This window comes from Danio aesculapii, chromosome 8 (assembly GCF_903798145.1).
Source record: "Danio aesculapii chromosome 8, fDanAes4.1, whole genome shotgun sequence".
NCBI classification, from domain to species: Eukaryota; Metazoa; Chordata; class Actinopteri; order Cypriniformes; family Danionidae; genus Danio; species Danio aesculapii.
In genome coordinates this window covers 46,473,669-46,613,668 of record NC_079442.1, presented here as the reverse complement: position 1 = coordinate 46,613,668, position 140,000 = coordinate 46,473,669, and the positions used below count along the sequence as shown (strand labels likewise).

The 140,000-nt window shown below is 35.7% G+C and overlaps 3 protein-coding genes across 7 annotated transcripts in view; 2 read left to right on the top strand and 1 right to left on the bottom strand.

Moving 5' to 3' along the window:
* The window catches only part of abtb1 (ankyrin repeat and BTB (POZ) domain containing 1), a 21,420-nt gene extending 3,750 nt beyond the window's left edge, over positions 1-17,670 (top strand). Inside the window, exons 3-12 of the mRNA XM_056464098.1 lie at positions 333-388; positions 2,218-2,362; positions 3,398-3,557; positions 6,035-6,080; positions 6,159-6,275; positions 8,167-8,279; positions 10,362-10,460; positions 10,656-10,823; positions 12,437-12,637; positions 14,267-17,670. Coding sequence (XP_056320073.1) covers positions 333-388; positions 2,218-2,362; positions 3,398-3,557; positions 6,035-6,080; positions 6,159-6,275; positions 8,167-8,279; positions 10,362-10,460; positions 10,656-10,823; positions 12,437-12,637; positions 14,267-14,473 — 1,312 coding nt within the window. The 3' untranslated portion in view covers positions 14,474-17,670. The remainder of the gene's footprint in view (positions 1-332; positions 389-2,217; positions 2,363-3,397; positions 3,558-6,034; positions 6,081-6,158; positions 6,276-8,166; positions 8,280-10,361; positions 10,461-10,655; positions 10,824-12,436; positions 12,638-14,266) is intronic.
* A 20,214-nt stretch (positions 17,671-37,884) lies between these two features.
* slc6a6a (solute carrier family 6 member 6a) lies at positions 37,885-101,518 on the top strand. 3 transcript variants are annotated; one of them, XM_056464095.1, is made up of 15 exons: positions 37,885-38,039; positions 41,720-41,756; positions 55,947-56,176; positions 59,730-59,864; positions 77,300-77,534; positions 79,995-80,127; positions 80,429-80,563; positions 82,110-82,213; positions 82,306-82,430; positions 83,740-83,852; positions 89,093-89,230; positions 89,312-89,414; positions 92,326-92,426; positions 92,513-92,683; positions 95,878-101,518. In XM_056464095.1, exons 3-15 carry the CDS (start codon positions 55,948-55,950, stop codon positions 96,031-96,033), a joined length of 1,878 nt encoding a protein of 625 aa, XP_056320070.1. In that variant the 5' UTR covers positions 37,885-38,039; positions 41,720-41,756; position 55,947; the 3' UTR covers positions 96,034-101,518. The 3 variants fall into 3 exon arrangements, with proteins under 3 accessions (XP_056320070.1, XP_056320069.1, XP_056320071.1); XM_056464094.1 differs by lacking the exon at positions 41,720-41,756; XM_056464096.1 differs by lacking the exons at positions 41,720-41,756; positions 79,995-80,127; positions 80,429-80,563; ... (6 more) ...; positions 92,513-92,683; positions 95,878-101,518 and having other exon boundaries at positions 77,300-77,538.
* Positions 101,519-113,512: 11,994 nt separating this feature from the next.
* The window catches only part of grip2a (glutamate receptor interacting protein 2a), a 101,777-nt gene continuing 75,289 nt past the window's right edge, over positions 113,513-140,000 (bottom strand). For 2 of the 3 annotated variants that reach the window (XM_056464091.1, XM_056464092.1), the window contains exons 12-24: positions 138,729-138,915; positions 137,519-137,664; positions 137,345-137,425; positions 133,126-133,189; positions 132,864-133,009; positions 130,204-130,348; positions 128,373-128,512; positions 125,286-125,477; positions 124,860-125,010; positions 121,479-121,602; positions 119,465-119,626; positions 119,232-119,378; positions 113,513-114,485 (exon numbers count right to left, since the gene is read on the bottom strand). In XM_056464091.1, coding sequence (XP_056320066.1) covers positions 114,300-114,485; positions 119,232-119,378; positions 119,465-119,626; positions 121,479-121,602; positions 124,860-125,010; positions 125,286-125,477; positions 128,373-128,512; positions 130,204-130,348; positions 132,864-133,009; positions 133,126-133,189; positions 137,345-137,425; positions 137,519-137,664; positions 138,729-138,915 — 1,871 coding nt within the window. In that variant the 3' untranslated portion in view covers positions 113,513-114,299. The other variant, XM_056464093.1, reaches the window with a different exon arrangement.

The window sequence follows — 140,000 nt, the reverse complement described above, 5'->3', positions numbered from 1 at the left end:
AAACTAAATATTTACATATATCTTTATAATTTGCATTAGATATTGAATATCTAATCTACTTGCGTGTATTTGTATAAAAATTAAATATATATATTTAATAAAAAATTAAATATACATATATATATATATATATATATATATATATATATATATATATATATATATATATATATATATATATATATATATATATATATATATACACACACACAAGCTTTTATTTTATAAATGTGATTTATCAGGATTAATCTTTTTACAGCACTGTTTTCTTTTTCTATATATTTTCTTTTATTTGTCTGTGATGTACGTTGTGATTTCTCTTCTGTCTTCAGGTATTATGCATGTCTCTGTGGACATGAAGAGCTGGTGCAGTACCTGCTCGCCAACGGTAAATGCTAAAACCATAATACATCATTGACCAGGGAGTTATGATCTGTCAAATATTCAAAATGAGAACTGTTAATAAACATTCAGGTAGTAAAACTAAATGTAATGAGAGCTCTTAAGTTTTTTATTAAACTTACATAAGGTTTGTGCTTTTTTTATTGATTGAGTTAGATAGTCAAGTAAATATTTATTACCACAATGTATGAAATAAAAACAAAAAGCACCAGCATGTTTTAACATTTATGTAAAATTACTTAAGATTTTCCTTGCAGTTATTAATCAATGTTTCCCATTAAAGACAAGGATAACAGTTAAATTAGTTTCTATATTAATTATATTTATTGTTTAGGTTTCTGTTTTGTTTTTCTACTATTTTTTGGTTCTGTTCTGGGAGTGTAAAATCCCACCTTTGGATCTAAAGCCACTAATAAAAGGCTATATTCTCAACAAATGGCAAACCGAATGGGATCAGTGCTCAGAAAATAAACTTTTTGAAATTCAGCCAGAAATAGGAAGAAAATCTAATTTTTTTTAAAGTCAAGACATGATGAGATTGTTTATACAAGATGCCGCATTGGACACACGGGACTCACGTGAACATTTACCAAAAATGTCTATATTGCAACAGAAAGCAAACTGTTAAACATATTCTTGTGGGGTGCCCCATTTTTAATGTTATCAGACAGCAATTTTTGTCTGGACAGACTTTAAATGAAATATTTTTAAATGTAAATCCATCTAAAATTGTACAATTTTTATCAAAAGGAAACCTTAAAAAACTGTTTTAGATTTTTATCTTATATAAAATAATAATAATAACAATAATAATAATAAATATTATTATTATTATTATTATTATTATTATTTATGCATTTTACCTTGTATATTATTTATTGCTCTTGATTACTTTTAATTGTTAGAATATTTTTATAATTATAGAAAATTCGTATTTATAAAACGTGGTAAATTTGATCTATTTTTTGCCATGACATAGCCATAGAAGCTGAAATAGCAATAAAATTAAAACTCTCTCTCTCTCTCTGGTTCTGTTCTGAAAATTATTTAATGTTTAAGCACAATTTTGTATTTATTTTATGTATTTATGAATTTATGTTTATTATTTTTTGAGAAATAATAAGTAAATGTGTAAAATAATTTAAATGGTCATTAATTAATTAATTCATTCATTCATTTTCTTTTCGGCTTAGTCCCTTTATTAATCCAGGGTCGTCACAGCGGAATGAACCGTCAACTTATCCAGCACGTTTAACACAGCGGATGCCCTTTCAGCCACAACCCATCTCTGGGAAACACCCATACACACTCACTCACGCTCATACACTATGAACAATTTAGCCTACCCAATTCACCTGTACCGCATGTCTTTGGACTGTGGGGGAAACCGAAGCACTCGGAGGAAACCAACGTGAACGCAGGGAGAACATGCAAACTCCACACAGAAACGCCAACTGACCCAGCCGAGGCTCGAACCAGCAACCTTCTTGCTGTGAGGCGACAGCACTACCTACTGCGCCACTGCGTTGCCGTTGGACATTAATTCATATTATTATAATATTTGTAAGATTATTTGATTATTAAGTTAAAAGTTTGATACTGATTAGAACTTGAAGTGGCGATGAGGTCTTAAAACATTCTGAGAAAGTCTTGAAAAATGTATTGAATTTACCTTTTGGATTCCTGCATATACCATGTTTTAAAAAGTTTTAGAAAGTTCTTGAATTTGATGCCCATGAAAGAGTGCGAACCCTGGTTTTAAGTGTATTTCCAGTATTTGTGCAAGTAATCCCAGGTGTGTGTTTTGTGCGGCAGGAGCAAAGTGTGAGGCGAACACGTTTGACGGTGAGCGCTGTCTGTACGGAGCTCTGAGTGACGCAATCCGCCGTCTGCTCAAAGAGTACAAGCGCATCACAGCCAAGGCCATGCAGAGAGACTATTACGACCAGTTCCTGCAGACGTGAGCATTACAAACACACACCACCACACACTCACTGCTTATGTTTTAAGTCAAGTTCAAGTCAAGTTGAGCTTTATTGTCATTCCACTACTTGTGTGGACATACAGTAGAAATGTTGTGTCTCACCGGACCACGGTGCTACATAAATAAATAAATCCCATCCAAAGATTTATGCACCAAACTGGAATATAGCATAGCACATTTGTGAGTAAAGCACATAAAATGAGTCAAAGAGAACAAAATCGTCACTTCCTGATAAACTGGTGGCAAATATCAACAAAGAAAAATGCAGTTTGCTGCATTAGCAGAAGCCACTGTGGGCCTTTTTTCTTATATATTAAATGACTTGCGCCTTAGAAGATGAAACGCAATGAGCGCAATCCAGTGGCTTTTGGAGGCGTGAGACGCAGACGCTCTAGACCAGGGGTCACCAAACTTGTTCCTGGAGGGCCGGTGTCCTGCAGATTTTAGCTCCAACCCTAATCAAACACACCTGAACAAGCTAATCAAGCTCTTACTAGGTATACTTGAAACATCCAGGCAGGTGTGTTGAGGCAAGTTGGAGCTAAACCCTGCAAGGACACCGGCCCTCCAAGACCGAGATTGGTGACCCCTGCTCTAGACAGTTCTGGAGGTAATAATACTGAACCAATGTGATGACAGACTTTGGCTGAGAGATTTTCGACTGACCAAAACAACCTTTCAGATGCTTTACAATGTGCTCACTCCACTGGTTTGTCCATTAACGCCATCCTGTCATGCACATTTTTATCATTACATGAGCTATTATATATATATATATATAATAAAAATCACATGATTTTTTTAATTTGAATGCTTGAATTTATTCAGTAAATGTGTTTCCAAGGAGTTTATAGGCATTTTCTTCTATCGGATTAAATGATTATCCTGCTCAAAGTGTCTTATGCACATTTTAAAAATGTATCAGCTTGACTTTGCAGCATTTTTATGCGCATAAAAGTGGAAACAATGTGGATGGAAACAGCTAATGTAATGTCTGCTTTTCTGCCTCAGGCTTCTGGAGCAGGGAAACTACAGCGATGTGACATTTGTGGTTCACGGGGAGATGTTTAAGGCCCATCGGTGTATCCTGAGTGCCCGGTCTGAATACTTCGCCCACATGCTGGAGACCAAGTGGAAAGGCAAGAGTGCCATTGCACTCAAACATCCATTGGTAGGCGCTGTTTCACTTCACACAACGCACTTATAATGTACTTATTCACAGGTTTCATGCTGTATAACTGCCCTGTAGTGTGTGATGGGGACTAGTGCATCCTAATTCATATTTACTAGTGACTAAGTGATGTATTATTTCTAATGCATACTAGTTGATGCTCAAGTATGAATATTTTACATATTAGTTGAATTATGCAAATTAGAAAGTAGGGCTAACTGATTTTTTGCCTAAAAATAATTATCTTGTAAAATGATGCCCCTTGACTCATTTAACATCAGTAAAGTCTTACAAACGTACTATAATCTAATTTTTTTTAAAGAATAATTATAAATCATTTTTTAGTTTTGGTTTTCAGCCAAGTGCATTAGTAATTTTTGATTTTGACCCAGAATTTTCATTTCAGTCCATCCCTATTAAGAAGTATCTTTTTTTTTCTTTAAACCCAGTCCAAGAAGTTCTGGACTTGTTTATGATGCATGCCTGGTTATGATCAAGTGTGCTGTTTTATGCAAGTGTGCAAATTAGGCAACATTGTTTTTCCTAAATTAAAATAATACGTTTAAATCAGTTTGAATTAGGTCTTATGAATTAAGAATAAAGAATCTATCACTGATATCAGCATGAGTAAAAACAAATCATCAATGACACTAAATTAGTCAAATGTGACTGTAAACATTTATAAAGTAAAAATTGGTATAAGACAATTATGTATTAATATACAGTTGAAGTCAGAATTATTAACCCCTCTTTGATTTTTTTTTGTTTTCCTTTTTAAATATTTCACAAATGATGTTTAACAGAGCAAGGACATTTTCACAGTTTGATACTTTTTTTCTTCTAGAGAAAGTCTTATTTGTTTTATTTCAGCTAGAATAAAAGCAGTTTTATTTTTTATTTTTTCTATTTTATTTCTATTCTATTTCTATTTTAAGGTCAAAACTATTAGCCCCTTTAAGCTATATTTTTTTCGATAGTCTACAGAACAAACTATCGTTATACAATAACTTGCCTAATTACCCTAACCTACCTAGTTAACCCAATTACCCAGTTAAGCCTTTAAATGTCACTTTAAGTGGTATAGAAGTGTCTTGAAAAATATCTAGTCAAATATTATGTACTGTCATCATGGCAAAGATAAAATAAATCAGTGATTAGAGATGAGTTATTAAAACTATTATGATTAGAAATGTGTTGAAATCTTCTCTCCATTAAACAAAAATTGGGGAAAAAAAATAAACAGGGGCTAATAATTCAGGGGGGCTAATAATTCTGACTTCAACTGTACAAAACATATTATTTTTTTAATAATATAAATATTAATTTAATAATATACATTATAATTATGTAAAAAATAATTTGTGTTATTGGGCGACGCGGTGGCGCAGTAGGTAGTGCTGTCGCCTCACAGCAAGAAGCTCGCTGGTTCGAGCCTCGGCTGGGTCAGTTGGTGTTTCTGTGTGGAGTTTGCATGTTCTCCCTGCGTTCACGTAGGTTTCCTCCGGGTGCTCCGTTTTCCCCTACAGCCCAAAGAAATGCGATACAGGTGAATTGGGTAGGTTTAATTGTCCGTAGTTTATGAGTGTGAATGAGTGTGTATGGATGTTTCCCAGAGATGGGTTGCAGTTGGAAGGGCATCCACTGTGTAAAACATAAGTTGGCGATAAGTTGGCGGTTCATTCCGTTGTGGCGACCCTGGATTAATAAAGGCACTAAGCCGAAAAGAAAATGAATGAATAATTTGTGTTATTGTTCAAGAAAATATTGAATAATATCTATCTATCTATCTATCTATCTATCTATCTATCTATCTATCTATCTATCTATCTATCTATCTATCTGTCTATCTGTCTATCTATCTATCTATCTATCTATCTATCTATCTATCTATCTATCTATCTATCTATCTATCTATCTATCTATCTATCTATGTAGGCGACGCGGTGGCACAGTAGGTAGTGCTGTCACCTCACTGCAAGAGTTTGCATGTTCTCCCTGTGTTAGTGTGGGTTTCCTCCAGGTGCTCCGGTTTCCCCCACAGTCCAAAGACATGCGGTATAGGTGAATTGAAACTAAATTGGTCGTAGTGTACGAGTGTGTATGGATGTTTCCCAGTACTGGGTTGTAGCTGGAAGGTCATCCGCTGTGCAAAATATATGCTGGATAAGTTGGCGGTTCATTCTGCTGTGGCGAATAATTAATAAAGGGACTAAGCCAAAGGAAAATGAATGAATGAATGAGAAGGTTTATCTAGGATCGAGAATCCAGTTCTAGTTCTGTCACCTATATTAACACATTTACTTTAGAAAGCATTGCTAATCTAATACTGCTGTTCATTTCCTCCTGTACAGCTTAAAATATCTTCTCCCTAGAGCTGCGTTCGATTAAGAAGAACACTGTCTTCTCTCTTATATCTTCATCAGCACTCTTTGAACTGTCATGATCCTAATGCGTCAACTTTCATTTCCTTTTTTTAGGTCAATCCTGCTGCATTTGGTGCGATTATGCAGTATTTCTACACCGGTGAGCGTCAGACCAGACTGTGGTTTAATAACAGGTGCCAGATACTGTTTTTCTTCACATGCTGCTGTTTTTTTTCAGGTCGTTTGGATATAGATGTGAATTATGTGGAGGACTGCAAGCGTTTGGCCAAACAGTGCAAGATCGGCGAGCTCATTGAGGAGCTGGAAGTGAAGTGCAAACAGGTTTATGAGTTTGGTGAGGAGCCTTTGATATCTGGCATGATCATTTGAAATTTTATTCAAATTATTAATTAGCTTTATAGGCTACAAACCAAAAAAAAAAAAACTGAATGCATTGATGCAACATTAGGATTCATCTGATAACAAATATTGTCAAATCTGAATTATTCTGAAATAATATTACAAGATTGTGTAAAACTGAATTTTCAGGATCGGAGTCACATGATCCAGGAATCATATGCTGATTTAAGGCGCAAGAAATGTGTCTGATAATATCAATGTTGAAAACATTTGTACAGCTTCAGGGTCTTGTGGAAAATCATGATAATTTTTTCAATGTCGTTTAAAGAGTGGAAAGTTAATTATTAGATTTTTAGAGAATCTTTTTTCCTCTTTTTAGACTACATGTAGGCTAACTCTCACGATACTTAAACTGAACATTTATTTATAAATATACTTTTTTATTGATTGATTTTATTTGACTCCATCCTTCTTTCATTTTCCTTTTTTCCCTAATTCATTAATTTATTTTATTAAATTTATTTTATTTTTGTTTTAATTTCTTTATTTTCCCCTATGGGAAGTCAGTTGCTTTAATAACACTAATATAATTTAATAACACTAACTGATTATTTACAAAATTAATGTTTTGATTTTTGACATTTGTGACAAAAAATGTAATATAGTAAAAAATTATCTTTTTTTTTTTTAATAATGAACAAAAAAATCTTTTATAACATTACAAATATTTTTATTTCATGCATTCTTGCTAAAAAAAAAACTAAATAATACAAATATTTTATTAAAAAAATGTAGCTACAGCGGGAGAAATATTGAACATGTCATGTTTTTTCCTGGGAATAATATTTCTATGGGAGCTGTTGACATGGAATTGAAGCAGATTTTGGTAAAAACCCAAACAATACAAACAGAAAACAAAACAGAAAAATGAGTTATGCGAAATAACAGTGGAATGGCACAAGGAAAAAGTACTGAACTATTGAAATGTAATAAAAGTTTTTTTGGTGACAACAGCTTAAAGACGCCTCTTATATGGAGAATGAAGTCACATGCATTGCTCAGGTGTGAGTTTCTCACAGATTTCAACACAGTATAAAAATCTTGATGGTTCTGTGGGTCTTGTGTATCAAATCTGATCTTCAATTTGTATTTTCTATTGGATTTAAGTCAGGTGATTGGCTGGGCCATTCTACAGCTTGATTTTTCTTTCTCTGAAAGCATTTGAGAGTTTCCTTGGCTGTGTTTTGGATCATTGTCTTTCTGAAATGTCTACCCTGATTTTATCTTCATCATACTGCAGATGTAGATGTTGGACTGAAGCAGCTAATATTCGTTTACAATGACGAAGGGTCGAGGGTTGCTGAAGAACTACTGAAAGATTTCAGCTGCTCTCTGGGCTTTCACTCTCTTTCTACCTCCCTTTCTTCATGTGATCGATACTTGTTCCCTGTGTCATTTAATTTTATTGCACAGAACTTCATTTGTAAACTGATCAGATTTGTTTTCTTCGCATATATGAATTTATTTGGTTGTTACCAACATCCGGTGAAAATTTCTAGTCAACAGCACCTTTAGAAATGTTTTCTGAGAAAAATGATGACGTATTCAATACTTATTTCCCCCACTGTATACATATTTTATTGTTCAGTGTTACTTAATGATGACTAATTTTAGTCTTTAAAAATGTTACAATAAACTGATGATAGCTGCACAGTATACATTAATAATAATCTGACCATTATTTTTCCTTCTACAGTAATGCCATTTCTTTCTAAAATTCACCACAAAACCACAGTAATTTCATCACTTTTGTGAAAACGGTTTACTGCAGCTTTAGTGAATCAGTTATGAATCATATTGAAATTAATCTTCTTTCTCTCGGTCAGTGTCCAATAAGCCAGGGACGTGTGTGAAGGTGTTGACTCTGGATCCGCATGACTTCCAGCTGCAGGACGGCATGGCTCTGCTGGCTGACAGTGCACTTCCTGCCGAGCTACGGGTAAGAGGAAACACACACACACACATTTCTCACACATCCAGTCCTACAGCCCTTATCATCACTATGATCATTCATACATGAAGCATTCGTGAGAGATTGTGTTCTCTAGAATTATGGGATGTGTGGTTGCTGAGCAACTGGTAGCTAAATTAGTAGTATTCAAAATGTCAAAAGCTGTTTGAGCTCAAGGCTTTTCATTTAAGAGCCGCTCATCTTGAGTCATGAGGAGCAAATCTGCAAACTACAAATGCTTTTTCAGTTTTTACACTTTAGCTTAAACTTTTATTGTCCATTCAGCTTAGTTTTTCACACCGGTGACCATAAATACATCCACAACAATACTTAAACACACATAACACAGTAGCTATGTTTCCATACACCTATTTTTATGCTCATTTTGGAATAGTACGTTAAAAAATGATTCATGAAAATGCCAATAGGAGCTTACAACTTATGCACAGGATAACATTTGTATTTGATGAAACTATGTGCATAAATTACGATAGAAACACATTTACTGAATAAATTCCAACATGCGAATCAAAGAGTCGTGGTTTAGCAGATCAGGTGATAACAAAAATGTGTGCGATGGGACGAGATTAAATGACATTCTAAAATTTCTTGCCATTCTAAAATCCCTCAGCCAAAGTCTGTCATCGAAGTGGTTCAGTGTTATTATTATTATATTATTATTACTTGCATGTCTCACATCTCCAAAAAGCCACTCTTCTTTGTAGGCACAAATAATGTATCATATAAGAATATATACATACAACAGTTCTGTCTGATTCTCGAATCTGATCGGCTGATAGCCGTGCAATATTTCGCAATATCAGAACTCGTACACCCTCCTCATCCTTGTGTATTACTCTGCCCACATAGACTGACAGCAGATCAATAAACTCACTACAGTTTGACAAATATTGTAGGTGTTGGACAACATAATGTACATTTGAGGCTTTTTAGGTGAGAATGTAGTTGTTTAGATTGCAACTATGCAGTTTATTTATGAGTATAGTGCCTATTTTAAAAATGTATAATTTTGGAGATTCAGCACATCGGCCTGTCATACTCAGCAGAGCAAAGATGGTTGACATGGCTACAGAGACCGCATAATAAGCCCTTAGGGGAGAAAAACAGCGTATGTTTCAAACTACAGCTGAACAAATTATTACAGAAGAGGTAAGTGACATTTTAAGTCGATCTTTCTCTTTTGAATGTTGTAGTGCTGTATTTATACCATAGTAATCTGCTAGTGTTTGCTTTGCTTTGGCTTTTTTGTGGTTAATTATTGTGAAATCCCGTTTCCAACAGAGAAATACTGGGAAATCTCTGTAGACTGATGGCATTTCATGCCGTTCAGCCTTATAATCTTAAAATGTGAGCAAAATCACCTGTTTTGTCATCACTTTAGACATTAAGCTAGAGAATCATTCAAATACTAGCTCTAAAATAACGTTGGTGAAGTAGCAACGGTTTCTGCTGTTCTGACGTCAGCTCCACACCACCACCAGTGTGCAGCATCCACTTGGATGATGCAACGGCAGCCACAAGACAACAGGGTTACACCCCTACTCTTTATGAGAAGTGCCACGGGATTTTTAATGACCACAGCGAGTCAGGACCTCGGTTTAATGTCTCATCCAAAAGACGGAGCCCACTGACAGTACAGTGTCCCCTTCACTTTACTGGGGCATTAGGACCCACACAGACCACTGTTTAAGCGCCCCCCTGCTGGCCTCACTAACACCACTTTCAACAGCAACCTAGTTTTCCCATATGGCCTCCCATCCAGGTACTGACCAGGCTCAGCCTTGCTTAGCTTCAGTAAGTAACTGGGTTGGGCTGCAGGGTGTATGGCTGTATACAATATACAATCTGTTAAAATGTCTTACTTGTGCAGAACTTTGCAGTTTTATGCATCTCTTACATGTCAGAATAAACTTGAATGTATTCTAAGGGTTAATAATAAATTATGTTTATCTTTTATTAGAAATTATTATAATCCACTGATTATACGGACAACACTGATCATGTGTTTTATATCGTGACTAATTGAAACTACTGCTGTCTGATTTTCAGGTCGGATACGGTCAGCTTCCATTTGATCTTACTGACAGTTTCCCAAGTTATCCTGACATCTGCTTCCGGGTGGAGGGTTATGACTTCCTGTGTCATAAGGTCACTATTTATTAATACTTATAATCATAATCTCTGTCTGTGGACGCTGGAACAGCATTATGGCTCCCCAAAACATCACTCTAATATCCATCTATTACTCAGAATTAGTTATGAGAATGATGCTGCTTTAATATTGTATTAGTGGTTTTGATTAAAAGGGCACTTGTGCTGATTGTGTGTGTGTGTGTGTTGCAGGCGTTTTTCTGTGGCCGCAGTGATTATTTTAAGGCTCTGTTGGAGGATCATTTCAGCGAGGGTGAAACTCTACAGACTCATCCCAGTATTCCTGTCATCACGCTTCATGATGTGTCCCATGATTTGTTTACAAGAATCCTTTACTACATTTATAGTGACAACACTCAGGTACACACACAAACACACACTTACAGTTGTAGTTACAGACACTGGGCTCTATTTTAACGAGCTAGGCACAAAGTCTAAAGCATGACGCAAAAGCATTAGGGGGTGTCTGAATCTACTTTTGCTATTTTAAGGACGGAAAAATACAGTTTGCACCCCAGCGCATGGTCTAACAGGGTTGTGCTTATTCTCTTAATGGGTTATTGGTGTGTTTTGAGCGTAATACTAGATTTTCTAGATTTCTAGATTTTTCTAATTTTCTCTTTACTAGAAAGAAAACAGTTAAACAGACCATCTGCAGTGCAAGGATAAAGAAGGAGCCTCCTCGATTTAGTCTCTTTACTTTACTTTTTACTTTACTCCTTTACTTTCTTGGTAAGGAAACAGTGTTGTACGCACTCCACTGAAGACATCCATTAACCTACATATTTAATTTCGTGTAAGCACAAAGATTTGTTTCTAAAGTATTTCTAAATTTAGTTCTAATTTCCAGCAAATGAATAAATGAGCAATAATAACGAAGTGTGGTCAAAAATTGTATAGTTGTATCCAAACACACGTCCTGTTCTTATGCCCCATATGGTGATGCATATGTCCAGTTCTTCAAAATAGCAATGCACCAACAATGCGCCTTAACACACTTTCTTTTTAGACTGGGACACCCATTATTGCGCCGGGTGTATGATAGGGTGCTAAACTATGTTTCTGAGTGCTGTTATCAGAAGGACAGAAATGAACAGGGGGTTGTTGGCACTTAAATTAGCAGAAATGTGGGAAAGTAAGTAAATCTCCAGCATTAAAAATTTATTTTTTTTATGAACGTGAAATGTGTTTCATAAAATACATTGCTTAATTAAAAATATCAATACTTTATTTTAATAACAGTACTTTATTATATTTTAATAATATAAATATATTATTATATTATTGTTATATTTCTGATATTGAAATATACATTTTATTAGCTAAAACAAATTTGAGTATAATTTACATATCTATAAATACATTTCTATCTATACTTCTATCAGTTAGGGTATATTTTAATTTTTTAACTTAATTAAATATTTCCCAAATTATGTTTACCCGAGCAAAGGAATTTTTCACAGTATTTCCTATACTACTTTTTCTTCTGGAGAAAGTCTTATTTGTTTTATTTCGGCTAGAATTAAAAGCAGTTTTACATTTTTTAAGACCATTTTAAGATTAATATTATTAGCCCCCTTAAGCTTTATTTTTCTTTATTGTCTACAGAACAAACCATCATTATACAATGACTTGCCTAATTAACCTAATTAAGCTTTTAAATGTCTCTTTAAAAAATATCTAGTAAAATATTATTTACTGTCATCATGGCAAAGATAAAGGAAATCAGTTATTAGAAATGAGTTATTAAAACTATTATGTTTAGAATGTAAAAATCTTCTCAGAATTTGTTAAACAGAAATTGGGAAAAATATATAAAGGGGGGCTAATAATTCCATAAGGGCTAATAATTCTGACTTCAATTGTATGCTGGGGTATGAATTACAGAAGTGGATAATTTAAAAAAGGATGATGCTTTAAAAGTCATTGAATCTGCTGTTCATAAAAGCGTGGGATCCCTGTGTGTTTTTCAGCTGTCTCATGAGAACGTGTATGAGGTGTTGTGTGTGGCCGATATGTACCTGCTGCCGGGTCTAAAGCGTCTTTGCGGCCGAACACTAGCAGCGCTGCTCAATGAGGAGAACGTGCTGCACATGTGGAGAACAGCCAAACTCTTCCGCCTGTCCCGTCTGGAGGACCAGTGCACTGAACACATGGCCAAGATCATCGAGAGGGTACTGCACACACACTGCACATCACTATCATTATTTATATATATATATATATATATATATATATATATATATATATATATATATATATATTAGGGGTGTCACAAGATTCATCGTTTTCATCGAGGTGAAAAGTTGTCTCGAGACGTTAGTATGATGGAGCGGTAAGGGTGAAATTAACATTGAAGACTGGAGGCAGGATTGAATTTGAACCGCAAATCAAGTGCTTTACACACACCTGGTAAGGCTGGCCTCTGTGTTGCACATGTCACTCAGTTGGGCGGGCTGGTGTGACATAACCGCTTTTTTTTTTTTTCTCACCGGAGTTCAAAGGCTGCTGCGTTATTATGTCCAAGGCTGCAACTGGCGCCATACAAATTAACCATGGACTTTACCACGCGATGGAATGTCACTTTAGATGTGCTGAAAGTCGCATTATTGAAGTGCAGTATAGATATGTAAACACCGCAATCAAACTATTATTATTGTGTAGGACTTTTAGCTACATTTTGCGACAGGACAATTCACACAGCTGTTTGACACTTCTTTGCACCTACACACATCTCTAAGCGCAGACACAAACTGAACTGCTGGAGACTAAACACACCCGGCTTTATCATTACCAAACACGTTTATGCTGTACGGAAAAAGCAGATGTTTTCTTTTCATGGTTCAAGTGACCAAATTTCGATGTTTTTGTTTATTTACTTATTGTACATGTACAATAAAAAAAAAAAAAATCACATAGATTCCGATTTACTCATATCAGATTCAGGCCTTAATTGTTTATATCATATGTGGAAATGTATCCGATTCCGATATGTATCGTAACCAGATAACGTACTATTGGACTTCAGCAGAGTTCCAAACCTTACATCTTATATACTAGGACAAAAAAAGCTTTTATATCGCCATGTAGTACAAGGTTTAAGCATGTTTAGCGAGAGAGAGCAACATCCGCCTCACAATATAAACTAATATAAAACTATTGCATAGATCACGTGCATAAATCACGCCAAGAACCTGAAATTAAAAAAGCTACTGGTTTAAAAAAGCCTAGATTAAAAGATGGCAAAATGAAAACTTTTCTGTCATAAACTATAGCAAAACAACTTGTCAAAAAGAATAAAATAAAATGAAACCATCATGCTAACACATTAAAAACAGGAACGGAGTAAAGAGCGCTTTTTTATTATCAGCTGTCAGTCAGCGCCCGCTCTTTTTTTTTTTTTCTGGTCATTGCGCCTTTTGTTGGTGCTGTGTAAATGCAGACATTCGGATACTAGTTTTTGGAATAAAAATCTATTTTCCTTTTATTTATTAACAAATAATTTGAATTCATATGTTTCATTATTAAGGATTTCGTTTAAATTATGTAAAAATCTCGTCTCCTTCTCGTGAACCCAATCTCGTGTCTATATGTTGGGGATCGTGGATGAAAATGAAGAGGGGGGGTTGCACGGGCCCTTGATAACGTCTTTGGGGGCCCCCTAAATGTATGGGCCCTTAAAATCATCCTAACTACACCCCCCCACCGCCATCCCCCGCGGCGCCCCTGATCCCAACAGTCATATTATATTATAATTTGTATTTTTATTGCGATTGAGCTCAGAGATGTCCTCTTTGTTTCAGCTTGTTGAAAGACCAGAGTTTGCCGACATGATCAGAGAGGATGCTGGGAATGTGGCCGCCAGACAGGAGACGGACTCCATTCCTCTGGTGGACGAGATCCGCTTCCACATCGCCAGTAATGTTCAGACGTACAGCGCCATCGAGGAGGCCAACCAGAAACTGAGCGCCCTGGAGCTCCTGCTTGCCAGCATCGGCCTGGAGTGCTGAAAAACACGTTAAACACTGCACACATGACCTGCAGAAACACAGCTGAGCACACATCACTTGTAGCAAACTACTATAATCGAGTCTAACCAAAACCAGATACTTAAACATATGGCAAGCCAAGTTAGCCTAAAACGATCCCAGCGTTACTTGACATAATTGCATGTTTACTAGTAAGAATTACAGCTGTACGTTGAGTTTTTACAAGTAATTAGAGAGCTCTCGAATTCAATTATTTATAGTATTATTCGTAATAGTTCTAATTCCAGTTAGAGAGCTCTTTTAATGAATGTTTACTAGTCATGCGTCTCCATTACTTTCCGTTCATTTTCTAAAGGGATAGTTCACCCCAAATATTAAAATGTACTCTCTATTTGCTCTTCGTTAAGTGGTTCTAAACCTTTATGAGTTTCTTAATTCTGTTGAACACAAAAGAAGGTGTTTTGAAGAATGTTAAAAACCGGTTACAATTAACTTCCATAGTAGGAAAAACAAATACTGTTGAAGTTACAGGTTTCCAACTATCCCTTTAATTACAGAGCTCTGATGTTGAATTTGCATTAGTAAAATACCAATTAGAGAAAACTACAATTAAGTTCGTAATAGTTATAATTCCAGTTAGAGAGCTCTACCATTAAATGTTTACTAGTCATGCGTCTCCATTACTTTCCGTTCATTTTTTAAAGGGATAGTTTACCTCAAAAGTGAAAATTTACTCTTTAATTACTATTCGCTTAGTGGTTTCAAACCTTTATGAGTTTTTTTATTCCATTGAACACAAAAGAAGAGATTTGAAAAATGTTGGAAACCGGTAACCATTGACTTCCATAGTAGGAAAAACTAATGCTATTGAAGTCAGTGGTTACAGGTTTCCAACTGTTCAACAAAAGAAAGAAGCTCAAACAGGTTTCTGACAAGTAAGGAGAGAGTTTTCAATTTTGTGTAAACTGTACCTTCAATTATAGAGCTTTACAATTTAATTTGCACTAGTAAAAAAACAATTAGAGAAATTAGAAATGAATGTTTACTAGTCATGCGTCTCTATTACTTTGTTCATTTTTTAAAGAGATAGTTCACCCCAAAAATGAAAACGTACTAATTTCTGTTCAATAAGTGGTTCTGAACCTTTATGAGTTTCTTTATTTTATTGAACACAAAAGAAGAGATTTTAAAGAATGTTAGAAACAGGTAACCATTGACTTCCATAGTAGGAAACACAAGTAGTAATGTCTGGAAACCTGTAAAAGTCAATGGTTACAGGTTTCCGACTTTTTTCAGAATAACTCCTGTTCAGCAGAAGAAAGAAACTCAGATAGGTTTCTGACGAGTAAAGGAAGAGTTAATCATGACAGAATTTTCAGTTTTGGGTGAACTATCCCTTTAGTTAAGAGATCTGCAATTGAATTTTCACTACTAAAAAAAACAATTAGAGAGCTCTACAAATGATTTTTTACTAATCATGCATCTCCATTTCCGTTTCCGTATCTCCAATTTCTCAAGAGATCGTTAACGTTAAAATTAAAATGTACTCTTTAATTTCTATCCGTTAAGTGGTTCCAACCCTTTTCTTCATTCGATTTTGAAGAATGAAAACCGGAAACCATTGATTTCCATAGTAGGAAAAACAAATACCATTGAAGTCAATGATTACCGGTTTCCAACTTGTTCCAAATAACTTATTTATCTGTTTGACAGAAGAAAGAAACTCCAACATGTTGGTGACAAGTGAAGGACAAGTAAACGATGACAGAAGGTTCAATTTTGGTTGAACTGTACCTTTAATTATAAAACTCTGCAGTTTAATTTGCACTAGTGAAACAATTTAATTACAGAGAAATACAAATAAATCTAGCTATACTTAAAAATCTACAATTAAATCTAGATATAATTCCAATTAGAGATTTTAAAAAAATCGTTTCACTAGCGAAAACTCCAATTATTGAGCTCTTTATTTCCTTTTTTTACTAGTAACATTTACAGCGATCTCCAATTAATTGATTGCTAGTACAAATGCAATTACTGACTCTATAATTACAGTTTTACAAGTTTGAAAAAAACAAAAAAAATGCATTTAGTTGCATGTCTCGCAAAATACAAGACCTCTCTAATTATATCATTTAATAAAATACTGATTATTAATGACAGAATTGTATTATAGAGCTCCCTGATTAAATAATTAAATAAGAAGGAAATGCCAGAGCTCTGTAATTGAATAAACGAGCTCTTTAATTTCATGTTTACTAATTGATTGACATTATTAGTAATGAGAATTAAATCGTAAAGCTTTCTCGTTTCATTCTCAATATTAAAAGTGCAGTTATGACGAGTGACGCTGAGAGTTTTAGGCTAACACAGCTTGCCATATAAACGCACATAGAGTCTGGTTTATTGTATTGCAGTGGGGCTGTTGTGATCCAGTAAAGCTTCCCGCCTTTAGTTGTTTTCCACGAACAAACTCAAAGCTTGACATTTCCATGATTTCAGCGTCGATATTAACGTTCAGTTCTTTCCGATGCCTCGTTTTCCAGATGTAGCAGAAACTTTAGGTTATGAAGCTTCCAGTTAAAACAATATTACGTCATAGCTGTTACATCATCAAGTAGGGTTCGTTCTGGAACGAAAGATTTATTTCCGCGCGTTAATAAATAAGTTTGAACTCATGATAGGACTGTTAATCAGATCATTTATTTTCCTCTGATATTTGTGTGATAGATTGCCGTTAATTAAAGCACTCAGATTATTATTTATGCCTCTAAATGTGCGTTTACTCATGAATATATCTTCCAGCACTTACATTCCTGAAGCTTTGAATCTGCAGGAAAGGCTTATGCTAATGTGCATGCAATATTTGCATCAGTAAACCTGATTTAATCGTTCTCCTCAAACGTTTTCCTGTTTTGATTTTATTTTTAGCCTTTTATTTATTGTTTTATTCCGGTCTTAAATCGACACGTCGATGAGATGTGGATTATTTTGCGCTTGTTTTCCAATGCAGCACTTGGTGAATTTGTGTAAGATTGAGTTACTGAATGGGCTGCTCAGGAGAAACTCCCACAGGTGAGACTGGTTTATGAATATTCATGAATGTCCAAAGTCATCTGTTTACGATCTGATTGGTTGGCGTTTATATGAGTTTTTGTGGGAGGCTATGACTGAATGGGATGTACATAGGCGAGCAAAAATAAATATTATTTAATGTATTATTCATGTGTGTGTTTCATTTCACACACTTTTCCTTTTGTTCTTGTCATGCAATTATTTTATTTCACAGCTTTTTTTTAAATCAGTTTTTATCTTAATTAAAGTCTGGTTGGCTTTGCAAATGCCTAAGCCTAAAACAAAGATATTTGGTTTGATATTTTATATAATAGTTCAAATTATATATAATTTTTTGTAATAGCATAAATTGTCCAGAGTGTATGAGTGTGTGTGAATGTATGTGTGTTTCCCAGTACTGGGTTGCAGCTGGAAGGGCATCCGCTTTGTAAAACATGCTGAAATATTTGGCGGTTCATTCTGCTGTGGCAACCCCTGATAAATAAGGCACTAAGACGAAGGAAAGTGAATGAATGCACTGACATATTATTAAAAATGAATTATCACGATATTTGGAGTAAAGTTTAAAAGATTTAATGAAAGAACAATATATTAATATACACTCACCGGCCACTTTATTAGGTACACCTTACTAGTACCAGGTTCAACCTTTTGGCTTCAGAACTGCTTTAATCCTTCATGACATAGATTCAACAAAATACTGGAAATATTCTTCTGAGATTTTGGTTCATATTGACAAGAGACCATCACAGTTGCTGCAGATTTGTCGGCTGCACATCCATGATGTGAATCTCCCATTCCACTACATCCCAAAGGTGCTCTATTGGTTTGAGTTATGGTGGCTGTGGAGGCCATTTGAGTACTGTGAACTCATTGTCATGTTCAAGAAACCAGTCGAGATGATTTGCGCTTTGTGACATGGTGCGTTCTCCTGCTGGAAGTAGCCATCAGAAGATGGGTACACCGTGGTCATAAAGGGATGGACATGGTCAGCAACAATACTCAGGTAGGCTGTGGTGTTGACACAATGCTCAGTTGGTACTGATGGGCCCAAAGTGTGCCAAGAAAATATCCCCCACACCATTACACCACCACCAGCCTGAACTGCTGATACAAGGCAGGATGGATCCATGCTTTCATGTTGTTGATGCCAAATTCTGACCCATCAGAATGATGCAGCAGAAATCGAGACTCATCAGACCAGGCAACGTTTTTCCAGTCTTCTATTGTCCAATTTTGGTGAGCCTGTGTGAATTGTAGCCTCAGTTTCCTGTTCTTAGCTGACAGGAGTGGCATCCGGTGTGGTCTTCTGCTGCTGTAGCCCATCCGCCTCAAGGTTGGATGTGTTGTGTGTTCAGAGATGCTCTTCTGCAGACCTCAGTTGTATCGAGTGCTTATTTGAGTTACTGTTGCCTTTCTATCAGCTGGAACCAGTCTGGCCATTCTCCTCTGACCTCTGGCATCAACAAGGCATTTGCGCCCACAGAACTGCCGCTCACTGGACATTTTCTCTTTTTCTGACCATTTTCTGTAAACCACAGAGATGGTTGTGCGTGAAAATCCTAGTAGACCAGCAGTTTCTGAAATACTCAGAACAGCCCGTCTGGCACCAACAACCATACCACATTCAAAGTCACCTAAATCCCATTTCTTCCCCATTCTGATGCTCGGTTTGAACTGCAGCCGATCGTCTTGACCATGCCTAAATGCATTGAGTTGCTGCCATGTGATTGGCTGATTAGAAATGTGCTTTAACGAGCAGTTAGACAGGTGTACCTAATATAATGGCCGGTGAGTGTTTATTTTGCTTTAAAATTGTAATTTTTTTATATTTCTTTATTCTACGTCTCCTTCTTTCTGTTATAATAGTCAAAATATCTTTACTTCCAACCAAGCTTGAATAAAACAACATTGTAACATTTGTATTCGTTTTTGTGTTTACATTTTTAGCCTCAGTTTCAGTATCTTTATAATAGTTGTGTAGTATATGACTTTCTAATAAATGAATACAAATGTGTATAAACTTTATTTCAGACACTTGCCAATAAAAATGTTTCCAATTGAACTAGTTTTTATCTGTACTAAATTTGTCCTGCAGGAGGCGCTGCTTGTTCTTTTTAAATGCAGGATTTACATTTGCACACTGATAAATTCAAATAACCAGCATTGCCGAAGTTAAAACACAGACGTGTGACGTAATTAAAGGGACATTAAAAGTTACAACTCGCACACTACTAAATTCATTCATTCATTCATTTTCTTTTCAGCTTAGTCCCTTTATTAATCCGGGGTCGCCAGAGCGGAATGAACCGCCAAATTATCCAGCATATGTTTTATGCAGTGGATGCCTTTCCAGCTTCAACCCATCACTGGGAAACACCCATACATTCTCATTCACACTCATACACTACAAACAATTTAGCATACCCAATTCACCTATACCGCATGTCTTTGGACTGTGGGGAAAACCGGAGCACCCGGAAGAAACTCACGCCAACTCGGGGAGAACATGCAAACTCCACACAGAAATGCCAACTGACCCAGCCGGAACTTGAATCAGCGACCTTCTTGCGGTGAGGCCACATCACTACCCACTGCACCACACTATTTTTACTAAATATTATTTTTTCTCCAACTAAATATTTCCAACAGTCTCCCCCCATATGGACAACTGTAGAAAAGAGATGCGTAACTTGAGAAGCTCACAATGATAATGAAGTATGATCTTCCTCTACTCAGCCTAATGTTTTACCCAAATGAATAGTTTTGTGAAAGTTCAAATTTATTTCAAGAAATCCTCATTCTTATTCTCTTATCCATCAATTAAAATGAATATTTCTTCCAGTTCTTTTCTTTCATGTGTAGGTCATTAAAATAATTAAGTTAATAATAATAATAAGCTTAATGTTTAGATAACTTCATGTGTTCATCTGTTATAGTGACTAACTGTAATGTAGCATAGGTCAACTATAAAAATGTAATTTGTGATTTAGTTATATACAGTTGAAGTCAGAATTATTAAACCCTCTGGATTATTAGCCCCCCTGTTTATTTTTTTCCCCAATTTCTGTTTAACGGAGAGAAGATTTTTCAAGCACATTACTAATCATAATAGTTTTAATAACTCATTTCTAATCACTGATTTATTTTATCTTTGCCATGATGACAGTAAATAATATTTGACTAGATATTTTTCAAGACACTTCTATACAGCTTAAAGTGACATTTAAAGGATTAATTAGGTTAACTAGGCAGGTTAGGGCAATTAGGCAAGTTATTGTATAATGATGTTTTTCCTGTAGAATATGGAAAAATATATAAATAGCTTAAAGGGGCTAATAATTTTGACCTTAAAATGGTTTCAAAAAATTAAAAACTGCTTTTATTCTAGCCGAAATAAAACAAGTAAGACTTTCCCCAGAAGAAAAAATATTATCAGACATACTGTGAACATTTCTTTGCTCTGTTAAACATCATTTGGGAAATATTTAAAAAAAATAAATAGGGGGAGGTCAAATAATTCTGGCTTAAACTGCTTTAACATTCTGCATTACAGTTTAATGCTTCAAGTGCTTTTTATTGTTTATTTTGTCATTCAGTGCGTTATAGTCAGATTTTTATTTACGGAGATTTTATGATCTACTTACTATGTTTTGTCTTAAAAACATGTGGTGCTACCAAAGTAAACAAATTTAGTTACAAACTAACTAGTAGTTACCAAGCCTCTAGTGTGGACTTTACAGTTTAGGGTGTACTCCTTAAGGTCCTTAGCAAGAACTTATGAACAACTGGTGCAACCCCTCAACAAACACAAAACCTTCCCCTGAAGTTCCCATATGGTTATTTGTATTAAACCAAAATTGAACCTTCCTCAAACATTCGCTAAAGGTTTTTTTTAAAGGTTATTTTTTGTTACCTACAGTTAACCCTCCCAGAACGTTCCTTCTAGGTTTTATTCATTCATTTTCATTTCAGCTTAGTCCCTTCATTAATTAGGGGTCGCCACAGCCGAATGAACCGCCAACTTATCCAGCATATGTTATTACGCAGCGGATGCCTTTCCAGCAGCAACCCAGCACTGGGAAACACCCACACACTCTCACATTCGCACACATTCATACACTACAGCCAATTTAGTTAATTCAATTCACCTATAGTGCATGTCTTTGGACTGTGGGGGTAACCACAAGTCCAAAGACATGCGGCACAGGTGAATTGGGTAAGCTAAACTGGCCGTAGTGTGTGTGTGTGAGAATGAGAATGTATGGGTGTTTCCCAGTGATGGGTTGCAGCTGGATGAATGAATGAATGAATTTTCACAACCTTGAGAGCACCTTCCCACAACGTTCCCTGTAGGTTAATTTTGAGATTTATTTTATTACCAAAAGAGAACGTTCCCTGTAGGTTATTTGTTGGTTTTATTTTCATAACAGAGAGAACCTTCTCAGAATGTTCTGTATAGGTTATTTTCATGTTTTATTTTATAACCAAAAAAGAACATTCCCACAACGTTTCATATAGGGTATTAAGCGAGAAACGTTCTATTGACAAGTAAACTTTCCTGGCTAACCAACAAGGAACGTTGTTTGTTGTGGGGACTTTCCTAGGACGTTCTAGGAACCTTTAGGGAACGTTTCGGGAACATCCTGGGAATGTTATGTGTTCCCTGAAGGACAAATGGCTATACTGTAGAACACATTTTTACAGATACAATCGGGTCACACATTTGTGATGTTAGAAACAATTAATATGTTAATTTTGAGCTAAACCTATAGATGTACGATTAATAAATTGTTCCTAAAACATTTGATATGTACGGCATTGTGGTAAAACATTTACTATTTATTTAATGGTAAAACATTAATTTCGTAAAATATTTACTGTTTATTTAGTGTGCTGTTAGCATGTTATAAACATGCTAACAGCACATTAAATAAACAGTAAATAGCCTGCTAAAACAAGAAAATATGTGGCATTTTATAGATTTACTGAGTGAAACCTGCAAAATTCAAGCTTTTCAGCCTTAATTTAAACGTTCAGGCCTGGCTTTGTGAAAGCATCATCATCATCATCATCATACTTTACTCATCTAGTTTAAAATATTGGTTTGCTGGAGTTGCGTAACTTGTCAAATGACGGCGAAGGCTTCAGGGTTTTCATGTGTTTCTCCAGGTGACAGGAGGCTGGAGTGAAGGATGAAGGCCTGTCAGTGTCACAGCATGTGTGTGTGTGTTTCTCTGACATCTATCAGAAGAGCTGTGTGTGTGTCTGTCTGAGATCCTGAGTCATAGACGCTGCACACAAACGACAGGAATCTTTAACTGAACCAGCACCAAAGACACAGGAGGATTTAAGGTGATGATATTAACCAGACTGTAAAATAACAACAACTGCTTGCTCTCTTCATTTTTTTTGTTTAGTTTTTGTTAGCATGTTGTTTTAGCATATTGTTATTCTTCAAGGCAAGACAAGTTTATTTATATAGCACGTTTCATACACAGTGGCGATTCAAAGTGCTTTACATAAACAGGAATAAAAGAGAAGTATACAAAAAATAAAAACTAATAATAAAATGAATAAAACAGATTAAATGTGTTAAACAGGTTATAAAAGAATGAAAAAGAAAAGAAAGACATAATAGTGCGATCTGTCGGACGTAGCACAGTGCTCATTCAGTAAAGGCACAGCTGAACAGATGTGTTTTTAGACTTGATTTGAATGTGCCTAATGTTGGAGCACATCTGATCATTTCCGGAAGCTGATTCGAGCAGTAAGGGGCGCTTTTAGTAGCTGAAGGACGATTCACCCTGTTTTGACTAAACTCTTGGAATTTCTAGTTTATATGATCCTAAAGATCTGAGTGATCTGTTAGGTTTGTATTCAGTGAGCATATCTGTAATGTATTGAGGCCATTTAGAGATTTATAGACCAGTAATGATACATTAAAATCTATTCTGAATGTAACTGGGAGCCAGACTAAAGACCTGAGGACAGGCGTGATGTGCTCTGATTTTCTGCTTCTGGTCAGAATCCTGGCTGCAGCGTTCTAGATGAGCTGCAACTGTCTTTTTGGGAAGGCCAGTGAGGAGGCTGTTACAGTAATCCACCCTGCTGCTGATAAAAGCATGAGCAAGTTTCTCTAAGTCTTCACTGGAAACAAAGCATCTGATTCTTGCAATGTTTTTGAGGTGATAGTATGCTAATTTACTGAATGCTTTGATATTTGATTATTGAAACTCAGATCTGACTCCAGAGTCACACCAAGATTCTTGCCCTAACACAATCTCACGGCAATTCGTAACTTTTTGATTTAGTGGCTAATTCGAACGAATTCGTACGATCGAACGAATTCGTTACAATTTAGTACGATTTGCTCATCCCCCAATGACAGTTGGGTTTAGGGGTGGGGTTAGGTGCCACGCCTCCTTTTTAAAATCGTACAATTTCGTACGACTGAACTGACTGAACTAGCCACTAAACTGACAAAACGTAAAATACTTAAGTTTTCTCGTGAGATCAGGCTGCTTGACCTTATTTTTTGTTGTTTGACCTTTAGTGCTAAGGTACGCATTCACCTTGAGAACCTCATCTCTGTTCCCAAACGCAATCACTTCAGTTTTCCCTTTGTTTAACTGAAGAATGTTTTAGCACATCCAATTGTTAATTTCATCAATGCATTGGCAGAGGCTGTCAATGGGGCTGCATTCATTAGGCAGTAAAGCTAAGTAGATCAGAGTGTCATCAGCATAGCTGTGGTAGGAAATTTGGTTCATTCTGATTATTTGGCTCAGAGGGAGCACAATTAACCAGAGCAAGTTAATCCATGAAGATTAAAAGGTTTTGTAAAACTTCAATCAAAATGTGACCATTTGCTTTTGGGTTTGGAGTGACTGTGCTTCTGTGTTGACGTCAGTTTGACGGCATCAGCCACAATGTTTTTAACCACGCCCCTCTTATTGTTTGCTAGGAAAGAATGATGCACAAAAGAAAGCCCTTCCCCCCTTCTCAGTATTCAAGAGGAACATTAACATACTGAAATAAAAGTCTCAGCAAGTTTCTTTTCATGTGGACTTTAATAACATTTTATATTTATGTTATGTACAATATAAGACTAATAAATTAATAAATAAGTGGGGCAGTGGGTAGCAATGTCACAGCAAGAAGGTCGCTGGGTCGAGCCTTGGCTGGGTCAGTTGGCATTTCTGTGTGGAGTTTGCATGTTCTCTCCTTGTTGGCGTGGATTTCCTCCAGGTGCTCCGGTTTCCCCCACAGTCCAAAGAGATGCGCCATAGGTGAATTGGGTAAACTAAATTGTCTGTAGTGTATGTGGAAGGTCATCCGCTGCGTAGAACATATGCTAGATATATTGACGGCTCATTCCGCAGTGGTGACACCTGATTAATAAAGGGACTATGGCGAAAAGAAAACGAATGAATTAATAAATAACTAATGAAATGTATAACCATTTATCAATAGATAGTGGTTATACACCGTTGTAGTATGGGATCTTGTAAAAGGATGCTGTGCTGCTTCAGACATTTTCAGGTTCACTAATACACAGGTTCCAATATACAATCACCGGCCACTTTATTAGGTACACCTTACTAGCACCGGGTTGGACCCCTTTTTACCTTCAGAACTGCCTTAATCCTTCATGGTATAGATTCAACAAGGTACTGGAAATATTCCTCAGAGATTTTGGTTCAAATTGACAATAGCATCACGCAGTTGCTGCAGATTTGTCCAACACAGGCTCATTGTGAAAACGTAGCCCTGCGGACGTTTATGGAGACAGCGAATTACATAGGCGGAGGTACGTATGGCTGCATTTCATTTCTTTAAACGAATGCTACGGGGCGGTGTGACGCTTTCGCGCTTACTAGCTGACCGCTTACCTCCGTATGGACGGCATTCCGGCTGCAACCAGTTAAAAAAAAAGTCAGACGAGTTCTTTTATTTTTTTGGATTACATTTGAAACCTGTTGGTTGGGTTTAGGGAAGTGGATGGGCGGGTCAATCGATAAAATTGGTTGGGGAAGGGGAAGGGTGGGTGAGCCGATCATTCGCTCAGAAAGTCTGTCCAAAAATGAGTCGACAGCGGCCTCTGGTGGGTTTATGCGAAAACAGCAGGCGCAAATGGCACTGGCGAGGGAAATTTGAGATCTCAAAAAGCGTACACGGCAACTTCTGGCGGATTCGCGAAAACAGAAACTGCAGAAAAACGTATGTCCGGGATGTATTTCGCGGTCTCCAGAAACGTCCGTGGAGGTACGTTTTCAGAATGAGCCTGGGTTGGATTTGTCGGCTGCACATCCATGATGCGAATCTCCCGTTCCACCACATCCCAAAGGTGCTTTATTGGATTGAGCTCTGGTGACTGTGGAGAGCATTTGACCACAGTCATGTTCAAGAAAGCAGTCCGTGCTGATTCGCGCTCAGGTGTGTGGAGTATCCAAAATCTTTACAAGTACTTGTGGAAATTTTTACTCAAGTAAAAGTAATTGTAACAATCTTAAAAGTTACTTGAGTAAGAGTAAAAAAGTATATCATGAAAAAATTACTCAAGTAAATAGTTACTAGTTACTTTTAATTATATTTATAGGGGTTGTTTTGTATACAGCGCATCTGGAAAGTGTTCACAGCGCTTCACTTTTCCCACTTTTTTTATGTTACAGCCTTATTCCAAAATGGATTAAATTAATTTATTTCCTCAAAATTCTACACACAATACCCCATAATGACTATGTGAAAAAAAAGATTGAAATTGTTGCAAATTTATAAAAAAAAAAAAAAAAAAAAATCACATGTACATCAGTATTCACAGTCTGCTTAATACTTTGTTTATGCACCTTTGGCAGCAATTACAGACTCAAGTCTTTTTGAATATGATGCCACAAGCTTGGCACACTTGTCTTTGGGAATTTTTGCCCATTCCTCTTTGCAGTACCTCTCAAGGTCTATCAGGTTGGATGGGAACCGATGGTGTACAGCCATTTTCAGATCTCTTCAGAGATGTTTAATAGGATTTAGGTCTGGGCTCTGGCTGGGCCACTCAAGGACATTCACTGAGTTGTTGTGAAGCCACTCCATTGATATTTTGGTGGTTTGCTTTGGGTCATTGTCCTGCTGGAAGATGAACCGTTGCCCCAGTCTGAGGTCAAGAGCACTCTGAAGCAGGTTTTCATTCAGGATGTCTCTGTACACTGCTGCATTCATCTTTCCCTCTATCCTGACTAGTCTTCCATTTCCTGCTGCTGAAAAACATCCCCACAGCATGGTGCTGCCACCACCATGCTTCACTGTAGGGATGGTTCTAGCCTAGTGATGAGTGGTGCCTGGTTTTCTCATTACATAACGCCTGGCATTCACTCCAAAGAGTTCAATTTTAGTCTCATCAGACCAGAGAATTTAGTTTCTGATGGTCTGAGAGTCCTTCAGATGCCTTTTGGCAAATTCCAGGCGGGGAGTGGCTTCCGTCTGGTCACTCTACCATACAGGCCTGATTGCTGGATTGCTGCACAGATGGTTGTCCTTCTGTAAGGTTCTCTTCTCTCCGCAGAAGAACACTGGAGCTCAGACAGAGTGACCATCATGATCACCTACCTGACTAAGGCCCTTCTCCCCCGATCACTCAGCTTAGATGTCCGGCCAGCTCTAGGAAGAGTCCTGGTGGTTCCAAACACCTTCCTCTTACGGATGATGGAGGCCAGTGTGCTCATTGGAACTTTCTGAGCAGCAGAAATTTATCAGTAACCTTCCCCAGCCTTGTGCCTCAAAACAATCCTGTCTCGGAGGTCTACAGACAATTCCTTTGTCTTCATGCTTGGTTTGTGCTTTGTCAACCCGGGGACCTTATATAGACAGGTGTATGCCTTTTCAAATCATGTCACTGAATTTACCACAGGTGAACTCCAATTAAGCTGCTGAAACATCTCAAGAATTATCAGTGGAAACAGAATGTACCTGAGCTCAATTTAGAGCTTCATGGCAAAGGCTGTGAATACTTCTGTACATGGGATTTTTCAGGTTTTTTATTTTTAATAAATTAAAGTTTTTTAATTTACGCTCAAGACACGTTTTAGATGAATACCATGGATATGCAGCAAACATGTTCCACATTTTGAGTCATTCACACAGCCCAGCAGAAAGTTCTTCTGTTTGCATTAAATTGTATTTAAACTACTCATGCATACACTTCAGTTTGCTTTTGGTGTGAACCCAGCATTACAGTGCATCCGTACTGAAGTGCATTTTATGATGGAAGACAGTTTGTAAACCTTCCTAATTCTTCTAATGCATCGATTAAATGTTAAAACAGCTTGCCATATCTGCAGTGAATGTAAACCTACAGTCCACCCACAAACATCTCAGCAGAAGCACTACAACAAACTCCCACTCACCCACTCACTCACTCATGGCCATATCTGATGAACAACAATATTAATAATAGGACCGGATCTGATGAGGTCATCTCACATCATGTGTTTTGTTAGGGAGGAATAATAAACACCGGGCATCCAAATGCTTGCAAGATTATTTGCATCATTATTGTAGTTCAACCCTTACACTGAATATCCATGGCAACCATATTTGCTACCAAAACTGTAGGAGAATGACAGGTCTGACAAGTATGCAAATATCCTTAAAGGTCCAGTAAAATTAACATTTTTTAGATGTTAGGATCAGTATGTTAGTCTTAAGGATATCTATAAGCTAGTGGGCTACAAAACTGGGACATAATTAGCATTTAGAAGATATAAAACTGAATTAAACAGCCAAAGCTTGCAGTTGATTACTTCCACTTAATGGATCAACATTTTTTTCCACGTCACCTCATACTTCAGTTTCTCATTAAATCTTCTGACCAATCAAACGCTCTCTAGTGTCTGACGTGCCCCGCCCCCTTCAAAACACTTCTCATTTGCTTTTCATTTAATGCGCTTGAGCTCAACCATTCTCTCTAGCAAAGCTGTGGTAAAAGCAAAATGCTATTGGCTGTTTTTTAAGAGGGGAGGAGCTGCTATATGCCCCGCCCTCTCTGTGTTTCAGTCGATGTTACGTCAAACATCCAATAAAATAAATGGACATTTCAAAGCACTTCACGTGACCTTTAACACCTCAACATTAAGCAAATAGGCTACAACTATACAGATATATCCAAATTGATCATCAGCAGGCTATATGTTGAACAATTTCTGACGATCTCAGAGCAGTTGGTACTCAACTAATTACGCTAGATGCTATTTTTGCATGTTCTCTTTAAAATGGTAATTCAGTTAACTTAAAGGCACAATAATTTTCACTAAAATATCAATAAATCACTAGAATGGTGTTATAAAGTTTTGTACTTTGTACTTGTGCTCGGCACAGATTTGCCTACCGGCCTGGTGAGGGGCCGAACCAGCCACGTTCTTGCTGTGAGGCAACAGTGGTAACCACTGGGCCGCCAAGCCGCCCTACCATAGAAGGGAAGGAGTAGGGGTGGAAGGGGGGTTTCTTCAAGACGAAGCTGACTAGAGAAGAAAACTCTGGTTATTATAGTGTGTCGGTATTCGTCTGATTGGTGCAATATACGGAGCTGATGCGGTACCAGCCATGTTCAATCATAAGCACGTGATCCTCTCGAAATTAGTTTATAAATAAACTACAGTTATATACAGGCATCATTTATAATGCAAGTCAGACACTGTAACGTTTTTTCAATGTTGCCTCATCATTCAGTCGTAATCAGAAAATATGCAATAAATTATCTATTTATTCATTCACTCTCCTGTCTGGGTCTGGTGTGAGCACTTTTAGCTTAGCTTAGCATAGATAATTGAATCGGATTAGACCATTAGCATCTTGCTCAAAAAAGTTGCTTCTGCTTGGTAAAACTCAACTTTTTAACTCAACAGAAGTTGTAAAACTAGCCGATTTACTAAAAAAATTGAGTGTTCCTTGAAGAGCGATGTATTTAGTTTACTTTTTAGCTTCAACATCTGGATATTTCATAAAATAAGAAATAATGCCATGTTTTTAGGCATGTTTATGTCCATAATGCATACAAAAAATTCATTCATTAATTTTCTTTTGGCGTAGTCTCTATTTCAGAGGTCACCACAGCGCAATGAACCATCAACTATTCCAGCATATGTTTTACGCAGCAGATGCCACACACACACTACGGACAATTTCGTTTATTCAATTCACCTATAGTGCATTTCTTTGGACAATTGGGGAAACCGGAGGAAACCCATGCCAATGCAGAAATGCCAACTGACCCAGCCGGGACTCGAACCAGTAACCCTCTTGCTGTGAGGCGACAGTGCTAACCACTGATCCATGGTGCTGCCCCATACTTTAATACTATAATACTTTGTATTACTGTATAACATTATAATGTTTCGAAGAATGTTCAAATCCAAAGAAATAAGCAATTTAGTTTAGTTTCACTTCCACCGCTTACCCCATTACTTTGCTTTATATTACCGTGCTAATAAGTGTTGAATACTTTAACTCATCTATCAACATAATTTATGCAGGAGTCTGGTAGGATGTAATAAAGACCACAACTCCCATAATTCTACACTCATTCAGGGCGTCATCAAAATATGCACTTGTTTGTTGTGAATACACGCCCCCTAGTGGTGAAAATTCAACATAGGTTCATACTGAAAATGTAGCCCTATATATATTTCTGGAGATTGGGAATTATGTAGCCAGAAATACATACTGTATGGCTGCATATTGTCTTTAAAACGAACGCTACGAGGCGGTATGACACCGTTCATTTCGTGCTACCAGCTGACCGCTTACCTCCGTATAGATGGCTTTCTCGCTATTACCAGTTTGTCCAGAAGCTCAACATGTACGTCGGTGGACTTGAGATGTAGAGAGGAGTTGACCACGACGCTGTCGTTTGAGACCGGTGAAGAACGGTTCCAGAAAGCTGGTAAGACAAAAAAAAGCCCAAAAATAAAATAAACAAGTAAATAGCAGGGTGAGAATGTGGTAAAATCTGAAAATGTGGTAAAAATCAGGCGAGGGCATTTTTTTTGGATTGCTTTTTAAAACTGTCGTTTGGGTTTATGGAAGTAGGTGGTTCAAGCAGTGCTTTTAAAAACACTATTGGTTGGGTTTAGAGAAGGAGGACAGTGTGGTGATTGGTCAGTCAGTCAGTCGACAGCGTTCTCTGATGGATTTAAGCAACAACAGCAGGCGCGAATGTCACTCGCGAGAGAAATTTAAGATCTTAAAAAGTGTACACAGCGGCATCTGTTGATTTGCGAAAACAAAAACTGGGACGTATTTGGCGCTCTCCAGAAAAGTATATGGGGGTACATTTTCAGAATGAGCCTGGGTTGTGAAAATTACATACTGTGCTTTTAATTTTGAGTATTTAAAAAATATATATTGTTAGATTTTGATACCTACAATAGTTTTGCATTTGTTACTTTTACTCACTATTATATCATATTTAATTGAATAATATTTAGTTGCGTGTGTGCAAACTTTAATATTTCTTAAGTTTTTCACAATGCTACTTTAAATTTTTTCATCTAAAATACTCATAATATCTCTGGATTTATTCATGTAAATGTTCTTTCATTTAAAATGATCTAAAGTAAGCATGACATTAATTTCAACAAGTTATTTTAATCAGCTATTTTTCTGTTTTAGAGGTTTAATCACACAAAATTAAATTCTTTTCAGACGCCCTCATGAAAAGTCACTTTCCAGGAATGTTTTTCCTGCTGCGATCAAAGCGAGGCTGTTCTCCTGCGTTGTTAACCATGTAAATCAAGCACATGTCTTCAACACACATGCATGAACCCACATAGAAATGTGATATATGAAAATATATGCAAATGGCACATATATGACATAAAAGCTAATATTATGATTTCACAAATATAAAATATGTGTCATATGTGCTGCATACACTCACCGGCCACTTTATTAGGTACACCTGTCCAACTGCTCGTTAACGCAAATTTCTAATCAGCCAATCACATGGCAACAACACAATGCATTTAGGCATATAGACATGGTTAAGACAATCTGCTGCATTTCAAACCGAGCATCAGAATGGGGAAGAAATGGGATTTAGGTGACTTTGAATGTGGCATGGTTGTTGGTGCCAGACGGGCTGTTCTGAGTATTTCAGAAACTGCTGGTCTACTGGGATTTTTCACGCACAACCATCTCTAGGGTTTACAGAAAATTGTGCGAAAAAGAGGAAATATCCAGTGAGTGCAGTTCTGTGGGCGCAAATGTCTTGTTGATGCCAGAGGTCAGAGGAGAATGGCCAGACAAGTTCCAGCTGATAGAAAGGCAACAGTAACATCTCTGAACACACCACATCCAACCTTGAGGCGGATGGGCTACAGCAACAGAGAACCACACCGGTGCCACTCCTGTCAGCTAAGAACAGGAAACTGAGGCTACAATTGGCACAGGCTCACCAAAATTGGACAATAGAAGATTGGAAAAACGTTTCCTGGTCTGATGAGTCTCAATTTCTGCTGCGACATTCGGATGGGAGGGTCAGAATTTGGCGTCAACAACATGAAAACCTTGTATCAATGGTTCAGGCTGGTGGTGGTGGTGTAATGGTGTGGGGATATTTTCTTGGTACACTTTGGGCCCTTCAGTACCAACTGAGAATCGTGTCAACGTCACAGCCTACCTGAGTATTGTTGCTGACCATGTCCAACCCTTTATGACCACAGTGTACCCATCTTTTGAAGGCTACTTCCAGCAGGATAACGCGCCATGTCATAAAGCGCAAATCATCTCAGACTGGTTTCTTGAACATGACAATGAGTTCACTGTACTCAAATGGCCTCCACAGCCACCAGAACTCAATCCAATAGAGCACCTTTGGGATGTGGTGGAATGGGAGATTTGCATTATGGATGTGCAGCCAACAAATCTATATGGACCACAATCTCTGAGAAATATTTTTAGTACCTTATTGAATTTATGCCATAAAGATTAAGGCAGTTCTGTAGGCAAAAGAGGGTTGAACCTGGGACTAGAAAAGTGTACCTAATAAAGTGGCCGGTGAGTGGATACTTTATATATGTGAAATCAAAATATGAGCTTTTATGTTATACACTGAAATTTTTTTTTGACAAAATTACAGTAAATATTTTTTGATGTTGCTTTAACTTAGGTTTTTAATAAGTTAATAAGGTTTCAACTACATTTTAAGTCACACAAAGTGTTCGAGTTGGATTGATGTAAGTTGAGATGACTTGAACATTTTCATTTGATTCAAGTAAAAACTTTAGGGCAGCAAGATTGTTTTGCATTGTATATGTCATTAGCATATACTTCCATATGTCAGATTTCTATATGGGAACTGCATTTGGGGTTTTGGTGAACTGCTGGTTTGTGTGCATGAAGTCTTTCAGTGCCCTGTGACTCAAACACAGTGCATGTGAGAGTCAAAGAGGCTTTAGTGTCACATGACTCTTCCCAGAGTTCACCTGCTTCACATGTCAGTAAAAAAATACAGCTCAGAAATCTCTAAATCAAACTGACTAAAGCAAATCCAGCCACATGACACTGGGAATATAAAACACGGCCGTCGACAACCCAAACAATGAGCTCTTTGCTCACCGGCGCTTAGAATTCAATTAAACACAAGCAACAAGAGATCGTGGAAATGTCAGCGTTACGCAACCCATTGGAGAGCTGAATTCGGCTGGACTCAGCACTCCACAGCTCAGCTGATTTACTGCTATTATTTTGGCATGGGTAAAATGTTTAAAAAAAACAACCTGTTCCATTACCTCGCGGTTTAATCTCCTCCTGGGTGATCCGAGACTCCAGAGACCTGCGAGGAAACCTGGCAACACCACATACAGACACACACAAAACAACACAACTATTACTTTACTTCAACACTGTATTATTGGCTCACAACACTGACCTAATGCTCATGTCATAGAGAAATAATATGCGCGCAGTAAGGTTTAAAAAGCATTTAAAAACAGAAAAATGATGAATTCCTCCAAGATTACAGACAAATCTCGTTAAAAAAATGTAACCCAGAGCATATGGTGTATTAAAAATGCAGTTTGAGCTAATTCTGATTGTGTTTCATTTGAATAGATGTATACTGTCAAAATATGCTATTAAGTCTATTGCAAAAAGAATATGAAAAGGCTGCAAATGAGTTATCTGGTGGACACAATATTAAACTAAATTTTAAAAGTCAACGCGTGCCATAAGTTGACTAATATATTAAATATACAACTTTGAGCGTAATTTATAGTGATTTCCAAATCAGACAGTATAACAAACATTATTTAATGTGTTCCTCGTGATTTTATTTGTTTGTTTTTTCAAAATAAACACGTATCCCAATTTTGGTTCCAGCAACACATTTCAGAAACAGGAGCAGTTTAGGGCTAGTAATCAGATAAATTGGTAAATAGTGATGTGATTTAAAACAGGTGATGTCAACAGGTAATTGTAATTTTGGCGTGGAACAAAAGCAGCATCCAAAAAAGGTCTTGTCCATTAGGAGCAAACATGGGCTGAGGATTGCCAGTTTGCCAATAAAAGCGAGAGAAGATTATTGGAATGTTTAAAAACAATGTTACTCATAGAGAGTTAGGAAGACATTTGGACATTTCACCTTCAACAGTGCAGCATTACATCATTAGAAGATTCAAGGAATGTGGAAGTATATCAGTGTGTAAAGAACAAGGGTGCAAGTCTAAGCTGAATAACCGTGATCCCTCAGGTGGCACTTCATCAAGAATCCTCATTCATCTATAAGCGATATCAACACATGGGTTCAGAACTATTTTGGCAAACCTTTGTAAAGTACCACAATACGTGGTTACATCCACAAAAGCCAGTTAAAACTGTACTGTGCCAAAAGGAAGCCCTATGTTAACAGTGTCCAAAAGTGCGGTCAACTTCTTTGGACTCTGAGACCACCCCAAAGTGAAAATTCAATTCAATTCAATTCACCATTATTTGTATAGCGCTTTTACAATGTAGATTGTGTCAAAGCAGCTTCACATAAAAGATCATAGTCAATTGAAACAGTGTAGTTCACTTTTCAGTTTAAGTTCAGTTCAGTTTAGCTCAGTTCAGTGTGGTTTAATAATCACTACTGAGGGTTCAAACACTGAAGAGCAAATCCATCGATGCGCAGCTCTACAGATTCCGAACCATGCAAGTTAGTGGTGACAGCGGCGAGGAAAAAACTTCACCAATTGGTGAAAGTGAAAAAAAAAAACCTCGAGGGAACCAGGCTCAGATGGGCACGACCATTTCTCCACTGGCCAAACATCTTGTGCAGAGCTGCAGTCCAAGTGCCGGAGGCTGGAAGCTGGACTTCAGCGGAGACTCGTCTGTCCCTGGAGCGTCACAGGTGTAAATGTTGTCAGATAAAACAATAAAATGTGCACTGTTGTCAGATTAATCAGTATTTCAGGTAATTTTTGCAAGAAATGTACACTGTGTGCTTTGGACCAAAGAAGAAAAGGATCATCCACACTGTTACCAGTAAGAATTCCAAAAGCCAGGGTCTGTTATACTCAAGTGCCCTTTGGCAAAGGTAACTTGCACTTCTGTGATGGCACCATTAATGCTGAAAAGTACACAGAGATTTTGGAGCACAAGATGCTGCCTTCTTTTCCAGGGACACCCATGCATATTTCAACAAGACACTGCAAAACCACATTCTGCATATATTTTAAAGTCCTGGCTGCGGAGGAAGAGGATACAGGCACTTGACTGGCCTGCCTGCAGTCCTGATCTTTCTCCAATAGAGAATGTGTGGCGCATTTTGAAGCGCAAAATGCAGCAACGAAGACCCCATACTGTTGCCCACCTTAAGACTTGTTTTCAGGAAGAATGGGACAAAATTACACCTGAAACACTTCATCACTTCAGTCCCTAAACGTCTTTTAAGTGTTGTGAAAAGAAATGGGAATATTACAAAGTGGTAAATTCTTGACTGCTCCAACTTTTTCTGAAATGTGTTGCAAGAAGTAAAATTGGAATATGTGCTTATTTTGATAAAAACAATAAAAATCATGAGGAACACAATAATGTTTGTTGTATTGTCTGCAATAAAATACAAGTCTACGTAAACTTAGAAAACACCTCGTTCTTCTTTTTCTGATTTGGTATTGTAGTATTAGTATAACATACTGTAGCATAGTTTATCATTTTTGTGTATTTGGACCATTCACCAAGTTTTTAGATGGGTAAACTTGGTATCTTATAAGGCATGATGTCATTTTAAGTTGGTTGATGTATAAAATAGCATAATTTAAATATTACTAATACAATTATGAGCTGTATAAAATATATGATCATTCAAAACATAAAGAATCGTCATTTTCAGTTAGTCTACAAAAATACTACACCCTTTAAATAATAACATACTAGCTGTATAATATGTATTGTTCATTCAAAAAGTAGTCAAGATACAAAAAATATATATATAAAATGTAATAATTTTATCATATAATCATGGTTTATTTTTGCAGTACACACTACATCAAAAACATCATTTAAAAATGTACCTCCTAAAAGGTAACACAAATGCCATTACACATTATACTGTATATTATCAGTACACACGTATGCTTCAATACAATTATGCCAGATTGTGTTCATTCAATGAGTATTTGCGATTCTACAGTGAGAATTAGCATTTTAGAAGTCAATGCATGTCACGTGATTGGTTGGTTGACATTAAAACAAGAGAAATATGAGATTTTTAACCATGCATCATATATCACAATGTATTTGGCCATTCAACAAGCACTGTGATATTTTATATATGTAAACACAATACATGAGACTTTAAATTAGTTATTTGAAATGATTAAAATGATATATTATTTTAATATAACTATAAAAATGACAAGTAAGAGCTATATAGCATTTCAGAAGTATTTCAGATACTTAAGTTAGACTCGTGATTATTTTGGCTATATGTTTCTTAAAGCACATCACAGATTTGTGCACTGACATTAAACCAAGCAAATGTCATCACATGTAGGCTATGTGACGTACATCAACAAACACAGCATGTGTGTGTGCATGTATGTGGGGGAAAAATAAAAGCAGCGAGAGTCTGCCATCCCATAGTTTGAGGGCCTTTTGACTAACATCCTGGAGAGAAGCACAGTGTGGACACATGGACAGGCCATCTGTCCACACACAATCTCACACATGCGTAGGTCATGGCAAAACATGATTCTGGGGGAGCAAACTCTGCATTATCCACCATAGGCTACAATAGATTCATCTTCATTTCCAAATACCTCAAAAATAGACCTTGATATCCGTGACCTTGGGATTGTGATCACGCAATGGCTAGATTTTATTAAAGCAGATAAGAAAAGGAGAGAGACTGACATGTAGAGGCATCGTGTCACACACACACACACACACACACTCTGGCTTTATGGAAAAACACCACCAAGATCATAATGCTTTAGCTTAGCTGTGATTGGCAGACGCAATTAGCTCAGCATTGTTGCCATACAGTCAGACTTTGGTCGTGTGCTCTTTCCTCCCCAGCCTTGCTTCTTTCTTTTCTTTCTCCTTTTTTTTAAGTTGATCCCAAAGTTTAGAGCCTGGGTGGATTATCCCCTCACAAGGCCACTGACCCTTCATGTGACCCCACTTTAGGAGAATTTGGATTTTGCTTTAGCACTGCGGCTGTTGGAGTTATATTTAAAAACAGCTTTTAAATAACTGAATGTGATTCACTGAGCTCTTATGATGGAATGGCATGAGTGTATATATACGATTAGCTTTGCAGTTGTGATTGAAACTGCGCATGCGCAAGATCAACGAGACGAACGCAATCAAAACATGAGACTTATTCAAAAATGGATGAGATTCAAAGCGTTAATTGGTGTTAATTTGTATTTTTAACCCTCAACTGATTGTTTAATATTCAATTAAACAAATATAAATTATTAATGACCTTTTTCAGATGTTTAATCTTGTTCAAACCGCTGCTGAGGCAACCTGGAAGCGAGCACCCGCGGTCACGCGATAAATGTTACTTTTCTCATCGCTGGTAGTTTTCATTGAGTTTCGCAGTCGTTTGTGATTAACTATATGAGGTTTTACAGAAATCATTTTGAGATTTGCGTTTTTGCCCCATATTTATACCAACTCTACAACTGTCTTTAGCTTGACGAAATATATATGTATTTTAAATAAGTATTGAGCTTTATGTGCCATCTGGTGGCGTCATGTAAACTCTCATTACTAAGCAACATAATTGCAGCCCAATGGTGCGATGTGCGCGACACCGAGCGCTGGTGAAGTGCGCGTGTGCGTGTCTCTTTAAGAAACACCCCTGTTGCATGAGAGTCTGGTGGTTTTCCACTCTCTCCGTTATTACATGCGCTCCCATATAAGACACAAGTCGGGGGGGAGAGGCGGAAAGATTATTTGCCTTGCTTTGTAGCCTCACCACAAGAAGACAAAAGAACAAGAGACGGACTTGAGCAATAAACGGCATTTTCAGGTGAGTGACACCTTGCATCCTTCAGGTCAGCGGTGCCTGATGTGTATGTTTAAGCTTATATGTATTGTTATTTGTGCATTTTATTAATGTTTTAGGCGGATACCTGGTCATTTCTTTTACTAAAATGCTCACAAACACACACTAAATCATTCCGGCTTTCATCACAGCACACCTTTATTGTCTACCTATTTGAATAAACACATGCAGGCTATTTATTTTGTGTCTAAGAACTATAAATAATAAACAAATAAATGATATTGGCTCTGTAAACATATCATTTAACGAATGCGTTTCTTGTATCAAAATCTTGCTGCGCGTAAGTGTGCTCTCAGGCTTTTTGCATTAAATATTAAATGCAATCAATTTATTTTAGAAGCGCCATAATTAAAGAGGATTTCAAAGTGGTTAACAGCTCCAAAACAGCTCAGGAACATCTTACTCATAGCGCGTGTGCTTGAACGGGTCAATAAAATGTAGGTTAATGTGAATTTATCTTGCACGGCTCGTCCGTGTAAACACAGTGACACCGCTGGAGACAGACCTGTCATGTGGGCTCATGTAACACCGGCACGCGCGCACACACGCAATGTAGGTTATTGGGACACAGCCAAGATTTGAACTTGTTATCATGCATGCATTGTGTGGTGGATGTAAAAACTGTAGCTGATGGAAATGCATTAGAGATGTGAAAGGTTTACAAATGCATGAGAGCAGGATATGTGAGGCGTGTCCGCGCGCGCGCTGCCTTTCATTTTGTGGCTCGTGCAAGGTCTGTGTTGTTCGTCAATCTTCTGAAACTAGTTTAGGGGCTTGTATAATTCATTCCGTGGCTGGGGTTTCCAAATTAAACACGCATCAAAATGTAATTTCATCAGGAGCGCTTGCTGGAGAATTAGGGCAGCAGAATATTTTTTTTTTTCAGATTTAATTTGGACTCCAGACAGATTTAGTTTTATAATGCACGAGATGACATTGCAGAAACAGTGCCTAACATTGCACCTTGGTACAATTTGTTTTAGCAAAATGCTGTAATATCATTGCAATAATTGATTTATGGTGACATGGTGGCACAGTGGTTAGCACTGTTGCCTCATAGCAAGAAGGTTGCTGGTTTGAGTCCCCGCTGGGCCAGTTGGCATTATGTATTCTATAGTCTTTGATGATGCTCAGTTTTATTTTCATTGGTTGTTTTGCTTGGTAGGTCCTCGAAAATGTTGTCACCATTTGCTCACATTCAAGTGGTTCAAAACTTTAACTTTAATCTGTTGAACACAAAATAAGAAATTCTGAGTTATTTTCTGAAGGAATTGACCTAAAGGTGCAGTAGGTGGTCTGCCAAAATGCTAACCGTTAGCATAATAGCATTGACAACACAGTCCCTGCCGTCCAAAGCCATTCCTCTTGAAATCACAAAAACGCACTATAGATGACAGTAGACAACCCACTAGATCATGTCATTTGCCATTTAGAAAACTTTATAGTACTTTACTACAATTCCGAACAAAAAACGGTATTATATCCAGCACATTTTCAGTTGTGTAGCAAGTAAAACTTGTCATAATGTGCAATATTTCATGCATGCAAGGATCGCTGGTCTCAATTTCTCACGTACTTTGTCATAAAGCGATTACTGTATGCTTAGTGGTTGGCTGGCTTTGTGCAGGAATTACACTTATTACTAAGTCATACTGACATGCTATTTCAGACTGAATATTCAGAGTAGCATGGTGGACGATATAGGGAGCGTGTCACAGGCTGTCATTGTTCAAAAATGAACCAATGTGAATATAAAAGCAACTTCAGCTCAGTAAAGCGTGCTAGGTGGATTAGCGCTATTTACTGATGTTTTGTTATTAAACTAGATAAAAATCGACATTATTGATGCTGTAAAAGGGTCCCTTATGAAACTGAAAATAGTCACATCAAGCTTTCGCTGGAAGATTTCAGTGGCTGAACAACACTTCTGTGCATATAACCCATTCAGTGTTTCCTCTAGGATTTTTTCCAGCTGTGGCGGCAGACTCTGTTGGGTCTTTTACACTGATCTACCTGTGATGTTATTTCATTGACAAATGTCATCAGCGCAGAATTACAAGTCGAGATCGCATGCATGTAATACGAGCATGTGAATCTCTGTGCTCATGCGATTTCCTCTGTTCGTGCACAAAGCTTCTTGTGCGCCCTCAAAAATACGCTGCTCAAGTGCAGATTTTCTTGTGTGCTCTCAAATAAACGCTGCTGAAGTGTGATTTAGTCCGTTTATGTCACAAGTATGTCTCCAACATTTATTAGATTTGCTAGGAATATTTATGAATGTCTCCAATAGACCTACAGAGTGGCAACAATGCGTCCTGAAGTTAAGTGAAACGGTTATAAACTCCAGCAAGATAAAGTCATTGTATGCAGAGCCATGGACCTTTATCTATAAATAAAATAAAATAATAGAAACTGTGTTCATCATAAGCGAAAGCTACGCCGTGTTTGCTGGCCTCACGCATCACTCACCGTTCAGTCAGTCAGTCAGTCAGTCAGTCAGCACGTAACCTTAAAGGGTTAAACAAATAATGCACAGCACTATTACGATTACAGAAATGTTGGCGCTGTTATAATTCACTTACCTTTTAAAACGTTTTGGTGCGATTATAATCTGCTATTTTAAAATAAACGGCTAAATGTTTTGAATGAGAAGCTTTAATGTAGCCGTGGCGGGATGAATTTGGGTGTGGCGCCCTGCCATGGAAGAATGAATGTAGCAGAAACCATGCCATTTGTAAAACAATACAATCTACATCAGCTTTGTGTGACTAAAATAGTTTTAAAACAGAACATTACCTGTCTAAAAGAAATACTTCAGCCATGGTGTCTTCCATCCTCCATCGTGCAAAAGTAACTCCAATATCGATTCAGCATTTCTAATGTTTTGATTCAGCATTTGTTTTTACTGCTGTCACTCTCTCATGTGCACATGAACACAGTGCACATGCACATGCAAATACCGGATCTGCGTGAAATCTACATTTGCTGACAGACAGTTTGGGCTACTTATCACAATTATGGGAATTATCGGCCCAACAAATTTTAATTGGATGAACATTTTTTAGTCTTTTGCCTTTCCCAGAATAAAAACATACATATATATATACATTTAGACCATTTACTTTAATCAGTGGAATGTGAAGAGACTTTCAACCAGCACAACAAGCGAAGTTTCATAAACTAATTTCGAGAGGAGCACGTGATATTACTGAGCACGACTGGCTGCTCATCTGTAATCAGTAATAATCCAATTAGAGTAATCCTGGTTTACTATAAATGGATCATTTTCTCCCTACTGCTCTATCTTTGTTTTGGAAGAATCCCCCCTTCCACCCCATCTCCTCATTTTCCTCCCTTTTCTAAAGGGGGAGCTCTCGAGACCTACCTGATCTCGGATCTCCTGATATGCTTATTGACTGGGCGGGAGCCCTGGGCTCAAATATCTCCGAGGTCAGGGTTCTCTCCCGCAACAGCATTCCAAACCTGCTATAAATGCTAAGAATATCTAAGTGGGAACTCTTGAAAACATGTTTCTGAAGACAATCACCTACTGCATCTTTAACTATAGTAGGAACAAATACTATTGAAGTCAAAGGCAATTTTTTTTTAGTATTCCTGAGTATATCTTCTTTTGTGTTCACCAGAAAAAAGAAACTCAAACAAGTTTGGAACAAGTGAAGGGTGAGTAAATGATTGCAGAATTTTCACTTTTGGTTAACCAAACTTTTCATTTTGGGGATTTTGGCCGTGTAGATATTTTTTAACTCTCAAAGTGTCTAGATTTTTATGAATCCTCAATGAAAACAGTTTCAAAATCTTCTTTATTGTCGTACTAAAAAAATAGACCCCCACACCATGGATAAATCAACAGCAAACTTTCATTTTTGGTTGAACTATTCCTTTAATATTGTTTCATATTTGATGGTTTGTGTAATTTATAACACATTCAGAGCAAATCTGTTTAATTCATAACACATTGAGAGCTTTCAAACACAACTGAGTATCCAGAAGGTTAAGCTGGATCTGCCTGTTGTTGTGGGCTTCAGATATGTTGTTTTATACCTCTCTGATTATGTCATTGATTGATTAAACATGCATTCAGATAGCTTTTGTTAAGCTATTACATGAAGGCTAATGAGAGGGCCAGATAAACTGGGGTCAAGGTTGAAAACGGTTGATAGTGGTTGAGATAAACTGAGGCTGCTTTATTTCTGTTCTCATGGCCAAACCAACATTGGCACACAAAGGGCATCTGACTATTTGAGTTTGGCAGTGAGCTTTACCTGCACTCTTTTGCACCAGTTGTTGGTGCTTAAAGGTCTAGTTTACCATAAGTGAAGTTTATTTATAAGCTAATTTCCAGAGGATCACATGCTTATGATTGACACGGCTGGCCCAGAGTCAAGCTAATGTACGAACCACCAATTAGTCCATTCCTAACTTAGTATAAATAACCAAAACATCTTACCTTTAGTCATCTCCGTCTTGAAGAAACCTACCTTCCACCCCATCTCCTCCTCTTTTTTCCTCTATAGGGCAGCCTCCGGTTCGGGTCCTACCCGGCCACAGTCCAAAACTTGAGACATAAGTAAATTGACTAAACCAAATCAGCACCACAGTGAAATTCCTCCAGCAACACACCCTCATAGCAATCCTTAAGCAGCAGGGGGGGGGGGGGGGGGGGGCGTTCTCGAGATCTACCTGAGCTCAAACTCCCCTCTCGCCCTGCAAACGGGAGGGAGCCCCAGGCTCGAGGATCCCATGAGCCCAGGGCTCTCTCCCGGGACAGCATGCCAAACTAGCTTATTACAATCATCAGCTAAGTATGAACTCTCCCTCATGTGGTTTTCAATATTTATGAGTTTCTTTCTTCTGTTATTTTTAAGAATGTTGTTTTCTGGGACCTACAGACATAGTAGAAAAAAAAATTACATTTAGTCATATAGCCACTAATGAATGAGGAGGCATTCAGTCATGAAGGGGCAATACAAAACATGAAGTGCTACTTGTATAAAGAAACTGTATGAAAGGGGGATTGACACGGCTGGCCCAGAGTCAAGCTAATGTACAAACCACTAATTAGTCCATTCCTAACTTATTATAAATAACCAAAACATCTTACCTTTAGTCATCTCCGTCTTGGAGAAACCCTCCTTCCACCCCATCTCCTCCTCTTTTTTTCCTCTTTAGGGCAGCCTCCGGTTCGGGTCCTACCCTAACCTATTATGCCTTTTTTACAAGATGAAAAATAAATCACTGATGTGCCTAGAGCAGGGCTATTCAATTAGCCCCGAGGCAATTTGTTCCGGCCCTCCAAATACTGTGACCAAGACATCAAAAATAAATTTAGTCTAGTCAAAACCCGGCCGCTATAGTTATGAAGTGACGTGAGTCTGTTCAATACAGCACGAGCTGCAGTTAAAGGCTGCGCAGTGAGTGAGTCTCCTGACATTAAGCGAGTGGTGTGGGCAGCCGAAAACATTTGGATATGTTTGTAGAAAGGCCTTTTGTACATTGCACTGATATCATTAATAGGGATGCAATGATTAGCTGATTTCACTATTGACCACGCTTAAATTCATTACGGTTAATTAATTGTAAAAGCTTTTCAACGCCCCGTTTCTGTTGCACGGAACAAAACTGCTGCAACTAAACAAAGTTATGCCAACTGTGTGCTAGTTTAAAGTTCCGGGCTTATACCGAGGCTAATATGCACACACATTGGATTAACTATAGCAGTAGGCTGTTCACATATTGCGTCTTTACCGCACACAAGTTCATTATTTCCAATGGAGACATGCGCATATTGGGAGCGGTGCATGCACAGCTCGCAAGCAGAATGACACACTCACGCCCTCCAGGCGCACACAGTAGAAAACATCTCATGCTGTAGCTGTGAGAGTTGTGCGTGGCTTTCAGTGCAATGGAAACAAAATATACGTTAAACGAATTATTACAAATTATTCAAATGTTTATGTGTGTATGGACGCAGATAATAACAACAGTTCCTATAAATTCTGCTAATATATATTTAATTCTAGCTAATATATAGGTTATATTAACATTAGAAAAATACTATTTATTTTTATTTATTCATTCATTGTTCTGTAATTTATTTTCATTGTAAAATTGTCACTCATGTTTAAATCAAAAACTTTTTCATTTATTTTTGAGTTCAATGAGAGAAATGGACTATTGTTTGTGTTTTTATTAATATTTTGTGCCGTATTATTTGATTACTGAGCAGCAAGAAACAACACTTTAAAATATAAGCAGTTTTCTTGTGATTTTTTTTCCTAAACTGGTAGTGTTTTGAATTTAATAAATGCATAATAATGGTGATAACTGTGAAACCGTGATTCTTCCTCAGACTATATAATCGTACAACCAAAATCTATAAGTGTTACGCAATAACTAATTGTTACGCAGTTTAAAACATAACTTATGAATGTGTTTGAATGTAGAAGAGGCCTACTTAAGCAATACACTGATTTTGTTGTGCTTCGAAATACAACATTTGAATATGTTTGTAAAAAAAGCCACACTGTACAATTCAGTGATGTTATGGAGTTTCAAAATACAATATATTAACATTTTAATGTTGAAAAATACAACATGGCTGTCTTAGGGAGCAAAAATACAGCATATGGGCTCTTATATTGCTGTTGTGTCATCACTTGCGAGCCATATCTCTCTGGTCCCTCACTTGGGATGCTGTCCATGAACTGGCCCCATGACAAACTAATTGAATAGCCCTGGCCTAGAGTGCGTATGTGAAGTTTCAGCTCAAAATACAACACAGATAATGTTTTATAACTCTATGAAATTGACCATTTTAGGCTTTTATTTAAATTGTGCTGTTTTGGTCACTGTGCTTTAAATTCAAATGAGGTTTTGCTCCCAGCCCACTTTTCAAAAGAGGGCGGAGATACAAACACCTATGTCAACATCGTGATTTATTCTTCATAAATGTTTATTTTATTTTTCTACAATCTCAATCAAACATTTGCCCAGACGTTTAACATAAAGTGAGAAAAATAATCATATATGAATGAGTATATATTTAAGTGCATACTTTAAAATGTTAAAAAGAGAGCTTTTCGTGTGGTCAATGTTACCTATTTAAATATATCATGATAATATATATCCTGAGATGGTTTTTTTTCCAAATATTTCCCAAATGATGTTTAACAGAGCAAGGAATTTTTCACAGTATTTCTTATAATATTTTTTCTTCTGGAGAAAGTCCTATTTGTTTTATTTTGGCTAGAATAAAAGCAGTTTTAATTGATTTTCTTTATCATGATATGAGATTATTATCATATTGCTCAGCTCTAATGTGTGTAACGGCAATTGTCACATCGCAGAATGGTTAAAGTTGATAGTTGATGACGATAATGAACAAAAATTATCGTTGGTCAGAAGCCATCGTTCAGAACACACTGGGTCACTGCAAAGTTTAACCATAGTGAAAGTTTAACATTTATTTATTAGGCCTGTGTGAGCATTTCAAGTAAGATTAATCCAATCTGGCACAAAAAAAAATCATTCATTTATTCATTGCCCTTTGACTTAGTCCCTCATTTATGAGTGGTCACCACAGTATAATGAACCGCCAAGTATTCTGGCATATGTTTTATGCAGCGGACACTCTCTTCCAGCTGCACCCCAGTATTGGGAAATACCCATACACACTCATTCACACACACATTCATACATTATGGCCAATTTAGTTTATTAAATTCACCTATAGCGCATGTCTTTGGACTGTGGGGGAAACCGGAGCACCCGGAGGAAACCCATGCCAACACGGGGAGAACATGCAAACTCCACACAGAAATGCTAACTGAGCCAGCCGGGACTCAAACCAATGACCTTCTTGCTGTGAGGCAACAGTGACAACCACTGAGCCACCATGCCGCCCCTGCTTGAGTATAGATGCTTGAAAAATCTTGTTTAGCCTCTGACACTTTTAAGACGCACCAACACACTAAAAAAAAAAACAATTCATTGGATTTACTCAGTTCTTTTAAGGTAATGGCTGCAAACAATTTATATGAGCTGAATTTAATCAAACAAATTCAATTTAGTAAGGTTCAACTTCATTTGTTTGTTTAAATTCAGCTCATATAAAATGTTTGCAACAATTTTCAGTGAATAGTTTTTTTCAGTGTGCTTTATGCAGTAAATAAATGTGACTTTTTTTGTTTGTGTAACTCCAGTACAGCATGAGACTAGGAAAAAACTAACATGTCCTCAAATGAATATTTTCAACTCAACTTTGCATGATGCAGATGATATAATCAGTAATAAAACAGACAGTCCTTTTAAGAGAACAGCATGAACTTCAGTATGGCAAAGTTTAATCCCCTAAAATGACTTTTTTTTCCAAATTGAGAAATACAAACATTTCACTAGTAAACTATTAAAAATGTATGTTCAAAATGTAACCGTGTATAACCTGCCCTATCTCAGTTTCATCAGAATTACTCATAATTCTACAGTAAGTCAGTATGTGCTTAGATGACCCTAAGATGCCCCCTTGAAAGTCAAGTTACTCCATTTTATTTTCTATATAGCACCAGATCATCACAACAGAAGTCATTTAAGGTTCTGTTGGAATAATTCTATGTGCGTTAATAAAAAAGGCCAGGAGAGGTTTTTCGTCAATGTCAAAATCTTAGTAATTTATTGGACACAGGAGAATAATTCGACTCACAGAATTCTGTTGTCCTCAATGCAATGCAAGAGTTACTTTCAGGGATGCGCAACAAATTTCAATTCCTGATTTGCACTTTTATACGTAGCTGAGTTTAGTGGAATTCGTCACTTGTCAATCATTCTCCAGTCCTCCATTGGCCACACCCATACATACATCCTCTTCTACTGATTCTCTGCACAACGTCAAAGGCTGCATTTACACTGCATGATTCAAGTGACTCAATTCGATTTTTTTTCTCCCATGTGGCACAGATCGGATATGACCCATGTACATGTAAACAAGAAAAATCACATGGATTCCGATTTACTCAAATCTGATTCAGGCCTTGTTCATATGTGGAAATTCATCCGATATGAATCGGATCTGTGTCCTTTTGTCTGCAGTGTAGATCAGATTTTCACCTGTTAATGTAAGTCGCGCATCATTAAAAACCATAGCGAATGACGTCAAGTCTGACACTTTCATTTCAGAAAAGACTTCAGCAGAATCCCAAATCTTAAATCTCATACACGAGGACTAAAAAAGCCTTTATATTGTCACGTAGTACAAGTATTTAAGCATGTTAACAAGAGAGAGAGAGAGCACAAAACCCACCACGTAACCAATATAACCTAATATAAAACTACCGCATACAGTTGTAGTCAGAATTATTAGCACCCTGAATTATTAGCCGCTCAGTTTATTTTTTCCCCCGTTTTCTGTTTGAGAGAGCAGATTTTTTAAACACATTTCTAAACATAATAGTTTTAATAATTCATCTCTAATAACTGATTTATTTCATCTTTGCCATGATGACAGTAAATAATATTTGACTAGATATTTTTCAAGACACTTCTGTACAGCTTAAAGTGACATTTAAAGGCTTAACTAGGTTAACTAGGTTAACTAGGCAGGATAGGGTAATTAGGCAAGTTATTGTATAATGATGGTTTGTTCTGTAGACTAATCGAAAAAATATATAGCTTAAAGAGGCTAATAATTTTGATTATTTTCTATAATTTAAAGGGGCTAATAATTTAGAAAAATTAAAAATTGCTTTTGTTCTAGCCGAAATAAAACAAATAAGACTTTCTCCAGAAGAAAAAAATGTTATCAGACATACTGTAAAAATTTCCTTGCTCTGTTAAACATCATATGGGAAATATATATTTAAAAAAAATTCAAAGGGGGGCAATTAATTCTGACTTCAACTGTACATCACGTACAGAAATCATGCCATGGACATTACATTAAGATGCCTACTGGTTTTAAAAAAGGCCAAAAGATGGCCAAATGAGAACTTTTGTGTCATAAACTATTGCAAAACAACGTGTCAAAAAGATTTTTAAAAAATGAAACCCTGCAAACAGCTTAATTACAGGAACTGAGAAAAGGGCGCTCTTTTATTATCAGGTGTCAGTCAGCGCCTGCTCTTTTTTCCTGGTCATTGCACCTTTGCTGTGTGCTGTGTAAATGCAGACAATCAGATACGAGTCACTTTTAAAAGATGATGTAAGCTGGTCAACAAAAAAGTCAGATATAGTCACAAAATCGAAATTGACCGTCAAGATCGGCAATGTACAAGCAGCCAAAAAGACTTCTCAACTGCAAATATTCTGTGCTCACAGGAAGTTTCGCTGCAGAGCTCAAGTTAATTTTAGACAATCAGCTTCATCTACTTCTGCAAAAATGCTTCATTAGTATGCAAAACATATCACACTCAACAGTAGAAGTTCAGTTAATATATCACCTTTAAATAAAACAAAAACAATTCTTTATTGAAAAGAAAAACAGACAAAATAATAATAAATATATATTATTTTTGACAACAGTTCCTTTTCTACAGAACACCTCTATACTTTGCTCTTTCATTAAACAAACAAGTAAAATAAGTATCTTATTTATATGATAAAGTCACGCAAAGCAGATGTAGATTGTGTTGTTATGAATGGGTTATATGCACAGAAGTGTTGTTCAGCCACTGAAATCTTCCAGCGAAAGATTGATGTGAATATTTTCACTTTCATAAGGGACCTTTTACAGCATTGATAATGTCGACTTTACTTTAGTTGAACAACAAAACATCAGTAAATAGCGCTAATCCACCTAGCCTGCTTTACTGAGCTGAAGTTGCTTTTATATTCACATTGGTTCATTTTTGAACAATGACAGCCTGTGACACGCTCCCTATATTGTCCACTATGCTCTGAATATTCGGTCTGAAATAGCATGTCAGTATGACTTAGTAATAAGTGTAATTCCTGCACAACGCCGACCAACCACTAAGCAGAGTCGCTTTAGGACAGCGTGTTTAGAGAGGGAGACCAAATATCCTTGGATGCATGAAATATGGCACATTATGACAAGTTTTACTTGCTACACAACTGAAAACGTGCTGGATATAATACCGTTTTTATTTGGGAATTGTAGTATTATAAAGTACTATAAAGCTTTCTAACTGGTGAATGACAGGATCTAGTGGGTTGTCTAATGTCATCTACAGTGCTGGTCATGATATCAGGAGGCGTGGCTTTGGATGGCAGGGGAGGGACTGTGTTTTCAAAGCTAACGTTAGCATTTTGCCAGATCACCTACCTAAAGTTAAAATGATTGACAACCTGATCAGTGCACTGCTGCTCCCAATAATCTGTTTTTATCTGTCACAAATATTGATGTTTGATTTGAGTTGAATATGAATCACTTTGAAGAGATTTTGTATGAAGCAGGTATGCCTGTACTGACATCTTTATGATCTGTCCATACGTGATCATTATAGAGATTACCAGATGAACAATAATTATTGGCTAGAAATTGCAACAGCCGTGGAAAAGGAGGAAAGATTTTTGTAAAAGTTTGGAAAAACTTGAGGGATAAGTTTGTTAAAACAAAAAAAGAGGCAATGCAAAAGTGGACCCAGGTGGTTTTAATATTACAGAATATGATTTTCCACCATTCATAGGTTTTACACTGATGTATATATTACAATTTTGAATTTAAAACAATTTACAAGTAACAAACTAAAATGAAGTAACAAATTATTTCTTTGATAACTGGAAAGGAATATATGATAGTACAATATACTGATGGCCTGTTTTTCTAGGCTTTATTGGTGATAATGGTTGGGAATGTTGGACCATTATAGCCTTTTTAGCTTATAAGTAGAGGACAGAAACTAACCAGACAGTAATGTGTGAATTGTGGAGTAGGCAAAACAAAACATCAGTATTTTTAGTAAGTGTTCTTTTTTTTGTTGCTTTTATTCTTTCCATAATAAAAAATATAATTGTAAAGCAACCCATGCTCTGTTGTCATTATTATTTTAATAAACTTTAATAGGTAAAACTGTCAGAGATATGAACAAAAGCAAGTGATGTATCCAAGTTTGACAAAAGAAAAATCTTGAATGGTTATAAAAATCCTTATAATCATTAAAATAATTTATACAAATAATAAAAAATAATTAGTTTGAATACATTTATTTTACCACTAATTTTGTGATTTAGCATTTGTGATGTAAGTCTTAAATTTAATACTTAATGGTCTTAAAAAGGTCTTAAACCCTGCAGAAACTCTGTAATAACTCATCTCTAATAACTGATTTATTTTATCTTTGCAATGATGACAGTAAAAAATATTTTACTAGATATTTTTCAAGATACTAGTATTCAGCTTAAAGTGCCATTTAAAGGCTTAACTAGGTTAATTAGTCTACAGAAAAAAACATCGTTATCCAATGATTTGCCTATCAAAAAAAAAATTTGCCTAAAGGGGCTAATGATTTTGACCTTAATATGGTTTTTAAAAAAATTTAAACTGCTTTTGTTCTAGTCGAAATAAAACAAATAAGACTTTCTCCAGAAGAAAAAATATTATCAGACATACTGTGAAAATTTTCTTGCTCTGTTAAACATCATTTGGGAAATATAAAAATAAAAAAAATTCAAGGGGGGCGAATAATTCTGACTTCAACTGTACATCACGTACAGAAATCATGCCATGGACATTACATTAAGATGCCTACTGGTTTTAAAAAAAAAGGCCAAAAGATGGCCAAATGAGAACTTTTCTGTCATAAACTACTGCAAAACAACGTGTCAAAAAGAATTTAAAAAAAAATGAAATCCTGTGAACAGATTAATTACAGGAACTGAGAAAAGGGCGCTCTTTTATTATCAGCTGTCAGTCAGTGCCCGCTCTTTTTTTCCTGGTCATTGCATGTTTGCTGTGTGCTGTGTAAATGCATACAATCAGATACGAGTCACTTTTAAAAGATGATGTAAGCTGGTCAACAAAAAATAGAGGACAGAAACTAACCAGACAGTAATGTGTGAATTGTGGAGTAGGCAAAACAAAACATCCGTATTTTTAGTGAGTGTACTTTTTTTTTTTTTTTTGCTTTTATTCTTTCCATAATAAAAAATATAATTGTAAAGCAACCCATGTTCTGTTGTCATTATTATTTTAATAAACTTTAATAGGTAAAACTGTCAGAGATATGAACAAAAGCAAGTGATGCATCCAAGTTTGACAAAAGAAAAATCTTGAATTGTTATAAAAATCCTTATAATCATGAAAATAATTTATACAAATAAGGCAGGTTAGGGTAATTAGGCAAGTCATTGTATATCGATGGTTTGTTCCGTAGACAATTGAAAAACAAATATTGCTCAAGGGGGCTAATAATATTGACCTTAAAATAGTGTTTAAAAAAATTAAAAACTGCTTTTATTCTAGCCGAAATAAAACAAGTAAGACTTTCTCCAGAAGAAAAAATATTATAGGAAATACTGTGAAAAATTCTTTGCTCATTTAAACATCATTTGGTACATTTTTAAAAACAGGAGGGCTAATAATTTTGACTTTAGTGTATACACAAATACCACACCACACAAACACACAGAGGAAGGGCTGTGGCCAAGTAGGACAGGTGTAATGAAGTGAGCAGGTTTATGATGTCAGAGTGAGCGGATCAGGATATCAGGCTGGAGGAAGAAGCCCGACTCTCATTTCACAGCTCAGCTCTTAAGTCTGATTAAAGTCCGGCCATCACACGCTGCACAGTCAGCTAACAGGGAAACATTCTCAAAGCTTCAGTTCTCTTAAGCCCGGCTCACACTGTGCGATTTTTACTAATCCTAAAGGACTGGAGCTTGTCAGACTGCATGAATATGATCCCCATGGATGCCAGATCTGAGCTGTCATAATATCAGACTGAATGACAATGAAGACTCGCCAAATACAGACACAGGCAAGAAAACTCACCCGGACTTTTACTATGCTGCATTCTGAAATTATAGGGAATGAAGTCTCATGCATTGCTCAGGTGTGATTATTTTCACAGACTTCAACAGAGTGTAAAAATCTTGATGGTTCTGTGGGCCTCGTCTATCAAATCGTGATATTCGATTTGTATTTTCTATTGGATTTAAGTCAGGTGATTGGTTGGGCCATTCTACAGCTTGATTTTCTTTCTCTGAAAGCATTTGAGAGTTTCCTTGGCTGTGTTTTGGATCATTGTCTTGCTGAAATGTCCATCCTGGTTTCATCTTTATCATCTTGCTAATGTAGATGTTAGACTGAAACAGCTGATATTAATTTACAATGAGGAAGGGCAGAGTGTTGCTGAAGAACTACGGAGAGATTTCAGCTGCTGTCTGGGCTTTCACTGCCTTTCTACACCTCCCTTTCTTCATGTGTTCAATACTTTTCCTGTGTCATTTTATTTTATTACACATAACTAAATTTGAAGACTAATTAGTTTTGTTTTCTTTGCATGTATGGATTTCAGTGGTTGTGACCAACATCCGGGGAAGTTTAGAAATCTGTTTTCTGAGAAAAATGCTGACGTGTTCAATACTTATTTTCCCCGCTGTATATATGTACTGATATAACACAAAATTAAAAATCAATAAACCTCTAAATGTATGTTCATGTTGAAGTAAACAGTACATTCCTTCTAGTGCTGGAACTCAGTCACTTGTTTTCATTAACTCCTTCAAATGGACTATATTCTTGAGCTTATGTAGGGAATAGTGAATAAGGGTATAGGCGGTGATTTTGGACACAGCAAGAGTGATTTCAAAAATGTTCAAAACCTAATTTTTGTTTGGAAACTAAGGTGTTTCGGTTTAGACAGACTAAAACACAAACGTTTGAAAATGGAGGCACTGTGAAGTGAATGTGTGAAAATGTGAAGCATTTAAAATTGTAGCTTTTGCATTCTACATATAGCACAGTAGGGCGGCATGGTGGCTCAGTGATTAGTTAGCACTGTCGCCTCACAGCAAGAAGGTTGCTGGTTTGAGCCTCGGCTAGGCCAGTTGGCATTTCTGTGTGGAGTTTGCATGTTCTTCCCGTGTAGCCCTGGGCTTTCTCCGGTTGCTCCGATTTCAGTCCAAAAACATGCGCTATAGGTGAATTGGGTAAACTAAATTGCCCGTAGTGTATGTGTGTGTGTGAATGCAAGAGTGTATGGGTGTTTCCAAGTATTGGGTTGCAGCCGGAAGGGCATCCGCTGCGTAAAACATATGCTGGAATAGCTGGTGGTTCATTCTGCTGTGGTGAGCCCTGATAAATAAGGGACAAAGCCGAAGAAAAATTAATATAACACAGTTATATAATTTAGTTTTATACATTTAGATTGAGGCTATTCAAATGATTTCTAGAAATGTGTTGCTTGAGCTTTGAACAACTGAGATTTGCCTTTAGCTTCTTGATGGGTTTTATATAACAGTTTGTTCTTTGCACAATCTCAGCGGATGCCATTTTATAGCTCAAACTTTCTGTTTACTTGTTTTGAGACTTATTCTTTCCTCGTGGGTCTTAATAAAGGATTTCTCGCTCAACTGCACTCATACACACTGACATTTATGATACTAGTTTGGGGTTGAAAAGATTTGGTGTTCTTGAATTAAGTCTTTTGTGCTCACCAAGGTTTTCATTTTTGATTTAAGATACAAACATATAAATAAAATGTGAAAGCTGTAATGCGCTGAAATATTAAATATCCATTCCATGAGTCAAAGATGCAAAAGTGTTTAAGCACAAAGCAATAAAAGTTTAATACAGCTTTAAATGTATTTTCCCTTTATATGTCCTGATGCCAAGCAAAATAAATAAGCATGATTAAAAAAAAACAAGAGAGAGAGAGTAAAATCTCATCCAATATGACAGTAGCTTATATCTTATATTATAAGATGCACAAAAAAAAACACCGTCTGAAATGTTCCTAAGGATATGACGTTTTTCTCAGCCTCCAGTGTTTATTTTCAAGTATTTCACTTTAAAGGGGTGGTCTACTGCGATATCATATTGAAACTTTAGTTGATGTGTAATGTAGCTGTGTGAACATAAGCAACATCTCTAAATGTAAAATGCTCAAAGTTCAATGCAAAAATAATAATAATAATAATAATAATAATAATAATAATAATAATAATAATAATAATAATAATAATAATAATAATGGGCAACGCAGTGGCGCAGTAGGTAGGTAGGTAGTGTTGGCGTTTCTGTGTGGAGTTTGCATGTTTTCCCTGCATTCACGTGGGTTTCCCCCGGGTGCTCCGGTTTACCCCACAAGACATGTGGTACAGGTGAATTGGGTAAGCTAAATTGTCCGTAGTGTATGAGTGTGAATGAGTGTGTGTGGTTGTTTTCAGAGATGGGTTGTGGCTGGAATGGCATGCGCTGCGTAAAAACGTGCTGGATAAGTTGGCGGTTCATTCCACTGTGGCGACCACGGATTAATAAAGGGACTAAGCTGAAAAGAAAATGAATGAATAATAATAATAATAATAATTCCTTACATTTATATAGCATTTTTCTGGGCACTCAAAGCACTTTACACATAGGGGGAATCTCCTCATCCACCACCAATGTGCAGCATCCACCTGGATGACACGATAGCAGCCATTTTGTGCCAGACCGCACACCACACACCAGCTGATTGGTGGAGAGAAGACAGAGTGATGAAGCCAATTATGATATGGGGAGGGTTAGGAGGCATTGATGGACAGAAGCCAGTGGGCAGATTTGGCCAGGATGCCGGGGTTAAACCCCTACTCTTTTTCGAAGGACATCCTGGGATTTTTTAATGACCACAGAGAGTCAGGACCTCAGTTTAACGTCTCATCCTAAAGACAGGATGGCAAAGGGAGAGATTGGCTTAGAGTTAGTTTGGGGACTACAAAAAAATACATCCTGGTTAAGGACATCACAAGGGCTTTCGCTTGCATGCATTTACCATGCTCAAACACCATGCCTAGCATTGAAGCGTGGCCAGAGGTGCTATAATGTTATAGCAGAGAAAGCTAAAATGCCGTCCGAACGTTGCTATTTCCACAGAGCTTCTTCTGTTTCTGTATTTGGGCTTGCAAAGGACATACACAAAGAGAGAAGTGCTAACAGTTTAATTTTAATTATGTTCCAAAGGATTATAATATATATATATATATATATATATATATATATATATATATATATATATATATATATATATATATATATATATATATATATATATATATATATATATATATATATAGCTAGCATTTGACAACAGAGAACTTTCAGAATCTCAGTTCAGTGCTGGATTCGGCTAAAAACTCTTCAAAAACCAGGAAGCGTCACTCATACACTATGGCCAATTTATTTCATTCAATTCCCCTATAGCGCATGTTTTTGGACTGTGGGGGAAACCGGAGCACCCGGAGGAAACCCACGCCAACATGGGGAGAACATGCAAACTCCACACAGAAATGCCAACTGGCCCAGCCAAACCAGCGACCCTCTTGCTGTGAGGTGGCAGTGCTAACGATTGAGCCACCGTGCTGCCCATATTTTGAACATTAGATACGAGATCCAACCATTCAGATTTTGTAGGGGTTTGTCAGTTGTCAGAGAAGTTTATTCCATCACCAACAATATGTTGTATTACTTGTATTACATCCTGCCAGTATAACTGGATGGCTGGATGACTCCAAATATGTGAAAATTATCTGCTAAAAGTGTTCCCATGCACATTTCCTCCAGCACTGTCTCTTCAGAAATATCATTACTGCCATTTTCGATCATATTAATGCTACCTTGCTGAACAAAATCAGTAATTTCTTACTTTTGATCAGTGATGCGTGTATTTCTCAAAACATTTCTCTCTCTCTTATACTCAGTATGGCACAGAAGGAAAAGCTGCAGTGTCTGAAGGATTTCCATAAGGACACACTGAAGCCGTCTCCCGGTAAGAGTCCCGGAACGCGTCCCGAAGACGAGGCGGAAGGAAAAGCCCCGCAGCGGGAGAAATGGGCCAGCAAGCTGGATTTCGTGCTCTCCGTGGCCGGAGGTTTTGTCGGTTTAGGAAACGTTTGGCGTTTTCCGTACCTCTGCTACAAGAATGGCGGAGGTAAGTGTTTACTTGTGTAAAATGACAACAAAACATGATTGAGGTAACACTTCTCAGCCTTTGCAGACTGTAAACAGCAGCTAATGCGACGTAAAAACAAGATCTTGTGACATTAAAGCCTATGAGCTCCTTGCAGCAAAACGTGTGTGCAAATCTGTTTCAAATCTGAAAAGCTTTAATAATGATTTAGAAAACCGTCTGATCTCTTCTGTGGGATTTATAATGGAGTTCACTATTCATTTATTGTATTTTATGCTGCTAATTCATTTTATGCTGCTAATTCATACTAATTCATTTAGTAATTTAGTATTACTTATGTTCTCTATTAGTATTTATTCAGGGCTCAACATGTATGAGTTCACCCCTCACAAATCTCTCATTTACATTAATAGTTTCTATAGGATGCTTAACAATATTAACAATATTATATTTGTGTATGTACATAAAATAGTCAGTACTGAAGACAAATCTGGAGCTTATCTAACAAAAAGGCTTACAATAACAAAATTCCAAAAAGTAGTGGCCTAAATTTAAATGCTGGGGGAATATATATATATATATATATATATATATATATATATATATATATATATATATATATATATATATATATATATATATATATATATATATATATATATATATATAATAATTTTATATATTATATATTTATATATTAATATTATATATATTATTTAAATAATTTTTATTTCTTTTTCCATCCCATTTTTCTTTTATTTTGAATTATGTGAACAAAGAAAAAACATGCCGTAGATGATCAACATAAAGCAGTGTGCATAGATATACAAGTAAAAATCAATATACAGGTTGTTAAATAATAATATTAATAATAATGCCAACAACAACAATAGTGACAGTAAAAAGGAAAAACTGTAGAATAAATGACAAAGACATAATGAAACAAATAAAAATAATAAATAAATATATTTACATGTACAAATATACACACATACATACACATAAAACTAATTTCCAAACCAAAAAAAAGCAATAAGCCAAATCTATTTAGGGATAAATAAGGATAAAAGAATAGTAAAATTCTTTAAATAAAAGAATAGTAATAGACAAATAGATTAAGACATTCAAAACTGTGCTAAAAGATGTCTACGACAAAGAAGAAAAGTTATTAGAAGCAAAACAGGGAACCATAGACAGCTACTATGAAGAGAAAAACCATATTAAAATAATATAGAGGAAAAAAAAATAATTAAATAGTTAAATCTGGAGCTTATCTAACAAAAAGGCTTACAATAACAAAAGTCCAAAAAGTAGTGGCCTTAATTTAAATGCTGAAGGAATATATATATATGTATATATATATATATATATAATAATTTTATATATTATATATTTATATATTAATATTATATATATTATTTAAAAAAAATTTATTTTATTTTTTTAAAGAGGAAAAATCAAGTTACAATCATTGTAGTTTGTAATTTTGTTTGCAATATTTCAATTTATATTATATTTCTATTTTTAAAGATGTTCAGTGACTAAAATATTTGTAAAATAAGTTTATCAAATCTGTTTTGTTCAAATGCATCAAAATACTTTGCCTATATATTCACAGAGAAATGGATCAAAGTATTCATTTTCAAATGGGGTGTACTCAATTATGTTGAGCACTGTACATAGTAATTCAAGTTTAAGATTTTTTTAAATAATTTTTTTAAATTGTATTTAATTAATGTTGTCATTTTACCAGTTTTTTATTTAGACTTACAGTGTAAGTTAAGGATATTTTAATTTATCATTTTTATCATATAATAATTAATTTAGCTTTATTTCTTTTTCCATCCAATTTTTCTTTTATTTTGAATTATGTGAACAAAAAAAAAAACATGCCGTAGATGATCAACATAAAGCAGTGTGCATAGATATACAAGTAATAATCAATATACAGGTTGTTAAATAATAATATTAATAATAATGCCAACAACAACAATAGTGACAGTAAAAAGGAAAAACTGTAGAATAAATGACAAAGACATAATGAAACAAATAAAAATAATAAATAAATATATTTAGATGTACAAATATACACACATACATACACATAAAACAAATTTCCAAACCAAAAAAAAGCAATAAGCCAAATCTGTATTTAAGGATAAATAAGGATAAAATTAAGCCAGTTGAAAATAAATAAATAAAAGAATAGTAATAGACAAATAGATTAAGACATTCAAAACTGTGCTAAAAGAGGTTTACGACAAAGTTATAAGAAGTTATTAGAAGCCCAAACAGGGAACCATAGACAGCTACTATGAAGAGAAACATATTAAAATAATATAGAGGAAAAAAAATTATTAAATATTTAAAGACAAAAAATATGGCACCTGGAACCAAAAGTCTTTGCTTTTTGATGTCTCCTTCAAAAATTAGTAAAGTTTTTCCAAAGTTTGTGCCCAAAGAGAGCGTCTTCTCTTCCACCATTAATGCGAGCAGTGGATATTTCCAGATACACAATATCAATAAAAGTTAGAATCCAATGATGTTGATTAAGAGATTGTGGAGGCTTCCATCTTGTTGCAACTGTCTTCTTGGCTGCAGTTACACCAGCTAAATACAATTGCTTCTGAATTTTGTTAAGCTGGATATCAGAAAAATAATTTAAAATGAAAATAGAGGGGGCGAGAGGGACTGAAATGTTTAGTATTGAAGACAAATTTAGCATATTAACTTTATTTCTATATTTTCAGTTTTAAATTGAATCCTCCTTTAAGTCTTTTAGTAATTGTATTTATTTATTCAGCATACGAGTCATTTAAACTTGTCTCTCTGTATGTAGAAAACAAAAATCAAATTTTGTCTGAAAGCAGAAATGTAAAGCTAGTTTTTTAAGATAATTATATGACTACATGAATAACATGACTGCCACGAATTATGGCATAACACATGTCATGAATATGACACGTTCTCGCCATGTTGGTGTGGGTTTTCTCCAATGCTCCAGTTTCCCCCACAGCTCAAAGACATGAGATTGGTGCATTGGGTTAGCAAAATTGACCATAGTGTATGAGTGTGTGTATGAATGAGAGAGTGTATGGGCGTTTCCAGTACTGGGTTGCGGCTGGAAGGGCATCCACTGCACAAAACATATGCTGGAACAGTTGTTGGTTCATTCCGCTGTGGTTACCTCTGATAAATAAGAGACTAAGCCGAAGGTAAATCAATAAATGAATGTTTATAATCTTTTGAACTGCATTATGGGACTTTGATCTTTCCTCCTACAACTTTCAAAAAAAGTAAGTTTGAAAAGGTGACTTTTATTAACATTTTTAATAGAAATCAACATCCCATAATGCAATTCACCACCATAAATAAATAAAAAAACACTTGTGCATCACAAAATACGGAAACTGTTTATTAACAGATATGCTTTACAGTGTACATTACTGTAAACATGATTTTTAGCTTGTTTTTGGTTTGTTTCTGGTGATTTAAGCTCCTCAAACGAGTCTTTTGGTTGTGTAATGTCTGTATTAAGTGAACACTTGTTACCTGTTGTTATTGTTCTTTCCAGGTGCATTTCTCATCCCCTACTTCATCTTTCTGTTTGGCGGAGGTTTGCCCGTCTTCTTTCTGGAGGTGGCGCTCGGTCAGTTCACCTCTGAGGGAGGAATCACCTGCTGGGGGAAACTCTGCCCGATATTCACTGGTGAGAGCACTGAGAAAACACAAACTGAGAGAACATGAGACAGGTCTGAGTGATATTTAACACTGCAAGTGAACAGGGCACAACAATTAACTACACTATAATAAAATATCTGTTAATTAACAGTGTATTTTATGATGTGTTTTCAGTTTATTTACAGGTGTGAATTGCATTATGGGATGTTGATCTCTGCTCTGTCAACTTTTGATGTTGAAAATTCAACTCTACAGTTTAACAAAGTGACTTTTATTGACATTTTAGTATAGTTTGACATAATATAATGTGTAAGAAATAATATATATAGGAATAAGTCTGTAAAAGGACAGAAATTGTACTGGCAGTTTTTTTTACAAGATTTTTGTGCCATAATATACAACACCAACCCAGACAGTATATCATTTTAAACTATTAGAAATGTTAATAGAAGTCACTTTTTCCAACTTTTTAGGGTTAAAAGTTGTTGGAATAAAGATCAAGATCCCATAATGCAATTCAGAAGCATAAATAAATGTGGAAAAATAAAAACATAAATCACAAAATACGAAAAACTGCTCTTTTACGGATATTTTTTTTACAGTGTAATATTTGTTAAGCTTCCCCAGTTGATTAATTTGTCTGAGTTTTCAAAAATGTAATGTTTAATATGCAAATTAAACATGCACTAATTAACATAATACATTTCTAGCTCAAAAGTCTGAAAATTGGATAAAGTCAGATTAGACATCTGTAAAATTAAAGGATTTTACAGAGACATTGGGATCTATCTCTATTTATTACTTAATAATTCAGAAAATACTGTGAAAAGCCAGAAAAAAATACATTTTCATAATTAAAATGGCATATAATCAGGCAAATATGTCTATAAAAAATTTTGAATATTGAAATCTGCAGACAAAAAATTATAAAGTGTTGTGAAAGAAACACTTAAGTTAATTTTTTTGTATTGTTTTTCTTTCCATTATGCAAAAAAACTTCATGAAAAGCCCAAAATTTCAAAACTGACACATTTCAAAAATTGGAAATATTAAAAAATATATGTACTGTGATTAAAATGCAGACAAAATTTATAAAGTGCTGTAAAAGAAACACTGGTGTATTTTGGATGTGTTTTTTTTTTCTTTTAAACTGAAACAAATTAATAAAAATTGCAACATTTAAAAACTGACACATTTTTAAAACTGAGAAATATTTAAATATATTTGTGATTAAAATCTGCTGTAAAAATAATTATAAAGAGCTATAAAACAAAATCTTAGTAAAGTGTGTTCTAGTTTAGTTCTTTTAATTAAACACTTCATAAAAAGTGCAAAAGATTTTGAACTGACACATTTCTAAACTGAGGAATGTTAAAAATATATGTATTGTCATTTAAATCTGCTGACAAAAATGTGCTATAGTGCTTTAAAATAAACACAAGTACATTGACAAACACTACCGGACAAAGGTCTTGCTGTTAATCCCAGTTGTAAGAGCAAAAATTAATAACTTGACTTCTAGTTTATCATTTGGAAAAGTGGCAGAAGCTCGATTTTTCTGCTGAATCATCTGTTGAACTGCATCCCAATCATCACAAACATTGCAGAAGACCTACTGGAGCCCGCATGGACCCAAGATTCTTACAGAAATCTGTCAAGTTTTGTGAAGGAAAAATCATGGTTTGGGGTTAAATTCAGTATGGGGGCGTTCGAGAGATCTGCAGAGTGGATGACAACATCAACAGCCTGAGGTATCAAGACGTTTGTGTCTTACATTACAAACCACAGGATGCACAAATTCTCCAGCAGGATAGCGCTCCTTCTCATACTTCAGCCTCCACATCAAAGTTCCTGAAACCAAAGAAGGTCAAGGTGCTCCAGGATTGGCCAGCCCAGTCACCAAGTATGAACATCATTGAGCATGTCTGGGGTAAGATGAAGAAGGAGGCATTGAAGATGAATCCAAAGAGTCTTGCTGAACTCTGGGAGTCCTGCAAGAACGCTTTCTTTGCCATTCCAGATGACTTTATTAATAAGTGATTTGAGTCATTGCAGAGATGTATGGATGCAGTCCTCCAAGCTCATGGGAGTCATACACAATATTCATTCTGTTTCCACTGCACCCTGAGTTTATATTCTATACTGGACATTATTTCTGTTAAGTGACAAGACTTTTGTCTAAGCAAAGTCAGACCTTACTGTCCTAATTAAATAATTAAAAATCAAGGCATGATCATGTTTTGGTCAAATAAGCGTAATCTAGAGGTTACCATAATCTTCTGATACCTAATGATCAACTAAAAGTCAAGTTATTATTTGTTGTTCCTAAAACTTGGATAAGCGACAAGACTTTTGCACACAAAAAATTGATAAAGTGCTATAAAAGACTTGAGTCTATAATCAATGGGTTTACTAAAAAATGAACTAAAACCAACTAATCGCTTTAAAATCAACAGGTCTACTCAATTTTTTAAAAAGTTAAATCAACTAATCGTTTTTTTAAGTTAAGGCAACTCATCACTTAAAAATCAATCCATTTAAACAGCTTTTTAAAACGTGAAACCAACTCATCAATTTAAAATCAATGGGTCTACAAATTTTTTTAAGTTAAGGCAACTAATCGCTTTAAAATCAACCCATTTACTAAATTATTTAAAAAAGTCAAATCAACTAATCGCTTTAAAATCAACCCATTTACTAAATTATTTAAAAAAGTCAAATCAACTAATCGCTTTAAAATCAACCCATTTACTAAATTATTTAAAAAAGTCAAATCAACTAATCGCTTTAAAATCAACCCATTTACTAAATTATTTTAAAAAGTCAAATCAACTAATCGCTTTAAAATCAACCCATTTACTAAATTATTTTAAAAAGTCAAATCAACTAATCGCTTTAAAATCAACCCATTTACTAAATTATTTTAAAAAGTCAAATCAACTAATCGCTTTAAAATCAACCCATTTTCTAAATTATTTAAAAAAGTCAAATCAACTAATCGCTTTAAAATCAACCCATTTACTAAATTATTTAAAAAAGTCAAATCAACTAATCGCTTTAAAATCAACCCATTTACTAAATTATTTAAAAAAGTCAAATCAACTAATCGCTTTAAAATCAACCCATTTACTAAATTATTTTAAAAAGTCAAATCAACTAATCGCTTTAAAATCAACCCATTTACTAAATTATTTAAAAAAGTCAAATCAACTAATCGCTTTAAAATCAACCCATTTACTAAATTATTTAAAAAAGTCAAATCAACTAATCGCTTTAAAATCAACCCATTTACTAAATTATTTAAAAAAGTCAAATCAACTAATCGCTTTAAAATCAACCCATTTACTAAATTATTTAAAAAAGTCAAATCAACTAATCGCTTTAAAATCAACCCATTTACTAAATTATTTAAAAAAGTCAAATCAACTAATCGCTTTAAAATCAACCCATTTACTAAATTATTTAAAAAAGTCAAATCAACTAATCGCTTTAAAATCAACCCATTTACTAAATTATTTAAAAAAGTCAAATCAACTAATCGCTTTAAAATCAACCCATTTACTAAATTATTTAAAAAAGTCAAATCAACTAATCGCTTTAAAGTCAACCAAAATGTCAAAACACAGGTGCAAAACTGAGAAATATTACAAAATATTTATTGTGATTAAAATCTGCAGACAAAAATGTATAAAGTGCGATAAAATATTGTTCTTTTGATTGTTTCTCTCCATTAGACTGAAAATAACATAACTTCCTAAAAGCCTGACATTTCAAAACTGACACAGGTGCAAATAAAGCAGTGTTTTAGCCTCTCACTTTAATGACTCATCAGGCTCAGTCACATTTTAATCAGCATAAATCATATTTCCTGATGCTCCCTTCCCCCCCCGGCCACTCACAGTCCCTCACGGCTGTATTAACCAATCAGCACCATCGTTACAGTGATGCTCTGTGATTGGCTGCTGAAGAGGTTTTTTAAAGCGGTCCTGACTCTGACCTGCTTTCAGCATCGGCTGCGGTTGCTAGGCAACACTAGACAGCATCATGTTCCTTTGCGATGTTCGGATCCGCCGTGTTCTTTTTATTTTCTGCAGTGAGTAGGACGCGGGTCACTCGAACACACACGTTTAGTTCTCCATCATTTGTTTGCTTTGCGGCGCTCTGACTAACACCACGCTCCGCTTTTGGACATGTATCCTGGTCTCCATGGCAACAGCAGTGAGAGGTGACCGAGATGCTGTGGATGGGATCTCCTCTGGTGATGCTCACTGATATGCAGCTCAGGAGCCAAAATGGAGCGCTTGTGTTAGGAGTGGCAGAGATTTGATGAGGAAGAAAGGGCCAGGAGGGTTTTTTTAGTAAAGGTCTTTTCAGTTATTTTAAATGCCAAACATAGAAGAAAGGGACCCCACATCCTTAAATGTCCTTCCTGTGAATTTATTTTTCATTTTTAAATATTTCCCCAATTATGTTTATCAGAGAAAGGAATTTTTCACAGTATTTCCTATAATATTTTTTCTTTTAGAGAAAGTCTTATTTGTTTTTATTTCGGCTAGAATAAAAGCAGTTTTTAATTTTTTGTAAAAACCATTTTAATATTATTAGCCCTCCTTAAGCAATGTTTTTTCAGATAGTCTACAGAACAAACCATCATTATGGTGGCTTGAAAAGCCAGCATACTGTTATCTATCTTAAACTTATTATTATGGTGGCTTGAAAAGCCAGCATACTGTTATCTATCTTAAACTTATTATTCTTCTTCTTCTTCTTCTTCTTCTTCTTATTCTTCTGAGACTAATTTCTAAGTGTATCTCCTCCTAGGCCTTTCAAGCTACATACTTCAAACTTTCGTCAAACCTTCAAACTGGTCTGACTCGGGTTGCTATATCTTTTCTAACTGATCCGACCTTGGGTTTTCCGAAAAACGACCCAGAAAAATCCCAAAAGTCCCATTGACTTAACATTGGGTCAAACTTTGTGAGCTCATAACTCTGCATCAGACTGTCCTACAGGCTTCTAACTGGACTCATTTAACTCAGTCTAGCCAGCAGCCAATAACTGATGACTTTTTAACTTACTAGCCACTCCCTAGCAACCACTTACAGCACCCTAGCAACTGTCCCATAGACTTCCATTGTAAAAGACTCCCAATTACTTAACATTGGATCAACCTTTGTGAGCTCATAACTCTGCATCAGACTGTCCTACAGACTAGAGTCTGGCCTCATTCAACTCAGTCTAGCCAGCAGCCAATCACGGATTACCTTTAAACTTACTAGCCACTCCCTAGCAACCAATTTGAGCACCCTAGCAACTGTCCCAGAGACTGTGACTAGCTATTCTAACACACGCTAACAGTTTTAACATCCTACTGACATGCTAATCTTGCTAGAAAGGTGCTAGCAACACGATAGTGACATGCTAGTCATGCTAGTAACATGCTAATTCATGCTAGAATCATGCTAACAACATGCTAATTCATGCTAGAAACAAGCTGACTCATGCTAGAATCATGCTAGTAACATGCTAGTTACATGCTAATTAATGCTAGAATCATGCTAGTTACATGCTAATTCATGCTAGAAACATGCTAATTCATGCTAGAATCATGCTAACAACATGCTAATTCATGCTAGAAACATGCTAATAACATGCTAATTCATGCTAGAAACATGCTAGTAACATGCTAGAATCATGCTAGTAACATGTTAATTCATGCTAGAATCATGCTAGTAACATGCTAATTCATGCTAGAATCATGCTAGTAACATGCTAATTCATGCTAGAAACATGCTAGTAACATGCTAATTCATGCTAGAATCATGCTAGTAACCTGCTAATTCATGCTAGAAACATGCTAGTAACATGCTAATTCATGCTAGAAACATGCTAGTAACATGCTAATCCATGCTAGAATCATGCTAGTAACATGCTAATTCATGCTAGAATCATGCTAGTAAAATGCTAATTCATGCTAGAATCATGCTAGTAACATGCTAATTCATGCTAGAATCATGCTAGTAACATGCTAATTCATGCTAGAATCATGCTAATAACATGCTAATTCATGCTAGAAACATGCTAATTCATGCTAGAATCATGCTAATAACATGCTAATTCATGCTAGAAACATGCTAGTAACATGCTAATTAATGCTAGAAACATGCTAGTAACATGCTAATTCATGCTAGAATCATGCTAGTAACATGCTAATTCATGCTAGAAACATGCTAGTAACATGCTAATTCATGCTAGAATCATGCTAATAACATGCTAATTCATGCTAGAAACATGCTAGTAACATGCTAATTCATGCTATAATCATGCTAGTTACATGCTAATCCATGCTAGAATCATGCTAGTAACATGCTAATTCATGCTAGAATCATGCTAGTAACATGCTAATTCATGCTAGAATCATGCTAGTAACATGCTAATCCATGCTAGAATCATGCTAATTCATGCTAGAATCATGCTAGTAACATGCTAATTCATGCTAGAATCATGCTAGTAACATGCTAATTCATGCTAGAAACATGCTAATTCATGCTAGTAACATGCTAATTCATGCTAGAATCATGCTAATAACATGCTAATTCATGCTAGAAACATGCTAGTAACATGCTAATTCGTGCTAGAAACATGCTAGTAACATGCTAATTCATGCTAGAATCATGCTAGTAACATGCTAATTCATGCTAGAATCATGCTAGTAACATGCTAATTCATGCTAGAATCATGCTAATAACATGCTAATTCATGCTAGAAACATGCTAATTCATGCTAAAATCATGCTAATTCATGCTAGAAATATGCTAGTAACATGCTAATTCATGCTAGAAACATGCTAGTAACATGCTAACTCATGCTAGAAACATGCTAGTAACATGCTAATTCATGCTAGAATCATGCTAATTCATGCTAGAAACATGCTAGTAACATGCTAATTCATGCTAGAATCATGCAAGTTACATGCTAATTTATGTTAGAATCATGCTAGTTACTTGCTAATTCATGCTAGTAACATGCTAATTCAGACTCGGCTTTTCAAGCCACCATAAAGTTTGTCCTCAAACTTTAATATCTAGTTATTCTTCTTCTTCTTCTGAGACTAATTTCTAAGTGTATCTCCTCCTAGGCCTTTCAAGCTACATACTTCAAACTTTCGTCAAACCTTCGAACTGGTCTGACTCGGGTTGCTATATCTTTTCTAACTGATCCGACCTTGGGTTTTCCGAAAAACGACCCAGAAAAATCCCAAAAGTCCCATTGACTTAACATTGGGTCAAACTTTGTGAGCTCATAACTCTGCATCAGACTGTCCTACAGACTTCTAACTGGACTCATTTAACTCAGTCTAGCCAGCAGCCAATAACTGATGACTTTTTAACTTACTAGCCACTCCCTAGCAACCAATTACAGCACCCTAGCAACTGTCCCATAGACTTCCATTGTAAAAGACTCCCATTTACTTAACATTGGATCAACCTTTGTGAGCTCATAACTCTGCATCAGACTGTCCTACAGACTAGAGTCTGGCCTCATTCAACTCAGTCTAGCCAGCAGCCAATCACTGATTACCTTTAAACTTACTAGCCACTCCCTAGCAACCAATTTCAGCACCCTAGCAACTGTCCCAGAGACTGTGACTAGCTATTCTAACACACGCTAACAGTTTTAACATCCTACTGACATGCTAATCTTGCTAGAAAGGTGCTATCAACACGATAGTGACATGCTAGTCATGCTAGTAACATGCTAATTCATGCTAGAATCATGCTAACAACATGCTAATTCATGCTAGAAACAAGCTGATTCATGCTAGAATCATGCTAGTAACATGCTAGTTACATGCTAGTTAATGGTAGAATCATGCTAATTCATGCTAGAATCATGCTAACAACATGCTAATTCATGCTAGAAACAAGCTGATTCATGCTAGTAACATGCTAGTTACATGCTAATTAATGCTAGAATCATGCTAGTTACATGCTAATTCATGCTAGAAACATGCTAATTCATGCTAGAATCATGCTAACAACATGCTAATTCATGCTAGAAACATGCTAGTAACATGCTAATTCATGCTAGAAACATGCTAGTAACATGCTAGAATCATGCTAGTAACATGTTAATTCATGCTAGTAACATGCTAATTCATGCTAGAATCATGCTAGTAACATGCTAATCCATGCTAGAATCATGCTAGTAACATGCTAATTCATGCTAGAATCATGCTAGTAACATGCTAATTCATGCTAGAATCATGCTAGTAACATGCTAATTCATGCTGGTAACATGCTAGTAACATGCTAATTCATGCTAGAAACATGCTAGTAACATGCTAATTCATGCTAGAATCATGCTAGTAACATGCTAATTCATGCTAGAATCATGCTAATAACATGCTAATTCATGCTAGAAACATGCTAATTCATGCTAGAAACATGCTAGTAACATGCTAATTAATGCTAGAAACATGTTAGTAACATGCTAATTCATGCTAGAATTATGCTAGTAACATGCTAATTCATGCTAGAAACATGCTAGTAACATGCTAATTCATGCTAGAATCATGCTAGTAACATGCTAATTCATGCTAGAATCATGCTAATAACATGCTAATTCATGCTAGAAACATGCTAGTAACATGCTAATTCATGCTAGAATCATGCTAGTTACATGCTAATCCATGCTAGAATCATGCTAGTAACATGCTAATTCATGCTAGAATCATGCTAGTAACATGCTAATTCATGCTAGAATCATGCTAATAACATGCTAATTCATGCTAGAATCATGCTAGTAACATGCTAATTCATGCTAGATTCATGCTAGTAACATGCTAATTCATGCTAGAAACATGCTAGTAACATGCTAATTCATGCTAGAATCATGCTAGTAACATGCTAATTCATGCTAGAATCATGCTAATAACATGCTAATTCATGCTAGAATCATGCTAGTAACATGCTAATTCATGCTAGAATCATGCTAGTAACATACTAATTCATGCTAGAAACATGATAGTAACATGCTAATTCATGCTAGAATCATGCTAGTAACATGCTAATTCATGCTAGAATCATGCTAATAACATGCTAATTCATGCTAGAATCATGCTAATAACATGCTAAATCATGCTAGAAACATGCTAGAAACATGCTAGTAACATGCTAATTCATGCTAGAAACATGCTAGTAACATGCTAATTCATGCTAGAATCATGCTAGTAACATGCTAATTCATGCTAGAAACATGCTAGTAACATGCTAATTCATGCTAGAAACATGTTAGTAACATGCTAATTCATGCTAGAATCATGCTAATTTATGTTAGAATCATGCTAGTTACTTGCTAATTCATGCTAGTAACATGCTAATTCAGACTCGGCTTTTCAAGCCACCATAAAGTTTGTCCTCAAACTTTAATATCTAGTTATTATTCTTCTTCTTCTTATTCTTCTGAGACTAATTTCTAAGTGTATCTCCTCCTAGGCCTTTCAAGCTACATACTTCAAACTTTCGTCAAACCTTCAAACTGGTCTGACTCGGGTTGCTATATCTTTTCTAACTGATCCGACCTTGGGTTTTCCGAAAAACGACCCAGAAAAAACCCAAAAGTCCCATTGACTTAACATTGGGTCAAACTTTGTGAGCTTATAACTCTGCATCAGACTGTCCTACAGACTTCTAACTGGACTCATTTAACTCAGTCTAGCCAGCAGCCAATAACTGATGACTTTTTAACTTACTAGCCACTCCCTAGCAACCACTTACAGCACCCTAGCAACTGTCCCATAGACTTCCATTGTAAAAGACTCCCATTTACTTAACATTGGATCAACCTTTGTGAGCTCATAACTCTGCATCAGACTGTCCTACAGACTAGAGTCTGGCCTCATTCAACTCAGTCTAGCCAGCAGCCAATCACTGATTACCTTTAAACTTACTAGCCACTCCCTAGCAACCAATTTCAGCACCCTAGCAACTGTCCCAGAGACTGTGACTAGCTATTCTAACACACGCTAACAGTTTTAACATCCTACTGACATGCTAATCTTGCTAGAAAGGTGCTAGCAACACGATAGTGACATGCTAGTCATGCTAGTAACATGCTAATTCATGCTAGAATCATGCTAAAAACATGCTAATTCATGCTAGAAACAAGCTGACTCATGCTAGAATCATGCTAGTAACATGCTAGTTGCATGCTAATTAATGCTAGAATCATGCTAGTTACATGCTAATTCATGCTAGAAACATGCTAATTCATGCTAGAATCATGCTAACAACATGCTAATTCATGCTAGAAACATGCTAATAACATGCTAATTCATGCTAGAAACATGCTAGTAACACGCTAGAATCATGCTAGTAACATGCTAATTCATGCTAGAATCATGCTAGTAACATGCTAATTCATGCTAGAATCATGCTAGTAACATGCTAATTCATGCTAGAAACATGCTAGTAACATGCTAATTCATGCTAGAATCATGCTAGTAACATGCTAATTCATGCTAGAAACATGCTAGTAACATGCTAATTTATGCTAGAAACATGCTAGTAACATGCTAATCCATGCTAGAATCATGCTAGTAACATGCTAACTCATGCTAGATTCATGCTAGTAAAATGCTAATTCATGCTAGAATCATGCTAGTAACATGCTAATTCATGCTAGAATCATGCTAGTAACATGCTAATTCATGCTAGAAACATGCTAGTAACATGCTAATTCATGCTAGAATCATGCTAGTAACATGCTAATTCATGCTAGAATCATGCTAATAACATGCTAATTCATGCTAGAATCATGCTAATAACATGCTAATTCATGCTAGAAACATGCTAGTAACATGCTAATTAATGCTAGAAACATGCTAGTAACATGCTAATTCATGCTAGAATCATGCTAGTTACATGCTAATTCATGCTAGAATCATGCTAGTAACATGCTAATTCATGCTAGAAACATGCTAGTAACATGCTAATTCATGCTAGAAACATGCTAGTAACATGCTAATTCATGCTAGAATCATGCTAATAACATGCTAATTCATGCTAGAAACATGCTAGTAACATGCTAATTCATGCTAGAATCATGCTAGTTACATGCTAATCCATGCTAGAATCATGCTAGTAACATGCTAATTCATGCTAGAATCATGCTAATAACATGCTAATTCATGCTAGAAACATGCTAGTAACATGCTAATTCATGCTAGAATCATGCTAGTTACATGCTAATCCATGCTAGAATCATGCTAGTAACATGCTAATTCATGCTAGAATCATGCTAGTAACATGCTAATTCATGCTAGAATCATGCTAGTAACATGCTAATTCATGCTAGAATCATGCTAGTAACATGCTAATTCATGCTAGAATCATGCTAATAACATGCTAATTCATGCTAGAATCATGCTAGTAACATGCTAATTCATGCTAGAATCATGCTAGTAACATGCTAATTCATGCTAGAAACATGCTAATTCATGCTAGAATCATGCTAGTAACATGCTAATTCATGCTAGAATCATGATAATAACATGCTAATTCATGCTAGAAACATGCTAATTCATGCTAGAATAATGCTAATAACATGCTAAATCATGCTAGAAACATGCTAGTAACATGCTAATTCGTGCTAGAAACATGCTAGTAACATGCTAATTCATGCTAGCATCATGCTAGTAACATGCTAATTCATGCTAGAATCATGCTAGTAACATGCTAATTCATGCTAGAATCATGCTAATAACATGCTAGTAACATGCTAATTCATGCTAGAAACATGCTAGTAACATGCTAATTCATGCTAGAATCATGCTAGTAACATGCTAATTCATGCTAGAAACATGCTAGTAACATGCTAACTCATGCTAGAAACATGCTAGTAACATGCTAATTCATGCTAGAATCATGCTAATTCATGCTAGAAACATGCTAGTAACATGCTAATTCATGCTAGAAACATGCTAGTTACATGCTAATTTATGTTGGAATCATGCTAGTTACTTGCTAATTCATGCTAGTAACATGCTTATTCAGACTCAGCTTTTCAAGCCACCATAAAGTTTGTCCTCAAACTTTAATATCTAGTTATACAATGACCTGCCTAAATACTCGAACCTGCCTAGTTAACCTAATTAACCTAGTTAAGCCTTTAAATGTCACTTTAAGCTGAATACTAGTACCTTGAAAAGTATCTAGTCAAATATTATTTGCTGTCATCATGACAAAGATGAAAGAAATTAGGGTAACACTTTACAATAAGGCTCATTAGTTAATGCATTTACTAACATGAACTAATCATGAACAACACTTGCACAGCATTTATCAATCATAATTGAACATTTATTAATGCATTATTAACATCCAAGTCTATGCTTGTTAACATTAATGTACCGTGAGTTAACATGAACAAACAATAAACAACTGTAGTAACTAACGTTAACTAACATGAACAAAAACTGTAGTAAATGTATTGTTTATTGTTTGTTCATGTTAGTAAATGCATTAATTAACATTAACTAATGAACCTTATTGTAAAGTGCGACTGAAATGAGTTATTAGTAGGGCCAGACAGAATCTGCGGACATCTTTTGCTATTTCTGCGGAGAATTCGGTAAAAATCTGAGGATTTATGCGGTATTATTTTGGGGGTATAATAACTAAAAACTTAATAGATGAAATAGAAAAATACCTTTTTAACTGTTATTTATTGTTTTCCATGCAAATCCATCGAGATCCACTTATTTGGTGAGCAAAGCAAGTCTCTCATAGAATAGATCTATTAAAAGACAGAAAATATTACTTTCATATCAGTCAATATTATTACTGAAATTTATTGAAAAACTGAATCAATATAAATTTACACACATTTAAACAAGTAAATAAAAAGACTCAATAATGGGCTAAAAATCTGCGGATTTCCGTGCGCACAGATTCCGTGTGGGCCTAGTTATTAGAAATGAGTTATTAAAAGTATTGTGTTTAGAAATGTGTTCTCTCCATTAAATATTGGGGGAAAATATACATGGGTAATAATTCAGGAGGGCTAATAATTCTGAATTCAGCTGTGTATATTTATTTAGTATAATGTGTAAACAAAAAAAAATCTAAAAGATTCATATAATTATAGCATTTATAGCAAAATAACATTTCACTTAAAATAATACTAACTTATTAACTTTAAGTAATGTATGCATTTCAATTATGTTTATCTTATTTTTTATTTTTATTAATCGCTTCAAAATCAACGAGTTTACAATTTTTTTAAAAGTAACTACTAATCACCCTAAAATCAATGGGTTTTTCCAATTTTTAAAAACTAAAGTCAATTATTGCTTTAAAATCAACCCATTTACTACATTTTAAAAAAAGTTAAATCAAATAATTGCTCCAAAATCAACGGGTTCAACCATTTTTTTTGAAGCAAAGTCAACTAATTGCTTTAAAAGTAACAGGTTTACTCAATTCTAAAAAAGTGAAATCAACTCATCGCTTTAAAAACAATAGGTTTTAAATTTTTTTTTAATTAAAGTCAACTAATTGCTTTAAAATCAAGGAGTTTACTAATTTTTTTAAACAAGTAATGTCTTTTTACAATTTATTGTTATTTATTTGTGTATTTCTGCACTGGCAGTATTTCTGCACTGGCCCCCTGGAGGTCCCCTGTGGCCCCCAGTTTTTAAAGCCTCTGTCTCAAAGGATATTTTTATTAGTTTGATGTTTGACCTATACACACACACACACACACACGTCGCTCACATGTCTGGGCTTTCTTTAGCACACAGAGCGCAGATGAGTGAGATTTCCTGACACTGTGAGCCCATTGTCCACTTTCGCCCCGTGATTATGTGCTTAGCCTCAGCAGCAGCAGCTGACCGATCTCTGTTCAACAAACACACGCGCATCCACAATTAAGCCGCATACTCGACGCACGTTTGCCATTCTGCTGTCAGCTGTCACAGCCAGATTCTGGCACCACACAGCTTTGTCATAATTATAGCGGAAAACTGGCACTCAGCCCTTTGACTGCCCTCAACCTTTGAAAAATAACACACAAAAAGAAGATTTCAGAGGCAGACGTGTCAGAGTCGACAGGTGAAGCTTCACAGAGTCTGTTCAGCAGGGTTTGACTCATTAAAACACAGCAGGGCCCTCAGAGAAAACATCTCGGGTCCCCAAACTCTCACATTGTTTTTACATGTCTCCTCATGAACAAACTTCACCATTTCTCATGTCTATCCAAATGGCTTCACATACCAACAGTCGAAGTCAGATTTATTAGCCCTCCTGATTAATTAGCCCCCCTATATATTTCCACCCCAATTTCTATTTAACAGAGAGAAGATTTTTTTTCAACACATTTCTAATCATAATAGTTTTAATAACTCATCTCTAATAACTGATTTATTTTATCTTTGCCATGATGACAGTAAATAATATTTGACTAGATATTTTTCAAGATACCAATATTCAGCTTAATTTAAAGGCTTAATTAGGTGAATTAGGCAAGTTAGGGTAATATAACCGTGGTAACATTGACCTTAAAATGGTTTTATTCTAGCCTAAATAAAACAAATCAGCAGTCTCTATGTCTCTGTTACAAGTATATCTAATCTAATAAAGCGCCTCACGTCGTCAAATGCTGCCACAAAATGAGTGTCTACGCAGGTGATACTGTGACCTCTGCCACAAAACGAAGCTACGATGTCAAAGCAAATAAAACTTGAGTTTTCTCCACCGCAAACACTCATTACTCAGACAGAATTAAACTAAACAATATCTAGATATATACAGTAGTTAAGGACATGCTGCCGTTGTCTTTCATATTGTCCCACAACAACATTAAAATAGTGTAGATTAGTGTACAATGTTTTATATTTATTTTATAGTCATTTGACAAATTAGGTTTAGTTTTTTAAGTAACGCAATAGTTACTTTCCCTGGTAATTATTAGTTACTTTTATATTTATGTAACTCAGTTACTAACTCAGTTACTGTTAGTGAGAAGTAACTAGTAACTGTAACTAATTACTCTTTCAAAGGAACGTGCCCTACACTGATGAAGAGTGATTCTAAAAAACACAATTAATACATGTTTACCTATAGAAGCTGCTTATATTCCCAGACTGTTGCCACACAAATGTTTTTAAACCCCTTAATGAGGTAAAGCATTAGTGTAATTTCTTAATTATTTCCTTTGATTTACTAAAGCGGGCGTCACGGTGGCGCAGTGGGTAGCACAATCGCCTTACAGCAAGAAGTTCGCTGGTTTGAGCCCCAGCTGGATGAATTGGCATTTCTGTGTGGAGTTCCGGAGTTCAAAGAGCATGCGGAAGAGCAGCCGCTGCGTAAAACATGTGCTGGATAAGTTAGCGGTTCATTCCGCTGGGGCGACCCCTGATTAATAAAGGGACTAAACTGAAAAGAAAATGAATGAATAAATGATTTACTAAAGCATATATACAATTTATTAAATCATTCCCATATTTGAAGTAAATAATTAGTATGATTTATTAATCAATTCTCTGGATTTACTAGTGAGTACGTATGATTTATTTGTTCCTTGAAGTTGTGATTTTTATTCTCTGCAAACATATGGGATGGAAATGTTGTTTTATTCACAAATGGTTTATGCAGTCATTTAATTTTGTGCATAAATTTGGATGCAAATAGACCCCCGCACACAATTATAAAGCGCTTTGGGTGCACTGTATGGGCATACACAACAAATGCATTACATTACAAATATTCAAAGCCATTCATGACTGTAACACAAGACTCGTTTGTGATGCTCGTTTAAATCATTCATAACCAGCTCTAATCCTGCCAGATCATGGATTAAATGTGTTTGTTGTTAGCATAAAAGCTGCAGATTTGAGTGTTTTCATTACAGCACTACTGACTGCATAGACAACAAGTGATTTGTAATAGAATGAACTCTTCATACACATGAAATGGCATTCGGTCCATTTAACCTTTATATGACATATTTGAGTTAAATTAGGAAAAACAGAGAGAGACTTTATTTTATTCATTAGGGTTTGGTTGCAGCAGTTGTACGTAAGTTAGTTGTAGTACTACTAAATATTTGAGCGTCGATCCATTAAACCCTACGAATAAACTAAATATTTAAAGAACAAGGAGGAGTAACAGCAGGAATAAAATGGCAGATTGATTGGATCAGATCAATGAGCTCATGTTTGACCTGACAGAAGGGATTTCCCATCAAGATTTTTGTGCCCTGGATCAAGTCCATGTCATTTAATATTGAGTATCTGTATAGTCCTGATCTGACTTGTTCATCCTCGTGCTAGATATACAAACTTCTAGTACAAATCAATTTATTAAAATCAAAGCCATGTCTTTGGAGTTGTTTGCAGGACTATCTGTAACTACAGGGTATAGTATTTCCAATTTGATATATTATATATATATATATTTATAACATTTGAAGTGGATCAAAATCCCCCTAATACTAACAACACTCATTCCTGTCTTAGGACAATTTTGGAAATATTTCCACTTCAAATGTTGACTACCGTGTCTATACAACCATTTAATTTCTGTATTCATTCATTCATTTTCTTTTCGGCTTAGTCCCTTTATTAATTCGTGGTCGCCACAGCAGAATGAACAGCCAAATTATCCAGCACGTTTTCCCTTCCAGCCGCAACCCATCTCTGGGAAATTAATTTCTGTATATGTAATTCAAAAATTGATCCAATCATATCTGAAAGCATCGAAGCGTTTTGTTATTTTGTAAGAACATTTTTAGTATTTTTAATGGCTATATTCTCTGAAAGAAACGTCATCAGTAGTAAAAACTCAAACATACACATAAATCGTTTCATATTACTAAATTACAAAAATATATAATTCTACAATAAATCAATCTTCAGATGATTCTTAATACTGGGGGAAAGTAGATATTTTAAATGTTATGTATTTATTTATTTATTTATTGATCTAATAAATAGCAGTGCTTTCCCACACATAGACTTTACTCGGATGGGCCGCCCAGTAGCGTCGTTACAAACATAGTTTGTTGATTTGGCGTTTCCCAAATCCATCGTTCCAACGAACATTCGCAAACTGCATCGCAAACTTGTGCACTTGCAACTACACCTACCAACTACAAGAAACAGTGTATAACAGTTTATTAATAAATTCAAATAATTGTTAAAATTCTAATTATGATTTGTTTGTCGCATATAGTTAACTATTTATGTGCTGTGGGGGAAAAAGTATACTTCAATCCTGCTACCACTGCAAGTTTATTTCAAACCCGTGGGAAACGCTGAATAATGTTTCACTGATTTTTATTCGAAAATGGCTCTTCTATGCTGTCACTTCTGTAGAAGATTTGGAAGTTTTCTCATTTATTTATTTTGAGTGTATGGTGATTTTTGCTGTCATGTTGAGTTGTATTCTCTCTGTGCACCAGGAATCGGCTACGCCTCGGTTATAATCGTGTCTCTGCTGAACATCTACTACATCGTGATCCTGGCGTGGGGTCTGTATTACCTGCTGCAGTGTTTCCAGCACGAGCTGCCCTGGGCGCGCTGCAGACACAGCTGGAACACGGAGAACTGCGTGGAGGACACCGTCCGCAAGAACAAAACCCTCTGGCTCTCCGCCAACGCCACCAACTTCACCTCGCCTGTCACTGAATTCTGGGAGTGAGTGTTATTTTAGTAAATGAAAACTACAACTATTGGTCAAAATACATTTTTGTTAACTGAAATAAAATAAAAATTCACAATAAATAAAAAACTGAAACTAACAACAGTCACTGATAAACTGAAACTAACAACAGAATAAACTGAAACTAAAAACAGTCACTGATAAACTGAAACTAAAAACAGTCACTGATAAACTGAAACTAAAAACAGTCACTGATAAACTGAAACTAACAACAGTCACTGATAAACTGAAACTAACAACAGTCACTGATAAACTGAAACTAACAACAGTCACTGATAAACTGAAACTAACAACAGTCACTGATAAACTTAAACTAACAACAGTCACTGATAAACTGAAACAAACAACAGTCACTGATAAACTGAAACAAACAACAGTCACTGATAAACTGAAACTAACAACAGTCACTGATAAACTGAAACTAACAACAGTCACTGATAAACTGAAACTAACAACAGTCACTGATAAACTGAAACTAACAACAGTCACTGATAAACTGAAACTAACAACAGTCACTGATAAACTGAAACTAACAACAGTCACTGATAAACTGAAACTAACAACAGTCACTGATAAACTGAAACTAACAACAGTCACTGATAAACTGAAACTAACAACAGTCACTGATAAACTTAAACTAACAACAGTCACTGATAAACTGAAACAAACAACAGTCACTGATAAACTGAAACAAACAACAGTCACTGATAAACTGAAACTAACAACAGTCACTGATAAACTGAAACTAACAACAGTCACTGATAAACTGAAACTAACAACAGTCACTGATAAACTGAAACTAAAAACAGTCACTGATAAACTGAAACAAACAACAGTCACTGATAAACTGAAACAAACAACAGTCACTGATAAACTGAAACAAACAGTCACTGATAAACTGAAACTAACAACAGTCACTGATAAACTGAAACAAACAACAGTCACTGATAAACTGAAACTAACAACAGTCACTGATAAACTGAAACTAACAACAGTCACTGATAAACTGAAACTAAAAACAGTCACTGATAAACTGAAACAAACAACAGTCACTGATAAACTGAAACAAACAACAGTCACTGATAAACTGAAACAAACAGTCACTGATAAACTGAAACGAACAACAGTCACTGATAAACTGAAATGAACAACAGTCACTGATAAACTGAAACGAACAACAGTCACTGATAAACTGAAACTAAAAGCATTCACTGATAAACTGAAACTAAAAACAGTCACTGATAAACTAACTGACATAAAATAATAATTAGCAAAAATAATAATCTTTTCAGAATTAATAAGCACTTATTCTGTGCTTTCCAAATGGGATATATCAGCTTCAAAAGTAGGGATGGCTGACGTGAAATTGACGTTTTGACACAGTGTCGAGATCCTGAAGCGCAAGTGTTTCGAAACACTTGCACCGAAGCAAGATCCGAAACATCCAGGTCACGTGACTAAAGTGTTTCGAAACACCTGGTCACATGACTAAAGCTATTCAAAGCATGAGGCTGTACTTGATGAAAAAAGTTTGAGAACCACTGCTCTAATCCCTTCAGCGGGACCCTCTGAAGGGATTGGGGCATAGGGATGAGCCCTTCAGAATGGAATCCACCCAAACGCCCAATTCACACGAGGCGTCAGCTTCAACGCTTCCCATTCACTTTGAATGGGTGACGTCAGGCGTTGCCGAACTGCATTATGGATCCATCGGCGCCGCTTCAGAGACGTTGCTTGCTGCAGAAGTTGGGACCTGCTCAACTTTTCAAGCGCCAACAGAAGCGTCAGCCAATCAGATCGCAGTATGCAAAAAACACCAGCTCAGGCAGTGGCCTACTGCTGACTAATATCATTGGCTGACGCTGCTATGACGATCGCGTCAGCCCCAACTTAAGACACGCCCTCTGTCAAGCATTGACTGAAGCCCCGTGTGAATGTGGCAAGAAATCTGTTTAGAGAGGTACCAGTAGATGGCGCTTTTACAGACAAACATATTTTCTTCATTTGCCAAACAATGTTAACTAGGCATGTTTAACTGCATACATGATCTTTAATACGAAGATGTTTGTCTGAATTCTTCATCATTTTTACTTGTATTCATTTCAGTTGCATTTGTGTGGTTTAGGCTTGAGTGTCTGTTTAAACTATTATATAAATTGAATAAATTTTTATAATTAAAAGGTTTGCACAAAAGTTAATTTAGGCTGTGCAAACACTAAACTTTATATTGGTTGACAATGAACGTGTTCTGTTAACTCTAATGAACTAGAATTACTAAAACTATATTTATATATATATATATATATATATATATATATATATATAATCCAAATAGAAATGTGCACATAAATTAAAAAATTAAAACTAGCACATTTAAATAAGTGTACGGGATGGTCGCTTTACTCCTGTTCTCATCAGTCTGCTGTCGTCTGCAGGAGGAACGTCCTCAGCATCTCTTCAGGGATCGATGAGGTTGGTGGTCTGAAGTGGGAGCTGGCACTGTGTCTGCTGGCCGTCTGGGTCATCTGCTTCTTCTGCATCTGGAAAGGAGTCAAATCCACCGGCAAGGTGAGGAGGAAGATGAGAAATGTCCACCAAAACTTTTTATAATTATGTCCAGTTATGTATTGCCAAATTTGAGGAAATTATCATTATGCTGGTAAAGCTTCATAGTAAGGTTAAATCTTTTTTTTAGTGCTGGGCAAATAATCGCATCCAAAATAAAAGTTTGTTTTGACAAGATATGACATGATTTTCATTTTTGGGTGTACTGTCCTTTTAATGAATCAATATGGATTGCGTTACTCTATGTGGGTGTATAATTATTTGATGCTCGTAATGGAAAAGCACAAACCCTGTGTGTCTGCAGGTGGTTTATTTCACAGCGACGTTCCCCTTTCTCATGCTGATCGTGCTGCTGATTCGTGGTGTGACTCTGCCTGGTGCCACTGAGGGCATCAAGTTCTACCTTTACCCAGATCTCACCCGCCTGAAAGACCCGGAGGTACAGAGACAGACAAAGAAAACTATTTGGTTATCACTTTATATCGATGGTCCCATTAACACATTTTGTTGATTAGAAATTACATTGCAACTGCATGGCAGCCAATTCCCATTACAGAATTAGTAGACTGTTAGGTTAGGATTTGGGTTTGGGTAAGTTGACATTTAGGCCCAATTCCAATTCTTTCCCTACCCCTCAGTTCATGTGAAGGGGTAAGGGTGTCTCAATTCTCCTAAGCTTGAAGGTGTAGGTTTTTCAAAACTGGGATTTTTCACAACCTCTCTACATTTGAATGGGTTTGAGAGTTTTCTCTGAATGCACCAGCTACAGCAGGAACAGGGCTACAAAACCAAGCAAGGAGACCCACAAAGGTTTTATAAAAATGGCTATTAATAAAGTTTTTTTTCTACAAACGAGCATCATCTCTTCAAGTTCTCATAGGGTTGGCATCATCTCTTTATAGGTCTTAGATCTGATCGAGTGGGACACAATCTAGAGAAGGTGGAAATAGAAAGAGAGATATGAAAACAGTCAACCTCCTTTAGTGGACTTTGATATTCTGAGTACTACCAGACGCCCTGAGTTTTGATGCACTGTGTATATGCTTTACTAAAAAGATATGTTTTTTTAAACCTAGTTTTACAGTAAGGATTTGTCTGGGCCTCTGACATTATCAGGAAGACTATTCCAGAGTTTAGGAGCCATATATAAAAATGCTCGACCTCCTTTAGTGGACTTTGTTGTTCTGGGTACTACCAGAAGCCCTGAGTTTTGATGCATTGTGTATATGCTTTACTAAAAATATTTTTTAAATGATCCAGTTTTACACTGAGAAAGTGTCTGAGCCTCTGACGTTATCAGGAAGACTATTCCAGAGTTTAGGGGTCAGATATGAAAACGCTTGACCTCCTTTAGTGGACTTTGTTATTCTGGGTACTACCAAAAGCCCTGAGTTTTGAGATCTTAAAGAGTGGGTTGGATTGTAGCAAAACAGAGGGTTAATTAGATAAACAGGAGCTAGATTATTTAGAGGCTTAGAGGTAAGAAGCAATATTTTATAATCAATATGGAACTTAACAGGCAGCCAGTGTAAGGAAAATAAAATTGTGGTGATATGATCATATTTTCTTGGCCTGCTAAGAACTCTGGCAGCTGCAGTTTGCACTAACTGAAGTTTTTTAATAGAGGATGCATTATAAACAGCGAAGAGAGTAATCCAGCCTAGAGGTCATAAAAGCATGACTTAGCTTTTCTGCATCTGAGAAAGAGTGCATATTTCTTAGCTTAGTGATATTTCTTAGATAAAAGACGGCTATTTTTGTGACACGGAAGATAGGATTTTCAAAAGTTAAGTTGCTATCTAATATAACACCCAGAACTCATACAGATACTAGTACTCTAATGATAATTGGTTGGTATGTAGTTTCAATGTAACGTCTATTCAAAATGAATGAGCAAAAGGGACCGTCAAAATAAAGTGATACCACAATCTGCATTGTTATTTTTTATTTAATTTCTCTCTCTTTCACTCTGTGAATGGATGTAGGTGTGGATCGATGCAGGCACTCAGATCTTTTTCTCATATGCTATTTGTCTTGGTGCAATGACATCACTGGGAAGCTACAACAAGTACAAGTACAACTGTTACAGGTGAGGGTCTGCTGTTGTGTATTTGTTTGTTTGTTTTTATCTAGTGTGTATTCTGTTTAAGGTGTCAACATCGTGTGTTTTTGTGTGTTTAGGGACTGCATGCTGCTCGGGTGCCTGAACAGTGGTACCAGTTTCGTGTCAGGCTTTGCCATCTTCTCGGTCCTGGGGTTCATGGCACAGGAGCAGGGCGTGGCCATCGCTGACGTGGCTGAGTCAGGTGATCCTCAGGGTCAAAGGTTGCCTATGTGAATGCATGCAATTCTGGGAATGAAAGAAAAAAAGTTGTCTTTATTGAATATAAAAAAAACAAACCATTATTTCATTATTTGGAAGTAATTATATATGATATCATGAAAAAAAAATAGAAAGGTATAGCCTATTAATGCGGGCAGCATGGTGGTGCAGTGGGTAGCACACTCGCCTCACAGTAAGAAGGTGACTGGTTCGAGTCCCGGCTGGGTCAGTTGGCATTTCTGTGTGGAGTTTGCATGTTCTCCCAGTGTTTGCGTGGGTTTCCTCCGGGCGCTCTGGTTTCCCCCCCAGTCCAAAGACATGCGGTACAGGCGAATTGAGTAAGCTAAATTGGCTGTAGTGTATGTGAGTGTGTGCAGGACTGTATGTGTGTTTACCAGTGATTGGTTGCGGCTGGAAGGGCATCCGCTGCATAAAACATGTGCTGTTGGTTCCGCTGTGGCAACCCCTGATTAAAAAAAGGGACTAAGCTGAAAAGAAAATTAATGAATAGCCTATTAATGCATGTAAAATTATATAAACAACATATAAACAAATTTATAAATACAATATGGAAATACTATAAAAATGTGAATATGTATAATAAATAAATAAATAGTCATTTATGTATAATTTTATATTATATATGTATTATTGAAGGTGACACGGTGGCTCAGTGGTTAGCACTGTCGCCTCACAGCAAGAAGGTTGCTGATTGAGTCCCTTGGAGTTTGCATGTTCTCCTCGTGTTGGCATGGGTTTCCTCCGGGAGTCCAGGTGCTCCATATATTATATTGTTATATAAAAAAAGCATTTTAGGGGGCAATGCAGTGGCACAGTGGGTAGCGCTGTCGCCTCACAGCAAGAAGGTCGCTGGTTTGAGCCTCGGCTGGGCCAGTTGGCATTTCTGTGTGGAGTTTGCATATTCTCCCTGCGTTCGCGTGGGTTTCCTCCAGGTGCTCCGGTTTCCCCCATAAGTCCAAAGACATGCGCTATAGGTGAATTGAAGAAACTAAATTGGCCATAGTGTATGAATGAATGTTTATGGATGTTTCCCAGTACTGGGTTGCAGCTGGAAGATAACCCGTTGCATAAAACATATGCTGGATAAGTTGGTGGTTCATTCCGCTGAATATAGGGACTAAGCCAAACAAACCTATAAAATAAATATCAATATCAGTATAACATAAATATTAATATGAATAATATATCTAAACGTATATTAAACATGTAAAAAGTGTCCAAAATGTAGATTCAATGTATCAAATAAATAATACATAGATTTGATCTCTCAGGTCCTGGTCTGGCCTTCATCGCATATCCAAAAGCTGTCACAATGATGCCACTGCCAACAGTCTGGGCCATACTTTTCTTCATAATGCTTCTGCTGCTGGGCCTAGACAGTCAGGTGAGAAAATATACACAAACATACACACACACTTTGCAGCTATCTTTATAGGGACTTAATATATACAAAATAATTTTTATACTGTTTAGAGTGCATATTCTCTCCCCTTACCCTAACAATACCCCTAAACCAACCCTCAACTGAAACAATCTGCATTTTTACATGTCCAAAATACTTCATTCTGTATGATTGATGAGCCGTTTTCCTCATGGGGACCACAAAATGTCCCCACAAAGTCAAAAAATACTGGTATTACTATACTTGTGGGGACATTTGGGCTTAAATGTAGGAGATAACAGGTACACACACACACGCACGCACGCACGCACGCACACACACACACACACACACACACAAACACTTTACACTTCTGTTGCTCTAAAATAAAAAGACAACTCTGTCACTTCACCCACTCATGTCACTCAAAACCTGTATGATTTTCTTCCTTCTACAAAAGTCGTTTTTTGGTCTTCAACCAAAACTGCTTATTAACACCAAAACATCGTCTCCAGTGATCTAAAGGAGTGACCTCTGGGTAATGAAAACCTCTGCGTTGTGTGATGGGTGTGAGAATGAAAAGACTGCAAACATTGAGGCGGTTAAGACAGCAGATCATAACCGTAACATCATCTGTCTGCGGCTGTGATCCAGAGCTCAGGAATTATGACTCTGTATTTTCGGATTCCTCCCACAAACACACCCTCACACTCTCATATCATGAGACAGTGGGGTTATTTCAGTCTCATATGACTTGCTGAAAAGACACCGTGCAGGGGATCACATTTCCTTTTGCGTATGGGTGTGTCTGTGTGTGAAATGACACCTACATCACACACACACACAAACAAACAACAGCTCAACAACAGTGTGTGGACAGAAATATGGGTGCTGTTGTTACGAATGAATGTTATGAATGTTCACACTTCAAACGAGACTGGCAAGATGTCAGACAAGAGTTATAAACCTTCAGGCTGTGTGTTTTGATTTGACACATTTTAGGGTCAAATGAGGTGCTGACAAGGGGGCGTATTACAGTAGGCTTCTTATCTTAGGTCTTAACTTAAGATAGAATATAATAAATTAGGATTTTTCACAAATTCGTATTACAGAAGCTAATTTAGTATGCTAATTACTTCCAATATTAATATATAAAAGCTAAACAGAAATATAAAAAACTCAAAAGCCCTCAAATTAACCCTTGTGTATTGTTCACATTGACGATCCTTTCGTTATGTTGGTGGCTGTTTTTGCCCCATTGACTTCCATTATAAACAAATTTTTTGATTGCAAAACTATGACAGCATACACGGCTAACCTTTTTGCTTGGTAGCACTGGTGATCCTAACTTGAAAAATTTAGGCGCAACAGCCAAAAATTTTGTCGCACCCACCAATTATGAGCAGCGTTACTACAAGTTTAATATAAACTGATTTATTCCATTTGAAATCAATCATATATATATGCTTGCTTGACGAAAATATGTCTCAACGAAATCCCGTTATCACAAAAAATATGTTTTTATAAAATAATTGAGTGACCAAAAGATACATGGACCGCTCACCACGCACTGCTTGACATGAATGAATCTGTTAACGATAACTGTGCTGTGTCTGATGTTGCACAGATGCTTTTGACATAGCACAGCTCTTTTTATAAGCTGCAATATTAGTTAAATCTTAGTCAGCGCAAGCCCTTTTGCGATGGTGTACGTGGTGTTAACTTTTACATACAGTATAGCTGCACCACTGACAGCGTCTGGCGATTAAATGAAGGATTAAACAGAACCTCTCGTGCTTAAAATATGTAGATTCAGTGGCAAACAGTTACCTGAAAATTCCCACAGACTTTACAGTGAATGCTTTAGTTATTTTCATAGCGGAATTGAAGCCAATGGAAGTCTTTTATCCACTCTTCGAAAAGTGTAGATAGTGGATTAACATTCACAACATGATCAGTAATCAGATGTGCCATTATCTGTAGCTTTAGGTGGTTTCTAAAACGAAATCTGTGTTGTTTTTATTCTCATCTTCAGCGCTTTACGTTTTCGCGGTTGTGTAGCTCTCCCTGTCACCTGATGGCAGAAGGTATTGACTGAGTGATTGACAGCTGATATTAGCCAATCCATTCGCGTTCAGTTCTAGAGCAGTGGGCCAATAAGAAGAGTGCGAAGGCGGGCCAAGCATTGCGGGCTTTGTTTACTGCAGCAAATTGACAAAACAACAGTTTTAACACAACAAATGACAACAAATTTATGCACTCGCACAAATGCTCCCAAATATTTTTTGAGGTCGCATAGATAAAATTTCGGGCGCATATGCGACCAAAACGGTTGTAATTTCGAGCCCTGGCATATAATCATGCATTCTTGATTGTTGGTGGATTTTCCTGTTGGGAAAAGGTCAAATGTGACACTTTTGTGACACTGTTGACCATCAGTTGGCAGCATTAACCCTTTAGATAGGCCTGAATAAGTTTTTGGCTTTTATACAGAGTTCTATGGAGTAAAACAGCATTGTGTGTGTGCATAAATACACTTACTATGTTTACTATATTTTGCAAGCTGAGCTGCTTAATTTGATTTTCTCAGACATATCAAGGTAAATGTGCAAAGAACTGCCATCCGCGTCTTGACTAAACTTGATGAATACTGTCAAAGTTTAGGGATTTTCCGTCGTCTACGGTATTTACACCGCTCAGGGCGTGTGTGCAGGAGTACTTTTTTCTCTAAGCCTGAAGCACTTCCATACCCACGGTCATACCCATAATATTCAATTCAATTCACCATTATTTGTATAGTGCTTTTACAATGTAGATTGTGTCAAAGCAGCTTCACATAAAAGGTCACAGTAGATTGAAACCATGTCAGTCCAGTTTTCAGTGTTTAAGTTCAGTTCAGTTTAGCTCAGTTCAGTGTGGTTTAATATTCACTACTGAGATTTCAAACACTGAACAGCAAATCCATCGATGCGCAGCTCTACAGATCCCGAACCATGCAAGCCAGTGGCGACATCGGCGAGGAAAAAACTCACCGATAGGCGAAAGTGAAGAATTAAAAAACCCAGAGAGAAACCAGGCTCAATTGGGCATGACCATTTCTCCTGGCCAAACGTCTTGTGCAGAGCTGCAGTCTCAGCGGAGGCTGGAAGCTGGACCTCAGCGAAGACTCATATCTGAGTCTTATATCTGAATCAGTCTCATGCTCTCCAGTCCTCTATGACCACCACAGCAGCTGCTCAGGATACGGCCTGGTCCAAGATATGGAAACCTTGGGATCATCTTGTCGCTGGTCTTGGATTGAATCAGTGGCGCTGCGTGGTCTGAGGGTCTCGGGATGAGTAACCCCAGGTGGAAATAGAGAACAAAGAGAATAATTAGCGTAGCTGCTGTTCATAGTGTATATAAACGAGATGCAGAAACCTGTGTGGAGCACATTTATGTATCATACCACTAAGTGATTCACTGAGTGTATGCTTTACTCAAAAGATTTTTAATCTAGTTTTGAATTGGGGCAGTGTGTCTAAGCCTTGGACATTGTCAGGAAGGCTATTCCAGAGTTTAGGAGCCATAAATGAGAAGGCTCGACCACCTTTACTCGACTTTGCTATTCTAGGTACTACCAGAAGCCCTGAGTTTTGAGATCTTAAAGAGCGAGTTGGATTGTAGCGAGACAGAAGGTTGTTTAGATAAACAGGAGCTAGATTATTTCAAGCTTTGTAGGTAAGAAGCAATATTTTAAATTCAATACGAAACTTAATAGGCAGCCAGTGTAAGGAGGATAAAATTGAGGTGATATGATCATATTTTCTAGAGCTGAAAATAACTCTGGCAGCTGCATTTTGTACTAGCTGAAGTTTGTTAATAGAGGGTGCTGGGCAGCCAGCAAACAGAGCATTACAGTAATCCAGCCTAGAAGTCATAAAAGCATGAACTAGCTTTTCTGCTAGTATGTAAATCAAAGGGGGATATCACTTCCATTTCTGCTTCTGAAACCGGCAATTCTGATCATAAGCGTATTGACTTTAGTCTCAATCTTCCTTTGCAGTCTAAATGCCCTAAGACTGCAATCTCATACTGAAAGCTATTGACCCTGCATCATTTTCTACTTCTATTTTGAAAAATTTTGTTTGTGGGTTGACTAAATTTGGGTGGTTTTGAAACTTAAATTTTATATGCAACTTATTTAACAAAGCATAACTGTGCGCTCCTACTCTATTCAGTTATTAGTGACCAGTGCATAGCACAAACCGCGTGGGCCCACAGACAAGAGGATGTGAAGGGAAGTTGTTGTATAAAAATCTGACTACCCAGACAAATCTGACTCCTCTTCACGTGCACGAGAATCATGCAGCGCCTGCAGCTAAATTCACAGCGGTTTATCATGACACTTTAACACATTTTTCACGCTGTGCCAAAACTATTTTTGAAATTATCCTTACTAAAAGTTTCCAATAATCAAAATAAATAAATATTGTTTGTTAAGAATGTTTATTTTGCATTTTATACGAGTATATTATTGTATTTTATGAAATTTAAAAAAATCACACCACCCCTCCCCCTCCGTTGACCATTTGATTGATCCGTTGCAGCTGGATAAAAAAAATAGAAACTAATATTTGGATTAATAAATTCCCCTATATAATTTGTTAATGATTATGAGGTTTCTTAACCCTGTTAAAACTGACAGATAAACAAATAGTCAGAATATTCAAATTTGTAAAAAATAAAGTGTTTATTAATCCTTCTATCAATATCCATTTTTATACCATATACATGTTTTTATAAATGTATTATGTATCATATTAATACATTAGGCCCTTTGGTTTTTTTTTTTGCTCAAAACTATTTTAATTTTAGTTACAAAAGTTTGCCCAAAACATTTTGATAAAATAGAACATTTAAGGCAGTTTGTCTTTTATTTCACTTTATGAGAGGTGTAATAGCAGTTTCAGTCAATTGTTCGTGCAAAGACAAACCTTTCACCTCTCACAGTAAGCATTTGAGAAGTGATTGCATTTTTAAGTTATTTAGTCTATTAGGACTCCCATATCCATGCGCAAAAGTTGAACCCGCATACCCCTCAGTAAATTAGCAGTTGCGCCCCTGCACAAGGGTTAAACTATAATTAAAACAAAAAAAAGCAAACTTAAACGAACCTTTTTATTCTTTTTTTAGTACTTATTCACTAATAAGACTAATGTAACACTAATACACTGCTCCCGTGTGCTTTTTTTCTGCATCAGTTTGTAGAAGTGGAGGGTCAGATCACCTCGCTGGTTGACCTGTACCCATCCCTCCTAAGGAAGGGATACCGGAGAGAAATCTTCATCGCTGTGATCTGCGTCATCAGTTACCTGCTGGGACTCACCATGGTCACTAAAGTAAGAGAAGAGCATGTTTACAGGATTGATTTCAGTGGTGCGCCTGCGTCTGAATGCTGAATATGTGTTTGTTTCCGTTAGGGTGGCATGTACGTCTTCCAGCTGTTTGACTACTACGCCGCCAGCGGTGTGTGCCTTCTCTGGGTTGCATTCTTTGAATGTGTTGCAGTAGCCTGGGTTTACGGTAAGTACACACTAGTAGATCTATATCAAATAAATATCGATAAATACATTCATTCTTAATTTCCTTAGGGTTAGTCCCTGGTTTATCAGGGATCAGGTTACTCTGGCATATGTTTTACACAGCGGATGCCCTTCCAGCTGCAACCCATCACTGGGAAACACCCATACACTCTTGCATTAATCACTCTTGCATCAATCTACGAACTTACAAATAAAACTGAAAGTTGTTATGGTGTTCGGGATTTCATTAATTCATTCATTCATTCATTCATTTCCTTCGGCTTAGTCCCTCATTTAACAGGGGTCACCACAGCGGAATGATCCGCCAACTATTCCAGCATGTGTTTTACACAGCGGATGCCCTTCAAGCCACAACCCAGCACTGGGAAACACCCATACACTCTTGTATCCACACACACGCACACTCATACAATACGGCCAATTTAGCTTATTCAATTCTCCAATAGCGCATGTGTTTGGAATGTGGGGGAAACCGGAGCACCCAGAGGAATCCTACATGGGGAGAACATGCAAACTGGCTTAGCTGGCACTCGAACCAGTGAACTTCTTGCTGTGAGCCACCATGTAAACAGGGTTTTACAGCATAAATACCGAGCACGTGTAGCATCATGCATCTTTGCATTAAGCTCACTGAGGTTACTCAATCAACGGACAAACACAGTTTGCAGAGATCAATCTTAAATAATCTTATTTAGTCTTATATAATTACATCAGTCCTCTGGGCTTATTTCAGATTTCTTTTTTGTTCTAAGTGTGCCCCACAGGGAATCAGCATACTTTCCTTTCAGTGCTGATTGTTGAGGAAATAAATGTGGATTTCTGTGTTTGTACTGTTGCTGACGAGGAAAACAGAAATACTGACTTCATTTTGATTGTTGAAGTCAGATTTATTAGCCCTCCTGATTTATTAGCCCCCCTGTATGTTTTTTTCCCCCTCAATTTCAGTTTTATGGAGAGATTTTTTTCAACACATTTCTAAACATAATAGTTTTAATAACTCATATATTATAACTGATTAATTTAATCTTTGCCATGATGACAGTAAATAAATTTTTATTAAATATTTTTCAAGATACTACACTTTCAGAAAAAAGGTACACGGTGGGACAAATAATGTTCCTTATGGAACAAAAATTGTACCTTATAAAGTACAGTAGGACCTCTTACTGTATGATTCTCTTCTGTACCTTTTATGGTAAAATTAAAATGAAGGTACACAATTGTTCTAATAAAAAAGGTACATAAGTGTTGGAAAACTCCTTTATTTCAATATCTATGAAAATAAATATTACTGGAAAGGCAAAGTGATTTTATGAATAATTTCCAGATTAAAACATGAATCATCATTTAAAAGCTTCTGTTTTAAAGAAACTCAAACATTAATTATTAAGTTCTATAAAACAAAACAACTGGTAAAACAAAACTATATGTATTGTAAACTAAACATTTAAGCCATTTTTAATAAATATTTTCTGATAAATACACTTTCATTATTGATATCCGCACCTTTTGGCGTTTGCTTTCCACTATGCACGTGAGCTGGTGATCCTACAAATGCAAAGTGTTCTTGCAGACATTTTAGTATTGTAAAGCTAATCAAACATTGTGCATATCTCGTTACAATACATTGGCATAATTCTATTTCTATTTCAAAATTAAGTAAATTCAATTAACCTTTAAGTAATTACGAAGGTATTTTTGTGAAAAAAAAAAAGTTTATATTGTAGATGGGAGAATGTATTTCTGCACCATTTTTGCAACTGCAATGGTACAAATTTGTTTCTTTGTCTTAAAGTGCAATTCTGTATCGCAATAAGGTACTGCCCCAGTGACAAAGGTTTGTACCTTCGTTGGTACAACATTGTACCTTTTTTTATAAGAGTGTAGTATACCGCTTAAAGTGACATTTAAAGGCTTAACTAGGTTAATTAAGGTAACTAGGCAAGTTAGGGTAATTAGGCAAGTCATTAGCTGTGTTTGCATCCAAAAATGAGAAATAAATTTATGCTCAAAACTGGAATATTGCATAAAAGACGTGCAAATAAAGCAGCATTTTCATCTAATGAGTCAAAGAGAACAAAATCGTCACTTCCTGATTAACTGGCACCAAATATCAACAGTAACAATGAAATTTGCTGCAGTAGGTGAAGCTGCGTGAATCTTTTCTTTATTTAATAAATGACTTGTGCCTCAGAAGATGATTCCGACACGCAATGAATGCATGGTGGTGTTTGAAGGCGTGAAACGCGGAGCACAGATGCTCCTGACAGTTCTGGAGGTCATTGATAATATAATTACACTAATACTGAAATTGTTAAGGCGTTTTAGAATGACCAAAACAACATTTCAGATGTCTTACAATGTGCTCAGCCATTTGGTTTGTCCATTCACACACATTTTCATCATCATATGATCTCTTATAACAAAATCACATGCCTTTTTTAATGTGCATACTGGAATTTGTTTGGTAAAAGTGTTTCCATCTTAGTTTATGTGCATCTTTTCTTATCGAATAAAAAGTTTATCCTACTCAATTATGCGCAGACATTTTTATGTGCATCATGGAGGTGGTTTCCATCAACCTTTTTTTATGCGCATATCCAAAATGTGGATGGAAACATAGCTTATGTGCAACAGTGGTTTGCTCTGTAGACAATTGAAAAAAATATTGCTTAAGGGGGCTAATAATATTGAAAAATAATATTGAAATACTGCTTTTATTCTAGCGGAAATAAGACAATAAGCCTTTCTCCAGAAGAAAAAATATTATTGGAAATACTGTGAATAATTCCTTGCTCTGTTAAACACCATTTGGGAAATATTTTAAAAAGAAAAAAACAATCACAGGAGGGCTAATAATGTTAACTTCAACTGTATGTGTGCATTTGTAGGGGCTGATAATTTCTACGATGCTATAGAGGACATGATCGGCTACAGACCCAACAGCTGGATGAAATGGAGCTGGATGCTGATCACCCCCGTCCTTTGTGTGGTAAGTGTGCGTGTGCTTGAGAAATTGTCCAGCCTGTGTGTCAACTATATAAGGAGATTGTGAATATTCTCACCTTTCCCTTTCAGGGTTGCTTTGTCTTTTCATTGGTGAAATACAAGCCGCTGACTTATAACAAGCTTTACGAGTATCCTGATTGGTCCATTGGCTTGGGTTGGGCTCTCGCTTTGGCTTCTATGATTTGCATCCCGATGATGGTCGTTATCAAAATCATCCAATCAGACGGCTCCCTGATTGAGGTGAGAAGGACATATATTGCATATCAAACATATCAGGTTGTTTTGATATATATTTTTGGATTTCTTTAAAAATTTTCCCTAATTTCCATTTAATGAAAATGAGATGTTTTCAACCCATTTCTAAACATAATAGTGTTAATATTATAGGTGGGCATAGATTAATTTTTTAATCTAGATTAATTTCGAAATTAATCTAGATTAAAATGGCTCATTTGAATTCTGCCGAAGACATTCAGGATATGTGTGCTACCCAAATAATAAATCTTTGAGAACGGGTTTCTCGAGCCAGGTGGCGCATTAGACCAGGGGCTCATCTCCTATTTCCAAAATGCATCACAAACTGCTTGAGAAACTGATCAACTATGATAATTGATGATGAAAATAAATGATGTTCAATAAGATGTACTTGTGTTTACTAACTGTTTATTCAGTTAAACATGAATGTTTAACTGTAGGCCTACATAAGCTCCAAACAGCGATTTCATAGTTGCTTTTGATGTACGTACATACAGAAAATGCTGCTTCTCAATGCCAAGTTCACAGAGCCCTGACGGTGTGTTAAACATTTAGTATGTTTACATGGGCAACAATACTTTAATATGATTTTGATATGATTAAAACAAAACTCTGATTAAGAGTCTACCATGTAAACAGCGATTTTTGATTATCTTAATGCGACTAAAGTCATAACTGAACTAAACAGAAATGGAATTAAGACATGTGTAGTATGCATATATTAGTGGCATTACTGAAGTAAACACTGCAATCAAACTATTACCGTCATGTAGGACTTTTCGCCATATTTTCCGACAAGATTCAAGACACAGGCGGCTGTCAGTAAAGGACCACACACAAAACATACACACACAAAACACGCACACACACGCACACACACAGCGCGAAATGCGGAAGTTTTTTTTTTTACGTTTGGCGAGCGTTATTACATTCTATAACACTCTCACCAGTCCTTGCTCCTTATTGCGTCTAATACTCCAGTTTGTCATGGAGCCATGAATGAAATATTCATTAGCTAAAGTGAAACTGCCAAACTGCAGTTAAAGTCAGGCATCCTGCTGATTTGATTCAGAAGGGCACTTTTTTGTCAGACGGCTCACCGATCAGGTATACATCCGCGCTAAAATATCAAGGTGAAAGTCATCATAGCTTGCGTAGAATAGACCCAGCTTCCAACCCAACTTTGAGAATAGATTAACGGCGATATTTTTTTTATGGCGCGATAAGAGTCATAAGAGTTAACGCAGCACGTTAATGCCGATAACGGCTCAGCACTAATTAATACTGTCAAAAAGTTGAAAAATCATATTTTATTTCATCTGGAGTTATATTTATAGCTTCATTCTAATTTTAAAGGAAATATTATAACAAGGTTTTTCCTTTTTCATTTTTAATTCAATTTGACATTTTCTTTGAATTTTAGGAATTTGATCATTCAATGCAAACATACAGACTTTTCTACTTTTCAAACTTAATATTAATGTCGTTCCTATAATAAATTATGCGGTCATGATTTTGTGTTTTTATTTTTTCTTGCATTTAAAAAAAAAATCGGACATTTCTACTTTATAATAAATGTAATTTATTGCTTTAAAATGGTTTGAGAAGTTTAATAAAACAAAATATTTTTTTTAGATACAAAGTCAGTGATGTATCGATGGAGTTGCTCTTCAGTGTTTGAACTTTCAGCAGTGAAATTTAAACTACACTGAACTGAATTTTAACTCTGAAATCTGGACTTTACAAGAACTTTTATGTTAAGCGGCTTTAACACAATCTACTTTGTAAAAGTGCTATAGAAATAAACTTGAATTGAATTGATGTTCACATTACATCTAAATTAAAATACATTTTTAAATGGGTTTATAATGTCTATAATTTAAATTAAGGGCAATAAAATTAAATTAAAAGAGTAGTTCCTATAATATTAAATTATTTTGTCTTATTTTCAATTGTTTCTTACATTTAAAAAATCTGACAATTCTACTTTATAATAAATGTATTTTTATTGCTTTAAAATTGTTTGAATTTTTTTTTATCTCAGTGATGTTAATAATATAATAATTAACAATATTTTAAATGTCATTCCTATAATAAAAAAATTATGTTTTCATACTTTTGTAAAGCATTTTTTTTATTATTCAATCTCAGTAATGTTCACATTACATCTCAATTTAAATACATTTTAAATGGGTTTATAGTGTCCATAATTTAAATTTAGGGCAATAAAATAAAATAAATTCCTATAATATTAAATTATTTTGTCTTATTTTGTATTTTCTATTATTTCTTACATTTTAAAAATCTGACATTTATACATTGTAATGCCTGTATTTTTATTGCTTTAAAATGGTTTGAGAATTTTAATATAAGAAAAATTACATTACATCTAAAATACATTTTGTATTAATCAAAATACATTTTTGAATTATAATGTCATTCATTTAAATTTATGTCCATAAAATAAAAAAAATAATAATTATCATCTTAAATTCATCACTGCATCTATAATTAATTTACACTCAAAAATGTTTGTTCAAACTACTTATTTAAAATAAGCTAAAACTACACAATTTTGAGTTTTTTGGGACAACTTCAATGGGTTTATAATGTCAATAATTTGAATTTAGGGCAATAAAATAAAATAAATGTATAATCTTAAATTAAATTTTTAAGACAGCTTTATGGGTTTTTATTTTGTATTTTTTTTTTATTTTGTAATGTCAATTTATGGCCATAATTTTTTTTTAATTGACATCTTAAATTCACCACTGCATCTATAATTAATATACACTCAAAAAAAATGACATTTGACAGATGTTTGTTCAAACTATGTATTTAAAATAAGCTGAAACTACACTACAAACTAAAAAAAAAATCTTGAGTTTTTTGGAACAACTTAATTGATTTATGTTCAATCCACTTAAATTTGTATAAAACTAATAATTTAACTTAATTCCTTTATGTTGTCTCAACACAAAGCAATTAAGTTAACATAACAAATTTAACTGGATTGAATGTGAAACAATTAAGTTGTCCCAAAAATATCTCAGTAATTTTGTTGTTTCAGCTCATTTTAAATAGGTTGATTGAACAAATAATTTTTCTAAATAATCTCTTACAGTGTAGTAGTCTTGAAAAAGTACTCAAAAAAAAAAAAAATCTTGTCTTGTGTTTAGCGGATCAAAGCCGTGGCGGCGCCGGTTAAAGGAGGCGCGAGCTCCCGTCCAAAGGAGTACAGCCTGAAGAACAGCGAGCTGCTTCACCCGCTGGACCCCAACGGCATCCACGCCTTCAGCAAACACACACACACCATCGTAGAAACTACTATGTGAGACTCTCTAAGAGAGACTGGTGTTATTTTTCCTCCTCTGTCCTCTCCTATGGGAGATCCTGCTTACCTGTGTCGCCCCCCTCCCTCTCTCTCTGCACTAGTGTGTTTTTACCAAATTATCTTATACTGATATATCTTTTTTGCCATGTAGGATTTGTATTCTGATTGTAATCACTGGTATTAGCATTAATGCTGATATTGTAATAACCTGATGTGAGCTTTAGCCATTTGAGGCGGTTTGTTTAATCTGTAGTGCTATGTTTTTTACATTTAACCACGTCCTGACCAGGTGCAACATGAGATTTACTGCTCGTATTGCTGCTTTATTATTTTTCATCATATCGAGCAGGGTTTTGGATGCTATGAGATCATTTTCTTAAAGTTCTGGTTCTGTCACTGACCACAGTGAAATGCTAATGGTCCAAAATTGTGTTTAGATGTACAGTTGAGGTGAGAATTATTAGAATTATTATTATTTTATATTTTACTGTTTAATATTAGGATTATTACTATTATTTGTTTAATGGAGATTTTTTTCCAGCACATTTCTAAACATGATAGTTTTAATAACTAATCTCTAATAACTGATTTATTTTATCTTTGCCATGATGACAGTAAATCATATTTTATTAGGCAGGTTAGGGTGTATTAGGCAAGTCATTGTATAATGATAGTTTGTTCTGTAGACTATTGAAAAAAAATACTGCTTAAGGGGGCTTATAATTTTGACCCTAAAATAGTAAAAAAAAAATACAACCTGCTTTTATTCTAGCCAAAATAAAACAAATAAGACTTTCTCCAGATAAAACAATTTTATAGGAAATACTGTGAAACATTCCTTGCTCTGTTAAACATCCTTTGCAGTGTAAAACTTTAAGACCCTTTTAAGACCACGAAGATAGAAATTTCAGACTTGTATGGGGCTAGACGCTTGGATTTTTTGACCCAGCAGAAAAAAAAGTGATATTTTTAACATTGTTAATGTTAAATAATGTGTCAAAACAAGCAGACGTTGGTTGTATACATACGTTTTTGTTCAACATAACTTTAAAAGAATGTTTGCACAACAGACTACAGTTATAATATTAGTTATACGTAGTTTTGTTAAAAGTTTTATTGAGATGTGTTGATGGTGATCGGATCTATGTTGGATCAATTGGGTAACTTTACATAAACAAAGGAAAATTAAGACCTGTTTAAAATTAATTAAGACTATTTCAGTGAATTTAAGACTTTTTAAGGCGTAAAATTGTGTTTAAGACTCTTTAGGACCCCGTAGACACCCTGATTTGGGAAATATTTGAAAAGAAACAAAAATCACATAAAGGCTACTAATTTTCACTTCAACTGTACATCAAAAAATTTTAAATTATGTTGTATGAAGAATGGGAACATTGCTTAAACAATCAGCAAATAAAACACTGTTTCCATCTCGTGTTTAAGAAAACAAAATCATCACTTCCTGCAAAAACGGCACAAATTACTAAGAGTTCCGTATATCAGTTTTTATGCCTCATTTCCACTGAGTTGTACCGTACAGTACGGTTCGGTATGGGTCACTTTTATCAGGCTTGTGTCTCCACTGCCAAGTGGTACCAATGGTACCCTTACCCTAAACTTACATTTAGACCTTATTTGGGTTCATAAACTATACAAAATATATAGAGTCAGTACAAACCTCTCATCTTCACAAGCACATGTAACGTTATCCTCTTGTTAGAAAGTAGTTTAAGTATTCCGAGTTCATAATAGTCCAAAAGGTGATGATAATAGTAAACATGGCAGTTTCGTCATCTTTTAGGTTGCTGAAAGAATCATTTGCTCCTTTTTATCTGAGCTTCCCTCTCACGTTTGTCCATTTCTGAAAGGATCGGATGTCAGAAGCACTTAATCACGTGCATGTCCTCATCATCAGCTCAAGTTCATTATTTCAAATCAGCAAGCGCACACAAATCTCCAGAGAAAAGGAAACCACCCTCACTTTTAGACGGCCTTGTAAAACAACAACAGGACATGCGGCAGATTCTGCTGCTCTTCTTCTTGGCTTTGTAGCTGTTTATCCAAACGACAAAAAGGTTTGTTTGAGCTCGAGGCGACCATGGCTCGTTATTATATGTATATATTATTACGGTGTAATGTCTCGCTGTGTATTTAAAAATGGCGCTTCCTTTATTTTCATTCTCTTGGCTTGTGCACGAGCTAGTGACGTATCTCTGTAAACCAATAGCGTTCAGCTGGGCGCCTTGCTCTGCCTTTTGGGACCCTTTTGTCATGCTAGGTATCCTTTGAAAAGGGTACCCAAAAAGTGGTATATATCGTTCGCTTTTTGGTACCTTTTGACATTGGAAACGGCCATAAAAGCTGTGCCGTACTGTACCACTCAGTGGAAACGAGGCACAACAAAATCTCATTGCTCCAAAAATCTTGCATGAATGAATGAATCTTGACATTCTGTAAGGACTTTTATCGTAGAAATCTTGTAGCGCCTGGTTGGGATTGAATTCATCAGCAGAGAGAGCGAGTTTTCGCTTGATTTTTTTAGGACAATACTTAACAGCAGCGAACTAAATGTGACATTTAGCGACATTATGACGTCCGTCAGTGCTTGTGGCAGTAAATCTTGTACGATGAGGTTCTTAAATGTTCTTTGTCTTGAAGAAAAATGAATGTACCTCCGCAGTGAGCGGACGCTGTGCACAGACATACACACTCACACTTATACTGTAAGACATAAGCATACTTTAACACTCTGTCCTTTCAGTCTGTCCTTGAACTATAGTGATAACTGCCATTGCACACACATGGAGCCACTTTAACACTGCAGGCAGCTGTGTTCGCTAAGTTTCAGTTGATGCACTAATATAAGCGTCATTCACTGTAAGACGATCCGAGAGCTGATGGTTATCAACACCACACAGAGCCGTTCGGCAGCACTTTATTAGCTGATCATGTACATCGGGGTCTAAAGAAGTCTGAATACCTACATTATTTTTTTTTTTTTATCTCTTTAAAGAAAAAGCTTCCCCTCTATAATAAATCTGTTGAAAAAGGAATCTAGTCAGGGAATTTGTACTTTTTTAAAAATAAAATACATTTACAGATAATATTTTAACTCATTTAGTATATTAAGAATTAATATGTTTAAAAAAAAAAAACAAATGCAATTTTAAATCAATGTGTATTCCCTTGGATTAAATTGTATTTTAGTTTAGTTTTTTTTTTTTTTTGGAAATTTGAAGTTTTTTATTTTAATTATTTATTTAGATTTTTGATTTCCAATTTAAGAAAATACATTTATTATCACATATGTATATATATGAGCAATATCACACTCGTAGCAGTGCGATGTGGCCTGGTGGGAGGCGAGCGTTGGCTCGAGGCCAAGTGCCTAAGTGTCCCACCAGTGATGATATACAGCCACATCGCACTGCTACGAGTGTGATATTGTTTTTATACAACAGTTTGATTGCATAATCGTGTATATAAAAAGAAAATCAAACACAGAGTGTCAAAAATCCTTTTGTACAAGGAACTACTTTCCCACGCCATTCTTTCACATCTGCAAATAACATCTGAACAGAAGAAACGGTTGCTCATTCACCAACAACGACACTTTAGAGCTAGTGTGTGAATGATTCTCTAGCGTAATACCTAGTGATGACAAAACAAGTTATTTTGCTCACATTTTAAAATTAAGGCCAAGTCTAAGGCTAAACGGCATGAAATGCCATCAGTCTACAGAGATTTCCCAGTATTTCTCTGTTGCAATCGGATCACAAAAATTAACCCCAAATAAAGCCAAAGCAAAGCAAACACTAGCAGATTACTATGGTATAAATACAGCACTACAACATACAAAATAGAGAGATTGACTTAGAATGTCACTTACCTGTTTTATAATGATTTGTTCAGCTGTAGGTAGAATTTTTTTGCTGAGTTTTTCCTCCCTTAAGGACTAATTAAGGTCTATGTCGCCATCTTGTGGCGAAATGTCAAGTCTCTTTGCTCTGCTCAATATGACAGACTGATGGCCGCCGACATGAAGAATCTTCAAAATTATAAATATTTAAAATAGGCACTATCCTTATTAATAAACTAAAAATTGTGTTGTCCAACTGCTGCAATATTTGTCAAACTCTAGTGAGTTTATTGATCTGCTGTCCTTCTGTGGACGGAGTAATGCACAAGGGTGAGGAGGCTGTAGGAGTGCTGTTATTGCAGAATATCGCATGGCTATCAGCCAATCAGGTTCGAGAACCAGACAGAACTGTTGTAAAAAAATTTAAAATATTTTTATATTTATTTTATATTGTTTTTTTATTTTTTTAATTTTATTTTATTTCTTTAAGAAAATACATTTATCAATCATATTAAAATTAATTTGGCACAGTAAACAGATACAGTTTTCCAAAAGAAAATTTTTATTTGAGAATTTTAAGTTTATTTGAAAAAAATACATTTAATTTCGTTTGTTTTAGTTTTGATTCAATGTGAATGCTGCTGAAATATGCATATATTGACTTTTATCATATTGTTTTCAATATGAATTTAGAGGGAAAGCTGACATGAACAAAACCTTGTGCTTCGATGGACCGTCTGTACAAAGAGTCGCATGATCAACGTCACTAATTTACTTACATTCGATTAGTGACCTACAAATAGCAAAGAATTGTGATGAATTTTAAATTGGATTTTGATTCCCACGCACTTCAGACTTGTGGAGCCCGCAGTAAATCGCATGATTCAGCACAGCCGAACCGCTCCACACCATAAAACCATCAGCTTTCAGAATGAACGCATGAAACCTGGCCTTTACGTCTTTGCACAGAGACACTGCCACTTCCCTCTCTGGTCTAAGAATGAGATTGTGCAATTGTCTCGAGCCTTAAATCCTCTAAATATTCCAGCTAATCACCAACAGCAAAGAACTGCCCCTAAAATATACCTCTGTGTTTTTTACCTTTGACTGCCCAATTCTCCATACACACCATCCCATCCCCTTCAGATCCTCTAGAATTATTTTAAACCTTAATGTCCTAATTCACCCAATCTTGAGCTAAACGTTCACTCAGCAAGTGTTTGCTCATTTGTAGTCTTTTCATTTATCTAAAGATTTGCCTTTTTGTATTTAACCATTTTATACTGTACCTAATGTGATTGGTCATTTGCCTATAATTTTCTGAATGTGTTCAGAAATTTATATTTAAATGTTGATTAGTTGTTCAGGCTAAATGCAACTTGCGGTGTGCAATATTTGTAAGCGACTGGCTTTGTCCATTTTTATATAATTTCAGCTGGAAAATACTGTAATATTATATGAAAACAAGAAATTCAAGATAAAACTTTTTCCATTCACATTTTTGCTGTAAAAGGTAACATGATTAAAAACAAACAAAAAAAATTATTGTAAACCAAAGTAGTTTTGTGACAGACACCATTTTAGATGCATATTGCATCTTTCAGACTAAATAAAATGTCCAATCTTGGGTGTGTGTTGTGTGAAGTCTGTTCAAAATTGTGTGGATATCTGATTCCTGATGTTCTATTATGGAGGCCGATGGTCGGGTTTCAATAGAAATGCTCCTTTTCATAATCTAATTTTAAAAACAACAACAGCAAGACCACCCAGCTGGCACAGGACATCAACATGACATCAGATTGTCATTGTACCCTAATGCCATGGGACGTTGCATTTTGTTTGAAAATGAAAATCGGGTTGACGTCAGAACCCAACGTCAGGCTAACGTCATTGTCCAACGTCGGGTAGACGTTGCATTTTGGTTACTTTCCAACACAACCTAAATACAACCAAATATCAACGTCTTCGTGATTGTAAATCATTGCGATCAATTCAACAAGTTTAAAGAAATACGAAGGAAAACACAACAAATATGAGTAAAATGAAACAAAACCAAAACAAATATAAGTAAAACGAACAAAAATAACACAACTAGCATATTATGTATTGGAAACAATTACCACAACTAGCATAATATAATACAATTGAGCAAGTCTGCCTTTTAATAGCGTGTTTACATTATAGGCCTACCTGAGGATTGCATAAGGGTTAAACGAACTACTGACTACATGCTTCTTGGACAGCTACCAAAAATATTAACAATTAAAATGGCATTTTTACCTTATTTACTCACCTGAGGCAGAGAAAGTTGCATATCTGAAGCCGCCTTTCCACTGCACACGACATTTGGACGCGACTGTCGGAATACTCCCCCTTGTCACCGCAGTCAAGTGAGCCACCACATGAGAACAACCGGTCAAGCTAGCCGCCTCATGTATTTTAATGCACTTCTGTTTGAGGAATTACGGTACAGAAGCTAGGGCAGCCAAAACCCTCACAAAGACATATATTTCAGTGGTTATTGGCTAAATGTGTCTGGTAAAAAGAAACAAATGCATTAATTAAAATCAAAAATGTACTTTTTAAAATAAATATGAAAATTTAGAACATTGAATATTTTATTGCAGAGTTTTGGAGTTTTGCAAAAGTCTGCCAAAATAATTTAACACTGATCGAATTCATGCTTTTTTCACTGATAATAATAATTTCTTTAGAGTTGACATGACATTTCTGCTAATTTACAAGGTAAAAACATGAAGTCTGCAAAAACACATCTGTTTTTTTTCTACTGCTATTGCTGAGAATTTGCTGCCATAGTTGACATGAAATATTCAATTAATTCTATTTCAGGATGAACTTGACTCAATTTCCATGCCAAAGTGATTGGCATGTACAGCTGAATATGGCAGGAAAATAAAGGCAAAGTCTGCAAGAATACATTACTGATCATTTCCTGCTTTTTCTACATGCACTAATAAAGTTTCTTCAGAGTTGACGAGACATTTTCAATAAATTCTAATTCAGGATGACCTTGACTCTTTCCATGGGAAATTTCATTGGCATTTACAGCTCAATTTGGCAGAAAAATGAAGATAAAGTTTGAAGAAGTACATTACATCACTGATCCTTTCTTGCCTTTTCTACTGCTATAACTAAAATTCCTTCAGAGTTGACATGAAATATTCAATAAATTCTCATTTAGGATGACCTTGACTCTTTACATACCAACTTTCATATAGAATTACAGCTGAATTTGGCAGAAAAATGAAGATAAAGTATGGAGAAGTACATTACATCGCTGATCATTTCTTGCTTTTTCTACTGCTATAACTAAAATTCCTTCAGAGTTGACATGAAATATTCAATAAATTCTCATTTAGGATGACCTTGACTCTTTACATACCAACTTTCATATAGAATTACAGCTGAATTTGGCAGAAAAATGAAGATAAAGTATGGAGAAGTACATTACATCGCTGATCATTTCTTGCTTTTTCTACTGCTATAACTAAAATTCCTTTAGAGTTGACATGAAATATTCAACAAATTCTCATTTAGGATGACCTTGACTCTTTACATACCAACTTTCATATAGAATTACAGCTGAATTTGGCAGAAAAATGAAGATAAAGTATGGAGAAGTACATTACATCGCTGATCATTTCTTGCTTTTTCTACTGCTATAACTAAAATTCCTTCAGAGTTGACATGAAATATTCAATAAATTCTCATTTAGGATGACCTTGACTCTTTACATACCAACTTTCATATAGAATTACAGCTGAATTTGGCAGAAAAATGAAGATAAAGTATGGAGAAGTACATTACATCGCTGATCATTTCTTGCTTTTTCTACTGCTATAACTAAAATTCCTTCAGAGTTGACATGAAATATTCAATAAATTCTCATTTAGGATGACCTTGACTCTTTACATACCAACTTTCATATAGAATTACAGCTGAATTTGGCAGAAAAATGAAGATAAAGTATGGAGAAGTACATTACATCGCTGATCATTTCTTGCTTTTTCTACTGCTATAACTAAAATTCCTTTAGAGTTGACATGAAATATTCAACAAATTCTCATTTAGGATGACCTTGACTCTTTACATACCAACTTTCATATAGAATTACTGCTGAATTTGGCAGAAAAATAAAGGCAAAGTCTGCAAGAATACATTACATCACTGATCATTTCTTGCCTTTTCTACTGCTATAACTAAAATTCCTTCAGAGTTGACATGAAATATTCAATAAATTCTCATTTAGGATGACCTTGACTCTTTACATACCAACTTTCATGTCGAATTACTGCTGAATAGAGCAGAAAAATGAAGGCAAAGTCTGCAAGATTACATTACATCACTGATCATTTCTTGCTTTTTCTACTGCTATAACTAAAATTCCTTCAGAGTTGACATGAAATATTCAATAAATTCTTATTTAGGAGGACACTGACTCTTTACATACCAACTTTCATATAGAATTACAGCTGAATTTGGCAGAAAAATGAAGATAAAGTATGGAGAAGTACATTACATCACTGATCATTTCTTGCTTTTTCTACTGCGATAACTAAAATTCCTTCTGAGTTGACATGAATTATTCAACAAATTCTCATTTAGGAGGACACTGACTCTTTACATACCAACTTTCATATAGAATTACTGCTGAATTTGGCAGAAAAATAAAGGCAAAGTCTGCAAAAAATTACATCACTGATCATTTCTTGCTTTTTCTACTGCGATAACTAAAATTCCGTCAGAGTTGACATGAAATATTCAACAAATTCTCATTTAGGAGGACACTGACTCTTTACATACCAACTTTCATATAGAATTACAGCTGAATTTGGCAGACAAATGAAGATAAAGTATGGAGAAGTACATTACATCACTGATCCTTTCTTGCTTTTTCTACTGCTATAACTAAAATTTCTTCACATAGAGTTGACATAAAATACTGTTTGTAATGAATTCTAATTCAGCATGACATTGACTTTTTGCATGCCAACTTTCATTGGCATTTACAGCTGAATTTGGCAAAGTAAAGTGTAAAGTCTGCAAAAGTGCATTTTATCACTGAACATCTCGTGCATTTCTACCTGTACTATTAACATTTTTTAGAGTTGACATGCAGTTTTCAATTAATTCTAATTCAGGATGACATTGACTCTTTCCATGGCATTTTTCTTTTGTTTAGATTTACATTTACAGCATTTACAGCTGAGTTTGGCAGAAGAATAAAGTATGCAAAAAAACATTATGCAGAGGGAAAAAAGATTTATCCAAAACCAATGTTAACCAACTTAAAATGCAAGTTCAGTCATTAGGCCAAAATCATTTACTATGAAGTGAAAAATCTATTATCTGAAGCTTGTGGAAATTCGCTTCGGAATGTTTTAATTTAAACAGTACACTGTAGACTGTAGCCAATATTCTTTTAGGCATATATGCACAATTTCCAGTGTTTTGAGTATAATGTTAAAAGTAATTTTTAAAAAATAAAAGTAATCACTTTTGCAAAATTAAATTTCTGAAACCAAATGTAATTTTTAGACAATAAATAAATCATATGTCAATGTACAGCCATATGTCTTATTTGAATCTAGACTATATAAAAGTAAATGTTATTGTAAGTGGTTTTTATTTTGTTAACGATATAGAAAAAAATATGAAAGATTCTTAATAATATTATAAAAAAGTAAATATCATTCATTCATTCATTCATCCATTTTACTTCGGCTTAGTCCCTGACTAATCAGGGGTCGCCACAGAAAGGAAATATCTTTCAATGTAAATTAGGTAGGCTAAGAAAAAAATAAACCAATGTAAGCAAATAAGCTATTAGTTTGCATAACATTTAATTGAAAAAATAAAATGATTGTAGACTAGGGCATTAGGTGGCGCAGTGGGTAGCATGATTATCTCACAGTAAGAAGGTCGCTGGTTCAAGCCTAGGCTGGCTCAGTTGGCATTTCTGTGTGGAGTTTGCATGTTCTCCCTGTGTTTTTGTGGGTTTCCTCTGGGTGCTCCAGTTTCCCCCACAAGTCCAAAGACATGCTATAGGGGAATTGGGTAAGCTAAATTGGCCGTAGTGTATGTGTGATTGGGTGTGTATGGGTATTTCCCAGTAATGGGTTGCAGCTGGAAGGGCATCCACTGCGTAAAACATGTGCTGGATAAGTTGGCGGTTCATTCCGCTGTGGCGACCCCGGATTAATAAAGGGACTAAGCCAAAAAGAAACTGAATGAAGAATATGAAATTAGGTGTGTTGTCATGTATTTTAAGATACTTTATATAAAATGTTTACCATAAACCCGTCTGAAACTTGAAATGGACAGAATCTTATTTTTAATACAGTATTTATCAAAAACATCATGTTAATGCCAAAGAAGAAAAAAAGTTATGTTATGATCAGTGATGCATGTTGGCAGTCAAGGTCATTCTGAAGAATAAATAGTTGAACAATTCTACAATTGCATACATTATCTTCATTTTTCTGCAAAATTGAGCGGTAATCCCAATGAACTTTGGCATAGATAGAGTCAAGGTCATCCTGAACTAGAAGTTCTTGAAAACTGCATGTCAACTCTAACAGAATTTTAATAGTACAGGTAGAAAAAAGCAGATGATCAGTGATGTTATGTATTCTTGCAGACTTTGCCTTCATTTTTCTGCCAAATTCAGCAGTAATTCTATATGAAAGTTGGTATGTAAAGAGCCAAGGTCATCCTAAATGAGAATTTGTTGAATATTTCATGTCAACTCAGAAGAAATTTTAGTTATAGCAGTAGAAAAAGCAAGAAATGATCAGTGATGTAATGTATTCTTGCAGACTTTGCCTTCATTTTTCTGCTCTATTCAGCTGCAATTCTATATGAAAGTTGGTATGTAAAGAGTCAGTGTCCTCCTAAATGAGAATTTGTTGAATATTTCATGTCAACTCAGAAGGAATTTTAGTTATAGCAGTAGAAAAAGCAAGAAATGATCAGTGATGTAATGTACTACTCCATACTTTATCTTAATTTTTCTGCCAAATTCAGCTGTAAATCACTAAGAATGTTGGCATGGAGAGAGTCAGGGGCATACTGAATTAGAATTGATTGGATTTTTTTTTTGTCAACTCTAACAGAATTTTAATAGTACAGGTATAAAAAGCAGAAGATGATCAGTGATGTAATGTACTTCTCCATACTTTAGCTTCATTTTTCTGCCAAATTCAGCTGTAATTCTATATGAAAGTTGGTATGTAAAGAGTCAAGGTCATCCTAAATGAGAATTTATTGAATATTTCATGTCAACTCAGAAGGAATTTTAGTTATCGCAGTAGAAAAAGCAAGAAATGATCAGCGATGTAATGTACTTCTCCATACTTTAGCTTCATTTTTCTGCCAAATTCAGCTGTAAATCACTAAGAATGTTGGCATGGAGAGAGTCAGGGGCATACTGAATTAGAATTGATTGGATTTTTTTTTTGTCAACTCTAACAGAATTTTAATAGTACAGGTATAAAAAGCAGAAGATGATCAGTGATGTAATGTACTTCTCCATACTTTAGCTTCATTTTTCTGCCAAATTCAGCTGTAATTCTATATGAAAGTTGGTATGTAAAGAGTCAAGGTCATCCTAAATGAGAATTTATTGAATATTTCATGTCAACTCAGAAGGAATTTTAGTTATCGCAGTAGAAAAAGCAAGAAATGATCAGCGATGTAATGTACTTCTCCATACTTTAGCTTCATTTTTCTGCTCTATTCAGCAGTAATTCTATATGAAAGTTGGTATGTAAAGAGTCAGTGTCCTCCTTAATGAGAATTTATTGAATATTTCATGTCAACTCTGAAGGAATTTTAGTTATAGCAGTAGAAAAGGCAAGAAATGATCAGTGATGTAATGTATTCTTGCAGACTTTGCCTTCATTTTTCTGCCAAATTCAGCTGTAATTCTATATGAAAGTTGGTATGTAAAGAGTCAAGGTCATCCTAAATGAGAATTTATTGAATATTTCATGTCAACTCTGAAGGAATTTTAGTTATAGCAGTAGAAAAGGCAAGAAAGGATCAGTGATGTAATGTACTTCTTCAAACTTTATCTTCATTTTTCTGCCAAATTGAGCTGTAAATGCCAATGAAATTTCCCATGGAAAGAGTCAAGGTCATCCTGAATTAGAATTTATTGAAAATGTCTCGTCAACTCTGAAGAAACTTTATTAGTGCATGTAGAAAAAGCAGGAAATGATCAGTAATGTATTCTTGCAGACTTTGCCTTTATTTTCCTGCCATATTCAGCTGTACATGCCAATCACTTTGGCATGGAAATTGAGTCAAGTTCGTCCTGAAATAGAATTAATTGAATATTTCATGTCAACTATGGCAGCAAATTCTCAGCAATAGCAGTAGAAAAAAAACAGATGTGTTTTTGCAGACTTCATGTTTTTACCTTGTAAATTAGCAGAAATGTCATGTCAACTCTAAAGAAATTATTATTATCAGTGAAAAAAGCATGAATTCGATCAGTGTTAAATTATTTTGGCAGACTTTTGCAAAACTCCAAAATTTTGCAATAAAATATTCAATGTTCTAAATTTTCATATTTATTTTAAAAAGTACATTTTTGATTTTAATTAATGCATTTGTTTCTTTTTACCAGACACATTTAGCCAATAACCACTGAAATATATGTCTTTGTGAGGGTTTTGGCTGCCCTAGCTTCTGTACCGTAATTGCTCAAACAGAAGTGCATTAAAATACATGAGGCGGCTAGCTTGACCGGTTGTTCTCATGTGGTGGCTCACTTGACTGCGGTCCCTTGTCGCACAGTATTTTCAGGTTTAACGTTCACCATGAGAGAGAAGCTGTTCTCGCAGTGTCCGAAATAAAGGAGTGCAATAGCAAGAGCCTTTATTCTCTCTGTGCGTTCACAGTGGCTGAATGAATGAATTAATGAATGAATGAATGAATGAATGAATGAATGAACGAACGAATGAATACTAGAAACTCATAGACTGCTAGAAACATTGGAGGGAATGTGGAGACAACATTAAAAATGTATATTTTTATTACTTACATTTTTGAATAGAAATGTTTTTTTAATGTAGACTTTTTCTAATTTAAAAAATAACCAAAAAAAAAAACTCGCGCACATCTCGCGCGCACGGACCTGCTGGAATACATCACATCCGGTCGGCCGGTCGCATACGGTCTATTCGCAGGAGTTCAAATATTTCAACGGATCTGCAGCTTAATTCGGATCCGAATTTTCCGCATACGGAGATGATCGCAACTCTACGCAGCTCCCTGACTACTCTCCATTGGAAATGAATGATTTCCGATCTGTCGCTTGTCGTGTGCAATGGAAAGGAGGCTTGATACCTGCGAATGCGATACAGGAAGACTTGATTCAAGATTCATTCAGACTGGATAACTGAACCTACTCGATACTGCAATCGTATCACTTCAGTTCACGAATGAATTAGAGCATATTCACGTTTATTATTCAAAACCTACTGATACAGTCTATTTGGAAAGCCGAGGCTCGTCGTTACTGATCAAGTCTGGGAGTTCATTCAAGATTAATTTTGACCTAATCAAATGATTCGTCTAGAATTCTGCAGAAGAAGTGAGTCGAGTTCACTAATTAATTCCCTTAAAATGAATCAAACAAATGATTCATGATGAATGGAACATCACTGCACTCTTTTTCACGGTGTATTGGAGCAAAACAATAATTGATTGCCATAAATAGTAAGCTAAACCTGAATTTAAAATACTCCATAAAAAATAAAATACACACTAAGATAAAGTTAATTAAACAATCCACCATTGCCAGCATTAATACTTATAAAATATTTGACTAATATCTTTTTTGGAGATGCTGTAACCTAAAACTAGAACTAACATGCTTAAATCTCCCTATGTATTTACAATAATCTCAGAATTAAATTAGTCAACACTGTGTCACGATCTATCATTGTTGGAGATCAAAATAGTGTCCTTATTCGACTTCAGCATGAAGCAGCTGTGCCTCCATCATCTCACAATCCCATTGACACTGCAGTTCATCTTAAATTCACACGCATGCATTAGACATCAGGTTTTCTCCACTCTGAATCCAGCCTTGGACTAAAATAGGAGCAGTGTCATGCGGCTCCAGAATCTGACAGAGCGGTGAGGTGTGGGACAGCTCATCTCCAGCCTGTGCCAACACTGTCTGCGCTATCAAAACCCTGAGCGCCGTCCTGACAGACACACAAGCTGGAACAACAAAAAGAGAAAGAAACACGCACACACACACACACACACACACATACACTCAAAAAACAACAGCAAATTTTTGCTGCTTGTTCGAACTAATGCTGGGTTCCACATGATTCCTTCAAGTTGTCTCAACACAAATCATTTACGTTAACTTAATAAATTTACAAATTTAAGTTGATTGAACATAAAACAATTAAGTTATCCCCCATAACCTCAAGAATTGTGTTGATTAAACAAGCAGCAGCAAAAAAATAAATAAATAAAAAATTTGGAGTGTGAAACAGCACAGTTCTGCAGATTTTTTTTTGGAGGGGGGAACAATTGTTTTGTTCAATCTACTTAAATTAGTTACATTAACTTAATGACACACAAGCTGGAACAACAGAGAGAGAAATACACACAGCCGGTGCATAAATACACAGTCGTTGTTTTTGTTTACTCCATGTAGTTCTGAGAGCGGAGTTGCATATTTTGATTTTCTCAGACACATCAAGGTAAGTGCATGAACGTCACTCTCACACACTTTACTCTGATGTTATAGGGGAATTACCAACCTACGTCACACTCAACGTCAACCGTGCATACCGGTTGCAAAAGACAAATAGCAAACATGTCAGTTTGTGCGGTAGGATGCCAAAATCGAAATGCCAAAACTTAAATTTTACTCGACAACATCTACCCACACTGCTTTTAATGCCAACCGCAGATGTCTTTGGCTAATAGCCATCAGAAGAGCTGAATGGAGTGAGGACCTAACTAAAAATGCTGGACTGAATCATACACATTACTCGTTTTTGATTGCAGCAATGATTTCAGCAAAAACAGTTCAATACGGTGAATTAAACTGTGGACACTGAATGCTTAGAATGAAATGTAATGTAAGTTCACATACCCTGTCATACAGGTGCAGTTTTCTGTCAGAATGCAGTTGTTTTGCTTCTTGATGATTACCCAGCCCTTGTATAGCTCCGTCTTCTTTCCTTGTCTTTGGCTAGGCAGAACCTCGGTTTTTAGCACTACAAAGTTTTGAATCTGATAATCATGGAACATTATTTCTTACACATGACCACACAGAACAACATTGTAGGCCTTTAGCCTCTCTTTGTAAAATCACTTGGAGTTTCAATGAGATAGTTATATATTTCGGGCTGGATGCTTGGCCATTTCGTCTTATCCGATATCCATCGGGAGGGTGATATTGCAAATGGACCTGTCAGACGAACGCCTCTCACTTTAACGTCAATTTTGCTGAATAACTGTGCTTATCACTGGGTGACAAGCTGTTATAATACACTGAAAGCATTATGTAAATAATATATATATATATATATATATATATATATATATATATATATATATATATATATAATATGTAATCAACATAACTTATCTCTAATACAACAACAAAGTCTGTACCACAGCGGATGTCATTCCCTCGCTTTTTTTTCTGCAACCTTGATGCACGGGCATCCTGAATGTTTACAAACCAGTAATTCTGATGTAAAACTGATGATCAACAGCAAAAATGACAAATTTTGCCTTTCCCAACAAGGAAAACCACCAACAATCAAGAATGCATGATGATATGCTGTCATGGTTTTGCAATCAAAAAATGTGGTTATAATGGAAGTCAGTAAGGCAAAAACAGCCATCAACAGTAAATTATGGAGGAAAAAATTTAAATCTTATGCTGCACAAAAACTAACAGTGCATCAAAGCCAATATTGTTACTAATCTTTCACATGTCCAAGACTGATAAAAGGTTTTTAAAAGTCCAGTCCACAACTACTTTTTATATTGAAAATACGTCATTTTGCATGTTTGTTTTCACCAAATCAGTGACATCATGTATGAATTTGGCAATTAAAGAGTTAAAATCCTGTAATTTTCTAACCAATTTAGTAGTTTCCATAAGGACGGAGGATGATTAACAGATTTATGCAAAAAAAAAAAAAAATATATATATATATATATATATATATATATATATATATATATATATATATATATATATATATTTATCTGATGCATACAGAAGCTGGAAGAACAGAGAGAAGCACACACACACACACAAAAGATGTTTGCTGCTTGTTCAAACTACTTATTTGAAATGAGCCAAAATAACAAGATTTTTGGGGGGAACGTAACTGTTTTATGTTCAATCTTCTTAAATTAGTTACATTAATTTATTAACACACAAGTTGGAACAACAGAAAGAGAAAACACACACACACACACACACGTTCATACACATAAAAAAAACGATTTTTGCTGCCTGTTCAAACTACTTATTTAAAATGAACTGAAAACAATTCTGGAGATTTTTGGGGGAGAACTTAACTGTTTTATGTTCATGCCACTTAAAAAAGTTACATTAACTTAATGACAAGCTGAAACAACACACACATACACACACACGTCCGTACACCAAAAAAGTTGTTTGCTGCTTGTTCAAACTACTTATATAAAATGAGCCGAAACAACACAATTCTAGAGATTTTTGGCAGGAACTTAATTATGTTCAATCTAACTGGTTACATTAACTTTATGAATTAGTGTTGGGACAACATGAATGAATTGTGTGGAACCCTGCATTTTATTACAGTGTATATCCCCGGTGGGCACTCACATAGACATAATGATGTTTCTACTATACAAACCATATATTCTCTCGCCTATACACTCAATAATATAGCACTTTGGTTGAACATGATTTAATCATGCACAGTGAATCCACATGATTACACCACATTATCTTAATAATGCTGGAAGATTTTAAACCAGCTTAAAATATGTGTTCATTTAACATCAAAACTTGAAGTTCAAATATAGAAATATCACAGGAGGGCTAACAATATTAACTTTAACTGCAAATGTATTTGTTTACTTGAGCTATTCTTGTTTTAACTATACGTATAATTGTTTGTTCATTATTTTTGCATTGGACAATGCTTTTAGCAATACTGTGCAAGTCTTGCCATTATTTTTGTTTTGATTTGTGAGAAAGAGGGAAGACACGGTGGCTCAGTGGTTAGCACTGCATGTTTGCATGTTCTCCCCCTGTTGACATGGGTTTCCTCCGGGTGCTCCGGTTTCCCCCACAGTCCAAACACATGCGCTATAGGTGGATTGAAAAAACTAAATTGGCCGTAGTAGTGTGAATGAGAGTGTATGGATGTTTCCCAGTACTGGGTTGCAGATGAAAGGGCATCTGCTGTGTAAAACATGCTGGATAAGTTGGCAGTTCATTCCGCTGTGGCAACCTCTGATGAATAAAGGGACTAAACCGAAGGAAAATGAATATGAGAACGACAGAGAGATCCCATACCGTCAGTTAGTTCATATATGAACCACACACACTCTGGTTATTATCCTTTATTTTCTTAAAAAACAAAAACCTGATCACTTCTTACCAAAGAGTATTAATCTCATTCCCAGCATCCTACTTATTTAACATCAAGGAACAGGGGGTTTCTACATTAAAATAGTGGGCAAGAAGGATCTTTTAAAAGTCACACTAAAAACAAGCTCCTTTAAAGGACTTTCCATTACTTAAAATCAATTCTTGGGGGCATAAAATCTTCATATATGACTTTACATTACACAAATAACATCACCGAACTGCATCACATGCACCTGAAACATTCATGTCAAGACGTCACTTTTTGAAGACGAACAAAAGATGTGCTTTCATCAGGGTTAAAAAAAATCGAATGTCAAAACAGTCATGGTTTTGATCTCAGAAATTGCATATAGACAGACAAACGCATGGCTTTGAGTTTCGTGTTCGGTAAAACCCACAGATCTGCTTCATCAAAGAGTGGCTGTTGACAGGACGAACTAAATGAGTGCGCCATTATTTAGAATACAAACAAAAGAGACTTGGATGGAGGTGAACATGATGATTTGTGTAACTAAGAGTGAGCATAACTCGTGTGCGTCTGTGTGAACTTGTTTTGTGGCTCGTTTGGAGTGAGGATCATCAAAAAACACATCGTGACAAACACATTGAACTTGGCTTGAGAATAATAAATAAATATCAATAAATAGATGTGTAATAAAAAAACACTAGTGCTAATGTGAGGGTGAGTGAGAGAACGTGATGGACGAAAAACAAACTTGTGCTCTGTGTTTCTCAGTTGTGGGAATCAGAGGTCAACTTTTCTTGGATTTTGTGCAGACAGTTGGGAAGCGTCCTGACAGTCTTTAGGTGGCCAGTCGTGCGCCTGAGCGAGAGGATTCCTGCTAATGACCAGCTGCAGATGCTCTCCGGCCTCCGTGATCAATGGCACAGCTAGACAGCAGTCAAAATCACGAGTCCGCGCATGATTGACCTGTAAAAAAAAGGTGGAAAAGTTAGAAAGTTTGAACTGTACTTGGGATAGTCTGACCAAAAATGAAAAATTGATGTTCATTTAAATCACGCTCAAGTCAAACAAGATTTTTTTAATAATTATTTTTTCACGGTTTTCACCTTTATTTAATAGGGCAGTAGAGAGTATTGACAGGGAAGCATGGGAGCAGAGAGAGGGGAAGGATCGGCACAGGGCCGCGAGGCGGAATTGAACTCGGGTCGCATGAGTCGACGCACTAACCACTACACCACTGGCTCTGACGTAGTTGAGGGTTTTTAACCTAGCTAAAACAGAGGGCAATGAAGTTACAGATTTTTTTTGTTAAAGTCTGCATGAACCAGAAACTGCAAATTTTTTTTTCATATTGTGATTGTGATGCTACATGAAAAACAGTGGGCGTGGCTTGTTTTTCTACTTCAAGCTGATTGGATGTTGTAAAGTAGGTATTTCATTCAGAAAGATTGGGAAATGGGTTTGGGGGGAGTTAATACAGCCTAACAGACTCCCCCTGCTGACCAGTTCTGTTTGTTGTCAAAGCTGACACCTGGAGGGGTGTGGTTAAGTATGTTAGCCACGCCCAATACCTCAGACAGATGCAATCTGAGAATTTAACTGAAAACTAACAGGAAGTGCATTTTCAGATTTAAGATAACAAGGGCACAGGGCGACGCGGTGGTGCAGTAGGTAGTGCTGTCGCCTCACAGAAAGAAGGTCGCTGGTTTGAGCCTTGGCTGGATCAGTTGGCATTTCTATGTGGAGTTTGCATGTTCACCCCGCGTTCGCGGTTCCCCCACAGTCCAAAGACATGCGGTACAGGCAAATTGAATAAGCTAAAATTGTCTGTAGTGTATGTGTGGGGATGAGAGTATGGGTGTTTCCCAGTGATGGGTTGCAGCTGGAAGGGCATCCACTGCGTGAAACATATGCTGGATAAATTGGCGGTTCATTCCGCTGAGGCGACCCCAAAGTACTAAAGGGACTTGGCCGAAAAGAAAATGAATGAATAACAGGGGCACACTATTTTCTTCCTCTTAATGACATGCACAGATGAATTGTTCACCAAAAAACCAGCAATGTGAGCTAACAAAATCACATGATTAGTTTTGATTTTATTTGTACTTCAATAATTATGCATTTCTTTTTTATTAAGCAGCATTAATTTCACTCTGCTTATCTCCAGTGAAAACTGATTGGATAAAATGCCCATAAACGTTTTTTTTTTACGCTCACCATATTGAGCGTATTGAGTCTAAAAAAGCGTGTGCAAAGCATGAGGTGTGTTGCTTCCATCACCATTTTCTCGCACTCCTGTGGCGTCTGTCATTGAAAGAACCATCGATTAGCAGAGGATGACAAACTGACAAGCCACTGCTGCAGCTCTGATACAAGTTTTACTTGAGCCCTGCTCACACTAAGATTTCAGCCACGATTTTGTCATCTGAGACAAATTTGGGAAATCCTAAAAGATTCCTGAAATCCTAGGCTGAAATCTATTTAGTTTATTTATTTCTAAAGCGCAATAAAACAACAGTTGCTGACCATTGTACTGTACAAACCTAAATGATCAAAAAGAGACAGCAACAGATAAAACAACACAGAATACCTCCAACATACCACACAGCATCCACGATAAAGAACAAGACAGCAGATAGCTACAATAGGATCAATTTCCCCCAATTTAAAAGCTTTTTCTAGGAGATGTAGTTTAAGTTTCCCTCTGAACAAAGATTCATTGGAAATTGTTCTAATGGACATAGGTAGCCGGTTCCTCATTTTAGGACCTACTACAGAGACAACTCAAGCTCCTTTCTTCTTCCATTTGGATCTGGGAGCTACTGGCATTTTCTGGTTTGATGACCTTATACATCTGCCAGATATTTTAACAGTAATAAGATTAGAGATAAGTCGGAGCCTAGCCGTTTGATACCTTAAAAACATGCATTATGATCTTTGATCGTTGGTTTAACATGCTAACGGTTAGCCGCTTACTGCCCGTTGCAATCAGATTTTTCCTCTGATGAAGTTCTGGCAGTGTCAGAAGATTTCAGACACTTTCCTGCAGTGTGACGACAGCTGAGACGAGCGTCAATCCAAGAACCAATAGAAGCTCTGAATCTGATGACGCAATCCATGCGACAATTTAAACGGCCGCAGGGAAAATGTCCGAAAGTTTTTCTTTCTGGTTTTATTATTGAGATGTGCCGTGCGCAAAATTGCAGCTACAGATTGTTTTCGTTTGCTGTGAGGAATCATTGGTAAAGTCTAGATCGGATATTCAGTCGGCCGGAAGTGCGATATGCACATTAATATATAAGCATTTTTTATGACGCTGTATAACAATAATTAATTTTACAGTACTGTGATGGTTGGGTTTAGGGTTGAGGTGGGAGTAGGCGTTAAAAATACAATTTATTGGGTAATTTAATAGATAACATAAATAATACTCACTACAACTACTGTTTTAACATTACTGTGACGGTTGGGTTTAGGGTTGGGGGTGGGAATAGGCGTTAAAAATACAATTTATTGTGTAATTTAATAGATAACATAAATAATACTCACTACAACTACTGTTTTAACGTTACTGTGACGGTTGGAGTTAGGGTTGGAGGTGGGAATAGGCATTAAAAATAAAATTTATTGGGTAATTTAATAGATAACATAAATAATACTCACTACAACTACTGTTTTTTCGTTACTGTGACGATTGGGTTTAGGGTTGGGGTGGGGGTAGACTTTAATAAAATACAACAAATGGGAAATTTATTAAATTATAGAAATAATTTTCGTTAACTTCCGGCCGCAAACGTATCCAATCTAGCAACAACTGGAATCATTTCAGAACGTGGCATAGTGAAAGCGTCACGAGTGGATGACATTAAACTCAGGGGGCAATTTCTTCCATGTTTGGCGCATCTTCATTGTCGTTCAGTTTGCCACAGCGGAATGAACCGCCAGTGTTTGGGTGCTTTGTTTATCTGAGGTAATTACCGTTTTAATGAAATGAGTCACATGACTCGCAGTGCACTTGCGGCATTCTGAAAAAGTTGAGATATTTTCAACTAGGTAACTATTTCTCCGTGCAAGCTGTACACCTCCATTTGAAATAACAAACTTGCACGCTCAAAAGATGTGATTGTGAACGGCCCCTTATTAGGTCAAAGATACAGTAAAAACATCAATATTGTGAAATTTTGTTTAAAACAAAACTCAGTATTTTTTTATTGAATATATTAATAATAATAATAATAATTATTATTATAACAATGTGTTACAATTGTTCACATGATCCTTCAGAAATTATTCTAATATGATCATTTGCACTGAAACATTTCTTATTATCATTAATATAGTAGGAAATTAATATTAAATTAATATTAATAAAACATTTTTGCTTAAAATTCTGTACGCAAACCACTTTTTTTCAGGATTCTATGATGTATATAACTTTATATATTTTTGTAATATCTTTATTGCCACATTTGGTGAATTAATCCATCATAAATTGGTCAGTTTTCACAGACAAGCCCTACTATCAAGGAAATTGGTATATAAGCAAATTCACCACACAATCATTTCATATGGAATAACAAGAATGTTTTATTTGAAAGCAAATCTTTATTTTATCAGAATTTGTTCAATAATGGTATTTTTTTAGTGAGGCAGTTAATTAACCCCTATGGATATTTCTTATCTTATACTGAATTTCTTCAAAAAATTTATTACCAGTTAAACCGAGAGAATTCACTATTGTTTTGGTCGCAATTCCAAAGAGTGTGGTTTTTCTTTTAACAAACTGTATTCCAGAAGGGATTAGCATAAGTTATCCTTGTGCTAACATTTTCATTGAAAGTATTGATGTTTTAAAACAACAGTGTAACAATAAGGTTATAAGGAATGCTCTCTGCTATCTGTCTCTACCTACAGCAAGATATTTTTGGCTTTCATTATTTGATATTTCTTGGGTTAAAGCTTGGAAGTGGACAAAAAAAGTTGTGCATAAAAAACTAAATTAAATAGTGTCTTACAAAATACTTGATAGAACTTATCCTGCTAAACATGTTTTGGAAAGAACAAACTTAATATTTCATATATGTGTGGTCAAAAAAAGGACCTATTTTGCATCTTTTTTTCTTTGGATTTACTCAAGACTATTTTGGAAAGATTTGGAATTGTTTATTAACAAAACAAATAGGATAAAATTGTTTATATGATGTACTATTATATTCTGACAATGAGAACTTGAACTGTAATAGACAACATATTTCGGATTTATGATATTTGCAAAATCCCATATAGATAAGAAAAAGTGGGCTCAATGTAAACCAAACATTCCCATTTTATGAATGACTTCTAATTATATGTAAATCTTTTAGAACAATCACAAAACAAAAAAGCACTGAAAATATGTAATGCTCTGAAAACATTTAATTTCATGTAAGTGTATATATATTTTATATTTTTCTCTTTCTGAAATATATTTGAAATGTAATACCTCTTGTTCTTGTGGCATTATCTAATTATTAATAATAATAATAATAATAAATAATAATACTCCATTATTGGTTGATGAAAGTTAAAAACAAAATCCTTCTGTCCTCCTTAAATGCAGTTAAATGAAAAGTTTCCAGCACACAGTTTATAAAAAGTGTGAGTAAATGTTGACATCTCCCATTTTTGGTGAACTGTCCTATTAAGAAAAGGTCAGGTAGGATCAAGCATCACCTGCAGAATCCGGTCATATGGACGTAACCCAGCCTGATCTGCAGGCCCATCCGGACGGATCATGTTCACATAAACACCCTTTTCCAGCAGACCGTCGGACACACTGAACCCAAAATCCCTGCTGTCGGCGTCCTTCTGAATGCCGATCTGATGGAGAAAAAAAAAAAAAAAAATCAGGCCATCAAAAGCAAGAGTTCGAGACGTGATAACAGCTGCTGGAAAGTGAACATTACCTTATGAAGCTCTAGTGGCACTGACGGACTGTTCTCCTTCAGGTCCTCTGGTGTGTTCACGGAGGTCCTCTCCGGGCTCAGTTCCAGAAATTTGGTCTTGCTTTCATTCTGCTTCTCGAAGTCTTCTCCCAAACTCAACGTGCTGCCTGACATTATTGTAGCCTACCAATAATAAATATATTTTAAAAACATGAGATTTCTAAGAAGAGACAGAGATGCTGGATGTTTTTGTTCAAAGTAAGTAATTAATTATCCAAAATAAATCAAATGAAAAGATTGGTTGTCACAAGTACAATGTTTGATGTTTAGCCAAATGCTGTGAAAATGAAGGGATTCAGGCAGTGTCAGATTTGGAAAAATTCTCAAAGATAGAAGTAAAAAAGCAGCAGTCTAATGGGACTTTAATATTTTCTAAATTTAATTAGCAAATTTGTATATGTTGACAATTATAGCACATGTAAGACGATAAGCTATAATAATGGTTTTCTTTATGGAGGGTGAAAATATCCTTTTATCATTTTTATTTTTTGGTTGCAATTTATTGTATATTGTGGTAAAGATTTTGGTTCAAACTATTTAAAATAGATTCATAATGTAAACAAAAATTGGTTGAACATTACATGGTAAAGATTTTTGTTAAAAGTGTTTGAAATTTAATATTGTGGTAAATATTTTTGGTTGCAAATTATATTGTTATTTCACTTGAAATAGATTCGTAATGTGAAAATTGTTAAAATTTTAATATCATAGTCGAATATTTATTTGAAAATTTCTATAAACAATTTCTTTGAAAAGTATGTAGTGATAAAGATTTAGTTTAAAACAATCTGAAAATTATATTGTCAAATTCTGTTAAAATTACTATTGTGGAAAAGATTTTGGTCAAAAATGTGGAAATAAGTTATATTGTCATAAAAATTTTGGCAAGTATAATCTGAAAATTATTAATACTGTCAAACTTTGTTAAATTATGGTAAAATAAATTACTGTTTGAAAAATGTATTGTGTTCACTGTGTAAAGATTTAGGTTAAAACTATTTGAAATCAATTTATAATGTGACATGATTTGTAAATGAAATAAAATTACCTATTTGACTTAAAGTTATACAGTATATTTGAAAATTATATTCATTGCAATAATTTTGGTTGAAAATTATTTTGCGTTAAAGATAAAAAAAAATATTGAAAATATTATTCATATTTTCAAAATGTGGTAGAAAGGATTGTTAAATTACTACTGAAATAATTTGTAAATAAATGTATAAATAAATGTTCAATATTGCACAAATTTTATTAGAAAATTGTACACATTTTTAAAAGTTTGAATAAGGATGAAAGTTAAAGTTATATTTCGGTAAAGATTTAAAAATTAATAAAATCTTCAAGTTTGGTAAAACAATAGTTAAAAAATACTATTTTGCAAAGGAGTTTGGCTAAAATTATGTTAAAATGATTCATATTGTGGTAAAGGTTTTGATTGAAAATTTATATTGTGCTATGATATGTTTTCTTAGATAGTTTCTAAGAAAATAAATCAGAGAGCTACTACAAAATGAACACGGGCTGCGTCCGAAATTGCATACTTCCATACTATACAGTGTAGTACACTAAAAACAGAATGCGAGCAGAGTAGTACTGTGTGTCCGAATTTATAAGGTGCATCCCAAATCGCATACTTATACACTATTCTATGCCATTTTGTAGGGCTATATTGATGTGCATTTGACTTCCAGCCAGCCCTGTATTCTATCTAGACTTTACCATGGGAATGAAGTGACACAACTGACTAGGGTAGGTCACTTGATGACAAAATGGCGGATTTAGTACGTCTGAGTTCAATTCATACTACTTTTCTAACGGATTAGTAGTACACTTAAATTCAAATCCAAGACCTAAGAGGCGATTTCAGACGCAGCCACTGTGTTTTAATCCTCCACAATCAGCACATACAGTAAAACTTTAGCAGTCCACATATGGTAAATCAAGTGTTTAACTGATTCTCAGTTAGCTTTACCTCAAGCTCGCGCAGGATTTCTGACTGACCGCAGGTCTCCAGGTCCTGAAGAGCTTGTGACCAATAGTTCTCCTGAGCGTCTGTTGTACTGTTGTAGATGTGGCCGCATGCGGGACTGACAGATCTGTGTCAATGCAAAGCAGCCTGGGTAATGTAAGGCCAGGTGTACACCATTGGAAACGGAGCTCTCTCTCATTCTCTCTCTGTCTTTATACTGTATGATTGAACAGTCACTGTAAAAGATCCTCCTCAACTACAAGAAAAGCGGCGGTTAGAGAAAGAGAAACACACACTGTCTGAAGAGGCCGTCAGCTAGTTCCAGCGATAAAACAACAGAAAAAAATGAGCGATAAAAAACAGAAGCAGACAAGGGCGGATGACAGCGAGTGGCCCACGGATGATTAGTAAGGCAGACGAGAGACAGAAAACCTGAGAGAGAAATAGAAAAAGAGAAGAGTAGGAGCATACAGAGGCTGACTGTGGAAGAAGCAAACAGGCTGGTGGATTCAGTGCTGGACAGCGAGCATGTTTAACCACTGAAGCAATGTAAAGATGCGTGCCAAATGTACTGTTGAAGTCAGAATTGCTAGCCCCCCTGAATTAATAGCGACAAAGTGACACTTAAAGGCTTAATTAGGTTAACTAGGCAGGATAGGGTAATTACGCAAGTCATTGTATAATGATGGTTTGTTCTGTAGACAATTGAAAACAAATATTGCTTAAGGGGGCTAATAATTTTGACCTTAAAATGGTTTAAAAAATAATTAAAACTGCTTTTATTCTAGCCGAAATAAAACAAATAAGACTTTCTCCAGAAGAAAAAATATTATCAGACATACTGTGAAAATTTCCTTGCTCTGTTAAACATTTGGGAAATATTTATACAAATGATAAAAATAAAAATTTCATAAGAGGGCAAATGTTTTTGACTTCGGCTGCGCATTTCTATACAAAAAGCTGCACCATTTTGGAAAAACTGACGTAATCACACAGCAACTGGTAACTTTTTGATTTAGTGGCTAATTCATATTAATTTGCACCATCTCAACTGTACATTTTAGTACTATAGTATTTACCGATCCTCCAATGAGAGGTAGATTTAGGGGTGAGGTTTTGGGTCATGCCTATTTTAAAAATGTTATTAAATTAAAAATTCTATGTTTTAATACAAGTGAAATCTGTATGAATTTTTCTGACAATCCGTTAAAAAGTTTAATTTCCTCAGGAGATCGGGATAGAAAAACCTTTTTGTTATTTTAAATCTTTTAATAGACAACTAAATATCAATTGTTCAGTCAAGGGTTCAATCTATTTAATTTATGCAAATATTCATTCATTTATTTTCTTTTTGGCTTAGTCCGTTTATTAATCAGGGCTCGCCACAGGGGAATGAACATACACTACTGACAATTTAGCTTACTCAATTCCTATAGCGCATGTCTTTGGACTGTGGGGGAAACCAGAGCACCCAGAGGAAACCCACAACAACACGGGGAGAACATGCAAACTCCACACAGAAATTACAACTGGCCCAGCCGGGGCTCGAACCAGCGAACCTCTTGCTGTGAGGCGACAGTGCTAACCACTGCATCACCGTACCGCTCTATGAAAATATTATATTACTAATTTAAAAGATGATGTTTAACTTCCTCATGAGATCTGGATGGAAAAACAGTTTTTTTTGGATATACAATTTTTAATAGACAACTAAATATTAACCAAATTCTATCTATTTTACCCATTTTCCTTCAATTAGGTCTCTATTTTAGAGGTCGCCACAGCGGAATGAACCGCCAACTATTTTGGCATGTGTTTTAAGCAACGGATGCCCTTCCACCTGCAACCCATTACTTGGAAACACCCATACACAATCATTTGCGCACACACACTCATTCACTACGGGCAATTTAGTTTACCCAATTCACCTATAGCGCATGTCTTTGGACTGTGGGGGAAACCAGAGCACCCGGAGGAAACCCATGCCAACATGGGGAGAACATACAACTCGGGACTCGAACCAGCAACCTTCTTGCTGTGAGGCAACAGTGCTTACCACTGAGCCACCGTGCCAACCCTTCCATCTATTAATTTTATGCAAATCTTATAATACTAAATTAAATATTTAAAATTAAAAAGCTCTGCTTGAAAGCTGCTTGAAAAAAGATTCAGAGGCTCGTTATTTAGTGACAAATACATTTGCTTTTAAACGCATTGCATTTTCAAACTACTGGCATAACAGTAGCCAGGTTTCAATCCTAATGGGAAGTAAATAAATCTTTTAAAAAATAAATAAATAAATGAAAGCCCAAATGGCAATTAGCTGTGTTTCCATCAAGTCATTAGAGTGGCTCACTGTAGTATTGGTAACCTAGCAACCAACAGTAAACAAGGCAAGCATAATGGAGACAGCTGATTGGTCACGTGGGTGTAATCAGTTTATTTGTCAAATGTGTTTCTATCTCCCATTATTTGCATCAACTCTTTTTCGGACAAATCCAAAACCACCTCAAGCTAAATATAATAAATCCTGATCTGTCGAACTATTTTAGTGTAATGTTACACACCCCTAGAAGTGTATACACATTTACCACTGTTCACAATTTGGTGGTCAGATTTAAAAAAGATATAATTATGTTTATTTAGGAGGCAATCCTTCATTGGGTCAAAATGTAATATTTGATGAGTTAATTTGATCAGTCAAGACGATAAAAAAGATGTATGACCTGTTTGAACAGTAATGTAGTATACATCATTTGTTTTATTTATGACAACAAAAATTATGACAATATTTTACAGTTCCTCCAGGAGTTTGTGAAACCTTACGGTTAAAAAAAAAGATTTTTTGGGGGGGCTTGGGGGGTATTTTTCACAGCAAAATCACAAGACTTGAAGCAAATAATTCCATATGTTTTGAGGAAAGTCATCACGATATGCAGCAAAATTACAAATTAAAACTCCCTGCAAAATCCTGGAGGGACTGATTCTACAGTGCATAACCACATGTTCAGGTCACAGTTCACTTTTTTTTAATATTAATATTTAATTTTTTATATTAATATTTATGAAAAATCAGCCAGTATCACAAATACTACCGTCATAAAATCAACAAATAACAATTTAAATGATATACATTTCTGAAATATGACCTGAACATTTTCTTAATGACATTCATTCCTAAGCGCACATACACATGAGAAATAATAATTGACAGAACAGCCACAAGATTGTGTTAGTAACCAAAACTAAAATGTTCTTTGGCATATTTGTCTTTCTCATCTTCCATTATGCTTCTTTAACCCTCTAATTGCTGACTATTATCATCATAAGATGAAGAATTGTACTGACTAATTCAACGAGTTGTGTCTCTAAAGAAACTCTCACCCAGAGTACGTCCAGTCTTCTTCACTCAGTCTCCCATCATACACTGTAGGACGGTGGGCGGGTCTTCTGGACATCAGTGGGCTCCTGTGATTGGTCTGTCTCCAGTCGCTGGGATGAAGAGTGAAGTCAGATGGCCTATGAATATACACGCCTGAAATATAAAGGTTGAGGTTTGGTCAAGCACATAGATGACCATTATTTGCCAAAAGAACTGCTTTGAAACTGCACTGTGTGAAGTGCTTCACAAATAAGCCACCCGACCTCTTTAATTGGCCAAGGATCCTTCACTGACCTGAATAACAGGACTCCTTCCCGCCCACTTGATTAAAGTCCAAATGAGCTCATTAACCCTCTCTGACCTCACATTTCACTCTGGCCCATCGCTTGTTAACATTCAATTAGGATATTCATGATCTCAACCCATACCCTGACTTCCGTAGCCAGCGTCGAGGGCCGAACTGTCCCACGAGTCCATGGCTGAATCCAGACTAGGCGGCGTGGTCTGACGGAGGAGATCGGAGTATTTCCCTCTCCGGAACGAATCGGAGCGATCGTCTTCCATGTCGCTCACGCACGAGGCCGTTCTGGACGGACTGCCCCGCTCTGAATCCAAAAGTGCTGGAAAACACAGATGTGGGTCATGAGGACAAGACCTGATGCATTATTAATAGGAAGCTCTTTCCGGTGGATTACATGACAGAAATGTTAACATAGACTTCTCCAAAACAAACACACACACACACTTGTATAATCACATGGGTATGACCTACAGTTGAAGTCAGAATTATTAGCCCTCCTGTATATTTTTTGTCAGGTAAACACTATTACGGTGGTTTATGAGGACATACCTTGTGTCCTCATAATCCTCATTAAAAATGTTTAAAAATCATACTTAATGGGTGTTTTGAGATTCAAAATTTGCCACAGGTTTGCTGTGAGGGTGGTTTAGGCATAAAGTAAGGCCATATAGTAAGTGTTTTTACAGTATAAAATACATTATGTCTATAGAAAGTCCTCAAACCACATATACAAGTGTGTGTCCTCATAAACAAGTACACACAAACACACACGCCAAGGTTAATAGAGAGTGTTTAAACCCCTAAATAAAAATAAAACAATTGTTTGTATTCAAAACTTTAAATGTATGAGAAAGATGATGATGTATTTCTGTCAAATCATCACCTATTTGGTCAAATTATTGTCCGTTTTGTCAAAATTGAGTTATTCACATATTTTTATTAAATGACAACTTATTTACAATATGTGGTGCTTTTTTATAAGTTGTTTACATTTTAAGACTTTTTATTTAAAAAACAAATATGCTTTCTCTACAAAGCTGAACTCTAGCTTGGCTCTATAAAGGTTCTTTCTGTTAGCCAATCAGCATTTTTTAATGCACGCACAAGGACCAATCAGGATCAGCTTTCTTTGTCATTTCATTGGACTGCTCCATTGACGGCGGGAAAGACCAGAAAGACAAAAATCACAGTCGACTAAATAACGCACCACACAAAATTGAGAAGAAACCCGAAACTGAAAAGATGTGCGTAAATGTGATGATTTAGAAACATTTTTTGACATTGGGATGAAATGTTACATTTTACATTGTTGAAAAAGAAACAGTTATTAAAGAAATATAGTATATTAAATGTGAAGTATTTTTTTGTTTATTTGTAGTCAGTGAAACATTTTTCAGTGTTTATTAAAGTCATTTGCTCATTGTCTGTTTTCCTTTAAAGTCTTTAAATTTGATATTAAGCCTTGTAGGACAAATACTCAGTTAAATTCATAGGGAAAATAATAGAATATATATAATTCAATAATTCATAAAAAGCATAAAATATAATAAACATTAATATAGTAATTTTATAAAATTAACATCTGTACTAGACAAAATACCTAGCACAGTCTTGTATAATTAATTTGAACAAGAAAAAATATTTATCCTAAAACATTAAATAAATATTTTTGGACGCAAAACTATAACTTTCTCAAGCATCAACATATTGTTATAACACCAAATTATATTTTTTTTGATTGTATTTTTAGAAAAGTAATGCTTCAATGAATGATCTTCCAGATAGAACCTTCTAATTCCAAGCAGAAATTGACTTTTCAGAATGAGAAGGTTCTATCTGCATTTACCGTGTTTTTTTACTCCAATTTGCAAATGTAAGAGAACTTTCATAATTTACACAGAGTACATTTAGGGTCTCTGTCAAGTTAATGAATGAAAGAGAACTGTTACACACATACTGTTTGCTATATGGAATGCAAAAACTTTGAAGCTCAATATCTCAAAATCCTTCAGAACGCAGATAGAGCCTCATCATTCCAAGGTCACGAAATGCATTCATATTAAAGATGATGTATTGTTATACAAGTCTGTTTACATGTTACAAAAAAATTATTTCCAGAAGAGGAATGATTATTAATACTAAAAATTATAGATTTTGTCTTACAGTAATTATTATATAATTTCATTAAGTTTTTATTCAGCTATTTTTCGTTTTTCAAAAGGTATGTGTTCCGCGTGTCCACTAGAGGGCGCGGTTTAAAATTTTGCAAATCTGAATTATGTTACTTGGGGTACATTTTGCCGTACGTTTCAGATACACATCCTTCTTGTAAATGTCCAGGAGAAGGCGGAGCTTGTCAAACAGATGACCCAAGCAAATCACTAACCTAAACCCTTCCCTAAACCCAACTAATAAGTGTTTTCAAAAGCAAACATAAGAGATAAGTGCACTAGGACCATGTAGGGGGGATTAAGGGTAGAGTACGGCCATATAATAAGTGCTTTATAGAGTATAAAAGACCTTATGCCAATGGAGGGTCCTCAAACCACAAATACAAGTGTGGGTGTGTCCCCATAAATCACACAAACAAGTACACACACACACACACACACACACCCACCAAGGTTAATAGTGAGTGTTTAAACCCTTAAATCAGGGGTCTCAAACTCATGAAATGCAGCCCCCCCGTCTTAATTTGAAAGATTAATGTCAGTGCGGCCCACGACTTTAATATGGATGGCACTTTACAGTCCTGTGTGCGGAGCTGAACAGAGAAAAAAATCAGATTTGAGCACTAAGCCTGGCAGTGTGAACATAGCCTTAGAGAGTTGACGTGAGGTCTCTCTCTCACACACACTCAGACAAAATACATCAAAGTGATGCATACCATAACAAAAGAAAAGGGATAAAAAAAAATAAGGAACCCAATGCAGCCTAATCTGCAGTCACATATCGACACATGTCCGTCGGCAATAACAGTCCCCGGTAACCGGACCTATTATAAGATTGCACCGTTATTTGTGGGTCATTTGCATCGTGCTACTTGCATTGTTGGATAACTGATAAATCAGGGACTAAGCCGAAGGAAAATGAATGAATGACTGTTTTAAGACTAATAGGTTTAGTTTACATTTCTTTATTTTATAATAGTAACCTTGACAGACACACACACACACACACACACACACACACACACACACACACACACACTCACGGTCAGATCGTTTCTTGATCTTGAGTGTGACCGTGTCTCCAGCAGTCTGCAGCAGGTGAATGGCTTCACTCAGTGGTTTGCCTTTCAGACTCATGTTGTTGATGGCCAATACTCGGTCTCCGATATGAAGAGCGCCAGTCCTAAAACACATAATCCCATGTATAACACGGTTAACACTCACTACATCAGTGTTTCCCAACCCTTTTCCTGGAGGCACACCAACAGTTTATGTTTTAGATGTCTCCCTCATCTGACCCATTAACTTCAGGTTTTGGAGTCTCTTCTAATGTTCTGATGAGTTGTTTCAGGTGTGTTTGATTAGGGAGAGAATGAAAATGTTTACTGTTAGTGTGCCTTCAGGAACAGGGTTGGGAAACTCTGCACTACATGGCAATTATGGTTAACTGAATCTAACTTGAAATCAAAATGAAACTTATATATAATTAAAATTTCTGTGGAAAGACTGAAACTGAATTCAACTAATTGTAATTAATAATATTAATAACAATTGATTATACTGTCATAATTGTCTTCAGTCATTCTCATAATTATTTTAAAGATTCAACACTTCTAGCAACACTATCTATTATTAACACATTATACTCTATTTTTTATATAAAGAAAATTCTCTTGACTGCTAACTATTCTGTTCTTTCTACAGAAGAAAAAATTAATTATTGAAAAAAGAGAACATATGATGCTTAATGTAATTATTTTGATATTTGGGTGTAAATCAATCGGTTAGCATTCTTTAAAGAGGACCTATTAAGCCCATTTTACAAGATGTAAAATAATTCTCTGATGTCCCTAGACATCCACACAAATAGTGTCTTAAAACTCTTAGAAACTGCCCATTTGGCTTTGATCCAAATGGTGCTGTTTTGGTGACTGTAGCTTTAAATTTAAATGAGATTGTGCTCTTTTCAAACGCAGACGGAGCTACAAACACCTATGCATTAGCAGAGAGGCAGATTCAAAACAGGACTAAGGTTATCTCTAGTCTATGGAGGCTACTGTAGTCATTTGTGTGAAAACTCTAATGGCGGAAGGCTGCTTCTCACTCAGGGCTGTCTATGCTAATGAGGGAGAGAGCATAACTAATGGGCGGGGCTTTCCCCTTCTGATGATATGTACAAAGGGAGGATGTCAATTAAAGTATTTCTGCAGACTGTTTTTATGAAGTGTGATTGTAAAAAACATAATTAATTTTTAACTTTAAAGGCTATTTACACACAGTTGCCATATTTACTATATTAATTAATAAAATTATAATAATTAATTTACTATTAATTAAGCTATATTTACATAACTGTGCTTAAACCACTTCTAAATGTAATTTTTTTGCATGATATGTCCCCTTTAATGCTCAGAAACACTTTTTTTTACATACGGTTTCAAATTCTGCTTTTTTTTTTTGGTTACTCATGGAAACACACAGCATCCCCGCTACATTATGACAACACTACAATTCACTGATGCTTCACTATCTTCCTTTGAATATGCCTTTGGCCAGCATTACACTAACAGATGTTAAGCAGATGTAAAATGACATTTAAAACTGGACCTGGACCAATGTGTCTTAAGCAGATCTGTTTTTGATTTGTGACTTTGCAGATCTTACACATGAACAAAAATACTTTACACACTAAATAAAAACTAATTAAGCATCATTAGGCCTATTTAAAATAATCAAACACTATTATTGTATTTAAAAAATATCACTGCAGTTCCCACACTGTGCACTAGACATTTCATGCTCATGATGTCAGAGGGGATGTTATGCAACACGCACATCTGAGTGTGTGTTTTATTCATGCGTGTTTGTGTGCACCTGTGAGCGAGGCCGTTGCGGGTCAGGCTAGAGATCAGGATGGGATTGAAGGGCTCTTCAGTGCCTGAAATGGTGATTCCAAGAGGGCCGCCGTGTCTCTTCAGCTCTACTGTGAATATGACTGAACCGGATGACTCCAATTCATCTGCAAACAAACAAACAAACAAACACAGAAAGATGCAGAAAATGTCATACATTTGTTAAGTTGTCCAAGTGTTTGTTTTTTTATTTTAGTAATGCATTTGGTTAACCCTTATGTGCTGTTGGGGATGTTTTCGCCCACTCTGGGGTGATTTTGAGTCTTAATTTGGCCATAACTTGTTTCTGTTTCAGCTAGCAGAATGATTTTTGGTGACAAATCTTATTTTGGCACATATTTTGGGAAAATGCTTTGATTTTGTTTTGTTTTTTAAAACTCAATGATTCACTCTGGGAAAATTGACTACCCTTTTGATATATTTGGGATGAAAACATGCTGTAAAAATAAACAAGCTGTAAAAATACATCAGATAAATATTTTCTATATAGTATATATATATATATATATATATATATATATATATATATATATATATATATATATATATATATATATATATATATATATATATATATATATATATAGTGTAAATCTGCATAAATCTGTTAATCAACCTCAGTTCTGATCAAAACTACTAAATTGCTTAGAAAATTAGAGGATTTTAACTCTTTAATTGCCAAATTCATAAATGATATCACTAGCTATGTTTCCATCCAAAAATGCGAATGAACTTTATGCGCAAAACTAGATTATCGCATTAAACAAGTGCGAATAAAGCAGCGTTTCTGTCCAATGAGTCAAAGCAAACAAAATCGTCACTTTCTGATTAACTGGCGCCAAATATCAACAGTAATAATGGAATTTGCTGCAGTAGGAGAAGCTGCGTCAACTTTTTGTTCATCTAATAAATCATTTGCACCTCAGAAGGCAATCCTGACACGCAGTAAACGCGCGGTGGCGTTTGAAGATGTCAGACACGGAGCACAGACGCTCTTGATTCTGGAGGTCATTAATAATATAATAACATTAGTACTTAAACGGTAAGGCATTTTAGAATGACTAAAACAACAGTTCGGATGTTTTATAGTGTGCTCAGCTTGCTGGTTTGTCCATTTACGTACATTTTCATCATCACATGATCTCTTATCACAAAAATCACATGACCTTTTTTAACGCGCACACTGAAATTTGTGCGGTAAAAGTCTTTCCATCATAGTTTGTGCGCATCTTTATTTTATAGAATAATACGTTTATCCTACTCAGTTATGCACATAAGTTTTTTTATAAAATTCATGCGCATCATGGCGTTTGCATCAACCATTTTTTCATGCGCATATCTAAAATGTGCATAAAAATAGGCAGATGGAAACATAGCTACTGATTTGTTGAAAAAAATAAAAAAAAACACTCAAAATAACATATTTTCAATATAAAAAGTAATTGTGGACTGGACTTTTTTAACCTTTTATCACAGTCATGGACATGTGAAAGATTAGTAACAACATTGCCTTTGATAGAGGCATGCGCTGTTAGTTTTAGTGCAGCATAAGATTTTCATTTTTTTCTCCCTAATTTACTATTGGTGGCTGTTTTTGCTCATTAACTTCCATTATAACCACAATTTTTTCATTGCAAAACCATGACGGCATATCATCATGCATTCTTGATTGTTGGTGATTTTCCCTGTTGGGAAGAGGTCAGATGTGTCAGTTTTACTGTGGATCATCAGTTGGCACTATTGTAATGTTTTATCACTTGACTCGTTATCCTAATTAACCCAGTTTAGGCTTTAAATTGCACTTTAAGCTGAATACTAGTATCTTGCAAAATAACAAGTTGGTGAAGTTTTTTCCTCCCGCTGTCGCCACTGGCTTGCATGGTTCGGGATCTGTAGAACTGCGCATCGATGGATTTGCTCTTCAGTGTTTGGACTCTCAGTAGTGATTATTAAACCACACTGAACTGAGCTAAACTGAACTTAAACTCTTAAAACTGAACTACACTGTTTCAATTTACTATGATCTTCTATGTGAAGCTGCTTTGACACAATCTACATTGTAAAAGCGCTATACAAATAAAGATGAATTGAAATGATGAAATGTCCTCATTAATGATGTAATCAAACTAATTAGAAATGAGTTATTAAAACTATAATTTAGAAAAATGTGTTGAAAAAAATCTCTTCCTCAAACAGCACTTGGAGGGCTAATAAGTATGACTTCAACTGTATGAACTACTATATTATGTTTATTGTCCTATTATTATATTATGTTTATTAATCTAAAAAGAAAACCTTTAATAATTATATATCACGTAATTTTTTTTCTTTTTTTGATATTTCTTTAGCTAAAACAAGTGGTAGATTTAGTCATTTTAGTACCTAAACCTATAAAATAAAAAACAAACACACACATGCATAGGCACACACAAACGCACACACACGAGCATGCATGTGTACACGCAATCACACAAATGCACATGCACACACACACACACACACACACACACAAGCATGTATGTCCACACACACACACACACACACACACACACACACACACACACACACACACACACACACACACACACACGAATGGACAAGCGCGCACGCACACACTCTGACCTAGGTTGTCTTCATCTTTCTGGATGCGCAGTTTGACCATCCCCTCGGCCTGCTGGAGGACCATCATGGCCTCCTCCATCCCACAGTTATCCAGACGGACGTTATCAATGGCCAGCAGACGATCTCCAGGCTCCAGGGTTCCTATTCTATTAGAAAGGGTCATTTCACATCAAACAGCCAATCAGAGCCATCATATCAATCCGCTTTCACTTCAAAAGCAGCAGGTCTATCAAAGGTGTATTGTGCTGTTTTGCAGGTGTACCTGTGCGCAATGCTGCCTTTCTGAATCTCAGAGATGATCAGAGGCTTTCCCGCCTTCTTGCTGGCTGCACATCACAATTCAGACATCATATGGTTGGATATTTTGTTTTACTGCAATGCAATTACCACTTCAAAAAGTGTATTATATAGAGAGCAGCATGGCTAAATTATTATAACAAGCCAATATTCAGCAGACAAATAACTAAACGGCATCATTTTATATCCACCTTATGATTGTGTTTCAAATCAAAGGTTGCATTTTTGGTTTGGGGAATTTCTATTTAAAAGAAAGGAAACATTATTTTAAATAACAAGGTCGCATTATAAAGAATCTACTGTATATCTGAAATGAAAAATGAGATATGTTTGGCTTTGTGCTTTATTTGATCTGTTATGAAACTAAATAATACACTTTCACTGTGTTTTGTTCCACCAGATTTTTCTCTCTTAGTATTCCATACAGCAGGGGGTTTTCAAAAGTGTGGGGCGCGCCCTACCAGGGTGGCGTGAGACATTAGCTATGTTTCCATCCACCTCTTTTTATGCGCATAAATAAAAAACAGTTGATGGAAACGCCATGATGCGCATAAATGTTGAAAATGCGCATTAAAAACGTATGCGCATATCTGAGTAGGATAAACTAGGAAAAGATGTGCATAAACTACGATGGAAAGACTTTTACCGCACAAATTTCAGTATGCGCATTAAAAAAGGTCATGTGATTTTGTGATAATGTGTGTAAATGGACAAACCAGCAGGCTGAGCACACTGTAAACCATCTGAACTGTTGTTTTAGTCATTCTAAAACACCTTACCGTTTAAGTACTAGTGTTATTATATTATTAATGACCTCCAGAATCAAGAGCGTCTGTGCTCCGCGTCTGACATCTTCAAATGCCATCGCGCGTTCACTGCGTGTCAGGATTGCCTTCTGAGGTGCAAGTCATTTATTAGATGAAGAAAAGATTGCTGCAGCTTCTCCTACTGCAGTAAATGTAGTTTTTACTGTTGATATTTTTGGCACCAGTCAATCAGGAAGTGACGATTTTGTTCGCTTTGACTCGTTGGATGGAAACGCTGCTTTATTCGCACGTCTTTTATGAGAGAATCCAGTTTTGCGTATAAAGTTAATTCGCATTTGTGGATGGAAACATAGCTATTGAGGCGTGCACTCGAGTAAATTATGATGACGATTTTTATGTGTTCACTAGAGGGAATATGATTAACGTTAGCTCCATAGCTAACTATTAGGCACATGTAGAGTTAATGCTTAAGTATAATATATACAAATAACATGGAGCGGGAGCTTTTTAAAATGAATGACGATGAATGAATGAAAGTAAAACCGCTGAGCCGTCTGACAAAAAAGTGCCCTTCTGAATCAAATCAGCAGGATGCCCTTCTGGATCTTTCACTTACTTTGGAGACACTACTGACTATGTTTATATGGACATCAGTTATTTGCCTTAATAAGACAATAATATAATTAAGGTGTTACCTGAAGTGCTTTTTGAATGTTGCGCCACCAGGCTATCCACGTTTCCTGCAGAGGCTCATGTAATTTTAGGTGTTTCATCTTTAATTTTTTGACTTTACTGCAGTTTGTTTCAAGTTTCACTTTCACTCGTGAACATTTAATTCACGTCACCGTGATAAACTGGGGTATTAGACACGAATATGATGTAAGGATTGGTGGAAGAGTGTTGTTTTAATGGAAAGCCAAATGGAAAAAAAAAAAAAAAAAAAAAACATATTTCGTGATGTGTGTGTGTGTGTGTGTGTGTGTGTGTGTGTGTGTGTGTGTGTGTGTGTGTGTGTGTGTGTGCGTGCGTGCGTGTAATCCTTCACTAACAGCCGCGTGTGTGGATCTTGTCACAAAACGTGGTGAAAAGTCCTACATGACGGTAATAGTTTGATTGCAGTGTTTACTTCAATAATGCCACTATGCATACTCCACATGTCTTAATTCCATTTCTGTTTAGTTCAATTATGACTTTAGTCGGATTAAGGCAATCAAAAATCTGTTTACATGGTAGACTCTTAATCAGAGTATTGTTTTAATCATATTAAAGTATTGTTGCCCGTGTAAACATGCTCAATGATCGACTTAACCACACCATCAGGGCTGAGTGAACTTGGCTTCGCGAAGCAGCATTTTCTGTATGTATGTACATGAAAAGCAAGTATGCTATGGCTCATGCTTATTGACAGTGAAAGATGATTCGTGTCAGGAATCCTACCACAGATTAACGTGTTGTCCTCACAGAAACGGGCTCAGCCATCACATTGAATCAGGCTGTATATTTATGTTTCCATGTGATTAATTCTACGCACTTTAAATGCAGCAAGTAATGTGTGAATGATGTTTGCAAATGCACAATAGGCATAAAATTGGACAAATTCGGGGTTGGGGGCGTATGTCCTACAAGTTTGAAAACCCCTGTCATACAGTATATTGTATTATTATTAGGGGCCAAGCACCGAAATTGCGTCGGCACCTATTGTAGCCGTTCTGGTTCTTATTATTCTTCCAGCTTCTTCTTCCACTCTAGGAGTCTATGGCAGCCCTATGAACCGTTTGCATTTGTGCAAACTTTGGCACACTGATAGAGGACAGTCTGATCTTCAATCACTACAAATTTAGTCTCTCTAACTCAAACTCTCTAGCGCCACCACTTATCCAAAGTTTTACTTTTGTTTATCATTTTAACTTTTGAACCGAATAGGCTACAATCTAAATTATTTTTTCCTCTCAATCCTTCGCTATTTAGAATTTTTTGTATAACCTACTTGAACGAACTCGTCCTAGGCCGTTTGTCCAATTTACACCAAAATTGAATCACATGATTTACAGCAGTGTTTCTCAACCCTGTTTCTGGAGGCACACCAACAGTACATATTTTGGATGTCTCCTTTATCTGACTCATTCAGTTCAGGTTTTGGAGTCTCTTCTAATGTCCTGATGAGTTGATTCAGGTGTGTTTGATTAGGGAGAGGTTGAAAATCTGTACTGTTGGTGTGCCTTCAGGAACAGGGTTGGGAAACACTGATCTACAGACCATGCTGAGCAAAAGTTATGGAATTCAAGTTGATTAGACAAACCGTTTTCATTTAACTTGCAAACAAATTTAACGTAGAGTTTGCGAGAATTGACTTAAGGTGTTATTTCCGTATTGACAATACACCACAATTTACTACAGCAAAAACATAATGTACACTACAATATTTACCACAGCTGATCAGTTCACTAAAGTTAGTTAATAATACAGTATGCTGTAGCATTCATTACATTTTTATAAATACTATAATAATCACACAGTATAATTTCCTTTACTATAGTATGGTTAAAAAACACTGTAGTATTTACCATCAATTACTGTAGTATTTTTTCATGTGGGTTAACAAATCTATGGCTTAAATCTCCTTTTTTTTTCTCCTATTTTTCTTGCTGAATTGACTCACAAAGAACAAGAAAAGCACAACATGTTTGATAAATTATGACAAGCTTTTTTAAGGACACACACAATCCCATTTTGAGCTTATATTAGTTTTTTTATGATGATTATGCAGTAGCTTAATTTGTGTAAACCCATTCATGTAAACACTTTTATTGTTTATTTTCTTTTTGGATGTTTCTGACCTTCTCTCTGTATTTTATTATTACTGTTGTAAAATATATAATAATGTTTTTCCTGTTCTTGTACACTTTTTGGCAATAAAAATATACTATTTACAGAACTGGATTGTTTTGGTTTAATGGTTACTCTCATAATTCATGCAAAGAATCATGGAACACAGGAAAAAGGTGTTACAATATAATATATTGTAATGAGTTACAATATAAAATGGTTTTATTTATGGATTGCAACTCTGGATTACTGGAAATGGACAAAATAACAAAAATTCTTATTTTATTTTATTTGGATAGTATCACATCCACAAAATAAAATGTATGCTGACTGTACCAAATTGCAAACTATTCTTCATTGATCTAAAAATGTTTTAAGATTGACTCACTTCTATACAGACTAATACCAAATCTATTGAGACATCCCAACTGCTGAAAAAATACTTAATGTACATGATTAATTTTGTTGTTAATTCCCTTGTATACTGTTTTATGTAGAATTCTGTACTCCCCTGTTTAATCAATAAAAAATAAAAAAAAGGAGTTACAATATTAAATAGGAGAACAGCGGCCTCTGCTGGCCGCCACTCACCACTGATTGTGATGCCCAGCTCTACTCCACGTCTCTTGGGCAGCTTCACCTGAAATGTGCCGCTGCTTGGAATGACTGATTCTGTTAGAGATACACAAAAATCACACAAATCTGTGTTCAGATCACATTTAAACTCTTTTAAACTATTTGAATCACTGATGTGTGCTTCTCTACCTGCGACATCAAACTCCACCTCCAGTGCGACCTTATTGGCCAGCGCCGCATCTCGGAGCAGCTGATTGGCCTCTTCCAGCGTCCCGTCCTCAGTGGGAATCCCATTAATGGAGAGAATTCGGTCGCCAACTTGTAACACTCCACACCTTGAACACAAACATACACAAATTCACATTAAATAATAAAATTAAATAAATAATAAAATTAAATCACACAAACACAGATCACAAAACAAGAACACAGATCACAGGTTATAAATGAAATACAAGACAGCATACTTCCAGCACAGATTTTTTTTTAAAGGAAATTGGAATATCTTTGACATGAATGATAGAGTTAGACATTATCAAATGATGAACTGATAATGACAGAACAGTAGAATGATAGAATGGTAGAAAAATAGAACTATATAATGATCGGCAGAATGATAGAATGATCAATAGAACTAGATAGAACGATAGATAACTTTAATGAATGAGCAATAGATGAAATGATAGATAAAGTAAACAGACAACAACAGAACAGTGGAATGATAGAATGAATGACAGAGATAGACTGACAGCTAGATAGAACAACAGAACATTCGCTAGACTGATAGAATGAATGTTAGACAGATTGATAGATAGATAGATAGATAGATAGATAGATAGATAGATAGATAGATAGATAGATAGATAGATAGATAGATAGATAGATAGATAGATAGATAGATAGATAGATAGAGCAATATAGCGATAGATAGATAGATAGATAGATAGATAGATAGATAGATAGATAGATAGATAGATAGATAGATAGATAGATAGATAGATAGATAGATAGATAGATAGATAGATAGCAATATAGCGATAGATAGATAGATAGATAGATAGATAGATAGATAGATAGATAGATAGATAGATAGATAGATAGATAGATAGATAGATAGATAGATAGATAGATAGATAGATAGATAGATAGGAACAATGGATGGATGGATGGTAGAATGACAGAAAGGTGATAGAACCGATCAAAATGAAAGAAAGCTTGAGATGGGTAGACAGAATAGATTAAACAGCAGAATGATTGATTTAATCATAGAAATGTAGAGCAACAGAACAATAAAACAGACAGAATGATAGATTGATGGATAGAATAATAGAGCTAATCTGGGACCTCAACGAACTACATATTGTGTGTTGAGCACGCATCAGGTGCGCTCTGCTCTCACCGTTCAGCAGGTGTGTCGGGCTCTATAAAGCGGATGGCGGCCGGTGCTGACAGCGGCTCTGTGGCAAACACTCCTCCTTGCAACTGCAGCCCGAATCCAGTCAGAGGATCTCCTCTCAGCAGTACCTCCGCACTTTCTAGATGCACAACCTGACCTCCAGCACCCACCGTACTCGACGCTAGAGACACTGATACACAAGAATATAACAGGGTCAAAATAAGCTAAAACTAACTAGCTACAGATTTTGAGTGGTTTACAACATTATGACACAAGACACTATTTAGAGGGCGGCACAGTGGCTCAGTGGTTAGCACTGTCGCCTCACAGCAAGAAGGTCGCTGGCTCGAGCCCCGGCTGTGCCAGTTGTTATTTCTGTGCGGAGTTTGCATGTTCTCCCCGAGTTGGCGTGAGTGTCCTCCGGATGCTCTAGTTTCCCACAAAGTCCAAACACATGCGCTACAGGTCAGTTGGGTAAACAAAATTGGCCGTAGTAAATGAGTGTGTGTGCAAGAGTGTATGGGTGTTTCCCAGTACTGGGTTATGGCTGGAAAAACATATGCCGAAATAGTTGGTGGTTCATTCCACTGTGGAGACCGCAGATAAATAAGGGACTAAGCTGAAGGAAAACGAATGACACTCTTTAAAAAAAGTCTACATATCCAATAATGATAATACAATTGAGTAATAAAAATATATATAAATAACTTCAAACATTTTAACAAACATTTCCGTTACACTGAAATCAGGTCCACTGAATGCATTCATACTTTATTCATAATCATTTTGCTATTATTTCCTGCATGACTGTTTTCTCCCAGAATGCATTTCTGCAATATGGATCACTCTTAATCATAGGCAGAATCATGTTTTCTTTCTGTAAAACTGCTTTGACATAAAATAAGTAAATAATAATAATAATAATAATAGTAATAATAATAATAATAATAATAATTATTATTATTATATAAAATGAAAGCACAGTAAAATTAGGTACAATTAAAATAAAATTAAATAAAATAATTACAAAATTAAAGCTAAGTAAAATAATGTTAAATAAAAAATAAATATTTAAATAATTATTATAATACTAATAAATAATACAAGTTTAATAATAATATATTAATATAAAATTAAAGCAAAGTAACAATTTAGAATTAAATAAAAAAAATTTATTAAAATAATATCAAAATAAATTAAAAGTAAAATAAAAAGTAAAGAAATGTAAATAAAAATATTATCCAATTAAATAAAAAATTAAAAGCAATGTAAAAT

Coding starts and splice junctions, on each gene's coding strand:
- slc6a6a (XM_056464094.1), top strand. CDS start 55,948: ATGGCACAGAAGGAAAAGCTGCAGTGTCTGAAGGATTTCCATAAGGAC. Junction 80,128..80,428: donor GAGTCAAATCCACCGGCAAG/GTGAGGAGGAAG, acceptor GTGTGTCTGCAG/GTGGTTTATTTCACAGCGAC. Junction 83,853..89,092: donor TGCTGGGCCTAGACAGTCAG/GTGAGAAAATAT, acceptor TTTCTGCATCAG/TTTGTAGAAGTGGAGGGTCA.